General features: G+C 43.5%; 2 protein-coding genes and 1 long non-coding RNA gene across 4 annotated transcripts; 1 reads left to right on the top strand and 2 right to left on the bottom strand.

Annotated features, from left to right (window-relative positions):
• Positions 1-21,522: 21,522 nt before the first annotated feature.
• REC114 (REC114 meiotic recombination protein) lies at positions 21,523-45,544 on the top strand. Its single transcript, XM_032194971.1, has 6 exons — positions 21,523-21,642; positions 22,281-22,370; positions 35,768-35,851; positions 40,241-40,420; positions 42,043-42,111; positions 45,334-45,544. The coding sequence occupies exons 1-6, from the start codon at positions 21,523-21,525 to the stop codon at positions 45,493-45,495; spliced, it is 705 nt and encodes a 234-aa protein (XP_032050862.1). The 3' UTR covers positions 45,496-45,544.
• LOC116493310 lies at positions 23,149-27,396 on the bottom strand. The gene is made up of 2 exons (XR_004253740.1): positions 27,023-27,396; positions 23,149-26,038 (listed from the first exon to the last, which is right to left on the bottom strand). It is a non-coding gene; the product is annotated as an uncharacterized LOC116493310 (long non-coding RNA).
• NPTN (neuroplastin) lies at positions 45,206-96,641 on the bottom strand. 2 transcript variants are annotated; one of them, XM_032194582.1, is made up of 8 exons: positions 96,458-96,641; positions 69,804-69,972; positions 66,549-66,643; positions 58,098-58,231; positions 56,311-56,584; positions 47,611-47,632; positions 47,057-47,130; positions 45,206-46,640 (listed from the first exon to the last, which is right to left on the bottom strand). In XM_032194582.1, the coding sequence occupies exons 1-7, from the start codon at positions 96,543-96,545 to the stop codon at positions 47,070-47,072; spliced, it is 843 nt and encodes a 280-aa protein (XP_032050473.1). In that variant the 5' UTR covers positions 96,546-96,641; the 3' UTR covers positions 45,206-46,640; positions 47,057-47,069. The 2 variants fall into 2 exon arrangements, with proteins under 2 accessions (XP_032050473.1, XP_032050474.1); XM_032194583.1 differs by having other exon boundaries at positions 47,611-47,620.
• Between the last annotated feature and the right edge of the window lie 9,879 nt (positions 96,642-106,520).

Genomic DNA, 106,520 nt, shown 5'->3' with positions numbered 1-106,520 from the left:
CAGTCTAAACACTAGAAAATTTGCTTTGCTTCATAATTGTAACTATCACACTGGGGTACATCTTTGCCTTAGAGCCAGAGAAGATCTAACTCTGGAGGGATTTCTTGGCACACTCATTAGCTATTTGCTTTTCTTGCTCTAAAGCTTTCCTAGAAAAAAAGGCCATAATTTGTGCACTGAACCCCAGCAACTTTCAGCTTCGAGAACAATCTGATGGACAATGTAAACTAGATCAAACCTTGTGCTGTTCAAACTCCCTCACAGCCTGCACCTGAAATGCAGAGCCTTAAAATCAGCCAGCAGCGCTAGCAGGTTTCTGTGGAGCAGGGCTTGGATAGACTTGGGATTCTGGCCCTTCAAGCACTTAAATTCTTCTCTGCAGTTGGAAGTAACTAACACCTCTTCCTGCAGTTACAAAACATTATGTGCAGCCACGCTTTTTCAACAGTTCATCTTCCTTCCTGCTGTCAGTGTCAGCAGTATACAGCAGAGGGACCCAAAGTCTTCTGCAGCTGTGCCTGAGCATTGTGTCACACACAGCAGGAACACGGCGAGGACAGCCTCTCACAGCAGTGCAGGAACAGGGACAGAGACTGACAAGGAAAAAGTCTTTTGAGCTCAGTTCCCCAACACACCAATTAAACAGAGGCAAGACACACATATATTTCTAAAGGCTTTTTTTTTTTTTCCTGCCATTGTTACAGGTCTTTGAAAGGTAGATGGATGGATCAGGCCAGTGAATAAGTGGGACAGTGGTAATGCTTCTAAAATAGCATTCCCTACCACTAATAGATCCCTTTTCTCTGTATCTGAAGGGTAAAATGTCGGGTTTCTTTGCCTTTCTTCTTGTTGTTGTTACTAGATATAGCTCTGGAAATATATATATATTTTTAAATGGTAAACAGCTCTGGGGAGAAAAGGTATAATTGATGATGATGATTAGACTTGGACAAAGAGGCATCCTACTGATAATTAGACTGTGATAAAAGACGTTTTCTACACCATATATTTTCTACTCATTTCTCCCTCCCAAAGTGAAGCTTCTGGGGGGTTCTTTTGAGTTTGAGGCTTACATTAGCCTTGAAGTACATGCAATAATACCATCTGGCTTTGACAAAATCTGTACACCCCGCTGGTCTCAGTATGCTGTGTATTTCCTTTTGTGCTCATTTACTAGCAAGTATTTGTTTCTCTAACTTGGTCTTTCAGCTCAAGTTGAGCCTCAGAGTGGTGGTACAGCGTTTTATCTTGGGTCGAAACCAAGGTGGGGCTTTGGAACCAGCACTCACAAAGGATTCCAAAGTATGATGCTTATTAGACAGTAGCATATCAATTCCCCTGTTGTTCAGCCACCTACTAATTTGGGGTAGAGCAAATTGCCCTAGCTGGTACCAACACAGTGAGCAACATCAAGCTGCTGAACAGCTCATCCCACCCTGAGCTGGGCTCTTGCACAACCCAGGAGGCAGCGCTGAGCTACACAAGTTGCAGCACTCAGAAACTAGAAGGACCCACCTCCAGCAGTGATCTGGAGTCTCAGCCATGCTATCTCCTAATCGCACAGGCCGACTGGCAACCAAGACACAAGCTCAGATCTGTGGTTCTCTTTCCAGAATCTACACAGACATGCACGTGTGTGTGTACATTCATAGAAATGTGTATTTATGTATATAGCCAGTGAACAAAAGTACACATCAATCTCAGGGTTTCTTGTTTGATGTGCCCGATCTAAATATTTGTACTTTTAAAATAAACTTCCCTTATTCACACACCACATCCACTGTCATTCAGATAGACAGACACATGCAACAAGGCTTCACACAGCCTCCAGGAACTCAACCCTCATACCTAGAAAATAAGGAATTTGTTTGCTTTTGGCACCTGTGCTAAGGATTTAGTCTTTCTACAGACTCTACAGCTATCATAAAACATTGCTCCATTTGGCTACAGATAGAAACCTTCTAAAGCAAAGCTGGGAATTTCACAACAGATACCTACATGCTCCTTCCCCCATCCCATTAAGACCAAACTTGTGGCATAAGACCAGCAAGGCCAAATAATACAGACTATAAATGGAACGGAAGTCACTGCAAAAGGAAAAGTTTTGTTCCTTGACTCCAATGGCACCTCAAAATCTTTTAGTGTCCTACCTCATTGTTCCTAAAGAAAGCAAGTTAATATTATTAAGGAATGTCTTTTCTTTCACCTGATCATCTTATTCTCTCTGCAATTATTTTAAACCAGGCCTTCAAAATCAAATTATCTGTTTTAAAACAGCGCCTGCCTAACAATTTATTTGGTGGTTTTCTGCATCTTGAAATGTTACCTTCCTGCAAATATATAGCAAAGTGAATCTGTGGTGTTTGCCTCATACTGTTCATGGAAGCTGCTCCATTAGAGAAATACCAAATATTTTGAGACTCAAAAGAAAAGAGACATTGAGATCTAACTATATCGGTGAATAAACTGTATTTAAACTGCTTCAACTGACAAGCTCAGAGGTAGACTTAAAATATATGATTTCTACCCATGGGTTGTTCACTTACATGAGAAAAATGATCCAACAGTCCTCTCCAGATGGCAAAGGCAATTTGGATTCATTACACTTTAACAGAAGGTAGAACAACATTATTTTTTTTAAATAGATCCAATATAAGAAGCTCTAGAATAACTCCACTGATGACATTGGGATTAATTTCTGAGTATTTACTCAGACTGTCAACAGAGTTGAAACTCATATTCAGAGCAAAGGTTGACTCTGCTTTGGAAAAGATCTGTTGCAAACAAGCAACCATTCAGTCACCAGCACCCTCCTCCTGAAGGCAGGTTACTTGCAGAAGAGAGGACTTGCCAGTACTTTTAAAGGTCTTCTTAAAGCTCCAGTTATACGTTTGTGCTCATGCTATGCCTTACAACTGTGTTGTGTTGTGCAACCAATGGGTTTGCCTATTATTTATTCTTTGCCTTGACAACTGTAGTTTATCTAAAATATAGATTTTACTCAAAAAAATATGACTTGATCATAAGATCTGCCCAAGTAAAATGGATTCTCTCAGATTTCACACTGAGAAAACAAGTAATGCCACTAACAACAACATGAGCAACTTCACATCTAGCTGATTTATGTATTCATGGAGTTTAATATAGTATTGCTACTGAAGAATTTGTGACATTCCAGTTATATCTAGCATTTATGTATATGAAATACTGGATTGTACTTGAAGTTCAAAACTCCCATAGCCTAATTCTTGGCTTTCTGATGACAAAAAAAAAAAAAAAAATACTCTAAACTGGTTTCTTTCCCATGGCTCTATGCCCTGAGTTTTTGAACTTGTACTAACAATGAGATTCCCAACACCATCCTTCCAGTAACCATGAAATTCCTAACACCACCTGGCACCTTAACAGATAATCTCTACAGGGGCTTGATGTTCCTAGAAAGTAGCGGCAGGAATTCAGATAGTCAATGCATTTCAGAATCTAACATATGCTTAGCACATCTTCTAGCAAGCAAATGTACAAAATTTCTTGATTTTTCACCGAGTCCTCTCTATATTCTATTTAGATGTCCAGTACAGAAACAAGAAGGCAGGAAAAGTAAAATTAAATAAATAAAATAATAATAATAATTCTTCATTGGGACTTTATTAAGCACTTTCTTGTATAATGACCACTATAAGCAGTAAACTCTTCTACATACCCAGACAGTAACAAGGCTCCCTGCAATCACACCAATCCCGTTAACAGCTGTAACACTTTGTGCAGATGCATCTAGTCCTGTTGTAGCACCAGAACAGGACTGAATAGTGTTCACAGCTATCTATTCTTTCCAGAAGTACACATCACTCTGCCCATCAAAACATACCTGCCAGAAACTGTCATAAAAAAAAAAAAAAAAAGCCTTTATGAGTCACGAGCAGAGCTTTTCAGCAGTTGCTAAAGCAGGATTTTGGAACTTCAGAGAGGAAACAGTTACCTCTCCACAGCTTTTAATAGCTGCATGTCGTCCCACTGACTTCAGTGCTCTTAACAGAGCACCAGAAAGGCAACTGCTGAGGGGACCTTACCTCTGCACTGCACTCAAGCAGTTTCAATGCGCATTCTTACTGAATTAAGCAGTCTTAATGCACAATCTTACCAAATTAAGTGAATTCTGCATATCTACACTACATCCATCACTCTGCACCAAAATATCTTTCAACAGTATTTTGAGCACTACGAGTAACATCTGTTGCTTATGTGCTTTTTACAGAATTAACTTTCCTAAATAAAATGAGTCTTCTCCATATTGAGTTGCAACTATGCAATACCACAAAATGCAGAAGTTCACAAATGCTTCTCTAACTTCTTTTAACTGCACTAAAAACAGCTCAGAGTACATGAGCCTCATGTGGGCTTTTTAGGGGTAACAGTTTTCTTTAGGAAAGGATTTGCCCATTCACAAGGAAATCTTAGTCAATAACCTTCTTGATTAATTCTGACTCTGTGGACACATGTCCTCTGCTACACTGTGCAGAAGTTTCCACGTCCCACAGGAATACACTGCAGCCTTGGTAGATATCCTCCCCTTATTGCTTTGAAAACTAGGGTTAAAGCATGTACCACAATTACTCAGGATTTCTGCACAGCTATGGTGTTTAGTGAGCCGAGGTATAGAAGCTGCTTCTGACTGACTGCTGCCATTTCTATACTAGGAAAAGATCACAAAATCATCTAGGTTGGAAGAGACCTCTGAGATCACATAGTTCAACCTCTGACTTAGCACTAACCAGTCCTCCACTAAACCATATCACTAAGCTCTCATTCTAAATGTCTTCTAAAGACCTCCAGGGATGGTGACTCCACCACTTCCCTGGGCAGCGCATTCCAATGCAACAACCCTTTCAGTAAAGAAGTTTTTCCTAATATCCAACCTAAACCTCCCCTGGTGCAACTTGAGCCCATTCCCCCTCATCCTGTCACCAGGCACGTGGGAGAATAGACCAACTGCCAGCACGCTACAGCCTCCTTTAAGGTACCTGTAGAGTGCGATAAGGTCGCCCCTGAGCCTCCTCTTCTCCAGGCTGAAAAGATATTACATAGGGAATGAAACAATATGTTCTTGGTAGGAATTCCTGACATTTCCTAATGCTAAAATAATTTAGCATTACTTAGGAAACAGCTTTAATCTATGGAATCTCATGGCCCTCCACCCCCTTGCTACAGGAATGCAACACAACTGTGAATTCATGGAGAGAGAAATGCTAAAATGACCATAAAAGAGAGTAGTATCACTTCCATCTTCTGACTGGAGAATTGGGGGTACACCACAGGGGATGAGGAGTATTTATATATGTGTACACACACAGTCTTTTTCATACAAAGATAGTTTGGTGGCAAACCAGAAGTTGACCCCCAGTTTCCCACATCTCTGCGTCCTAGGATCCTCATTTGCTATTAGTCTTTTCCCAGCTACATTAGGAACCCTTGGCCAAAGGGCTCTAAGCAGGAAAGGCAGAGACCATCACCCTGCTCTGCCTAGCAACCATTATCAACAGGCAGATTTTTATCGTCTTTACTCTTGCCCTCGTATCCATAATGCCTGAGAAATTACCACCCTATAATTTCCCTCCACTTTGTAGGAACAGTTCTGTGCTTCAGCAGGCATAAAGTGCCTTAGGCTACCTATTTTCAAGATATGATTGCACATCTGGGGCACATACATTAGTTCAACAAAAAGTCTGAGACGAAAAAGACCAGAATTCTATTGACTTACCTTTGTATTGCTGCAGATATACAGTACAGAATAAAACTACTGCAGATATACAGTATAGAATAAAACAGCTCAAATTGCTGGCTAACGTAGCAGTTTACCAAACTCTGAACACAAAATTAAGTGGAAATCATTTTAAACTCAATGAATGCATGTTTTTGGAGGCGGGATATGGATTACTGAGATTTTTGACAGTATTTCAGACCATGGAGAGATTGCTACAAATTGAGTGAATCAAGTCAAATTACTCCCTTGTTCACAATTTAGCAAAAACTAACACCTAGGCTGCATCCATTTGTACAAGCAATACACAAACCCAACAAAATGTAGGTGTTGCTGCTTTCCTGGGAGCGTACATTTTCCATTTGGCAAAGTTTCACCACATGGCTTCTTACAGACAAAGAATTTGGAGTAGAAATTAGACCTCACTGTTCTTAAAACACAACAGGAATAAACAAATTGATTTCCAAGAAAACCCATCTCAGTGGAGTTGTCAAAGTTGATATAGGGAAAAAGACACCAGAAATAACGGCTCACATTTAATAGCGATAATGAAACAACCAAACATACACTCGTACACAAATACACACACAAACACATGCAAAACTTAGTTCCTGAGGATCCACATACATGCAGAATCTCTACCAATTCCTTTTGTGAATGACACAAAGATTGGCAAGTAATAATGATTTCTGTCAGCACAACACAGCACTTCCGTAAATTGAAGTGATTTAACAGTGTCTGCTTTAATACAGCAATGTGCAAGGTCATGCACATAGAAGCAAAGTCTAGAAGTGCCTACAGATCAAAGAGTTATTTCCTGACAAAGCAGAGAACCTGAAAAGGACTGCCTGTCTGCATGGGCTCTCAAGGCTTTTGTAACCGTGGGCTATAAGCAGCTATGTAGTGAGGAGGAAATGGAAAGATCTGGGAGAAATCCCTAAAGTAAGGGAAGAGTTCAGTATGTTTAATTTATCTTAAAAGGGTATCAAGAGATGAGGTGATTATTTATGAAAAGGCATTATGCTAACAACTAAAGAGCTTTGTAAGTGAGCACTGCAACACGTAAAAATAACAACGTCTCCAAGTAAGTGGGAGATAAATAGAGAGTACATTTTAAAAGCAAGCGGATTAACTGACAGAACAAACTGAGAGAGGAGAGGCTGAATTTTCAGTTGTTAAACAACTTTGTATCAGGAGAGGTTGCTCTTCTGGAAGGTTTGCCTTAGTCAGATACGACTTCTCACCCTTCAGTGAGGAAGAGACGAATGAAACGATCTCTTTGCCTTCAGAGAATCTAGGACAGCTGTACAACGTGCATTATCTTTGTGGGAGAAATGCTAGTAGGTGTTGGCCTATTTTTTTTTCTGAACTACAAATACTGACAGAAGCCTATCACTATGCATACAATAGCAAGTGCCAAAGCAAGAAGTCACCCAGATGACACGGTGAGGCAAGTATTATGCAGGTAGCTGGTGCATGCACAAGAAGTTGTACAGCCTAACATATGTTAACTCAAAATCAAGTGCATGTAAACTGTGCAAACATGCTGAAGCAATTTGAGAATTAAATTCAGTAGATGTTAAAGACTGGTATTACTTCTGTTAAATTATTTTTAAAACAATAATGCTATGTAACTTGTACACAGTTTTAGCTATAGCCTAGGTCTAGACAGCACCCTCCAAGCTGCACATTCACTTGTGTCCGTCTCAAGCAGCAAGTAGTAATTCAGGGCCTAAACTCTTCCCAGACAGATAAAATGTGTCCTCCATACTTTTGCTCTCTTCGAGTAACTGACCTGTTATGACTGCTCAGCTCTGGGTGACAAAAGCAAGTCCTACACAAACCAAACTTCTGTGTGCTCTTCCTGTGTGGAAGAGGCAAACTGGTTCTCAATAGAGGCCCTGTTTCTGTGTTAGCAATCCACAACATGCAGAGATATTACTGCCCAGTGTGCCATGTGCTTAGCTAACAGCATGTCAATTCAAATTACAACTGCTCTGAGGAAAGAGCCTTACAACCAGAAGCCTTCCAGGTGGCTCAGCAGATTGGTCCATTTGCCATAAATGGTAGAACAAGTTAGCCTTTTCTGACTATGCCTTTGGAGTAAAAATATCTCATTAAATAATAATTATGGCATGAGTGAGCACTACTCTTACACTAGATGAGCACTAAGCAGGTACCCAACTGTGTTTTAGCTCACTGGCTGGGAGCAAACACCATTTGCTTTTGCATGCCCGACAGCTGGATGCAGGCAATGGGCAGAAAAGCAAACAGGGTACCGTGCAAAATGTAGGACTCCCGAGGAGCATAGATGGCAACTCTAGAACACCCCTTATCTCCCTGTCACAGCTCCAAATCAAGCCAGGACATTGCCTGTTCCCTAGCACAGCACACAAGTCTGTTACACAGATTCCTGTGCTACCCTCCTCACCATACCTGACTGTCACCCAGCTGTACAGTAAGCAATGCGATCACCACACAAAGTTTGTTCCTTTTCCTTATTTTGCCTTCAGGTCTCAATTTTGTGGTGTTTGCACACATAAGAAGGCTCACCAAGAACAGCTTCTTAGTACAGTGAAAAGATTCCAACTCAGTGGTTCACCTGATAAACATCCTCAAAATATCCCAATACAACTGTAAAAATAAATTGTGTCCTTTCACTGTGCAAAAGAATTAATATTGAACAGCTACAGATCCAATCAGACATAGCTCCTGTGTGACTGAGCCAAATTTATAATTACTTCTTCTACTGTATCAATCTTCAAGCAATGCACTTCAATGGAGAAAGTCAGCAAGAACAATTCCGAAGTTAACATGACTAATGGAATTTGTAAACTTTCATATAAGAAAAGGCATCAGCTGGAACCTCAACTCCCTGACTTGTTCTCTTTAATCAGCAATGACTTGCCAGTATCATCTGGATATTCACACCGTTTCAAAGAGCACATCAAAAAGACTAGATAGAGAAATATTTTGTCTTTTATTTATTAGACTAACTCCTTTGTGGATGTTTCTTTCTCAGCTGTTCTCCTATACCCCTGCAATCACACTTCAATAATATTAAGTTTCACAATCCCTCTTACTTACCCAGATTAAGCTTTAGAAGTTTTAAGGTACTCGGTTTATCGCATCACATCACTGACAAATACTCCCACCTCTCTCGTAAGAAAGAATTGCATTTCTAGCCCTTGCGTTTGCAAACTAGAGCTTGGAAATATGCGCACACTGAGCCTACTGTCATTCTAGAACAACAAAAGAGGTAATGAATTGGCACAAGAATCCATGTTCTTGAAGCTGGAGATTGTTCATTGGTGTCTATAAAATGCAAGCAAGGCAGCCTTAATGGAGTAAGGGGGTAGCTGCTTGCTGGTGCTAATTCCATGGGTACTTAACGGCAAGGCTAAACAGAACCTTTTCATCTCGTTATTTCATAACTAAGGTGTCCCGTAGTACTTGTAGATAAGCAAACACTCTGCTGAGGCACTAAGAACTGCCTAGTTCATTGCACCCTTAACCCTCCCCTATAAATTCTTGATTACTGTTTTGTTAGGGAAAAAAATAACAATTTACATATTTATGAGCAGATGATACAACTTCTAAAAACTGATCAAAAACACAGTGTTGTGAAAGGACTGCTTTATATGTGCCTGAATAGGAGAAAATTCCTGACAGTGTAAGTCCATGAGCTTGCATTTGAGGCCGATCAGCTAACATTATGAATGTAAGTGGCTATTATTCTTGTATTTCCTACAACAGCAATGGAAAGTCACATTTATATATCATATTGCAGGCAAAGACACCCTATTCTGACTCAAGCCAAAGTTGCCTGTGGTATGTGCTTCTGACCCAGTACGTCATCTTTGCCTCATAGGTAGAGACTACAGGGGATGTTTCACTAAAATCCTGCTGGCACATGATGTGCAATGAACAGATTAGCAAGTGCCTACAGTGTAAAAAGCAGTATAAATCAGACAGAACTGCAGAAGAATCTCTTCTGATCTGTAGAAAACTGCAGCCCAAGGCGTACTTTCTCCCATCCTACTGACAGTGCCTACACTGCAAGCAGTGCCTCCCCATGCCCAGCACTGCTAGCTGAATTAGGAGCTCACCCTCCGATTCTGAAGGTCACTCTCACTGATTTTCAATTGGTTTAAGCCAAGACAAAAATCTGAGTTTAAAGCATATACCAGCATGATCCTAACAGTTGCCTCCTAGCTTATTTTATGTAGCTAAGGATTTACCCACTTTCATCTTTTTCCATTCTGACAACAGGCAATAATTTGGAAATCCTTCTTTGTGGAAATAGTAACTCTGTGATGAAGCTGTATGAGATGAGAGGAGTTCAGAGCTAAGTATCTGAAAATCAAGTAGCACTTCATGGGATGTATTAAAAACCAATGGGCTTAAGTGATTTGACAAACGTAGAAAAGGTCACTTGGCAATTAAGTGACAGAAGTTGTTTCAGGATGTGTGCTCTTGCTTCTTGAAGGCTTATTATTAGAGCAGGTAAGAGAGGCTGAACGTCTGTACACCAGGAGAATGAATGATGCACGTGCAAGTGTGCAAAATTCACACAGTACTCATTTCCCAGCTGCTGTACATGATATGCTGAGAGTTTCTTTCACATTTGCATTGTCTATTTTTTTTTAAAGAATGAATAAAGGAATTTTATCCACCCCTTCTTAAAGGATGAATATTTATTTCTAACCTAGCACTGATAAAGATTGGTGTCTGGGTATTATGCTTGAAATGATTTCTTAAGCATTATGTATGGCTCATTTGATGTTGTGTGAACTTTATTTTAGTACTGCTCCATGGTCTGTTTGCTGCACCCCTCTCCCCGCTTTTTGAGCAGGATGGAGAAAGGGGATGCTTACTTCCATTCAGTAAAGGCTGCTGCCTGTTCTTAAGGGAGGGAATCATGAGAACAGTGTGCACTAACAGATCTCTGGGGAAAAGCGTACAATCAAGAAAATCCGATAAAAACATTTCCTTGCTCTACTCTCAAAGTTTCTAGCAAGCTATGGCTCAGGGTCTTTCTGGTTATCAAGGATACCTCTATGTTTAACAGCCCATCACAGGTTTTCTTTGTCTTGAATTTGCCTGATTACTTTTCATACACATTGAAACTTTTGGCATCGATAACACCCTATAGCAAAGGAGCCTGTACAATAATTGTGTGCTCTGCATTTTGTAGTTTTATACCTTTTTCTTAAAAGGAATAAAACCTTTAAACGTCTGAAATAATATATCTTTCTTCATTTTACAAAACCTCTGATTAATGCAGCCTCTGCTTTGTTGCTTTTAGAAACCTTACAAAACAATGGTCTTACAGAACTCACACCTGCTGGAGAAGAAAAGCTACAGATTGCATTACCTTGCTGTGCTGCTTTAAACGTAAATGAAAAGCCCAGACAGCCTAAAAGGATCATTTCTTCTAAACATGGAGTGTGTTTAACTTTACTTGCAAGCATGTGAGTCTGCACTGACACTGAAAAGCAAAGTACTTTCTGCTGCGCACTGTACAACAAGACCTTTAACATTGCCAAATACTCTTAAATTGCTGCTATGTTACTATTTTAAGAACCGAGCCTCTTTGGCTTTTTACTCCACTAGCGAGATATCTACAAGTGGAACGGGCAGCTCTCATAAGCAGGGTCATCTTGCCCTTCTATATAGGATCGTACCTTCCACATGGAATTAAAACTCAGAACATACAGCAGAACTGAACTTTCAAGGCCAGAAGTATAAATCAAAACGAGAAAGACCAAAAACTTTTAGACTGTTACTACCAAGACAAATAGACAAAGCCCACCCGCACGCCAGTGAGCTTCATATTGTTTTGAAGGTAATTCAGTGCGGTAGCATTTATGCACTTCCTTCCAACGGGTTTCTCTGACCACCCAGGGAACATGAAGAAAACCACGGTGAAGGATATGTGGAAGTCATATCAAAACCATCTTCTTTTTGGAGGAAATAGAGTTGTAGGTGATTTGTAGATTCTCTACAGCAGTGGCTTTCAATCAGTCACACTACGCTACAGCATATGGAACAGTCTCTGAGGCACTAGAAATTTTAGCACAGAAAACCATTCCCTTCCAGTCCTTTACCCCTTGAGTTAAAAGTATTCTTTGTCAGTCTCTTAAAAAATAGACACAAACCAGCTTTTTGACATTAACACTGTTGCAATTAAGACATTTTAGATTTACTTTATAGTAAGTGTGGTAGAGCTGTCAAAACATTTGTCTCTGGAAAGGGTTTTTTGTTTGTATTTGAAAAACATTGCTATGCAGCACGTGAAAAAGAAGCTTCAGAATGATCTCCAACCTTCCACTCTGACCCTCAGCCTCAGTTCCGCCCAGATAACAGAAATGTCTCTAAAATTACACTTTTCTTGATTAATGTGATAGCTTATGCCAAATGACATCTAGTTTTCCATTGACATCAGACAGTTATTAAATGTTAGTGAATAACCCATCTCTGGAATGCTAAGATAGGAAAACAAACTATCTTCTACCCCAGGTGGCATTTCATCTATCATACTTGATTTTTTGCTGAGAATAACAACTAAGATTGTGTTTATTTGCATCCCTGTCTATTCAGGTCTTGTGTTAACAACAACAAATAAGACAGAGAGGCTCTCCTTCTTACCTTCTGTCAAAGGATATCAAGAAGAAATCAGCTGAAGCTGGCAAAACCATTCTGTTGTGAATTTGCTAGAAGATCAGAGCCATAGCCAGGTTCTGCAAAAAATGACAACAGATACCTCTCAGTTTTCATGCAGCAACTAAATTAGACTGAACTAAGCAACTGCCTACTGTATTAAAATTAAAACATAACTTAGAGTACGGAAAAGACATTCCATATTTATGAAATGCTGACACTAAGTTTTGCTCCATAAAACATGGTAAAACAAAACCAGTTCTTGTCCAAGGCAGGCACAGAGATGAAAGTGGGTTGTTTCAGTTATTTTAAAAGCATAGCTTGACAAAATAGCCAAAACTTAATCATGCTTGCCTATTTGGCAACTGCTCCTCAGTGATATCAGTTGCAACGGAGATGATTATGTCTGGCCACCTGTGTCAAAAGGGAGCATAAGACATTGATATTCACACTTGGAGGCTGCTCAGGTTGATAGGTGTCCAGCTTTGTGAGGGAACTAACTCATTAGTTCCCTCACATTACAGGGTAACCTGACTTCACAGGGGACAGTTGCTGTTACTGAAACAGAGTGGTTGTGTCACACCTCCAACTATCCAAGAGTTCCTGAAGTATCTCAGCTCAGGTACCGGCTTTTTCATTTATTGTACATGGGTTTGAGATACACTTGAAAACATCAGTGGAATGATTGCTAGTCACAGTGAATCCCTGCAGCTAGGCAATAAAACTGACAGGAGAAACTGAATGTTTATAAAGCTATATACATGGGGAAAACAACCACCCTAGCTTTGCTTATACAGAGAGGAACTTTCAGGTAACAATTACCACTAAGGAAGAAGATCATGGGGTTACCTCAGGCAATCCTAAGGAAATGACAGCTCAGTACACACTAGTTTTTAAAACACAATTGATATATTAGGAATTACTAGAACCAGAGCAGAAAAATTGTTACCACCATGTGTTTTTTTACTAGTGTATTCTGCACACAGAATATTGTACATGCTTTGGTCACCTCATTTAATAAGGATACAAAAGAAAAAGGTAAGATGATTTCAAAAGAACAAATCTATTGAGGAAAAACTAGGAAGACAACAACCCTGGTTTAGGAACTCCTTATGCAGAAATCTCTGTAGACCAAGAAAAGGCACTAGGAAAGTGTTATTATATCCTCCTCACTTCGCTTCATATGCTTCCTAACCAGCCACTGTTAGCCAGGGGTATTGGCTTACAAGGATTTGTTCTTGTATAAGAAATTGAGCTTTTTCTAAGCTCTCATTAGGGAAAAAAATGCTGTTTTCTGGGCCCTGAATCACCCATTTGAATGTACAGCGTATGTCTTGTTTTAGGAAGGCTTCAGGAACATATTCAATAACCTCAGAAAATGAAAGATGCTTATATACTTTGTCCCCTGAGCTCTGCTTCTGCTGCAGTTCAAGAAGAAAAACAAACATCCATTACTATGGATGATAATAGAGTTTTCTCACCTAGGCATAGAAGTATCTGAAATGTGTGATTACTTGATGCATGTGAGACAAAAATGCTGCTTCCTCCTTTCCGGAAAGTTAACTGGTTGGTTAGTTTGCCAAATTACAGCTTCACAGGTGAGTTTCTCGTGATACACAGGAAGACAGCACTCAAGAATAGGGACAGATTATACACGTATGCCTGCCACTGATTGGAAAAAGATATTCAACAGAATATACCCTTGTTTTGAATATCTGACTTACGCTGTTTCAATCTACCAATGAGATTTCAATATGGGGCTAATGGGAACCCAGCCCAAAGAGCTGACGGGAAAAAAAAGAATCATATGTACTCAAATTAACAAAACTATAGTGTACATTACAGCACAGCACACTTTTTGTGCTGCATCACATGCAGTCTAATGTCAAAGCAAAAGTCCTTCAGGGCTAGGGAAGAAATGGGTCTTTAATTTTTGGTTTAGGCTTTTAGCACAAAGAAAGATTTCCTATGTAGCACTGCATGCTTCTGATCAATATTCTTCTCCTCCACATACTGTCATCTTTACTGAGATGGGAGTGTTTCCAGTATCTAATATTACATTATTTGGGAATGTGACAAATACCTAATATTTCGTTCCCTAGCTCATAAGCTCCTGGCACAGGATATAGCCAATTTTCATGGAAGTTACTTGTATCCTGCTGCAGACCTCCAGTTTACATGTGGTAGATATGAGCAACTGCATTAACCTTGATCTGAAGGAAAACATTTTGTTATATAAGCACAGTCCTGCTCCCGTAATGCTATTCATATCAATATAAAACATGGGGGAGAATGAACAAGTAAATTAAATAGTGTTCTGCTGCTTGTTTCCTAAACTGCATGGGATGTTAGGAGACTACAGACTCCTTCTGGTAGGGCACATAGCCCAGGTTACGTATCAGACTGCAGTACTGATACACACTCACATTATCACTGCTACCCCATTCAGCTCGCAGTGCCTCAGCAATCCTGAGGACACCCTGGCTGACTTCTGTCTTCACTTCAGACCATCTGGGAGCACTAAACTGCACTGCCACCTCATTGTGCTGCTGCCACTCTTCCATCACCCTCTCTCCTCACAAAGAGATGTCAAAACCAGCATCAAATCACCACTTTGTCACAACAGCAGTGATGCTGGGCAGGCATATAGCATGCTAAATGTACAGAATAAGAGGCTGGAAGCTAAAGACTATTTTCCACACCTCTGGTGGACAGGGCAAAACATAATGGCTTTACATGGCAGCAAGTGAGACTCATTCAGACATTATCAAATGCTTTCAAAATGGTGAAGACAGTTCTGCACAAGAGTAGATTGCCCAGGTAATTCTGGAATTATGTCACTGAAGATTTTCTTGCGAGCAGCTTTGCCAAGAGAGGCAAAGTTTGTAGGAAAAGAAAATCATTTTGTTAGGCCAAGCTTACAAATATTAAACTCTGCATGCTTCTGGATGCCTAGAGAAACAATTGCACACAGAGGTTTTTCTGGTGGTTGTGGGTTTGTCATAGCCCATCCGTGGATGGGAAAACTTGGCAATGAAAAGGACTGTTTCTCCTCCAACAATCCTCATCAAAAAAGGGGCATACAACAAATGGCTTATCTCCAATCTGCAGTTCTCTCTTCCACCCATCTGTAAATTTGAATTAATTAATAAACGCCCTTACGCTTTCAAGGTCATGGAAAATGAAAGGCACTCAGCAAAACAGAGGCACTGACAGTGAAGGGTTTTTATTATTATTATTGCAAACAGAAAACTTGTGAGGCAGAAGCACTTTCATCTATGCCATATGAGGGAAGCTGGAAAAGTAAAAAGGGAAGAAAGAACATAAATTGTGCTTTGAATAAATGGGACCCTTCACTAGAAAAAGCCTAAGGCTTTAGAGAACAGAGTCTCAAAACACATGATGAGGCCAAAGACATCATTAAATCAAGGATCTTCTAGCAAATTCAGCTACATTGGTTTTTTTTTTGTTTGTCCCTGTTGATAGTGGACAAGCTCTTTTCTACTGGCTGCTCACTAAAGAACCGGCACAGGGCTCTTACACTTCTGGCCAGAGAGACCTCATGTAGATAAGCTGTTTTTTGACAACTACATCTGCATACTTATTTGAAGCTCCTGGCTCAACCCAAAACTCTCTAGCGAATCTTACCACAATCAAAATACATAAATGGTAGAACTACATTGCTAGTTTTGAGTCACATAATTTAATGTCCACATCACATACACTGCTATATGAGATTCCACAGCTTCCATGTGAACTTCAAGCACCCTCAATGGGAAACAAATAAAATGATTTAGGGAGTAAGATGAAAATGTCATTTAGATATATAGTGCTTGACAAGTTAGGAACATTACCATTAGATAAACGGCAATAGCACGCGTACTTATGGAAACAATTTCTGGAGACACATGCAGACAAACTTCTGGAAATAAAATTTCTTTGGAGAAAATGTTTTGATTTTGAGAACAAGAAGGATCAACTGCTTAAAAATTCTGGAAGACCCTAAGCCAGAAGGATCACTTAATTCTTGCGCTGCCTCAATGGCAGAACGTCCATCAATTATTAATCTTGATATGGACACCAAAAAGAGCAACTCTGAAGTCTATCTGCAAAATCAATCTCAGCCTGATGCCTAATTCAAGTCAGACTTTTGCTATTTTGTAAGGCAGGAGTGAAATCTTGTCACTCAGAAAATAGGCCAATTTGTTTCCTTTTTTTTCCACTTAGAAATTTAAAACTCATTGCAAGGCATACAATTCAACAAGGAAAAAAGTGAAACAGGATAAAAATCATGAGGAAGATTCAATGGCTGCAGCTCAACAGCTGGGAAAAGAGGTCTCTCAGCAGGTGTGTGAACTTCTGACACTCCTTAGGACAGCAGAGGCCATCACAGTGGGCCTGCAGCATCACATGGCACTTGGCTTCAAATTGCTGCAACCTCTGAGTTCATCTCTCTCAATGCTGACATATGTTGACAGACCTGCATGAAGACGTTCTTGTGATGAATACAGAACTGCTATGTAATAATCAAATACTGAGATGCTGTAATTTCATTAGCACTGAGAAATCTGGGCAGCAAGGCTTCTGACTGTCAGATCACATTCAGATGAAAGAAGGACCAATTAACTATGTGAGACGTTGATTAATGGAAATGAACCTGTCAGTTTCAGAGGAAGTCACACAGCTACTAACAAAGCAACTTGAGCATAAGGTAACACAGTTTATTATAAAAATCAAAGCCATAAATCAAGTGTTCTGAATAGAACATTTTCACTAGCCTGTTATATATGCCACTGTGAGTAATTCTATTTATCCCTCTAGCTGGATAAAAGAGGATGGCAAGCTGTCAGTACCACTGGGAAACCTTCAGAATGGATAGGAAGCAGCTTTGGTCACTTATTTTATGCATCTGTTAGCCCCTATTTTGTTAATACATTACTTGTCCGACTTGTGGAAGCGTGCACTTTTGTCAAACATACACTCAAACTTAGTAAGAAAGTTATTGCTGTTATCACCACCATCAGTATTACAATTAACACTGTAAATTGCTTAAAAAAACAAAACAAAACAAAAAACCACTAGGACCAAAACCAACAGTCATGTATTCTGGACAATCCAGGCTAGTACGCATCATTTTGCCCTACTCTCAAACAGTAACAAATCTGTTCTCATCTTCTGAGGAAAAACAATTTTTAGCACATTATCAAATCCATATTGTGCAGGAACAGATCTCTCTTCCTGCTTGCACCTCTGTTTCTGGCTCTCTAAAACAAAAAGCTTTAAATATTCAACAAGGTAAAGACCCTGCATTTTAACCTTTGAATTTTAATTTTTCCACATGCTACAACAGCCTAAGACCACAAGAAGAACAAATTCCAAAATGAAAGCACATACATAAATAGCAAAAAAAAAAAAAAAAAAAAAAAAAAAAAAAAAAGGGGGAAAATTACAGTAAAAGTAAAGTAAAAGGGCATCTTTCTGAATTGAATGGACACAGCTGTTTTCGCAATGACATTAACATGAAATCAAAAGAACACTAATGGTTGAAAAGTTTTCTTAGGAAGTACCAGACTGCAATTTTCAGGAACATTCACAAGGAAAAATTGAGCTAGTGGGATTATTTGTAAATCAGGGTATGGTCAAATTGCAAGACAGAAAAACATTTATTGTTTCACAGTCTCTCTTCTCTGTAGCATTTCCTTGTACATTTAATATCTGCACATATCAATAGGCAGCATGCATTTGGTAACAAAGTAGATTGGTCACTAAGCCCTACAAACAACAGTTGCAGAGAATAAATTTGAAGTCTTGACCATAAAGGTGGCTGGGTGAGGTTGTAAGGAGCCTAGTAAAAATGAAATGAAGTACTTGAAACAAGCAAGTTGATGAAGGTAAGGTGCACTTGAAACAACAAAAGAAGCTGGGGGACAAAAGAAGTTGAAAAGAAAATAATAGACTTAACAGAGATGCAAGAGATCATTAACAATCCACCTTCATGAAGATAAATCAGCTTTACCAATAGGCTCCCTTTCACTTTAGACCTTAGAGGCACTGTGTGGATTATTAAATGCACTCAATTATAACTGCTGTTTAGCTTTTTTTAATGTTTCAAACAGAAAATACGTTACCTGTTTTTTCTTGATGGAAACTGATGAGCAGATTGCTGGCTGACTGAAACATAACACCCAGACTGACATATTACCAGACCAACACCTCAGCAAAATCCAGCCGGTACCATGTGATGGAGTAAAAGACAGGGGTAAGCCACACAGTGATTTGACAAGAGAGGGAAAGAATTATAAATCTCACCTGTTTAAGGAACTTGCCACTTTAAGGGATTAAATTATTTAATGTGTCCCAACCCAAACCATTTTTTAAAATAGCTTTCACCTTCCAGACATCTTTCCCTTCCTCGAATTAACAGAAAAGGCCATTTTAGGAGGACAATAGGAATGCTTTCTTTCTATATTTTACTGCCTTTTACAGAACTGTTTTAGCTTGTCAGATACTATATACCCATGAAGGCTTCCCAACAAAACTCAGTAATAGGGCTACACACTCTCGCAGGGAGAGAATTAACTTTTACTGCTACCATCTGCAAAATGTCAAGCAAACCTGAGGTACACCACAATGATAAACCCTGAGCACATACGTGCGATTTACTATCTCATCTCTGATGAAGCACATATTAACCTGTCAGGCTCACATGCTAGTCTTCTTTTTTCTGTATTCTATACTGAAACTTAGGAAAGAAAAATAAAAGAAAATTGGCAAACTCATTCACCTTTTGTAATAAATAAATAAATAAAAATTAACATTTTAACAATCTTTCTACATCTTTACTTTCTGAACACAACATTAATCATGCAAATCCCCAGAGAAATCAGAATCAGCAAGAGTATGCCTGTATTTCCACTTCACACTTGTTATTTCTCCTGGATCACACCTTACCGTATACACATATAAAATCTTAACACACTACTGTAAAACAGGAAGCAAACCCTTCTCAAACAAAAACTATGATTGGAAAAGTAAGCAGTGCTAAAGTCACATTAAGGTTCCACATCAAAACTATGTGTGGTTGTGACTGATATCTCTAGACAAGAGCAATATGAGATACTGCACAATCACTGACGAGTTGCATTGGCAACTGTATTTAGACTACAAAGATCTAAATAAAAAATGCAAGCACTGCATAAAAAAATTTAGGTGTCCTAACAAGGTTGGGAAGGAAAGAATTTGCATACCCTTTTTCTACACTGCAGCTGGCCATCTGTCCTGCTAATAATTCCTTCTTTTCATATCCTACTTCAATAGTGTTATTTTTTAAAAGGTTTGATGAGAGTATCTGATGCTCTTAGTTTACTTCTCCCACTTTCAAAACCACATTTTGAAATTTTTACTTTGTTAAAATACAGAGCTTTTGTTTTCCTCCTCCAGAATCTTTTAGCACATCTGCCATAAATCACTCTTGGAAAACTAGACACTAGAAGATGCTGCAAACAAACCATTTTCTATAACTTCTGCTGAATTAGGGGAAAATTGATTCAATACATGTATTCATACTATTCTTCCCTGACATTTATATTACTTTCTTCTGTAGTTTCCAAGAAAGTCCCAAGTTTACAAGCCAACTCTGAACATTTGACAAGCACAATTTAAGAAATCCTCATGGGAAAACAGTGATTAGAGAAAGCAACTGGCAGCTGGAGGCCCACGCTCTATTCCCTATTCCATTACTGATTTTTTCTGGATGACCTTGTCAAGTCATTTAATGCCTTTCTGCTTCTGCTCCCCTATCTGCAAAACATTCAGATAAACACCTTCTTTTTGAAAAACATCCTAAAATTGTTTATTAGGAAAATGGTTCCTCAGATACTAGCCTGGCTTTTGGGTTGTAACACCAGACAGAAGACAACACAACTGCTACATGACATAAATGCAGATCTATAGCTTTCTAACAGACTGAACCATCCCAGGTTAAGTAACAAGTTAACCTTGTACCCAGAGGCTTTATTTCAGATGAGACAGTAGTTACTTAGGCCATTTTAACCTTACACATATAAACCAAGCTGGCAACAAAATGGCAAACTATGAAGGCAACAAGAAGACACAAACACACAAAAAAACATCAAACAAACAAAACATCATAAACAAAAGAATACACATTATTTTTTTTGTTCTGTTTAATTTAACAGAAACATGACTATTTAGCCAAGCCTCACCTTGGCCAAGCACATGCCGCTGGCAGTAGCAACGCTCACGTTTGGGATTAATGGTATCAGCACAGAACCCTCAGGTACGCAAACAAAAATGGTTTAATGGTGGTTAGTGATGAACCAACATCCCTAAAGTCAGTACAGGTTAGTCAGGCTCTCACAGACATCTTCCAGGCTCTTTCATGCCCCCTCACTGACCTTGGGTGGTTAATGCACATATTTCTATTGCTAATGTGCCAAGATATGCACTATAAATGGAATACATAAGTGCAGTCCTACTATGAGTCATCCTGCCATCACTCTTTTTCTAGATAAAGTGTAAAATTACATAACTCTGGGAGCAACCTAATAACAGAGAGGAAGCAAAATGGAAGAGAAGTGCAATTTTGATTTATTAGTCCATCTGTACAAACCTGTGCTGGCTAGCAAAAAGCAACACGCTGAAAAAAAAAATTGCTTTTTGACATTTAGCATAGCTCCTACTTTAGGTACCACAAAAGTTCTGTTTTAGTTCTGTGAACTTAACACAACAAATTACTGCACCAAAAACTTAAAACGTACACTAGGCTTTCGGATAACTTTTCTACATGAACTGAGAAATTCATCACCCGAAGACAGCCAGATGCAGGTGTCACCGACAGATGCCCTCAGCATACAAAACAACAGCCGAGCCCACTCAAAATGGCGGCGCTGAGGGGAGAACAACCGCCCGCGAGTAACGGTCCGCGCGAGCCCGAACGCACTACCGGATTGGCTCTCGTTTCCCTTGTGCTCGCTGATTGGTGGAGGAGACCGCTCCCGCGTTCTCTCCTCTCTCCTATTGGCTGCCGTTTCCCGCCTCTGCTGCCGCTCCTGCTGAGGGGCCGCAGCCACCTCAGGGCCGCGATGGCGGCGGGCGGCGGTGGCTCCCTCTCGGGCAGCGCCTCGACGTGGCCCTTGAAGCGCTACGGCCGCTTCCTGCCCCCGACGGACGGCGACGAGGAGCAAACCGCCTCCTCCTGGCAGGTGGCGCGGTACCGGGGTCTTTTCTCTGTCCTGCTGCCCTCAAAACTCCTATCCTGGCCCTCCGTGTGTGGAAATGGGTGGCACTTGTAGCTGTCACCCGAGCCGCGGAGGGTCTTTTGGTATTATAGCAATAATCAAGGGAAAGCTAAACGTGAAACAGTGGAAAATAATAGGAATAAAAATGCTACAATATCAAGCCTTTTCCTCTTCTTAAGCTAGCTTCCTTCGGCATGTCTGTCCGGCCTGGGAGTACGAAGCTAACACAGGCAGTGAGGGGTTTTGCTTTGTGAATTAATAATTAAACCTGTTAATGATATTAGTGATATCTGTTAATGGCCTGCTTTTTTCCTTGTCCCTCAGAAGTGACCCACTCACTGTATTAAAAGCTATAGATCAAGTCCGAAGAGGTCATGTTTTTTTTCAAAGTAGCTAGGTCTGTGTGTGGGGTTCTAATTAGTAAATATTTCTTGACTCTGCCTGCTGTCTGGGGGCTGGAGGCCTGGTACATTTCTGAGAGGTACTTTTACCTCTAACTTCCAGCACTGACCTCTGAAGCCTTTCTCATTTTGTACCAGAAATGGGAAGTGTAGATTCTGTGCATACAGGGATGGATTTTTCTTTTGTCAATCTTTTTAAAGGTTTTTGAATCAAATGAAGAATCTGGTCATCTTATCCTTACCATTGTTGTATCTGGCCACTTCTTTATTTCCCATGGGAGAACAGTACTGGTAAGTTGGTTTTTGTTTGTTTCTCACGTTTAAAAACCATTTCTCCTTTTATCTTAGCATCAATATTGACTTCTTTTCCTTTCTCAGCTTCATGTTCTCTCCCAGTGAAAGGAAACTGCCAATTTAATTTTGCTCATGGAAATTCCCATGTGGTGTTTTCTCTCTTTGTTTATCAGACTAATACTACATGTATTAATTCCTACTGAGGAACAGTGTTTCCTTGGTGCTTCTAAAACTCTAGATTAAGACACATTACTAAGTGCAGTTGACATTGAAAGATGATTTTTTTTCCAACAATTCTTCAGTATAAGAAAACAGAAAATATGCTGTTAAGAAATACATAGAAATACAATTTATTTAAGATTTGCCATATGATCCAGCTAATTTCTTACAAGTGATCTATTAGTATTTTGATAATTTTGTTTATCATGGTTCTTTTTATTTTCAATATGTTGCGTAATGTGATCTAACATCCACCTTACCTTCTTGGAGACAAAATATCTTAAGAGCTGTGTCAACTGATTGTGCTGTAGCCTGTGCTTCAGTATGACTGGCTTCTAAACTATAAAGACATCCTAAAACACCCCATCTAAGGGAGTTGGTTTGATGTTGAGATTGCTCCATTCTTCATGACAGAAAAAGCCTGTGCTGGAAAGTGGGATCCACTCTGTTCAGTGCATATCACCAATACCCAGTGATGATAGCAAGTAGGAATTGTCTGATAAATATATTTAAAAATAAATAAATAAATTACAAGCCATTGCAAAATGCTGCAGCATTAAGATAAATGCATATTTAATACAGAATGTGTACAAGGATATGTATAAGATCATAAATCAGTTTTTGCTGTGCCTCCTAAAATGTCTTAAACTTACAGAAATATCTTCTAAATATAGAGGGGGAGACCCATGTAGTACTCAAGATTTCAAGATTCAACTTAAAAATTCAAGATACCCTTGATTATTATTTTTTGACCTTTGAGTGTATTAAGGTTATTGAATGGGTAATGAGCGAACTAACAGCTGTCTGTATAGCCCACGTACAAGGCATAGCATTTGGCTTATATATTTAAGAAGGACAAGTTGAGTGGTTTTAGACAAGGTAAAAATGGAACATGAAAAGCATTTCAGCAGTGTGTGTTGAATAAGAAAAAGGAATGGAGTAATTGAATGTCCAGATAGTTAAACAGACGCAACTGAAATAAGACTTGTTGCCGTCTCTTGCCAAATTCTGCTGGGAATGAATGAGTGCAGAATGCCCCTCTCCTGGGGCTGGTCCTGTTTTCAGTACACTGATCAGACAGCTGTAACTGTTTAGTACCTAGTAGATTTGTATTACGTTGCAGAATGTCCTTGAAATAACCATATAAAGGCTAACTGAAAGGAAGTTTTAGTAATTAACTAATGAGCAAGAAAGGCATGGACAAAAGCTATAGCCCTTCAGAGACTTTGTCTGGCAAAGATTGTATCTGGCAAATAATAATGCACAGATAAAGCATGCTGTCGTAAGGGATGAGTGCAGGAAGAAAAGCGTTATAAAGACTTGGCTGAGAAAAGCACTTTCTCACAGCTCTCGAGTTTAATGGCTAGTGAAGCTTTCAGGCAGCTGCCTTGCTTGAAATACCAAATGAGGAATTTCTGAAGAGATGTCTCAGGTCTGTTTCAGCTTCTCAAAGACACTAAGATACCGCAGTAATAATCTCAATTTAGGAATAGTGTAGAATAGAGATGGAACAAACAAACTTGAGAAATATGACCAATACATGATATCAAGAGTTTTAAAATGTCATTTTTTAAACAAATTTTGGTAATATTTCTACACGAACGTTAAGGCTACACCAAAGATGTTTTATTAAGTGTATGAGAGAAGGTATACAAAATTGGTGTTGTATGCATTTTAAAACCTGATTGTCAATTCCTTTGGATGCACTTCTAGGATGTGTAATTGGGATCATGCTGCAGGAGTGCTCTGTGCATATTGAACGTTACCTAGTGCAAAATGCATCGGTACAACATGCCCTGTGCCTATTTATCTCTCTCTGCAACACGACAGAGATTGGAGTAGTCCTCCCACAGTTCCCTCTTCAACATACTGGACTGGCTGAAAAACCTAGCAAATATCCAATCTGCTAGTTGTGAACACTGGTGGGCATCTTTGGACCTGTGTTTCCTGTTTATAAGTGATTTGGCCCAACATCTGGCTTAGCTTTACTGGTTAGACTTGTTCCTTAAGCACATGCCCTCCCAGAAGGGCGTGCCTTTCCCCAGTGCTGACATGCAGTGATAAAATTCTGCCTAAAACAATCCCAATCCGCAGGTGTCTTTTCAGGCTGATGACCAGTCTATGGAATCTACTTAGTAAAGCAGCCAGTATCACCAGCCAGAAAGGTGATGCACAGGGGGTGGTGCTGTTGGCCAGAAGCTGGTATCAGCACCGATACCACAGCATGCATGACCATTACTGAGTCTGTGAATGGTTTTCTTCAGGCAGTACACAGGGACACTGGAAATTTAGCATCATTTCAGTATCACTCAAGCCAGAATTATGCAGGCCACTGGTGGAATTTTCCAAAGTCCTTGTTGAGATGCATGTAACAAAAAGAATTGCAATGCAGTACAGGCTGTGTTGTTGCTGTAGAAATAATCAGACTGTAGAAATGGTTAATCTCACTGGTGCTATCTCCCTGTGGTCTCCAGCTCCCAGGAGTTGTCAGAAACCTGTCACAATGTTTAAACAGGCTTTGCACAACCAAGTATGTATGGTTCTTTGGAATCTGTCACAGACCACATCTTCTCACTGGGGGTCTATTATAATGGACATTTTGTCATGGAGGATAACGTGAAATACACAAGTTTCTGCTCCAGAGGGAATGTATGAAGTCTGATAAAGTGCTGCAATTGTTGGAATGATTCAGCTCTTGTTTTTACTGTTCGTTTGTACTTGCTGGCGTGGGCTACTGAATTTCCTTTTTAATGCCAAGGTGTTCTCCAACACATGTATGTGCTGAAATTCCCTCTGATGTACTTACAAAACTGTTTCTTGCTATGTAGTAACTACATCCTTTAAAAACTGTTGATGTCTAGTCTTTTGATCCATCTTCCAATCCCTACTTTTCAGACCTTTTGATGTACTGCAGGCTTCTGATTTTGAGGGAACCCATTAACAACTATCACAGCTTTATACCTTTGCATAGGAACACAGTGGGGCACAAGACCTCTGCGTGACCCTATCAAACACCAAATAGTGAAAGAAGTATTGTCCATTATAAGGGGGGGGGGAGACGGGACATACATAGTTTTCATGGTGATCCCACTGGCTGCAAGACCCTGGAGAAGCCTGAAGGTGACCATATTTTCTTTGGAGTTTCCAGTTTGCAGATAATAAAGAAGGTAACAGGTCTTCTCAGAGGGATGTTGCGCCTTGGTTAAACGTGCTTGGTCTGGTCGGAGTTAGGCTTAATTTACTGTAGAGGTGTGATTTAGTTCAAGAACTACTGGATGTTTCACGTTGTGCTGAATGAGACTGCTGTAATGTACAAAAAACAAAACAGAACACAGCCAACCAACCTGCAACAAGTGCTGTTCTTCAGGATTTCCCATCTGGTTTGACTTTCCTGAGGCATTTGCTGTTGATGGATAAATCACCTTTTCTAAGACTGAAGAACCTTTCTGGAAGAGTAGATATTTTTGTCATAGGACAGCATTAAGCAATCACAGGATGTATGATTACAGAAATTGTCATTTGACATCAACAAATGGTTTCTAAAGTACACTACCTCATCTCAACCACTAGTTATTTCAAAGACAAATGAAGGAAGTTATTCTGGTAGTTGTTCTGCTGTCACAGGGACCACCTTCCTTCTCAACTCGAATAACTATTTTGTATTTTTGTAAAATTTCTGTGGATGAATAATAAAGGGATTTTTTTTTCCCCTCTAGCAGTAATCCAAGAATGAAACGAATTGCAAACTAAATGCAAGAATTCAGAAAGTGGTGAATGTTCCTAATATTTTTTTTATTGCGGCAGTAAAGGAACCCTTACTCCACTCCAAGAATTTTAACATGAACCATTTTAAGCGATAGGTTCAAAAAAAAAAAGCTTTTAGGTAACATCTTTGACAAAGAAAGTATTAACTGGATGCTTTTAAAACTGGCAGTATCGTAGTATGATGTATTTTAATCTCTTCTGGTTTAAAATGGGCGCAGAATGTAGTAAAATCAGTGCATTAATAGACTCAAACTATCTTGTTTAGTACCTTCTATTTTCTCTAGGAAGATAAATCAGAGTACATCTGTTCTTCGGTGATGTGTACATTTTACAAAAGCCAAAATGAACCTTTTTAGCTGCCAGCAAGTTCTGAGTTATTATGATAATATTGTGGGTGGATGCTTTTTAAAAAGTCCAGCAAGAACAAAAATCAGTTACAGTTGAATCAGTTGAAAAATGTGAACTTCAGACTTCAGCTGCTTTGTATGGCATATAGAAGTTTTCTTTATTCATTCTTCTGCAGTAAATGTTAGTGTTAATTGAACTCTGTGCTGATCGGCTTCTTAGTTAATTTTCTCCTAAACTGATCTTGGTTGGCTAACATGCAAGTAGCGACAGCTCCAAGTATTTTCTCTTTAGTGAGCATGGATCCCATGAATACTTACTTTTGGATGAAGGCATATTTTGTTCAGTCGCTCAGTGATTCTTCCATGAAATGCTTTTTCATGTCAAGTGAAGATTTAGGAAATACTAAAATACAAACCATTTTGTGTAACATACACTTCCCTTTGTATTAAAACATCAAGCAATAGCTTTTGTGGGAGTTTTTTGCTTACCAAATGCTTTTCTTTAGTGTCTTACCTTTCGTCCACGGATAACTTTCACTACATCGCCATTTGCACAAAACTGAGATGAAAGACAGTTGTTCAGAAATGAAAATATGTATTTCATTAATGGCTGGATTAACCCAATCCATTTGGGGATGAATATTCAAGGATTCCTGCCTTTATATCAAAATATTTTCTCTTCAATGCATATATTTACACATTCTCACAGTTTTTTATTTTCTTAAAGCAGGACTGTTACAAAACCTTTCTTTTTTCTTAAAGAAAATTGGTTTCTTAGGACCAAGTGAGACTATGACTCTTCTATGAGCATTTATAAAAGTTAAAAAATCTTCACGTAAGAAGATTTTATAGAAGACTTACAGAATTGTTCTCACAAGCCATAAAATAGTAAAATATTCAATGAATGATCTTCTAGCAGACTTTTCACTAATGGAATTTGCAATACTATTTTCTGGCCAGAGAGCATGCTATAGTGTATGCGCTAAGTCTCAGCGCTTTCAGACCAGGCAGATCAGTCTGTACCTGCTGCTTGGGCGCTGCAACTTGATGCAATTGCTTACAGTACCTGAGAATGCTCCAGAGCTGATGACTGAAGCACATCCATCCTATTCTAAGAAGTAATTGTGTTCAGTGTATCCATCAGTTGCCCAAAGAAAACTAAGTTATCTGTTTTAATGGGTAGACTGTTTTGGGGAATGGGTATGCTCTCGATATCATTTTAAACATTCTTTAATGACACTGCCAGAGATGACTTCTTGTGATGAACCAAATGGAATCCAGAGAAGGGTAAACAGAACATCAGAGCCTAGAATGTAAAAAAAAAAAAAAAAAAACCTAATGTGTAATGCATGTCAAAGGGAGTTTGTTGTTTTGATTTTCAGTATTTCATTTGGAATTGCAGAACATTTTTAGGACCTAGTTTTGCTTAACAGACTGCATATCTCAGGAAAACCTAATTCGTGCACACTGTAAGTAATGGAATTTTAACAGAAATATCTCAACAACATCTCTGGCAATTTCTGGTCACACTTAGGATACTTCATGTTCTGTGTATGACACGTGCAACTCATTTCCTTTCCCTCCTCCAAATCAGAACATCATGAAAATTATATTTTGGTGTTTTATTGGATGCAATTAATTCCAGTGCTAGAATCCTTAATATCCTACACATTAAACAAACTGAAATTGTAAAGAGGGCTTATTTAATAGGATAAAATGAATCCGGAGCAATTGATTTGTGACCTGATCTTTTAAGTATAGGCTAAATATCTTTAGTGCCCTCCCAGTCCCCTCCTGACTTCTAACGAGCTAACAGTGCTTAGGATACAGTAGAATCCAGCCTCATTAATTAGGCAAACATTCAGCAGACATCCTGATGTTCTTGATGCTCTCTTCGCAGTGCCTGAAACTTATGCACCAGGTTTTTGAGATGATATTCACAACTCTACCTTGGGTAGATAAAAGTCCCTGTGCAACAAGTGAGGACATTTGACAGGGACCTGGGGAAGTGAGCAGGTTGCTTGGTGGTGGAACTACATCAGTTTCCCCGTTTGTGTTTCCTATAACGATAGATGCCTGTTGTAACAATTATGTGTTATATGACCAGCATCCGTAAAGAGTTATAAGGATTTCAGATTTATATTACTCTCCTGCCCTAATTCTTCTAAACCCAACTACTAATTTTTAAGGAGTAGTGGCATTAATAAAATATACTTACTCTAAAGTTAGAGTTCAAAATAAAATACTGATCCAGGGAAGTATGTATTTTGTATCAGGACTTAAAGAAGAAATTGCTTACCTTGACTTACTGATGGAATACTTTCACGTGCTTCAGCCAGCTAATCCTATGAGCATTCTATTTGCCTCTCTAGGTCCTTGGTCAGTTGTCATTGTTCTAAAGTGTAGTTTAAAAAAATGTTTTTTTTGAGGTTCTGTGAAACATTGAGGTTTGTCCCAAGTTGGGGGCTTATCTTTGCTGTTCCCTCCTTCAAGGGGCTGCAGTGTGTACCAGTCTGGGGGAAGTCTTTGCAGAAAGTTGTCACCCAGCAGCATGTGCTCCTGCACCCAATGCTGTGCTTTGGCAAAAGACATTCATTGGTTATCGAGTCCCCTGCACGGCTGCCTCAAGGCTGCCTATGTGTGGCCTGCATTCAGTCCTTCATTTAGCTTTCTTGCCTCTGTACAGAACCCTTTGTTTAATGAGTTCAACCCTGATCAGTTCTCCAGAATCAAACAAGCCTAACAGCAGCATTTAGGATCAAAAATCTAAGAGATTCGGGAGTAAAAAAATTGCATGCAAAAAGAGAACAATGAGCTTAACATCCTTTTCTTCCTAGTTAGCTTGCTGTCTGTCTGCCTTGGCTTTTTGGCCTTTATCCTTTTCCTTTCCACTTCCTATTCTATACTCTAAAGATCTGGTTGAGGCAGCTAATACTTAACATGAACTAAGATCGAAGTTACACACAGCCTGTGAAACACATGGTTTCTGCTACGCTCTTAGCTTCCCAAGAATTTGGAGACAGGCATATTGCTTGGAAATTTCTGGAGAGACAACTTTCTACTTCCCCCACTCTCCAAATAGTCATGTTTGGGGAATTTTTCTTGTCATATTGCCACTTGTGCTCTGCTCAGTTTTCAAAACAGCTCGTCATAGGAAAAAAAAAAAAATCTATTTGGCAGTATTTAGATCTCAGAGACAGATATAAAAGTAAGGAAGACTTCTAGGTGCGTTAGTCACAAGATAAAAATAAAGGTTTGATTGGAATTATGTTCAAAGCTTGATTTCCATAACTTCTAGCTTTAAGGTGGAATTATTTTATTTTTCAGTCATTAATGAAATGAATCTTGTCTTTTTATAAAGTAAGCCGTTTTCTAAGTTAAAAGTGCAAAATGGCAGCTCACATTGTCCTTTGGAAATCCAATAGGATAAAAATTGGTATTTTTCCATATATTAACAAGCACTTGATTTACAATCTATGTGACATTCAAGCATATAGTTTCCAGTATTATAACTATTAATGACTAAATCCCAATCAAAGAGGTCACCATGGAAACATGCACTTGTGAATGTTTTCAGATTTCGCTTAAGGTTTCTGAAAGCATCTCAGTTTTGTCTGTTATGTAGTGTTCATCATAACACTTACACATAATTCACAAGCTTTTTCAGACTGTCTGCTCTCATATCCTTATTTTTCCCTGTCTTGCAATAAGATAGAGTAACAGTCTTCTCAACTCTAACTGAGCGCCCACTGATGTTTGCTTTCCATAGGAAACATTTCTATTCTACTGCAGACTTTTACCAGATTTAGCCACATTGTGCAGATACCTGGAAATAATACTACTGTTCCTTTGTTTCCAAAGTAGTCACTTCTAAGAATAAACAACGTGTTCTTCAGTCTAAGTGTTGAATAATCATAGAACCTAGAATGTCAGCAGTCAAAAAATGTTGACATTTGTAATGTAACAAATCACTTAACATCTAGACAGTAAACATTATTTTCAAAAATATTTTTCACTGTACCACCCACACTCAGCATGGTGAGTAGACCCATGAAGTGGAGCTCTGCATAGGATGATGCAGTAGCTGGGCAGCGTCTCTCGCCGTCTGGGAAAAATAGCAGGTTGAAGTCATCCCTGCTGGTTTTGTGCAGTGTTGCATGAGCTTGCAACGTGGAGGGGTCAGAGCAGGCAACGTTTCTTACTTGTTGCTTACCTTGGGCAACGAGTAGACTAAGGAACTGTCACAGGTGCCTTCCATGGAAACTGAACAGGGCCTTTGCAAGCAGAAGATTGCTGTTTTCAGGGAAATTGCTGCATACCATGTCGCTGCCCAGTTTGAATCAGAACGTTGCAAGCGGGATGTTGTCTGAAGCCTTCAGCATCTCTTTTCTGCTACGTTCCTCCATTTTTCAGACAGGAGCACTCTGACAACTATGCACTGGAATACTAATTAACCCAATAACATTTTTTGATCTCATGCTGAACTTGTAATTCCTTATGAATGCTCATTCCCAGTCTGTGGGATACACAGCTGAATCCCTCATCCATTACGTTATGCATTGTATATCCCCAGTCTGAACCGTGAACTGAGGACAAACAGTTACATATGCATTTCATGAGCACGTTATAATTGGCAGCGAATAAGAGAGAAAGTTTGTCTTTGTGTTTGGTTTTCTGGGTTTAATTTTTAGTTAAGATTGATTGTAAGGCCTTTAGGCAACCCTAACATAAAATGAATAATCTGTTCATGTATTCAGATGTTGCTTAGCACCATAGAGTTTCTACAGGATACAATAATAGAAGTATTCATAATAAAAAACAATACCTTGCAACACAGAACAAAGGCCTCATTATCCAGCAACTTCTTGATGGCTGAAATGTAAAATCAGAACAAAAGTATTTCCCAAGTAATGACAGACTACGTGGGTGTAAGTCTGGACCAGCATTATTATCTCTCCCTCATGTGATATGTCATGTCTTGTCCTGGCTCCAAAATATTTGGAAAATGCCTTGCTTTGTTTTCTGCTTCAGCTTTTTTTTTTTTTTCCCCCCCCTCAGGATCCTCCCTCTGAGAGACAGATTTTTGTCAGAGATGTATGAAATTGTTTTCCTTGAATGCAGTGCTCTTACAGGCCTGACCCCAGGGAATAACATAAAGGCTATAGCCATGATGGAATGCTAACGATCAAACTTTCAGAAATGCTGCCATTTGTATCTTCAAATTGCAAACATTTGAAATCTTATGTTCCTGCCCAATTTTATGTTGCCTTTCTGTCTATATTCCCAATGAATCTTATACTGCCATCTGTCTTTGCTCGTACCCAGTACTGCTCAGCAATGAACAACTCTGAATGTAAAGCAGGTACTGATGGTGCCTGCTCAAGGGGAACACTGCCCACAGCTGCTTTCTCTGTATTTCTGTCTGCACGGTGGAAGCAATCTGGAGGTGCTATTACTATTTTTTTGTCCGTGCATATGTTGAGAGCAGATTTAGAGTTGATTCATCATCTCTAGAAAGGATCAAATGCACTATAATCTTAATATATTGCCATGCATTTTCCAGAATCTACCGCACACTTAGTTCCTGGATGGTGACAGAGATCCTCTCAACTGAGCTATGGAACATGGGACAGATTTGTTTTGGTCTTCATTCTTGCTGTTCAGAATTCACTTACCGAACTTCATACATGGATTTGTAACTACTTCAGTGTTGACAAGAAAGTTCATGCAGTTAAGAAGAATCTTGTCTTAATCCAGGCAGCCTGAAATACAGATTCTATGCTGCCTGAAGTAACATGGAAAAGCCATGAGGAACAGTGAACCTTCTTAAAATGGTGCCAAATCAGATGTTTTCTGCTTACAACTGAGGAAAATCTAGAAGATTCTGATTGTAATGACAATTACTGATATAAGTGATCTAACGATGGAGTTAGGTCAGAGCAGTTCTACAGGTTAGCTGTTCTTAGTTGCTTCTGCCTGGCAATATACAATCAACAAAGGTGCAAGGGAAAAGGAAACACTTTCTGTTTTGTTCTTCAGTTAATTAAATTCCAAGTACATTAAATTTCAGTTAATTTAAATTTTGGGTCAAATAATTAGGAGTACATAAATAAAAATGATATATATAATTTTTTTCCCCAGCTTGATTTTACCTCAGAAACAGGGCACATTAAAAGAATGCCAACCTGGTAAGCATCAGTAAAATAGTTGGTATGAAAGTTAAACATCAGCTGCCTTTTATGATCTTTGTGAAAAGGGTTATTATTTTATGGAGAAAACATTTGTTCTACCTACGTCTTACAGTGAAAGGAAAAACACTATAAAAATAGAATAAGTATGGGAACAGCTATATTTAAATAAACACAGTGTGCATCAGAGACATTAAGTATCCAAAATGAACAGAGTAAGCAGAAGTGGCCACAAGTTAAGGAAAGTGGCCTAGTGAAAGAGGGGGATATTAGAATTGCTTCACTAACAGTCTTTCAGGACTTGGCAGGGGAATCAGAGGAAATCAAGCAGCAATGGATAAACAACCTATGGCAGGAAGCACTAAGCATGTAAGCACTAGCAGCAGTCATACTCCAACACAAATTATTTCCTGGGTTGTTTGGTTGTCCAGATCTTAGTCTGGCTGCTTAACTGGAGCGAGCAGTTCTGAATTAAGGTATGGATATTCCCCTCAATATGAGTAAGTTAAGAAATGCTCAACATTTATGTCTTGAAATGAGGTAAGAAGGAAGTAAGTCCTTGCAGTGGGATGGAATTAACCTTAAGTTGGTTTGCATTTATTTCACCAAAATAGATTTAAATGCTCTTGCTTTAGTGCACTCCAAACACTGAGAACACTTGCTTTTCAGGTTATTTATATAAACCTCAAGAATATACTTTTTCTAGAAGGAATGGTTTAAATATATCTTTTTTGCTTTACATAGTCCAGTTCTATATAATCCACATTTTTCTCTGTTCTGACCTTAGAGCCTGTGCCATTCAAACTCTTTTGTGATACTTATGTTTTTTGCAACCAGTTGCTTTCCTTCTTGACTGCCCTCTACTCTGTACTTTACTCATCTTGCTTCAGCTCCATTTTCCTTGCTTCCTTAGTGGATCCCTTCTATCAGCAGTGGCAGCATGAGCACAGCTAACTTGCTAGCACCTTTCCATTTTCAGAGTTAAGCAATATTTGGGGGCCAAATTCTGTACATGAATATCCTTAGCAAGATTGCAAAGTCACATATACAACTGAGGCATATACAACTGAAATTACAACATCCAGAAATGTTCTAACAGTGTTTGGTACTTTTCCTTGCCTACTAATCTCATCTTACTCCGCAGGCATTCTGCTCGGCATTATTATTTTAAAACAACTTCAAAGTCTGCATACCAAGCTCTTGTCTGACAGGTCTATCAAAAGAAGCTAAAACTGCATACCTCAAAGCCAGGGATGCTAAAATACCAGGTGAACAAAGGAGTAAGAGTATTTCACAGGCTTCCTTTCCTGTGTCAGACTACGTGACAAACTGGCCTTTAGAGGCTTCCTGCTGTTTGACAGAGAGGATTTTGTCTGTATGTGGAAGGAGGATACCCTCCTGCTCCAGAACTTCAGCAGTCCAGCTGCATCACGCAGTACGGCTGGAGAGCAATGACTTACCAAGGAAGATGCTCTTTTATTTCGTGAGTTTGGCAATTCATCCCTTTTAGGATCCAGACTCCTTTAACAATTCATGTAGGAGTAGAGGATAGCTCGGCACTTCCCTTTGGACACAAAGTGAAGTTTTTCCTACTCTTTTGACCTTGAGACTTTTCACACCTTAGTAAGTTCTACCCTGAGGCACACTGAATGTGCTTGTTGCCCACAGACAGAATGGGCTCAGTGCAAGCAGCTGAGGTATCTTACCTGCTGTCTGCACCTTCCCCAAAACAGTGCAGATTCTTTTCTCCCTCCGCCTCTAAATCACTTGGGACCAATACTTGCAGACCATCTTACCATTCTGGAATCTAGCAGGTGTCTGATCAGAATAGTCTGTGATCCAGTTTGCATTTGGCATGACTCTTCCAACATTTCATAGATACTCCTCATTAAAGTTCAGTTAAAAATCTGCACCCAGTTGCTGCATGGGACTCTAAAACCGGTGCCAGCATAATAAAAACAGTGTCTTATTAAGGCGACTTCTTGTACCAAACTAGAATGGGAGATGGTTTCCTAGCCTGGACCTGCAAAAGATGGATATGAACTGGCAAAAGCATGCTTTTGATGGTCCAGGATGGGCATGACTTTTAATTCTTGACCCTTAGGACACCTATGCAAAGCAGCCTATGTAAAGAGGTCATCAAAAGTTCAGATAGACACAAAATAGGTTACATAATTACCTCCCTGCCCTTAAGCTTGGTTGTGTTGGCTTTTGTTGTTGTTTGTTTTGTTTTTACCCTAGACTTTCCTAAATAATGACTGTGTGGCAGCCTGTGGAATTACTTGCGGAACACAGTCCCTAGTCTTGAAGGTTTTTATGGTGTTTTCAGGTTCCTGGGGTATTTTTACAGAATGCTGAGCAGTCCATCTTGTTTGAAGAGACTGACAGTTAATGCAATGGGAGTATAAAAACATCTTTATCAAGTTACCAAAGCTGCTTCTTGTTTACCTGGATTCCATCTAGAGAAAGTGCCTGTCTGGGCCTTAGATAAACCAACTGCTGGCCCATTCTTCAGGTTTGCCTGCCCTCTGCTGCCTTCTCAGGCAATTTCATGGGATTCAGAAGGACTGATTAAAGCTCTTGTTGTGGCTATTACTATGCATTTCAAGGAGACTTTCGTAACATGCACACTGAAAAGTATACATGGAAATTAGAATGTACCATGACATACCGTTGTAACCGGAGCTACAGACTCCAATTTAATTCAGTGTGATAAAAATTACATATTGGCAATTATGTGATAGATACAAATGATGCCTGTATTCAGATGACAGTAATCTTCATAAGGGATTAAATTGTATCATGTAATTTGAATGTGCACTTTGGAGTATTGCATGTTTGCTGTGCAAGTAGTTTGTATCCTGCTTTATTTCAGGAAGGCTTTTCATTAATTGATTGCCACAAATGGTTAAAGATAGTAAGAAGAGCAGACTGCCTGCTGCTTTGTGCAAAGTCAAAGGTAGGTTGAGTTAATTTTAATATTTCGAATTGCTAACTCAGTTCTGTTTCTTAAGGTTTCCTAATATTGGATGAATTAAACCAGAAATTCTGAGATAATGTAAATTGTGTATATAAATTAAAGTTGTTTTTTTGTTTTGTTTTGTAATTTAAGTATGAAACAAAACTGAATTGAATCATCGTAATGTCTTTTGTAGCTGCTGCTATGTGAGACTTTTAGACTGCTTTCTGAGAGTTAGCTATTAAAACAGCTAGACTGGTATTTATTTTAGAGTTCATCTGCCAGCATGACTGTATAAAACCTGAAATGGGCCCACAGTGTGAAAACTGTACTGCTAACAATTAAAAAGATGAAGCAATTCTCTGACATGTACAGAAGCTTGCTACCTATCAGTCATACTTCACTATGGCCCATGAAGTATTTAAAGCAATTATTTAGCTATTTACTGGCTCCTGAGACCTGGCACAGTAGCGCCCAGTAGGTGATTCAGATATTTGATATTCAGATTAATAGAAGAGACCTGAGTTTCTGTCTTTCCCTCAGATCTCACGCAAAGGGGTTGGCTAGCCTTTAAAAAATTACATGGCATTTGTTTGTTACCAACTTAAGTATAAGTTGCAGTTTTCTTGGTTCTTAGGTGAACTCTGGGAAAATCCTTAACCATCTGTGCTGAGCAGTTTTTTCAGAAACAAAAACTGTTTCTAAATGAGAATAGCCCTCCCGCCTCTGCTGATACTTTCTAGGCTTTGTTGTTGCAGCCAAAACAGTTGCTTCCAGTTTAGCTATCTCTACGTGATGAGGGAGTTCATCTTTAGTTAGAAACAGGAATTTTGGAAAGAGATAAGCCCCCCGTTCAGTAGCTGCTAGAGACCAGTTTTAACTGTTGGCACAGAGCACTGAACTATTAAGGCATAAAAACATCTCAAGTATTCTGAGACGTTCTGGCATTCTCCCCTGACAGGAACAGAGTGGGTTATTATAATTGCAAATAGCAGTATCCAGGAGAGCTGGAAACTGTAAAAATTCTTCCTTACTTCTATTTGTATCTCTTATCTGATTCCTTTCAAGAAAGGTGCATAACTGTTTTTTTTCATAGGATGTTACAAACTAAAGAGTACAATTTGCAAAGTGGAATGCCTTGCTAATTGCAAGATAAAAGCACACGTGAGGTATAATAAACATTGTACAGATATAAGGACTCATCTTGTTTCAAAGTAAGCCTAAACTAATGGTAGCACTAGGAAATGCAAAAAATAAGTATCTCGATGTGTTTTAAATTCATGGGTTATGCTTGCCTGAAACCAAAACACCTTTGTTCTCTGATTTTTGTCAGATGATTGTTATAAAATGTGGAGTATCATTGGAGAAGACTATTGAGCTGTTGAAATAATTAGTTCTGATGAATCAGTAGATCATCAGTTTCCTTTGGAATTAACAGAACCAGTTCCCCAGCACAGCGTTAAGGGACTCTACTGCATCTCACAAGAAACAAAAATCAACGTCACAATAATTTTGAGGCTCGAAGAAAGCTCTGAGGGACATTTTGGAAAAAGAGGAATATTAACATAGTCTTAAATGAATTCACTGCATCCAAATGTTTACTTACCATAAATCCTCATGACTTAAAGTGGATTTAATGGTATTGCAGCAGTCCTATCATATAGCTTCTCTACTTTGTATCCTAAATTGTAGCTGAAACAATCCCTTAAATGCTATCATTGCATATTGCTTCTGTGCTAATCCTCAAAATCATTTAAAAATATTCAGGGAGCCAGCCACGCTATGTGAAGGGTTATGTCTCAGTCCCTGGTAGACTGAAGCAGAGCTGAGAAAGACGAAGCAGAAGCCATTTAAGCAGAGGAAAGCAAGCTATGTTTTCAAATACCAGTTCCTATATTTGCACGCACAAAGCAATTAAGGGGCATGTGCAACTAACTATTACTCTAATGTTTCTGATATACCTTCTGCTCCTTGTTTTCAGTCTGATTTCCTTACTTTACTGGTTTCGGTTATTTTCTCTCTTCTCTGCTTTTCCACCCTCTGCATATTACCTGCTTCACAGTTATAGGTAATCTATGTCAAAAAAGCATGGAGGTTAATCACTGGGATTATGTACTTCAGAAGAAACTGAGTGAACATTAAAAGATTGGCTTTTGAAAGTCATTAATGTACATTGACAGTGAAACTTACTCTCATTTCTTATAAAATACTCTTTTAATAGGGCATCGTAGACTCTAAGCTAGCAAAATGAGTTTCTAAACTAGACTTTGAGAAATTTAGTGTTACCATGCTTAAAAGCAAGACCTTTCACAGACTAGTACTAAAACTCAGATATACTATCAGAAACTTCATTCAGTGAAACATATGTGCATGTAATTCTGAAGCCATACCTGTCAGGTGCACACTTGTGTCTTGGAAGGAAGGCTGCATGGCTGACTACCCTTTCTACAGCTCCATCACTATTCTTACTATTCTTGTAGTAGGCCATTTCCCTTCATACTGTTTTCACTGAACTCACCCTGTCTAGGGTGGGAAGATTGAAGTGATCTCAAAAGTTCTTCAGTACTTCAGCTCTTGAACTCTTCAGTTCAGGTGCTGCTGTCTAGCACTGTTAATGCTAAAACTTGATGCACAGCTGAAATGGATTGCTCTCTTTCTGTAAAGGAAAAAGGTGTTTAGTTCACAAAACCTACTGTCTGTAACTGTAATCCTAAGTATCTAACCATCCAGTCCCTGCAAAAAGGCAAATGGCAATACAAATTGTTCTGACTGAAAATGGATTTGCAGATGGTAGGGGTAACTAAAATAAGAGTTCTTTGAAAGTCTCCAAAAAGAATTCAAATTAAGATGGAATTTACATTTCTCTCATTTTAATGAGAACTTAACTGTCTGGCACAGCCACAAATCAGTGCTCAGTTACGTGAAGTTGACCCAGTTAAGCTGACACCTTCATTAATGACAGGAAATCTAACTGGGTGCTGGTAAAAACAAGTGCTACCATCTGAATTATTTTGACATTTTTCCCTTTAAAAGGCATCAAGGCAGTCTTTTATACTTACAGCGCCATAAAAATCACTTTACGCAATAGCCACATCTTAAAATAACATGCATGTAAACATACAGACTGTCACAAAGAGCTGGCTCATCTTTGAGACAAAAAACTTTAAAGTGAAAGATGTCCTTGTATTCATGTAAATCAGCAGGCTAGCAGTGTGTCTAGACATTTTAAAAAATGGCTTTGATGTTGAAACCTTAGAGAGATGAAGACTTATAAGCTGTATCAGTCCAAGGAAAGAAAAACTTGCTCCTTTTCTGGTGCTTTAACGATGTTTTACATTTGAAATTTCAAGATCAAACTGAAAGTCCCAGTAATACACTCTGTAAACAAGTACATTCAATATGTAGCTGCCTTTTATCAGTGGGATGTGTTTAAGAGAAGCTTATTGTGCATGACAGGTTCTCCGTGTATTTAAAAAATACTATTGTTCTGCATGACAAGCTACGCTGGGGGTTGATTTTGTGCAATTCTTAATATTATGTCACTACTTGAAGTAATTAATTCTTCATTTTATTAACCAGGAAGATTCTCATAATGAAATCTATATGCTGATGTATATGTACAGTATCTGCCATTTCATGTCCAAGGACAGCTGCAGTGAGCCAGTCTGAACATCTGCATCATTGCAAGAGAGGTGGACTAAAACTGGTTTCCAGCAAGAAAGTTTCCAAGGAATGATTTCAGGGAGAGGTTACAGAATAGCTTTCCATTTGCACAGTACTCTTCCTGCTGAAGCATTTCAGTTTCTTTCACTCCCGATTAACTGCATTAACTTCTACTCAAGAAACAGTGGCATTAAGTTGGAATGCTAAACTGAATTTATAGTTATCTATGCACACTAGGTAGGAAAGGCTGATTTTAATGCAGACAATATAAATTCTAAATGGAACATAATTCCCAGAACTTTTAGTTTAGATGCCAAAGTTGACTTGTGCTTACTTTAGTGCCACCTCATTTTTTGTCACCAATAACCAGTCAGAGTTGGAATATTCTTAGGGAGTTTGCAGCAATAATAAGAACTTAGATTTCCCTGCTATAACTGTACCCACTGTTATGGCAAAACGCTTAATTAGTTGTATTAGTTTTAAGTGTCCCTGCTTGCTTTTTTTTTTTTTTTTAAACTTATTTTCAAATTGCAAATTATAGTCTCATCTAGCTGTTGGGATAAATGAAAATACAGCATGGAAAACTTGATTTATTTTTTTTTTTTTTTTACCTTGGTGCAGTGATCCAAGAATTAATCACCATCTACCTAACTATATCTAATAGCTTAATTAAATCAAAATATTTTGAGGGGATGAACAGTTAATTTCTTTTTTGTTTTTGAGCAGAATGAATGCCGCATGTTTCGAGTTCAGTTTGGTGGAGATTCAAAACAACAGATGTTGGAACACTGCTGCAATTGTGTTCAGAAACTTGTGGAGTACGTACCGGTTCAAGTAACCGATGACCAAAGCCAGAACCTTTGTCACAGTCTCAGTGGTGGAAGTCAAGTGGAAGATGCTGAACAAGTACTACATGTAGTAAGCAAGCAAGAGTATGTGGATGCAAAAAAGGGAAAACAGTCACCTATCAGTGCTAGATCTGTAAATGACTGCTTATTCTACTTAAGTACAGACTCTGAGACAAAAAAAAAAAAAAAAAAAATCAGCAGAGCTCAATAGCACAATATTCTTTATAGTTCTGTATCTGTTTACATCAAACCAGTGTTTCTCATAGCAAATGAATTTACTTTTTTTTTTTTTTTCCCTCCCCTCTAGCCAGCTACTTCATATTTTGTATCTCAGGAACTGTATTAATTTTCATGAAAGCTGGTATGGGAAGAACTGGGAAACCTAAAGATCAGCTTGCATGCAGGGCAACTCAGTTAGTGAACCGGAATGGAATCACTCAGGAAGTCAGCTACAGAAGCTGGCTATCATATTGCTATTTTCTCAGTGTGCCTAAAAAAGGTTAACAAAATAACACTCTAAAAAAAGTGATTTTAGCTCCTCAAGCTGGGAACCACCTGGCAGCTTTTCAGCTGAATTACACAGCTCAAGAAAAATGGTCAGAGACATTTAAGTAACCATGACTTGTGTTCTTTTTTTTGCATTTACCTACTCCTGTTTTGTAGTTTTAATAAGTGTACACATAGCAATTGTATACATTTTAGCTTAACCTGACGCATTTAGATGTGATTTCAGGGTAGGAGCAGAATGTTTTCCCTCTAAGACACTGACTTAAGGTGATTGGAAGAGGCAAAGGCAGTGTTGCTGAGGATGACTAATTCTTTAATATACAGTCTCTTGGTAAATGTGATCTTCTGAATACCCGTCTCTAATAAACATCCATGCAGCTAACTCAGCCAGGGAAACTGTTGAGTATGCAATAAAATACCAAGGGCCAAGAACAGCATCCTGAAAAGGGAATGTCAAAGTTTTCAGCTACATTATTTTCACGATATAATCCAGAAAATGTCCTACATGACTGGACAGTGAAAACAACACGTGGTAGAGATAGTGGGGGGAAGAGGTGGACGATACTGGTAATTTGACTTACGCTATTTGAAGGAAGATGTATAGGAGATGTATGACCTTCAACATCTGATCTTCAAGATTCATTGCTTGGTCTTTAAGCACACTTATCTATCCTTTGGGCTTTGCTCCTTTCCTGATAAGTTAAAGAATGACAGTTCAATTAACTACTTAAAGGCAGGATACTATTGAACACTAGTAGTCATACTATTGGTATCACTTTGCTCTCACTCTGTGACTGAAAGCCTCGCCCAGAGAGCAGAATTGACACCTCAAGCCATCTTTTCAGTGATATAACCCATGGGAAGTTAAAAAGCCTGCTCCTGGTGAGCACTCTTGCACAGTGTTTCTTTAAAGGTACTTCCAGTAAGCAGTTTAAAAGTTACCTTGGTTTAGATATGACAGTTTAACTACAGGCCCATTATTTCATGTCTTTCATTTTTAAAGACTTTAACAGATGTGCTTTAAAGTTCCATAAAAAGAGATGCCTTTTTACTGCATAAGGTAGCTGAGCACATTCTCTTCCCGTTATCTCTAAAAATGGAACCACTTCCCTTCTTGCACATACCCACTCTCTTCTTGGTAACCAGCTCTTATTTGCATTTGGTATTTTCTAGCCAGATGAGCCTCTACCAGATTCCTACACAAGCCTTGGAGAAAGAAGATCTGTAACACAGCTAGCACAGGTAAAAAGAACAAATAAATCTAACTTGGAACCTGTAACTAAATCTCTCAGGCACAGAGGAAAAGCTCTCTCATATGCTGTAAATGCCTGGTAGGTGTCTTCACAGAAGATGAGGATGCTACCAGTGCTGCTGTCTGTACTAACAAAAACACTGGCTCTAGCATAATGATCTGGAACTAGGAAATAAGCTGCAACGCCAGAGATTTCATGGTGTAATTGTACCATTTGCCTAAGAACATGCTGCCACACCGAGAGCAAAGAAATACCCAGAGGTCACTTATAAATAAATGACTGTCACTGACTCTGCAGATATTATCTCTACTTAGTTTAAGTCTGAAAACATCAATCATTCTTGACCTACAGCAAGAGATCCCATAATTCAATTGACAGTTCAACCAAAAGTCCAGGGTAAAGCTGTGCTTAAAATTAGTGGGAGTGAAATGTTGCTTATTGTGAATTTGGGACAGCACAGAACAAGACGACTGGGGAGAAAACCACACTCTTTCAAACCTGTTTTTTGTGCAGTTGCTTCTAATGGTTACTAGTTTCTTTTTCCTTATCGACAGAGTGATGGAGTTGTTTCTTCACATCAGTGGTTTAAGGGACAACTCCTATGCTCCCTATTAAAAGTTTATCATCTTTAAAACCTAAATGCTTATAATTGTTAACAAACACTTTGTTTACATAAAGTGGAGTTCCCCAAACTCTCTACCTGTGTTGAGAGCTGCAGCACATACCTTGCTGTTTCATTCACAGGTTTGTTTTTTCTCCTTGTAGTGATCCTCCAGACTGTAGCCTAGTACTTCTAGTTATGCTGAAGCTTGACAACAATGGGACTGACTGACTTGCTTTACTCATTATAAGCATCACTGATTACTGCTTAGGAAGTCACTGGAAAAACTCTATATGCCCCCTGCTAGGCAGTTGAGTGCAAACCTAAAGCTACATCCATTACCCTTCTACTTGGGCTCAAAGAGCAAGCTCAACATCAAATTCTACCTACAGTATTTTTTGTGTATCTTTGTGCTTCTTATCTGCAGTGAAGGCAGATGGATTAATTGACAATGTGAACAGTAGCCTCAGGACCGCGCTAGGTCCTCCAGTTTCCCTGATGATACCTGTGAGCCTTAAACAGATGGAATTAGTGACAGTGGTTGCACAGGGCACAGTATGCCCTTCCTGTCCCAGGGCTAATTTAGCTCTGCTGTTGAACACTCAGTACAGAGCGATCAGACACGGCAGAGCTTGCCTTTAGCAACTGTTTTTTTCCATAATCATTTCACAACTAATTTCTGCTTTAAGAGGCAATACTAGGAAATGTAAATTAATACCACATTGTAAGACCTCAGGTTCTAAAAAATTCTTTTTTAATCACAAATGCATGATACCTGCTTCTGAACAAAGCTATCTGCTAACAAGGCTTTTTATTTGCTGTATGCTTTAATCCATCTCTCCCTTGAATTACTAGCAAATTCCCTTTCAAAGACTCCTTGATGTAGTTTCATACATCATCCACTGCTTGCCCCTTCACTTTCTAGTCAGCTTAAGTCAACTGTACTGCGAGCTCATTTCCCATGCCCTGACAATATGAAGTTAATTCAGGGCTAAGCGTCTTTTCCTAGTTCACCTTGGAGACATACCCATTCAGCTGGTGCTCTGGAGCAGCATGGGGCTGTATTTCTACATTTGTGCCACCTCAAGAAGCTGGCAGCAGCTTTGGTTATATAATATATTAATATATAAAATATACCTGAAAGAGAATAATCATTTTTAAACACTCTATTTTGCATTTAAAGATACTTTTCTCCAATCAACACTATGACATAAGATAACATCAACAGTGCAATTTTGAACCAGTAAGATTAGGAAAAATTAGATTCCCCCCTCCCACAAACACAGTTATGCTTGATGTGAGCATGCCCAAGCAGCCCACCTCATTACTTTGCCCTGTTTCAGGTTCAAGCAGCGGAAGCTAGGGCCTGGCTGAAACTAACAGCAATCCTGACTTTTCCAGATGGAGAGGCTTGGTTTAGCCCTAGTATGCCATTAGGCATACCAAGGAAGAGGCCAAGCGAGGTGTTTGAAGTTCTTTAAGCCCAGCTACGTCAGACCACCTTCCATAACACTAGGACCACTCACCTTGCTCACCAGCTGCCTCTGCATATCACACTTACCTCACATGAAAGCAGCACTTCAGTGACTTCTGTACTCCTGCTCTCCCATGCAGAGTATCCAAACAGCATCTTAGCTGATGCTTTTATGACTTCAGAACAGACAGGTAAAGCAATTTAGAAAGCAGGTGGGTGGCAATGTCTGTATTTGCAGTCTGAACAACAGGACAGCACTGGTACACAAACATTTAAAGTCATTAACACGCACTGTGAATAATGAGATTTACAATGAGTAGCAACCCTGGCTGCGGCAGGGCCTGTACTCTGTGAAGTTGCCATTTCTTCAGTATGGCTCCCATCCAGCAGGAACACTGGCAGCCAGCCAAAATGAAGCGTTAGTCGAGATGCCTCAGATGGTTGTCGTAGTCACAGCAGCATGGAAAGTGCTCGGGAGCTGCCCAGCAACCTCCCAGGCCATTAGCCTTGCACGCTTCTCCGCTGTACCTAATGGATGAGATCTGGCATCGCCCGTGGACGCCAGGAGGCGGTGAGGGCCTCCTTGAGCTCAGTGCATGCTGCTACTAGATTTGAAGTAAAAAATAGCATGATGGGCATCCTTCCTGCACCACCAAGGGAAAAGCTGAGAGCAGGGGTCAAGTTGGGATGAAAAAGATGTTCTACACCTTTCAAAAAGCCCCACCATTTACTTCTAAGAGACAATTTGCTAAATTAAGAGCTTAGAACCACATTGTTTTGTTATCCCTGCTCAATTAGAACTGCAGTACACGCCTTTTGCAGAGGATCCTCTTCTCTTACACAGAATGGATTCACTAGGAAGTCATGTTACCCAGGAAACCAGCATTTCATAATGGCACAGGCACTAATTCAGAGCTGCACGAAAACTATTGGAATTGAAACCAGGTGTGAGGGGGAAAGAGTTCCACAGATAAATCATATAGGATTGAAAGTATTCAAACAGCGTAATAACAAGGCAGATGCATCTTTATTAAATACTGAAGGAAAATCTGACGTAGCTGCATCATTACAAAAACCATGTAATGCTACTTTTTATGTACAAGATTAGTGCAACACCTTTGTTTTTCCTTTTGCAGTCTGTGCTGAAACAGAAGTTTGAGCTCCCCCTTGTGTATCGGCATTCAGTGTGGAGCGCACAAGAGCTGGGGCCCTTCATTCGCTTATGTCTTATGGATCAGAATTTCCCAGCTTTTGTGGAAGATGTGGAGAAGGAACTGAAAAAACTCGCAGAAGGCTGAGCAATATTTAACTTACTACCACTGAAATATCCGCTCCAGGATACACAGTACTCAGGATATACAAGCTTAAATGCAATTAAATATTTGAAAGTCTCACGTGTTTTTGTCAGTGTTTTATTTTTAAAAACAGGTGAATCCACTTTTTATACATCATTGCACTTCAACAAATACACAGAACACAAGTTCATGCATCTACAGTTACGCACATCATGAGAACCCTGTTAGGTCTATTTCTACAATCTTTAAATCATGAGAAATTACAGTGTCAAACTAAAGATTAGAACTAGTTGCATAGAATATCACCATGCTGTAACATTTTATCATTTAAACAAAAAAGAAAATTATAAAAGTTTGCCTGAATTGAATGTACAAGAATATGTTGAACACATCAGTGCAAAAGGATTTGAGAATTTACATGAGTTAACAAAAAAAATCACTTAAAAAGCAATCATATATATATATTTATAAACTGAAGTTTTGTTTTTGTTTCAACTGCATTTCTCCACCATCACCACCTTGTCGAACCGTTCCAGCTTTTGAAGTCTGATTATAGGACACCCAAGTCTTTCTATATAGGTTAAGCCCTTAAGATAATTTCAATTTATATTACTTCTCTAAGTACCAGAACAGCATAATTCTCTCATCTTTCAGACATACAGTAAGGAATGAACATCAGCAGCTTAAAAATGAAACACAATTACTGTATTTTGGTTTTCCCCTCCCCCAAATATAAATATATACTGTATATATTTTTAAGTTTTGCTGTACTTTACAAAAAGTATCACTAGATGGCAGCAGTGCGCTTTAGAGCTTTGCCAATTTAACAGCTACAGTAAGTAAAAAATGGTGCATGCGTGATCCGACTTACTACTTCTAATGTTTAAATATATTAAGGAAAAGAAAAGCAACATTCACAGCACATCAAGCCCAAAATAGTTTACACCTTCTACACTGAAGCAGTATTAAAATTTATCTGGCTAGGTCATCCTTACAGGAGAGGCTAAATAAGGCATGCTTTAGACAGTCATATTGTTGCTCACTTGAAAAGGAAAAAAATCAGACAGAACTGGAGTTCTAGAACCAAGAGTTCCAACCCTTAAATTTAGCAGGTCATATTGCCATCAGTCTCTCAGAAACTTAAAGCTCTAAAAAAGAAATGAGAAAAGGTGCTAGTCAATGCCTGACAGCATTTTCAACATCACGTGCCACAACAGTACTTAAAGCGCTTAACATCCAATTTGGTCTTAAATGGAGGCACAGGCTTCCCAACCGAGCTTAGCTTCCAGGCTTTAAGATGAAATGAGGGCTCTTTTTATTAGTGATAGTAGCAGTTACGTAGAGTTTGAGCGCTACGAATCGTTAAACTACCTACACGTTTTATGAAAAAATTCTTTTGATAACCCCCAGTGCTCTTCAAAGCGTGACAGAAAGCCTAGTGCCATACTCTGAGCAGCTGGTAGCTTTAACACACGGAATGAGTTCGGTTTACATATGCAAACCGTGGGTGAAAAAGGAGGGCTTTAGTCTGACCGTTTCTGAGATGTGTGCAAGTCATACTTACATGATAAGCATTTTTAATTTGTGTTTCTCTGGCGTAAGTTTTTATCTTTATGATTGTTTGTAGAATTGGTTTTCCTGGGGAAAGAAAAAAAACACATTAAATTACAAGCGTAGGAAAATTTTCTTTGTACATCCCAAGTTAAATAGGATGAAGGAAGAATTACACGCTAACTCCTTTGAAAATATTTGTTTGTCAAGCAAGAATCTGGCAGATTTCAATTTTCATTACTTCACTGCCATCAAACAACAAACCAAGCAGGTACCATTCCCAAGCATCAGTGGCCCAAGCCCCCTTTATTTGGGACCAGGGGCTTTTTTGTGCCTCTCCCGCAATAGACTTTTTACTCCCTTGGCCAAAAAAGCCAGAGATTAACTCAGAGGCTTCAAAGAGTGAGGATTCTGCCTGCTTTTACTTTGCTATACAACACAGGGCATGCTGATCTTTATTAGAGCTTTCATGTCACAGCTAGTAATGGCACACGTAACAGCACTGCCAACTCCCGTAAGCCCCCAGAGTGATCTCAGCAATATTTTTTTTTCTTACGGTGCACTTACATTGGCCCAGCTGATTCATCATCTGCAGCAAGAATTCAGGTGCAATCCAGGGAAGACAAGGGAAGGAAAGAAAAGAGAGTCAGTCTTTGTACCGCCGCCAGCCCAACTGCAAACAGCAAACCAATCTATCTACAGCATTAAAGGCCATTCCACTTGGTAGTGCAAAGATTCATGGAGTTATTTTCTGGATTCAAGTTTTAATGGCAGGTATGTTGCTTCAATGGTTTTAGTTAACACTTTGAATGCTTGTCATGAAGAACTGCAACTGTAGCGGACAGATTGTTGCAATATGGTCAGGCTCATCTTGTCCCCAAGTTCCAGTGGTTCAATCTTATAAAAATAGATGAGAAGACAAACCAACATCTCAGTTGTAAAATCCTGCTGTTTGTTTTCTTGGATTGATTTTTAAGCCATCCTTCAACTGTGGGTGGGTAATTATTGGTACATACACAACAGGGTGTACACGCCATATGCTCATCTTCTACCACGGACGACACAGCCTTTTCATTTCCCATTTCTCTCAAGATCTAATTATCAGAGACCGGGTTAGGAGGAGGCTGAAGGTTCAATACTTGATTCAAGTACCCAAGCATACACCTGGGATAGCTGCAGGCTTTGTGTTTGCGTCCGATAGAGCACAGGACTCAAAGTACCAGGAAAAATTCCGGTGTCACAACACCTCCAGACACAACAGACTTCAGCTATGGAAGACTGACAGCATTGTTCTGCCTGCGTTTCCTGGCAAGAAAAAACATTCTCTTTGAAGAATTGGAAAAAATTGCCAACGAGTAATGTTTCATATGGGTTCTTTCATGGCCAATTGAATACTTTTTGAATTAAAAAAGCCCTTGTTTTTCCCCCGAGCTGCAGTACAGAAGATGGAAGTGCATTTAAGCAGCAGTACAAAAATCAATCCAGAAAGTTACATTAATGCTCCCATAGAGGTATTTTGGGGGACCAATTCACGACCTGCTGTTTTGAGCACTCCACAGTTGCTGCTCCCCCTTGTAAGGGAGGGATTTTTCACTGAAGCCTTCAAGAAACTCTCAGCAGGATTCCACAAGGGGGCTTGGTGCACATGAAGCAGTTATGGAAATTACAGTCTGAACAGTGTGGGCATCCGCATGAGCACACGCTAGGAGTAATGTCTGTCAAACGGGACATTACTCCACCTGTACCTTCAAGGCAACGGAGAGGCAAAGCCACCGCTAGCACAGACAGTGACCGGAACAAAAAAATATTTCAAAAAAATAAAGAACTAACCACAAACCGAGAGCTTTACAGCCAAAAATAACATACTAGCGACACACCAGTGTCCACAGAAGTCCATTACCAGCAACAGTACACTATCGGACAAGATACAGAGAGAACTAGGACTAGTAAGGACAACCAGACATCAATGTGCTGTTGTATATACAGTGGAGATATACAGAGACACATCAGGTACTGAAACACAAAGCACAGTAGAGTAAATCTAGAGCCTCCCTCCACGATAATCTTTTGACTCACAAAAGATTGCAAAGCAGGCTAGGCTACGTACTCTGCGCACTCGGTGGGAAGAGCCTGGGACAGACAGCAAGCCCTGCGCCCCCCCAGCCCAAGCCAGTAGCGCTACCGACGCCGTTCGGCGTTACCACTCGGTTATCTCAGCTTTCTACAAGCATCAGACAGCTTTGAGAGTTTGTTTTGCTGAACTTCAGAAATAGCAAACTGCACCATTAAGATACAAGCTCTCTCTCTCGCTACCAAATAACCATTGTTCCTTCCTCCTCAGTTAAAATATTTAGATGTGTATTTCAGACAGGGAGTTTAGTGTGTTAAAAGAAAAAAAGCTTCACGTTTATAAAGGCTGCCAGCAAAAGTTTCCCTGCCAAAGATCCAACAAAAATGCCTATTAGGATACTTGTGATTGTGCATAAGGCCAAAGACCAGTGGATCACCACCACTCGCCCCTTCCCCTTCTATAACCTAAACGGTGATAAAATGCGACCGAGGAAAATTTCTCTATGCGTTACTACCCCGGTCAGACTTTTCTCTGCTGAAAAAGCATCCCCAGTACAGTACAGACAAAGACCGAAACCTGAGCGAAATCAGGGGGCAACAGAACAACAGAAAAAATAAGTACAAAATTAGATTAAATAAAGATTAAAAACAGCAAACTGAAATCCAAATTAGTCGTGAACGTGAATGAAGAAGTTTTAAGAAAAAGTGTTAACATTATGACTTGTGCATTGTATAGACTGAAGCGGAGATTAAACAAACTCCAAAGCATGCAGATCTCTCACTTACCACCGTTTTTTAAGGGTATGATGCAATTGAAGGGGGGAAAAAAAAGAAGTCATAGTAACCGACAAATATCAATATAACTCAAAACCTTTATGCCAGAAGACCTGCTCTAGTAACTGATTTCTATCGCAACAGTATTTAAAATGCATGGCCACAGAGAACCAGCCTCTGAGTATGCTGCTTCATTCCATTCCGCACCTGCGGGGCTCCTGAAACGCTGCCAGGTGAAGCTGTAATTTCATAATTGACCGACCTAAACCCCCTCATTTTCCAGGAGTTGGCTTTTTAATTCGGAGGGGCCTGCGGACTCCAGCAGATCGTTGTTTATATAATGCACGATTAAGGTAGGTATAGTGATTATCTGCTTAGTGTTGCCCTGAAATTGCAGATTTCTGAACTGGAAGTTTAGAATCCCTCCTGTCTTTAGTGCATTGCGCACCAAGCGTGATCTTCTTCGGCAAAATTTCTGGACGTTAAAACTCTGGGGGAATGACAAATATGTTTGCTGTGGCTTCAACTTGCATTAAATGTCTGGGAACAGAACTCATGCTACAGCAGACTGAGAAGGGGGCTGCGTTTTGTGGAGGGCTCCCCTTTTACAGGGCTGCTTACCCTGGCAGATGGCAGCACTCAGGCCTGCCTTGCACACCTGTAGTGAACAGAAACGTCATTACAGCGCACACCCAAGCAGAACACCCATGTGCAATTTCTGTCCAAATGCTTAAAAGGAAAAGGCAGCATCTGTGGCTGCTCCGGTCTGGTGTTACAGAGCGACCACTGCAGCTTGCAAAGCAGTCTGCTGCAACTGCTGCGGACTTCTGACATTTACACTAGCTTCAGGTTGTGCTTTCTGGGAAGAGAAAATTCAGCGGTGGTTTGCAAACTTCTGAGAAGGACCTTAGTAAGAATTCAGATGTTTGCCCAAGTTTTTAAAAAAAAAAAAAAAAAAAAAAAACACACTCAAATTCTTCAGTGAACTCATGGAAGGTGCAGGAGGCTCCCCAGCGAGCACCCTGTGCTTTCTGCCACACGGCTGTTTGCAGGGACATGGGCGTTATGACCCGCACTGACAATTTAGGTTGCACAAAGATTTGGAGGCAGCATTTGCCAGCACAGCACACAGGGTTTGCAGTAACGCTCTTCTGTTTCGCTTCATTAATAACAGAGGGGGGGAGCGGTGAGTGGAGACGCTCACCTTGCTCCGCAAAACCCACCGGTAAGGTCAAAGCAGTTGCTCTGAAATGGAATGAAGGCATAAGGCAATGACGACTCTCTGGCCAAGATTACTTACATCAGCCTCAAGGAGTTCTGACCCTCTAATAGCATCTAACAAATTAGTACAAAGGCCCACAGAAGCCAGGCTATTCCATTACCGCTCTGACACAACGATGCTTGCGTTTAGGTATAGTTTATAGCTACACAATCTCACAGCGTGCCTGTCTGACAGTTTTCTCCCCATTGTGAATTTTAAGCGTGGGAGAGAAAGGTGTGGGTAATAGGAAAAAACAAAAATTAACTTGTTACAAGGTAAACCGTTTAAGTGAAAACATTTTGTTCTTTAAATTACTTACAGTAATAGCAGGAACAGGGAAGTCAAGAAAAAAAATGAGTATTAGAAAGAATGTAGGGATATGGATGGAGCTGCTGCACAGCCGGAGCAGAAATACATTTATGGAGAGGCTTTGTATTAAGCTGACAAATGAGAGGGGAAGAATGAAAAAGCACGTATCATAACCCAGTCACCTCATGGCTTTGAGCTAAGGAGTATGCACAGGATGGATTTTGAAGTAAAAACTGTTTACATTCCTAAGAGGGAATGTAGCCAAGGAGTTTTTACTTTCTACTTACCCCGGAACACACCCTTTAAAACAGCATCTGTGCTAATTTGATCCAACAACAGGAGAAAGCACTTTCTTTAGGAATCTTTGATAGACTATATAAAGGTCACAATGACTGATCACTACGTCTATCAAAAATGAACAGCTTAAGCTATACCACAGAGGAAGAAAAAGCTATTTGCTCCCTTTTACTGTCAAGGGAAGTCCAAGCAACTTGCGTTCTGAGCAAAATGCATCAGCAGTCCCCCGCTGGAACAGTTTCTGACCGTGCATGCAGTGAAGTGCCAGCATCCCTGGCCTCGACATGCCATGTTCATGCAGCTTTCATCACCAAAAGCCATGGGAAGCTGCACGTTATTCACCCACTCTGGTTTCACGACACCTAGCTGCTGTCTGGAAACGGAATGCGCCCGGCTCGCTTTACCACGTGTAAAGTGAGCCACAACTCTCAGTTTGTGGTGCAGAAATTCAAGCGCGGCCTGCCCTCCCTTCCTCCTTTCCGCACATAATTTGAGAGCGAGGGGGCTCACAGGCTGATGGTGATACTCGCTGCAGCCCCCTCTCCCCCCAGCAGGACCAGAAAGCCCCTAATCCACAGGCACGAGGAGCAAGATCCTGCCCCAGGCGCGCACTAATGCCATCCCCACACCATCGCTGGTGGGAATGCAGATTGCACGGGGGCAGACGTTCCTTCTCCTGCTATGCAGCAGCAGGACAAAATAAAAAATAAACACCTGAATTATGTGAAGGAGGAAATATCAGCGAAGGAGCTACCGAGCAGCCCTGTTCTGTGGCAGAAGAAGCAACTAAACCAAACACAAAAAGCAAGGTCCATGCAAAAAACTGCAGTCAGGAAATGCCAAAGTTAAAGGATCGCCCTCACTCCTCTGGCTGGCAGTGCTTCTAGCGGGCGGTAACATTTTGTGCAGCCAGCAAACGCGCTGGGAAAGTCTCTTTTGCAACACAGAGCCCTTCCCACCCAGCTCTGACACCTAAGTGGCCTTGCTCTGCAGTGTTACTGAACAGTAAACCGAGAACTGCTCCGAATTCAAGCAGGTATCTTCGCTACCCATCTGAGAGAAGCGGTAGCTGGCACGCTACGACAGGTAATTTTTAGCCTGTGGGACACGGAGATGAGAGAGAGAAAGGGAATTAATTCAATTGATTTTATTTTGGCTGGCCAGGTAGAGTTCCCAAGAGCTCTGGAAAGCATCCCAGACGTCTTCCAGGACAGAGATAATGTTTCTCTCCAGTCACATCCCCCACTAGCAAGTGGGGGCTCCTGTTCAGCATCAGCCATTGGAAGTCTTTGGGGGCACTTCTTTGTACCAAAAAGGTACCTACCTCGAGCCAACCCATCAGAGGATTCTCAGGGAGAAAAAAGGCCAGCTGGATACAGGAGACATCCCCCTTCCCTCCCTTCAGGTGGGGAACTCCAACGCCCTATGGGTCAGAGCTCGCACCCCAACATTTAGGCTGTTTATGGCAGCAGACACCTTATCAGCAGGAGCGGACAGCCTGCAGGAGGACGTGCCAAGCCGAATGATAACGATCCATTAGGCAGCAGTCCAAAGGAACATGCAAAATGGCCATCCATCCTCAAACACAGCTGTCTGTTCTTTTTTTTTTTTTTGGCTGCTTCTGCCTGCTACTGTAGATCAAAGGAGATCTGATGGGTCCAGTTATGCTGCTGCGATGGGGAGCGGGGTGATGGTGGGGAGCTATTAAAAAAATCTCAGAGTAGGGACAAATTTGGAGTAGTCCAAGGACAAAATGCACATCCCAGCGAGATGGGGCAGCAGGGAGGTTACTCTGCTACCAGTTTTTGCCCCTGTAAGCGAGGAGGAGGCACTAACAGCACAGCCTCGCACAAGGGCTGGCGTAACCACAACCCTTGTCCTGAAGGTTTAAGGCATCAAAACCAACAGTAAGAAAATTCGGGAGACTGGCTGACTGTAAAGAAACCACAGCAGATGCCAAATAATATTTATATTAAGTAATATGATGCTTAGACTCGCAGCTAATTAATGTTCTGATAGGCAACTGCTTAAGTTGCTGGCTCAACTGTGGGCTCGCTGGTGTTACCTGCCGCAGCTCACTGCAGCACAGAGGCAGATGCACGAGTTTGGAAACACTGAGTTTCAATCCCAGATAAACACACCACTGTGATCAAACGTTAACTTTGGCATTTCATAACAACATATTTAAAATAACAATGGAATTAAGAATAATATATAATAATAAGTAATTAAGAAAACGGTCAAGTGTGGAAATCAGCAGCCTATCAAGGATTTCTCACGTATGCATTTGTAAAACGCCCCGGCTTTAAGGGTGTTTCCCACCACAGTACCACGGAAAGCTCCAAATGCAGTTAAAGAAAGCACAAGAGTCTCCAAGGAAACACAGGACTCAAGTCAGCCTTTAGATGCCGATTGCATCTCTTCATCTAGCAAACCTAATACGTAATTATTGACTGCAATATTCAGTATTGGATTTTGTCCTCCAAGAAAGTGGGCAGAGAAAACACGGTTCAGAGTTTCATCACTCTCCAGGACTCGAGCTTAGCTGCCTTTAAAAGAATAGCGAACTGAGCAAGCAAAGTCAGTAACCTCAGTTACTTGGCTCATCATCTTGGACACCTACACCAGAGATGATGAGCCTGGAATTCCTCAGGCATCTGAAGAGCAGCCAGACCAGCCAGGAAAACTTCAGCCTTTGAAACAAGCCCGTAACGAACACCGATGCACAATTCACCTCTGGTGTGTGCTCAATTGTGCTAACACGCTTGTCGCGTTGCAATCTGGTCAAGTCCAAGCCAATTTCTACTGGATTAAATCCAGTTTATGCTGCTTGCGATAACTATTTCCATATCTGATTACAATTGCTGATGCCTCGTTTCAGTCCTTGTGAAACTTCACCAAGAGAAAGCTTGGGAAATGCAGGGAACTACCAACAGCCACCAAAAGAAAAGAGGTGAGATTCCCCCTGGCCAAAATGGTACAGCAATATGTGAGAAGCACGAGAAAACGTTCAATTATTCTTTCAAATACATCTGAAGTTTTCTGGGCTGGTTGAGAGCCACTTACAGAACAAACTGCCGGCAGTACAAACCCCTTCAGCAACCGTGAAGCTGTTAGTTGGCGGAGGTACATGCACAACACAGTATCAAGTTTGGTGGATACACACCTAGGAACGGTCCCAACGCATGCTCTGTAAGCAGTTAGTAATCGCTACCGAGGTGGTTAAGATCAAAAGCTAGTTTCCTCTAGGTATACACTATTTAAGAAAGTTTCGATCTGCTGTGGAAGTGATCCAAGCCTCTGCCAAGCTACTGAAATTGATTACCTATTTTGTAAGATTTCTTCTTCCACTCGCTAAAACCCAGCTCGGGAGCAGTGAAGTTATTTTCGCCCCAGCTCGACAAGCAGATTGCTGTTTCAGCACCTACGTTTCCATCCCGAAGGCAAACATCTTGCTGCGCTGTTACCGAGCCCTTGTGCAACTCAACGGCGAGTCAGTGCTGCACAAGCTACAACACAGCTGCTTTTGGGAGGTACCTACTGTGCTCGCAGGCTCGTCCAACCCAGGAAAGCCCCCGTGATTCAGTGCTTCCCCACACTGACTCAGCGTTTTGCCCTCCATGTACTCCCCAGCACCTGCTCCATTATCTGGACACGTCATGCTCCTACAGCAGGCAAGATGGCATTACCAGCTGTTTCTCACAGGGATTCCTTGAGTAAGTTTTCTTGACAAACACAGTAATAAGCAACTAGGTGTCACACGAGTGTCAGGTCTGTTTGTCAATGTTTTTCTTTCAAATACTCATTTTAGCTTCAAAATGCCCCTTCCCCCATTTTTAAAAGAGGGAGATATGCAGAAGTTCAAAGATAAAACAATTAAGCTGTTTGGTACACAACAAAGCTGTAATTAATCAGTGCTACCATCAAAGCTAATAGCCTAATCTTTAGAAAATACAACTCAGTGGACAGGAGTTTGCAGAGCATTCCTTAAATACATTACTAATTCAGTTACACACCAAAATAAGAGCCCTACCTCCCACCTCCCCTCCCACCCTCCCTGAAAACATGATATTTTTGAAGCATATCTGTGGTCCCAATCCCTCTAAGTGCAGTGTTTTCTTCCAAAACCTGCCCAGTGTCCAATCCAGGCACCATCAGGGATTAAAGGGTTTCCAGCTCTCTCCCTGTGCTGCGCTATGTTCCGTGGGCTGGCATGGAAGATTTCAGGGATACTACAGTAGGAAAGAGATGGGGGCACAAGGCCCACCTCGTGCAACAAAACACATTCCAAATATTGCAAAAAATTGCCCTCCCATCCCACAGTCCAAGATCCAGGGGAAATGCAGTGTTAGGACTTTGCACAGCACTCAGACCCTCTCGGCTTACTGGGGTTTTTAGGATTTGGAGAGTGAACAGATGAGAAGGCAAAGAGCTCAGAGCTGAACGAGCTGCGCTGATGATCCTTCCTGCCAAAGACCCCTTCTGTTTTCCTTCCATAAGTTTGCTTTGCCTTTTTATGTTTTCCTCCTCTTACAAGCGGCTTTGAGCACACTTACCGTCTGGGACTTCATCCGGCCGCTTCCTTTTCTCATAAACAACTATGATGACAACGAGGATAACAATTTCTGCCAAGATCCCCAAAAAGGGCCAGAGGGGAGCCAAGTGGCTGCGGACACGGAGGATGGTTGTGACGGACATGGAGCCGATCTGGTTGGTTGCGTTGCACTGGTACTCGCCAGGATCCTCGTTGATCTGTAGGTTCGTGATGCTGAGCTCAGTGTAGTTGTCTTTATTTGAAATAAAGAATCTGCCGGAAGAGTTGTTGATGTCCTGATGAAAGAAGAAAGGTGGAAGAGGAGAAGAGAGAGAGCTTAATAAGTCCTGGCACCGAGGCTTTTCCTTTTTATTTCCATGTCATGGCAAGTAGAAAAGATTTGATGGATTCTCAAAAAGCTGTTGGTTCTTTAACACAACAGAGCCCACTGCCAGTGTTCACTTTATATCCCTCCCTGAAGTGAATTGTTTCAAAACAAAAAAAAGAAAACAAACCATGTCAGCTTGACTGACAAGCTGCATTCTCCTGCTGTAACAGTAGCAGCCATGAAATGCCAGCGGTTGGGATGTACGTGTATGCTGCAGTGTTCTCAGCCTCGTGCCTTACGAGAAACCATTACAACCCATTCCCCTCTACACAACAAGATGAAACAAACTGATCTAACCAGACAAGAGAACTAGAGAGTGCTTTCCCAAGAAGGGGACAAAATCATTCCTATGTAGAGGAAAAAAAAAAAAAAAAAAAGCAGCACAGGTTAAGATTATTCTACGCTGCATTAGGTAGCATTGTCTAATTATTTAAGATACAGTAGACTTGTTAACATCTTGTCTTTGTAACATTTTTAAAACAAACACGCACTGTTCTTAGACTACCAAGTCTGAATATTTACAGAACCTGGAATTTAAGGCCCCACATTCTTTCCACATTTTGGAAAAAGATTTCTGGAATTACTTATTTTAAGAATCATAGGGGGCAAAACTGACAGAACAAAATACAATGGTTTGACCTTCCTGAGAGCTAATCTTGGATGAATTTATCAACTTCACCAGAAAGAAAGCCTGTGGGGAAGTTGACAGAGCAACACACAGGACTCTGATGACTCACAGCACTGGCTAAGCTGCCCATACATCACTGTCCCATGAAAAATTAAGCTCACCCTTAACAGTGAGCAAACAACCCACGCTATTACTTGCTGAATATTTGTTCTTTGTCTATCAATCAAGTTACTGCTTCTCTGGCAGATGTAAAAATAGGCAGGCTGAAGGATTTAGCAACTTTCAGCTTCTCTTCTGCTCTTCCAATTGCTGATCAAATTTTTAGCTCAACAGTTGGGTTGCCACATGGAAAAAATATGGGCACTTAAATGCTAATAGATATCACTGCCAAGTCCTCCTATCGAGTCTTGTGAGCTCAACCAGTAAAACTGAAAAACAATTTAAGAAATTTATAACTGAATGCATTTTTAAAGTACATTTCATAACGCGTGTTCTGCAGTTTGTAGCAGAGACCCTCAACATTCCATCTTTCGGGACAACTCCTAACTTTGTCCAGCAGCAAAGTAAAAAGCAACTGTTTGCTCAGCAACGCTACAGGCGTGCAACAGTTTTGTACTTGCTGCTGCTAAAAAAAAATCTCAGCTTTGCTCAGCCGCATCTCAGACTTATGGAACCACATTTTGAGACGTTACAAGGCACCCTAAAGAGCACACCCCTAGAACTAAGGTGGTCGTTTCCTGCCTTAGTGGGAGTTTTGGGATATTTATACATCCCCGTTACCCCAGTTCCTTACCTCGAATACTCCATTGACCTTCTTGCGCCACACCCATTCAGGATGTGGGTAGCCCACAGACTTGCAGTACATGAGTGCCTCCTGCCCCTCGTTTTTATTTTCACTTCGCTTGTGGCCAGTGATGTCAGGGATAGCTACAAAGGAAAACAGGAACTGCATTTACAAGCTGCTCGGTGGAGAGGCAGTTATTTTAAGCTTTAAGAATCTGCACAGCAAATAAGCGACAAGTTCCCTGGAAGCTATCACCTTTCCCACATTGAGCCCAACTTAAAAAAGGAAAACTGATTCCCACCTCTCTCCAACCAACATCTCAGCTGAACATCTGCAAGCGTATCACTCAGGCTTGGATCACCAGGCACACAGCGGGACAAGGGAGAAATCTCACCATTGGGCTTCAGTTATCTACCAAAAACCTACAGGACTGAGATGGCCCAGGTGCTCCCCAGGGCAGGAACAGGAGGAACATTTTCTGCACTGCTCAGGAGGTCCCTGTGGCTCTGTGGGTACCTTCAGCTTTGAAGCAGAGCTGCCAGGGACCTGGGTTACAACCTGCCCATTGTGTCAGGGCTCCGTGCTGATCCTGTTCTTAATGCAAAGCTCCAAAAGCTGCATCAAGCCATTATTCCTTGTAGCGAGATTGTAGATTTGGTCTGTAAATGTACCATGACCTGGAACACTTCACGCTTGTTAACACCTTACAGCGACACTACAGCTGGTATATGTAATGCAGCAAAAGTTAAAATCCCTCCAACAGAACACTGCTTCATCCAGCATGTATGCAAACATATTTTTAAGGGGAGCTGTAGGTGAATTGGGCAGTCCTGAGCAAAACACAGAATAAGTATCAGCACCCTAAATATCAGCAGAGGGTTTTAATTCTGAATTAATTTGTCTATAAATAATGGCACTGCTGTCCCCTTTGCATGTCACAGCAGCCTGTTGCAGCCTAATGCCTCACGAGAGATTACGCTGGATCAATGGACTGCCTGAGCTGAACCTTCACTTAAGCAGATGGCTTCAGTGCTGCAGTGACCACCTTTAAAGCCCATTCGCTTTCTAGCCTGCTAATTATGTCACACGTGGCCTGCTGTGTGATCGCTGGGTGCTGATCTGTTAATCCAGTCAAAATCCAATCTGAGAGCTCCAGGAAAAGACCCCCAGGTGCTGCAATTCATCACAAGGGTCTACACAAGGGAAGTTCCCTTTGCTGCTAGCAAAACCTACAGGCAGGAGCAGGGAGGTTTCCTGGTGGCTCATCTGCCACTGCATGTCAGAAGACTGAGCAGAAATTAAATCTTACTAAAGTCACAGCAAACTAACAAGTAAAATATCTCATGTGACTGACTGAGCAGCAGCACCTGAACCTGCTCTTCCCCCAAATTAAATCACAACTCCGGGAAAATGTTTGACAAGTTTATGTGCTAAAGGCATTGCCGTATCTCAAACACAAGGGCATTTGAAATGGAGTTTTCCCATGTTTTAGTGCTGGAGGATTCTTTTAGGACAGGTGATTGATAACACTGTTAGAGGCTGCATTAAACGAAGCTTCTGAACCATGAGAAGTCTTGGCTGTACAAACAAGGTACAGCATTCCTCAGCATCCACGTGTTCACCTGAAAAGACACCATCAGGAGAGGCTGATGACCCCAGGCTTTTGTCAAAATGCCTCTGCAAATACAAATTCCAAAAATCTCACACCTGTTGGAAGTTGCTTACAGAAATCCAGACTAAGCACAGGACCTCTGGTGAAGCCCCTAAAGGAGGTTATGCTATTTTAAAGTACTTTAAATACAGTGAGGAGCATGTCATCCTGTCCCCTTCCTGATTTTAAAGCATTTTCTCATCAAGGAAATCTTTCTCTTCAGGAAAGAAAATCCCCTTCTCCTTTGCAGGATGATACAACACTGAAGGAAATAATTCAGTATCCTCACAGGCAAATAACGTCTTTGCTAACAATCCTCAATATACGTGACCAAAGCAGCAAGAATGGATGAAGCTAGAGGAACGCTGTCTAGTTGCCAAATGATGCCAAACAGTTTTCAAGTCAAAGGTCTCCAAGCAGAAAATAAATCAGGCAGGGCTAGGTGTGCTGCATTACACCTTCAGGATACCAGTGTCAGGAGGCACTTTCCAAAATGCCATCCACAGCCTCAAAGAGGAGTGTTATTCTTACTCCAAAAGGTGGTGGTTCTTCATTAAGAAGCAAATTTCACTTTGTGATCCACCGAAAGGTGTCATCTCCTCCTTGGTAGGCACAAGAGGCTCTGTCGGGCAGGGGCTCGGTGAGCCCAGTGGGGTTTCTGCTTCCTCGAGGACGATATGCAGAGCTCACCTCCAAGCCCCCGACAGCGAAAGGCCTGCAAGCATGGAGCATATGGGACAGACTTGGAGGCAAAGCGATGGTCCCGAAACTGGCACGTAAGGGCTGTCAAAAGCAATTGTGAAGCACTCCCCATTAAGGAAAGAAGAAATAGGATTCATCAGCTTACAGTGAAGCCCCACACAGCCTCCATCTGTCAGCACTGGGTTTTCACCAGCAGGAAGAGGCTGAAAGCAGAGCCTTGCAGGGACAGGGCGCAGCAAGTCTGTGCCGTGCAGCTGGCCCACTTTTTCTAGGAGAAAGAAAGGGGAAGCTTTCTAGGACATGGTGACTTCTGCTGCAGGGTGACCTAGCGTTCTCCTACAGCCAGGAGATAATTATATTGAAGAAGAGGACATCTTTGCCAGGTTATCCCAATGAGAGCATTAAGTGACACGAGCACGCTCTGCCTGTTCCTTGCTGGGCACAGTTATGCAGCAGCCATTTCCAGCTCTCCGAGGGCTGGGACTATTTTTGTACACAGTCTGAGGGGAGCATTACAGGGAATATTAATATTTCAGGGCATCTGATGCTAGCCAGTTTCAAGCTATGGCTGAGACATTTCCAGTCCTTTTTCTATCAGAATGTTTGGCTAATTGCCTTCTGCTGTACAAGCTACATTTGAAATATCACCGCGGCTGACCTCAATCACAGATTTAGCAACAGAGCAACATTTTCCTGCAAAGCTTTTCTAGTCGAGGTTTTTCTTACACCATTCTGCTCCAGTGCCAGTAACATACAAAGCACAGAATGAAGCAGGTTTTGTTCCTTGGGATTTGGATTTCACCTCGGCTTTTACACAGCACTGCTCAGCAGAACCCACATTGCTGCTCAGACACAGCTCGCTGCGGAGATGTGGGCCCAATGCATTGTGTCAGGTCCCACAGTAGTGGAAGCAAGCTAATGCTCCTGATAAAAGCAAGGATTTTTATTCTTACTTCATGGAAGCAGGAAAAAACGTACTGAAAATCTAAAGACCTGTTCAAAACAGCAGACGAAAGAGCAAAAAGAGGCAGGGCTAGTTTAAGTTAATTGATAGTTAAAAGTATGTAACAAAATAAGTACAGGTTTAGTCATTCTTAACAGGAGTAATCTTATAAGCATCACTCTTTCAGTAGATTTAATATGCATCACAATAGAAAGGGGTTTTGTGCCAAAGCACATATTGTGCCTCCAAACTGCGTGTACACCACAGGCACAAACTGCAGCTTTTGGGACGGGGATGCTTCAGCACAGCCTTGGCACAAGTGCTCTTTGGTTCCTCTGTTACAGGGCATGCAGTGCAATCCTCTTAATATAAAGGAGGGATTCAGTCCCTCATTTCCAAGTATTTAAGATATTTTACTAGCATTACTAAAATGGAGGGGAGGGCTAATACGCCTGTCAGTTCCAAAACAATGCCCCAGTTAACAGAACCCGTCGAGTTTTCCTATTAAAAGACAAAATTAAAGTAAGGTGCTGAGGTGCAGAGGCACCTAAAAATATTCTTGCATGTAAAAACTATTCCGTCTTATGGGTGACCTAGTAGAAGGTCTCTGAAGTTTTATTTTTCTGCATTACAATTCTCATCCACATCTACCTTGATAGCCTGGGTGGAAAGCAAGGACACCAACGGCACTGCAGAGATGGAGAACGTGACGTGCATTGCCCTTTCAGTGTTCAGGACCACTATAAAATGCAGCTGTGCTGAGAGAATGCTGGATTCCTGAATTCACTGCTGGTACAGCATTGTGAAACTGCTGCAGAGGTTTCCTAAGAGCTTGGAGCCAAGGAACCAAGCTCCTCAAGGCTGCTGATACAGCCACCTGTTTTCCAGCACACTGCTTGGGCTGGAGCCAGAGTGAAAGCAGAAGAGCCACGTTCTGGGTGCGGGTATTGCCTGTGAAACCAGAGCCTGTGGCTCGGCTGCAGTTAGGGGGTACAAGAAGCGGTTGCAGAGCAGGTAAGTTGTACGCTCTCACAGAGGTGGTGGTCTGAGCACTTACTATTGGGAAGTCGACTAATTGCAGGTGACTGAAGAGGAAGGTGCAGAAGAAACAAGGAATGAAGAGAGAAACCAGAAGATTCCCCTCGGCGTCATGATGCTAGAAAGGATGAGGAAATGAAAAGCTCTACCTGTGCACGGGAAGGTGCACGGCAAGAAAGGAGCCTGGGATGGGAAGGTGAGGTAGGGAGAACAGACGCCGTCCATCGGTCACACTGTGTCCATCATGACCTTTCCTGGGGCTTGCACAATTTCTGGGCACACAGAGGGAACTGGAAGCACGCTCCTCTCCAGCTGGTTCTTGCTGCTGCTGTTCTGCACCAGATGATGGTTTGTACAATACAAAAAGACAAACTTGTTTCAACCTCCTTCTCCCAAGATCTTGCTACCAGCAGAAAGATTGAAGAGAGAGTTCTTCAGACAGCTGCATCTCTTTCCTTTTGATCTTCAAGCTTGCAGAGCTCTCAGCCAGCAGGTTCAGGAAGCCAGGGGGGAGAAGACCCCTGCTTCATGGAGGAATCCTTCCAAAATCAACACAGGCCTAAGGCTGTTGTTTCAGGTTTTCAGCAGCTCTCACACAATGCCCCAAAACAGCTCTGAGATAATTTGAGCAAGAAAGTTTCCATCAGATGCTTCACCCAAAAGCTGCCTGTACGAGGGAAGCCAGACTTGGTCCATTCCTGGGAACTCCCAATGGCTGACATTAAAACCCAGTATTTTAATTCAATTGCTTTTATGCAAGTGCTGCCCCAGTAATTTCTTTTCCAAGAACAGCTGCTTTAAATATGCAAGCACATCTAGCAGTTCTAACAGCAGCGCTCATGTTTCTGCATTTTTATCTTCCTACACAGGCCTTGTAGAGATTGGGGAAGAAAATAGGCAGCATTACATAAAAGGCAAATGGCACTGGTGTATCCTGGATTACATCTGCTGCAAGGCATTTGGTAGAGTTGTTCTCGAGTTGTCAGAAAGTCACTATTTTAGTCCACAAGCACTTTTATATTCAGGGCCATCTTTTCTCCATGCATCAGCAGTTAAAAAAACTGCAATGCAATTACAATCAGCAATTAAATGAATACGTTTGCGTACCACTGCTCGTCCACAAATACTCTGATGGGCCACATATGCAGGTAAGCGTTAAATTGCAGCTTCTGCATGGCCAAACAAGATTCATGCATCGCTGATGCATTACACATGCCTCAATTAACGAGGTAACATCTCCACGCATCACGCTGTACCAAAATCAGTCTGATTTGAGCACTAAAACTGCTTTAGCAGCATGCGTAGAATATTTACACCAACCTGCAAGAATCACAGGGAATGCCTTCCTTTGCAAAACGGTAAAAAAAAAAAGCCTGCATATTCTATGCAACTGGCGTGGATAGTATTCAGAGACATTTACATCCAAGAAAATATATGTGATGCCGTATAAGTTTAGCGGTATGGCTCTTCCAGGAGCAGTAACTTAAACACGCTGATCAGAATGAATTTATGTATAGCGCTTGGACTGCAGGGAGACTGTACACAAAGTTCACTTGTGCTTTAAGTGCAGCCCCAATTTATTGCTACACAAATCTCTCTGCAACAGGGGTTGGACAGGAAAGCATGTTTTCAGTTTAAAACTATCCGCGTATTCCAGTTTCCAATGTGCTTTGCAGGACTTGGGAAGGTATCGCCACTTCACACAATGCTGCTCTGTGCACGCAGACCTCAATACTGCTCTGTCGAGGAGGAATTCAGGCAGCCACTCCTGGGATGCTGCAAGGAGGAGCCAGAGAACAGGGTTACCCAGTCCTTGTGTTACGGCTGCAGAGCAAGCTGCAGGTGCGATGCCTCCAGGAGCAGCGTTCATTAACTTGCAAGTGATGATTGCTCATCTGTATCTATACATAAATTATCTGTGCAAAGTGGCTGGTAGGATGAATTATTATTCTCCCTCTGCCCTTTCTGCCAATAGTTCAATCAGATATATTGGCGTTTCTTCCTGCAGCTTGAGGTCCTCCCTCCCTGTGCAAAGCTCCCTGCCAAGCTTGCCTGGTGCCCCTGCCTGCCACTTGGCAGCAGAGACGCCCTAAGCCAAATGTCTCTAAAAGGTCTTTTGACAGATTATACAAAGCTGGAAAAGGTCTTATTCAATCCATTATCAGAGCTATATTTCCTGTCTCTGGAAGCAATTTGTCACCCCTGAAAGCAGCCTAGAGAAGGCAGAAAGGACTAAAGATCTTAATTAAGATATTGAAAGATTCAGAAATTACGGTGTAAGAGCAGAATGCAAAAATTTCCCCAGAACTAAGGAAAAAACACAACTGTAAATTGAACACCCAGAAGACAACCTCACCAGAAGTACAACTGGAGTTTGGATTCCGGTTGATTGTGCTTAAATCAGTAGTTATTTTTAGAGCTGCCATCAGATTTCCAATCAATAGCAGCCCACTTCAGGTGCTGCTCACCACTTCTCTAGGCCAACAGGACCTTGGGGTGCTCCCACGTGAGCACGTATTTTACATTTCCTTTTTCTTTGCAGACGTAGCTTCTGCACCAGAGCTGGTTAAATGCTGGATATGTCTCGAAATATTATTATATGCATGATCATTAAAAAAAAAAACAAAACCACTCTTAAAATCAAGATGGGAAATCAGCAAGCTTTGTTTGGTGCATCACTGGATTGTGAAGGGAAATATTGACTTATGAATAAGCAAAGAAGCTGTTTGTATGGTTCAAAAGATTCTTTGCTCATGAGGAAAAATGATGTTCAGAATAATTTGTCATTTCTCACAGACTGCTGAACTCCTCTCACTTGCTTTGGATTCGGAAACCTGACCATGCAGCATTCAATGAGGCAACAGAAGTATCCAGGAAAAAGGTTTCAGCTTCTGCTGCAGATCTGTGGTGCCTAATTTAAACAGCAGTGATCGCAATATAGATGAGGACAGGCTGCATCACCAGCGCAGGGATGCTGAGAAATAGAGAAGCACCCTCCTTCCCACTCACTGCTGTTCCTACAGCAGCAGAGAAAGCTCTGTCTAAGCTGGGGATGTGATGAAGCTGGTAAGTAATGCTCATTTAGATTCCGAACTAATTTACAGTACACCATAAAACAAGCATATTAGTACAATCCCAGACACACATAGGCTGGCTGCAAGAATTTTTAATCAAGTTTTTGCTTGACCTCATCTGTCTTTGACTAACAAGGCTGCCATAATGCATCATACCGTAGAGCATTAGGGGAAAACTACTGCACAGCAGTGACCACATCCACATGCTGGCTAGTCATTTACACGGTTATTCAGCAAACAAATTGAACAACCATTTAACACTGGATAGAACACCAGTATCTCTATGCTACCTCTCTTTTTTATGTCTAAAACATTGAACAAAAAAGCATCAACTACAGTAAAGCTCGGTGCAAAGAGCATATTTGCTGCAGCACAAGATTTTTTTGGGCTACTTTCACATTCTGCAGATTCTAGCCACAATTTTCTGACATCTTTATGACCCTAGCAGTATCAATATGCACAAGACAGGGAAAAAAACAACACATGTAAGCAGAAAAACCTCAGTCTGACACAGGGCATCTGTCCAAACTGGCACCCAGGCTTTCCCAGCAGTTGGACTTGTCTCTGCAGACAAAAAACTACAAGTACACCACTTCCAAGCTGTCACGTGTGAGATGCTGGCTCTTCATTTTCCCCATTCAGAAACAGGAATTCAAAATACATTCAATACATTCAGAAGACCTCATTTACTGTTAAACCGAAATGGGGAGGGAGCCCCAGTTGTCTTAGACATATTCTGCAGCAATCTTTTTATCCTGCTTGGGCAGGCGTGCTCATCGTAGCAGTGCAGACAAATATGCTAGAACGGTGTTTTAGTACCCTCTGTGAGGACCACAACTCCAATATTCACATTCCCATATCTGTGAGATCTTACCCCAGGGATTTTCTGTAAAACTTCCTCTGAAATTATAACTAAAGATTGGGTAAGAGGCTTGATTTCATGAGGAAAGGCCTCCTGAGTTTGCCTTCTTGCACCGACACCAAGTGAGATAGCAGAAGCAGTGAAACCTTCACTTTTAGGGAGAGGAAACAAAACAAAACAAAAAGAGTACCTCTCACTTCTATAGTGGCGTTGGCTACAGGAGAGTTTGAAAACACAAACACGCACAAGTATTCCCCTGACTCTTCTGCTCTGGGCTTCAAAATCCTGCAGACAGGGAGAGAACAGATGAGCTGTGTTAGGTATTATGTTAGCATTCAAAAATGAGCAGGCTAGGAGGTTTTTTTTTTTTTTTTTTTTTTAAACTTTAATCCTTTAACAAATAATAGCTGTGAAATTCAGTTAATTCAAGGGGTTGTACAGATGCATCTACTTGAAACAAATGTTGTTTGCCAAGAAAAAGGGTGAGCTCTAGTCAGTACCAACTGAGCTGCTAAAGCTGCATTTAGTTTAAGAGCAAGGAAGGCCCCTCACAACTGTTAATTATGCACTCCAGCTTATATGGAAAATTAGGCAGCTAATAAATCACCTCTCTCTCTCAATGGGACATGATATGTACTACCTACGTGGAAAAGAATCATTGCACACCCAACTGGGATATGATAAATCAGAGATACAATCATGGCTAAATGCTGTCATCTCAAACTGTTGTCTTTTGTAACAGCAGGTATGAGACTGATCCATTAATAGCGTTCCCTGAGTCAGATGAGACATGGAAAATCTGCAAAAGCTGGTCAGCTCACGAAGGAAGGCACCACGCAGGAATCTGCTGCCATTTAGGAAATTAGGAAAGACTAACTCAATAAGAGCTAGCAGAGGGAAAAACAGATGCAAGCCAACCAGAAGAAAACTGGAGCTGCAAAAAACACAAAGGAAAAAAATACTTTGGAGATGGTGCTAACTTCAAGTCCACCAGCTTTTGCTGTCCTTTGAAAAGCTTTGGGAAACAAATTACTTAAAAGCTCTAGGTATATGTTCTTCATATAGTTACCTACAAAAGATATCTTAGAGTAGGGAAACATGCTATGATGTGACACAGTTTACATCTCCATACAGCATAAACAGAGTATTGTACAGTATTCCCCATCGCTCCCCTACACTGAAAGGCTTTTTTTTTTTTTAAACTTATTTTTAAGCACATTAAGTGGATAGCACACAGATGAACAGGAACCCTACAGAAGAGCATTGTAATAAAAGAATTTAATTGCACATGGAAACTGCTTAGACATGTGGAAAAAGCTGCTCGCTTTGACCGTGCACTTGGACCCAAGACTTCACTCTGTTTGCAGGGCTTACTTTCCAGTCACTGGTGAAAGCCTAAACTTAGTTATGAAGTTACTGTCTTTCTGAAACATGGGTGTTATCGTTAGATCTGAGTCAAAATTAAAGATTATCTCCATGACAAAGAACAATCATTGACCATTACCAAACATCAAAGCTGTACCTGGCTTTTAAACCGCAGCCAGGCGAAGCAGGAGCACGTTAACTCCGAACACCAGCGCCCGCTGACAAAGGGTGGAAACGTGTGCTCCTCGCCCAGCTGCACGGCACAAACCCCACCCAGGTATTTCCATTACTAAGCCATTGTAGAACTCCAGATATTTCCATTACTGAGCTGTTGTAAAACTCAGGAAGCATGGGGGAAGGCACAGACTACCTGTCTTTCTCTGATTCCCTTAAGGGCCTTACTATTTAAGCAGGCATACTCTAGATGCTTTTTTTTTTTTTTTTTTTTTTTAAATCAATGCTTAAGAAGTGGAAGAAAAAAGAAATTTTTTCAGTTCTACAGACTTCTTTTTAAAACGTGAAAGTACAGCAGCCTCTAGTAGAGTTGTATTGGGTTGTATTGCCATAAATCAGTAAAACAAGCGTACACTGATAGAGCTTCAAAGCTGTAAAGACGGACAAGAGCCTAGCCAACAACTTCTCTCTGCCCCCTGGTTTTAGGAGAAGCCCAGCTTATCATGGCCAGAGCTATTACTGAACTCTGAATCAACTGATGAAGAACGTGGAAAGAAGTCACCACTTCTCTCCTCCAAACTATGAATGCAGATGAGGGGACAGGTTTCTTCCACGGGTGGAAGCACTTTGCTAAGGCAGCGAAAGCCTTAAGTATTTCTTAATCCTGTGCCAGCAAGCAACACTAGTACAGTAACGATCCTGCAGAATTCTGGTGGAGACAGAAAAGTCAGGTGAGTGTACAGGCAGGTTTCCCTCCGTTAGAGCAGAGACAAGGCACAGTAAGCCAGATGTGCTCTAATTTAACAGGCCTTGCCTAGACATAAGCACCTTCTTCTAGTGGAACAGCTAAGTAGGAGGGGCAGAATTGGTCTCACATCTCCAAGGAGTAAGAAAGATGCCACCACACAGGTGCTTAAAATATTCTTCAAGTGCTTTTCATTCTAGCTTAAGACTGAACAGAAGGCTCTATGTGCTATCTATGCTACCTCCTAAGAGAAGAAAATGAAATAGGGGGAAAAAAGCAAGGAAGCCACACACAGAATAAATCTCTGGTGGCATTACTGAGCACGTTCTGTACGCTCTCATCAGCTCCACGGCTAGAAAGCCCCATTGCAGGAATACTGAAAGCTCCAAAGGATTTATGCTTGATGCAAGCGACAGAGACACGAAAGAGGTAGCTGCACACGTTCTGCTCTCCTCCACACCCTTAGACAAGAAGCAGAGACAAAGTCAGAGCATGCACACGTGGAACAGATTAAGGCTGAAAATGTGGATGTACTGACACACAAGAAGCACAAGTGATACAGCTGCACTGGTTTAACGAAGACCTGGTACCATTTCATAGCACTGCTCAGACAACTCTCAGAACAGTCTTTTTTCTCCTAGGGCCAGAAAATGATTAACACAGCCAACTACAGCAGTGCTTTACGTACTGTGTTTCCCTGCATGATAAAAATGCACAGCTGCAAATTCATCCTTATATAGACATGAACAGGATAGAGACAGAGCAGAATATACTCAGAGGGGGAAAAATGAAAGCTAGACTTGGTGTCTGCACCTATGCCACACATCACACACAGACCAGAAAAAAAATAAAGGAGTTTAGCATGAAATTACGGGCAACTTGACAAAGAGAAGTTCCCAGTGTGTTTTTGTTGATGCTGTATTTTTGTGAACCAGGCAGGACAGCTGTAGACAATCTCCCCAGATTGTTCCTTTAACTGTTTCACAGGCATACTTTTTGTAAAGCCTCTAACGTGGATCAGTTCCCACAATTTGTCTGACCACGGTGACGCTGAGCCAGGGACCCTGGAGTCCCAGCAACTCACTCACTACTGCAGCTGCAGGTTTGCCAATTCTGCCATTCTCCAGTGTAAGGTGGAGATTTTTCCCTGAAGAGACTTACTTGTATTCTGTAGTGTTTGAAGTTTTTCTAGTGCCAGGGATCTCTTCTCCATTCTTCACCCAGTAGCTGGATGAAAGGGGGCTGGGACTCGTGGTGAGGTTGCACTGCAATGTGACGGCTGAGCCATACAGATGGATGGTTACATCCTCGCTGGCATTGATCCTCGGCTCTGGAAAAAAAGGGACACATTAAATAGCAACAAATCTTCACTGGCAAGTGTGCCACACTAGTCTAAAATGCGAAGGGCAACAGGGAAGGGGAAAAAGACTACACAAGGACTGTCACTGCACTAATTCGGGAGACATCAAGAAAGTCACAATAAAACAACTGACTACTAGCGAAGGCAACACCTTACGGATCAGCTCCCCTGTGTGGGAAAAAGAGAATTCATTATTTCAGATTTTTTATGTTTTACGTTACTACAGATGTCAGTGCAACATGACTAATCATTTCTACACGTGGCTGAACATAAAACAGATAATAAAATGGATAAATGTTTGTCCTGCGACTATACATAAGAAATCAGCTATTTCTTTGGAAGCAACTTCTGCCTGGCGATTACTTGTTCCCTCTACCTACTCTGAGGTTTGAAACAAACCCATTTTCTGTGCAGAATAGCCCTCAAAGTCAGTCTTCTGAATAATGTTTCTGGACTTGCCCCTGCAAAGAGACTGATGTCTACCTAAGATACCCTGTCTTCACCTGGCCGTTTTTCCAGGCAAGACATGGTTTTGTGCTAGCAGAGCAATGCTCCTACAGCAATTTCACCAGTACCTGGAATTAGAGCAAACCCCGCTGTAAAGCACAAGTCTGATGAAGGATTGCTGAAAGCTGTCCTTAATGCTTAAAATTAAAAAAAAAAAAAAATAGGAATATACACTGTTAAAATGAGTCAGGTTTCTAAAGTAACCTGAACCACAAACACTTAGGAAGGGAAAAAAAAAATGTGAGCCTCATGACCTAAACAGACCAAAGGAGTTGGATACTTTGCTGGCTGAGCGAGGACTGAAAGCAGGCTGTTTTCATGGCAGTCTTACCTGGCACCGTCACACTGACATGATTTAGGGGAAAGCATTTCCAAAGCGATCAACTTCATACTAGGGCACTGCCCTTTTTTCTTCAAATTGAGCAATTATTCCCTAACAAATAATGGGGGGGTGACTTTTTTTTTTTTAAACAGCTGGAGACAGGTTTCCTCCTAAACTTGGCAAAAAACCTTTTCAGTTGAAGATCTCAGGGATCATAGCTGGTTTTAGGCATTCTGTTAAGAACAAGACTTAAAGGATGACAGATCTTATAGGAAATTTATGAATTTTTATGAATTATTGCCATTAGACTTCTGAAAAGCCCTTAATTTCACATGGAGTACAGTGAGCTGGTACTAGGGGTCACTGCTCCAGGAGTAAATGCACGTCCTCTGACTTCAATTTATTTATTTCCTTACTTTAAAGGGCAAAATGAGTCCCAAAGCTCCAGCTCTCGCCTCCACTCATTTCAGCAGCCACACTGCCCCAGCACCAACCTCTCTGAATGCAGGAGCCCCCTCCTCTGCAGGCGGGTCAGCAGCAAAGTGCAAGAAGGTGAGGAAACTGGTCAGTAACAAATGACTTGGTGATTTTTGCAAGTCAGCAAAGGATTTTTAATCCTGGAAGGTTTTTTATGCCTTGTCATGTTATTTGGAATGCAAATTTAGTCATATGCATGCAGTCTTCTGGATATTCATCTGCAAAGCACTTGGAAAACAAATTAAACGGAATGAGCAGTGGAAAATACAGTCCTGTCAAAAACACTGCATTTTTCATCGCATAAAGCACTCATTTCTCCAATACTACAGTACTTAGATTATTGCCCAGAAAGGCAGAGAGGTAAAATATCTACCTACTAATAACTTGACACAGCCCTCTGGGACTCCGGTCTATCCTTTTCTCCTTTCCTCAGCGGGCAAGCTACAGAACTTCTTCTCATAGCTATTTAAAACGAGGACTATCATTGAACTGTAGAAAAACTCACAGGTACTGTAGAAATAAGCTTTTTTTTTTCCTGACGTTTCTCATAGATACCTCACCATTATCAACTGCATTTCTGCCTCGTGATAGTCCCGCTGGGAATTTTATCTGTGCAAGGAGCTGTTTGGGTCCTACAGGGTACAAAATTGTTTGATTACTTTTCCCATGGCCAACAAAAAGCGTGCATGCCTTCTGAGAAAGCCACTACCAGGGCTTTATAGAGCTTTTTAGGAATGCGTTTAAAACAGTAACTCAGTGTTTGAATATTGATATAGAGGGGAAAAAAACTGCTAGAATTCACTGCTCATGCTGGGGTTTGTTTTAAATGTTTTGCTTTGATTATGAAAGCGGTGTCCTCCAAGTTTTTAGTCCCTGCTAACCTACAGTGTCCAAAAATATTTACAGTTGTCTCAGGCCTGCTTTGCTGGGGCCTTTTGTGCCTGACTTGTAACCTCTTCAAGCTTGCTTTGTGGCTGGAGATGACTGCAGCCTCATTTACATCTTTTCCCTGTACCTATGTTACTTTAATTGGTAATAATTAAACGCAGTGAGGCAATTCCAGTCTGAATGAGTTCTAAGATGAATTGCATGCAGAGAACTACTGGGATCGTAACGTCCAGACAGGGATGCCCTACTGAAAGAGAAAGGCACAAGAGGCTTTTCACACACCACTTGCACTGTCCGTTTCATGAAGGAGCAGGTTTTTACATAAAGACATCCATAAGCGATATTCGTTATCCAAACCAGTAACAAGCTTGAAGCCAGAGGTAGTTCCTGGGTGCTAATGTTTAAAAATCAAGTTGCACTTGAGCCCTCAGCGTTCTAGTTTTGGTATTGGACACCAGCTGTGATTTATGACAGTGGGAAGAGAGAGGTTCTGCTCTTTGGATCCAGTTGGTGTTCCCTTTCCATGATGCTGATGACACACGAACAAAACACGAGGCCAGCAGCAACGCAGCCACCATCAGCTGGAAATACCAGCACCGTTCAGACAGAGAACTCCGGCTTCAAAGACGAATTTTGCTTGCACACAATTAAGCTGCCAAGAGATTTTGGGCAGTGGCAGAGGTCCATATCCTCAAGGGCAGCTTCGAAGTCTGCTCTTCTCTCCATTTCCAGCACAGCCATGCAGGAATTGGTGTCCAAGAGCTGTTTCCCAACACCAACAGGTCAGATCTCCTGACACAGCCAACATTTTGAAGTAAAAGCATTGAAGTATTCGGTTCAATGCTTTCTCCCACATGTAAGTGTGAATAAAACACAAAACTGGAACAATCAGCCTGGTCACGAGGCACTTAGCAATGAAGTCACGGCACAGGCTCCAGAATTAGCAGCACCAGATGCAATGAGTGATGGTAGCTGTGGAGGAAGATGAGCAGTTAGGCTTCAGTCCCCAGAGCAGGGAGTTTCAGTGGCCTGAGAGAAGGAAAGCCCACTGCCCATACGGAGACATCTGTACAGCAGTTCGCTCCCAAATGACACGATCACTGTCACTGGCTTTTCATACAAGATTTTTCTCCCTCTGTAGGTCACTAGGGCTGACTGGAAGACACCAGGAACTCACCGTGTTCAAGAGAAACAGAGGGTCTGAGTCAGGGGGAGTTCAGGAGACGTGACTTCTGCAAGACGAGGTTTTTATGCTTTGCCTTAAGGTTGTGCTATTTCCTAAAATTACCCAACTTCTGCTATTGGGGATAATGCAAGCAATCTACAGATCTGAGTCCTCTTGGACATCAACAGATGAAAGAGGGATCAAGCATCAGGACTACAGGCCGAGCAGGTTTGTGCTGAACAACCCGAAGTCGCTTCAATTTTCCAGGCACATCTGCATCACCGGGTTCACTGCCCATTCTTCCACGTACAGATGTTTCCATTTCCCAGGGCTGGAAATTATTTGCCACCTCAGGACACTGAGAACTCACCAAGCAAGCAAGTTCTCCTGCATCTCCATGCAGCAGGCTCACGTTGCAGATTTGAGTCACTCTGCCTATAACTCATTATGTATGTGCTTTATCTCGTTAGCAAACGAGTTCATCATCTTACACGAGATGGAACAGGGTTCTGCCATAGCAGCTCTGATGACAGACTTCCAAACCCATCTGGATCTGGCTTGAAAAGTCAGCAGAATGCAGAAAAGTCTTGATCCAGAATTGCTTTTCGTTCCCTATTGTTTCAACCATATTCTCTGCTTTTGAAAGCTTTTCTGCTGCCAAAAGTAGCATTCTCGGATGAAAGTCATTTAGCTAAAGCCATTATTTCAACATCGGAGAAGGAGGTGGGTTCCCCACCCCCCCCCTTCACAGGCTGGATTAAGAATAGCTGCATCAGTTCAGTGCTGCTGCATCAGAGAACTCCTGAGGAAACATGCTGCTGGGGAAGGAAAAGCAACACGACTTCACAGAAAAATCTGCACAGTAAAGGTCACGCATCACCGAAAGGGAAGGATCTGCACAGCAGCATATATGCAACCAAAATCACGTGAGGAAGGCATTCAGAGGAAATTCCAAGAGAACAGAAGAAAAAAAAATAAAAATGGTTAGACCTGGGAAGAACACAAGTCAAATATAAAGGCACTGACGGAGAAGCCAGCATTCGGGTGGCTGGAAACCTGCTACAGAGCTACGGGGTAGGGGAGAGGCACAAGCTCAACGCGGGGCTGGTTTCCACACACAGCTATGAAACTAACCCAGGGATTTCTCCCAACTCCTTTAATCCTAAGGAGAAGACAGAGGGGTGGCAGACAGGTCAGCACTACGGGAACGGTGTCGGGTTCGAAACAACAGGACAAGGCAGCAGGGAGCTGACAGGGATTAGGGGAAGGCGAGGGGCACTGGGCTGCCTCTAGAACTACGGTACCACTGCGGCAGGGCGCCGAACTCACTCTGAAGGACGCTTATAGTAGCCTGGGCTCGAATCCACGTTATGGAGGGATTTTGCCTCAAGTCATTCCTCCTGGGGTCGTTGCTGGCCCTGCACTCGTAAGTCCCAGAGTCTTCCAAGGTGAGGCGGGTTATTCTCAGCACGCTCACCCCGTTCGCCCCGTAGGCGGTGTTAATGGTGACCCGGCGCTTCCGCGCGCCATCCCACAGCTGTTTGAAAGACTCAGCCCGGTTGACTTCAGCGTACCACCACTGGATCTCTGGAGTGGGGTTCCCAACCACATCACAGTACAGTTCAAAGGCGTCCCCCGTGAGCTTAGTTTCTGACATGGGCGACTTGACAAACCCGGCTAGAGGGAGGGGCAGCAGAAACGCAGTGACAGACCAGCAGAAAACAAAAAGATCTCATAAAGAATAAAGCAACGAGGTGCAGAAAACAGTTAGAAAAGACATCAGCATCTACAGTAACAGCTGTTAACACCACTTTTGGAGCAGAAGCACACCACGGGGCACTGGCAGGTTGGTAGTTGGAGAGCATTCCCTGCCAGCAGCATCGTGGGAGGCAAATCGTGGCACGAAATGCTTGTCCCCACAGCCCTAGGGTGGCACAAGGGCTCGATCCTACAGGGCTGTGCTCAGGAAGACCCGGGCTGCAGGGCACGCTGCTTCAAACCAGCCAGGAGACGACTCCGAGCTGTAGAGCACGCTGGTGGGTGTCAAACCTTTCTCTTGGGTCAGCCTTCCTGCTGACGGGCAGTAAGTGCTCGTGGCCAGATGTCTTTCTCTAAACAGTTGCCTTGTTTTTGTATGACCCACCTACAGGGCGGGGGGGAAGAAGTGAAAAGGGGAAAAACCCTACACCGCTTGTGGCTGTGAGCTCTGCTTTGACCTTTTTTCCCACCTATTTCGGACATGTGAGGCCTGGAAGTCCCCAGGACGCTGCTGACCCACTTCCCTGAAGCAGATGGACCACCGGAGCTGTGAGTGCCTCCCACCCTTCCGAGGCAAAAGGAATTTCCCTGGTACACACGTACACAGGCAGGACTGCTTCCTTTAGCTAGGAAGTGCCTTTGGTGCCACCTGTCCCAAGAGACCATACAATTTTTGCCTTTGGAAACAAGATGCCGTGCTGTTGACCGTCAGCCCAAACCATCCTTACTTTGAAGTCCTTCAATACTTACCAGCTTCTGAGCAGCGTTAAGAGCAAGCACACCAAGCTGTCCTTCAATCCTGCTTCCAAAGGTCCCTACCGAAAACTGCGTTGCCCTAAAGCTGGTCTCTCCCCCGCCGCCTCCCCCGAAAACCCAAAGATTACAACACAGCTGGCCAGGCAGATTAGGCAGCAAAACCTGTCAGATTGCTGCGCCGCCCGGGCTGCGGGGCTTCACAGCACTCAGAAGTGCCGCACAGAACGAGATCGCTTCATCCCTCCCCTCAACACCACGGCTTATTTCCAGGAAGAGGACTGGCAGACAATTCGATGGCACAGCTTTTGGTGCACGCTTATTTAGGAACCGTCCCCCCGATGGCGCGGCCCTGCCTGAGGAACGACCGCAATAGCTGCAAAAACAAAGGCTCAGAACCCAGACGGATTAACCCCAGAAATCATTTCTGCTATCGGCTCATCGGTGAGGACTCTCTCAGCACTAAAGGCAGGTGAGCTCTGTGCTGGGTAGAAACACTACTGCAAATAACCCACTGCTGCAGGGAGCGAGGAAAAGCTGCTGTGCCCTAATTAGCAGCAGCCACAAACGGGGCGAAGAGCACCGCTGTTGTTTCTGGAGGCTAACAAGGCTCACACTGCTCTCACGCTGCTGCTCAGGCTAACAAAGGAGACGGGGTTATGATCCTGCTCTGCTGGACTGTCCCTGTTTCAAGGGGCACTGAAGGCTTTGAATTTCCAAAGAGGCAGAAACCCAACAGCGAGACCGGCGTCTGCTGAATGTGGTTTGCTGGATGCAAAAGGCAATAGCTCACGGCACAGCCTACCTGCCTGCCATCACTCAGCAGCTCCTTCCCTGAAATTACAGGCTTTTTTTCCCCCCTGCTTGCCCACTGCAACGTGGAAATGCCACTCAGAGCTGAGGAGATGACAGCAGCTCGGGAAGGCTGCTCCCACAGCCTCCTCACCCTGCAGGCTCCCGGCTACCACCAGTAGCAGAGGCGAGCTCCCTGCCACCAAAGGGATCACCAAAGTCAGTCAAAGCCCGAGTGACCCAAAGCCCTGGGGCTGTGATCCCATCCAGCTCTGCCAGCTGTCCTAGCCACCACGCAACCACTGCTGCAGCAAAGGCATCTCTTGGTGGGGATGAAGGGGTGTGAGGGTCTGTTTCAAACCACCAGTAGCTGCACTGCTGCTGGGGCTACGCCGGAGGCACACGTAGCATGAAAGAGGACTGTAAATCCTCTTATTACAGGGAGTATCAGCAATTTGGGTAGGACAAGCTGCCAAAAGCTTTCAGTTTTGAATTTGCTTCTGCATTAGCTAAGCTGTTAAGTTCTTGTAACTTGTGCACAAAGCCTAAAAATAATAGAAAGAGATTAAACTGGACAACTGCATCAAAAGGTCCCTTTGGTAAATACTCTCCAGGTTTAAATTCTAAACCCTCGGCTTCCATCAGTTTCAAATCCCCTTGAAAAACAATGCCTCAGATTACGATAAATTTCAGTGCAACGCTATCAGGATCTGAGAAACCATGCCAGCAGCACAGACAACTCCATAATGATGGCAAAGAAAAACGCAAACTGGATTTGTTGGCTCCCCCCACCCCAGCAGGAGATGAAAGCGCTCTTTAAAAGGGTGTTCCAGGTTACGATAGAAATTCTGGGAGGAAACAAATGGGAATGAAGGTGGTAGAAGAGCCTCCATGTGCAGATTAATCAAGACTTAGCATTACAAAGGCCTGGCAGAGCTATTAAAAACTCTGCACAAGAGTCTCAGGTTAATGTTTTGCATTTTCAGTAGTTCAGGAACGGCAAAGGCAATAGATCAAACAGCATCAGTAAGTTAGGCAATGCTTCCAGCTACTGTACATCTGCCAGAGGGCCATTTCTGATTAAAACATCCAGCCAGAAGCTACAGAAAAAGAGCTGAAGCCTGTCAGTACCAAGCCATCATTAAAAAGGGGGCAAAAAAAAGCTAAACATTACACTGAGCGCTTGCTGTAACACAATGGGAGTCTGGAAGCTGAAGCACTCCTGCTTTTTGGCAATTGTCAGGGATTTCCATAATTGTTCAAAACCAAACAGAAAATGACACTGTGCAGATTTCACTGCTTACATAAGAGGCTTTCGGAGCCCAGCAGTTTCCTTACTTGGTCTTCTCCGGAGCGCAGCACTCGCTGCTTTGTTATTATCGTGTTCTGCACAAGCCTGGAAATAGGAGCATCAGACACATCAGACGAAAAGCTGCACATCAAAATACAGGCAGGTCACGGCAGGGCCACGGCTCTGTTACAGCAATTACACTGCTCGCAGCTGAAAACTGAAAGCTGCTTTGTGAAATTCCCCAAAACTGCAGAAAGCACTGGTGGCAGGAACGATTTCCAGCTTCAGCTCCCCAGTGTCAGCGGACAGATGAACAGCGCTGGGGCCGGCACCCACACCCTAAGATCCTATCAGCCCATGGGAAGCAGAAGAGCAGCCCACGTTTTAAGTGATCTCTTATTCACTGGGGTAGAAATAAGCACCTCTAAATGCTTAGAAGAAAGTATTCCTATCAAGTTTCAATAGTTTCAGGTGACAGCTGTGTGTTCTTCACAGTCAGTCATCAAGTAGTTCTGTTACACAGGGAGTTTTCCTCATTAAAACAAAAAGGCGTTGTGTTGGGGTTTATTTATTTTTTAATGCCGATTGCTATCAGGCATAAAAGAACAAAACCTATTGTTAAACCTCCCGCCAGGTGTTTACAGAATATTCACAATACTCCAAATTGTAAAAAAAAAAAAAAAAAAAAAAAAAAAAAAAAAAATCAACACATGATAGGCCAGCAGATGTAACAAATCAAGTACACTTATGTTTTCAACACTTTTTTTGTTAAAAATTCGTGGTTATCTGTCTGACAGAATGCAGAACCAGTAGCAACACTCTTAAATTGCTAAGAAAGTAAGGTTTGTTTGTTGCAGATTCACCCTCCCTTACCAATTTTGAAGAGAAAGGGAAGGAAAGCGATGGATTCTAGAAAGCGGAACAAACTAATGCCTAAACACAATTCTGCCAAAGATGAATGAAGCCCAGTGCACAGCTCTTCACACAGGCAAAATGCGAACATGGCAATGTGTATTTTAGCGAAGAATTGCTAAGATACAGTTAGGCAAAAGGTATTTTGAGAGACAGGCATGTGTGCTTGAACTGGAAGCGGGGGAGAGCTTGGGGCTGTTCAAAAGGGCAGCCAAAATTGTCCATGTGCAACAACAGAAGCACATAAAGTAGACTGCCATGGCCAGTAAGCTGAAAAAGCTCAACACTGGTCAAACGTAGAGCTCAGGAGAGGAATAGAAAAGGACACTGAAGATGAGGAGTTTAAATAAGTGTAGAAGCTTAGCCTTAGCACACCTGAGCAGACTTAATTTCATTCATCGATGGAAGACACCTTCCTGATCCATTTTGCTTCTGTTTAGCTCCCTGTTGGCCAAGCTATGGCAAATAACTCACAGCTTTACACACCAGCAGCACCCCCCCTAGCTTGGGGTGGCAGTGACACCTTTCCACCCACAGCTACCGCCCACACTGACAGGGGCCAGAAAAGAGGCAGCAGCAGCTTACCTACGTAGGGCAGATGTGTGGGAGAAGCAACAAGGCTCATCTGCTTGCTGCTGTGGTCATGTCATCGTAGCCCTGAGTTCTGCATAAAGCTGTAACTTTAACATATTGGAAGCACAGAGAAATATTGAGCTAACTCTGAGCAGCTTCTGAAGCCTGAGGAGCTTGTGTTCTGCCTTGTCTGGAGCCCAAATGCAACAATACTCAAAAGACAAAGCCCAAACAGCTTTAACCAGTATCACAGGGACCAAAGAGCTTCTCAACTTCCTCACCTGCTAGAATGAATGTGCACAAAAGGATCTTTGACAGAGACCAACAACCAGTATAAGATGTATCAGCAGTGATCCACCAGTCAAAAAAAAAAAAAAAGCAAACCAAAGGTGGTACCTGATGGAAGTCATCCTTCAGTTGCAAAAACGCCCCTGCTATCAATTTAAATAAAAACATGTAAATATCTTTTAAATATCCTAAACTTCCCAGCAGGTTGCAAAAGACTCAACGCCAATGGCACTGGAGAAGCAATGCAGGAGGAATACTAACCTAAATAAACGTCCTAAGAAAGATGTTAAAAATAAAACAAGGGTTTGGCTTGAAGAAGATGCAGATAAATGCTAGCTAAGGAAATGTTAAACCTGCCCCAGCACACAAACAGAATCAGCCAGAACGAAATGAAGCGCAGGTACTGCAAAAAGCCCTACTAATGCAGAACAAAGGCTAATTTCTCTAGGCGTGTAACTTTTATCCGGCATAAGATTAAAGCTGAAAGAAGTGCGAGTCCAAAGAAGACGTGGTCTTAAAACAAAGTCCGCAAAGATAAGAGAACAGGAAGGCCACCAAGTTCAGAGCAGGGAACAGGCACAAGAACATAAAAACGTGGTTGGAACAAAGGGAGTACAAACTATTTCTGAGAACACATCAAGCCACAAGAAATACAGCTGCAACAAAGCAATTTTACAACCAGGACAGAGCAGTGCATGTCTCTGCCAGGCAAGACGATGCTCCTCCTGCCTTCATCTTGGGGTGAATTCCACTTAGAAGGAACAACACACAGTTCAAAGCTCAAAAATGAGGAAAGCATTTGCAAAGCTAGTGCAAGAAGCACACCTGATTTCAGCAGGAGGCCCACACCACAGCTCAGACTGCTTCAGGACTGCGCTCTGCAGATTGTCTGCCTTCACCATCCAAACCTCCGTGCAAACAGGCAGGGCTGATGTTTCCTGTCTGTCCTATTACCCTGCCACATGCCCACATTTCACAGCTTCCACAGCTCCCAGGCCCCTCGCACAGGTCTGGCCATTTCATTTCTGCGCACTGGCTGAGAGCCGTGCCTGCAGTTATACCGAAATCATCCAGACGGATGAGATACAGGTGTCACCGTAGCAGATACCATCACCTCCTTCACACTGAGGCTCTCCCACCAGAAATAGGCAGTAGGGTCGAAGCTATCAGTGTCTCCTTGTTAACCTCTTTTCAGATCCATTTCCTAATTGCTGTTCTGAATTAGAGACACTGGTATCTTTTTCCCCAAAAACATTCCTCCAGCTTTCCCAAATACCCCAGGCTCTGCACCTGTAAAGAGAAGTGAAGCTTCACAACCACTGGCACACGCTGCAGAGGGACTAGCTAAATCTCTTCATCTTCTGTCCTGGAATGACAAAAAGAACTGCATTTATGAGGATTTAATGGGGGAGAAGGCAATACTGCCAGCTGCAAACACAAACGTGCTTCCGAAATGCTGTGTTGGTATCGTCTCCTTCCAAGGAAACCTGCTCCTGACACCAGGGCTCACGGCATGGTTGCAGCACCAGAGAACAACTGGATTTCAGCTTCAGGAAGGGGAACAAACTAATTAAAATACCAAATTTCAGCTCTTCTCAGGTGCTCCTCAGATGGCTTTGCCCTGCCCTCCAGTTAGGCTATTTTCACCTTTCTTACGGGGCAAGTCTCACTTGTATCAGGATATCAAGGAAAGCTGCACCAGCAGTCACCCTGCTCTCCCCACCTTCCCACTGCGCCCATCACCTGGGCTTTGAAAGCCTGAGCCCAACTACCTGCTATTTAACTGCGACTTTGCCTAATTAACACCTTCTTCTTCACTGAAAGGTGTTAATTATGTGATAATATCTTTTTTTTTTTTTTTTCCTCAAGTGGGAGAAAGACCACAGTCACTTCGACTAAGTACTGCATTTTTATTTCAGGTAGAAGGAAAAAAGGCAGCCTAATTAACGTTGAGTGTCTCGCCAATTCTGACCTTTACTAAAACAAAGGATTTGAAATTAAGTTAAATCCGTACCAAAAGAGCGATAGCCAAAACGGCAGCTGGAGCAGAAGGCTGTAAACATTTCAATTCCATGGAAAGCACTGAAACATCCTGCCTGTTTTCACCTATCAGCTAGCAGGTTTAATGCTTTCCCACTCGTTTATCACTCGAGAACATGGCTTTTAATCAGCTCTCTGATAAGACATGGGCTGGGCTTTACATCACATCGCTGATAAAGAGATGGGTTTAATTTTTCCAGCACACTTTGCTGCTCTCTGCAGCCACCCAAGTATGAGTCAGCACTGCCCTAGAGCATACCTTGTGCAACCGATTGCCAGAGCCTGCTGGATTTCAGTACGTTAGCTGGTGGAGTGGATGCTGGGCACTACTTTTCTTGGTCTGCTTTGCCCTGCTCTTCAGCCAGCTGCAGAAGCACTAAGAAGCATCTCATCTTGCAGTTTTATAGAGGTGAGGGTAGGTTCTGACTTGCTATGGAGGAAAGAACTACCCAGAGAGCACCATGCAAAACGCACGAGCCCCTGCTGGAGCGCTGCCTTCCTTGCACGGAGAGGGAAACCTGAGGATTACTTCAGCCAAGCCCGCAGACAGGAGGATTAACGTCTTCTGGACCCAGACCAACATTCCTCATTTCTCTGCGCATTACAAAGTCTTGCCCGGTTTGACGTGCAAAAAAAAGATTTAGGGAGAACCTAATTCCATTTGGTTGCTGAAGCAACATTCAGGGAGCCCTTAAGTAAATGATTCAGAGCCATCTCTACCGTGAGGCCATCCTGGGAATACGTCCCACGTAGCCGAGAGAAACTGCTCGGTGCTGACCTGCTCCGAGGTTATAAATCAGGGAACGCAGCCTGGAGAGGAGTTCTGAAGGTCCTCTGCTCCAACAGCCACTCCCAAGGGGAAAAAAACCACTCAGATCAGGGCGAAGAGCTCAAGCTGCCCATTCACCTTCCCCCACACATTCACCCAGTGGATGTTTTTATTTAAGAGCTTCCTCGGAATAATCGAGCAATGCTCAGCTTCACACCACAAACAGCTCTGACTGTAAATAATACTTAATCACCTTTATTGGGCAAAAAACACTCACAGTAACCATAATTCAATGAAAAACATGATTCATAGGACATCACTGGGCAGAAATGACACTGACATGTAGGAGTCGTGTCTGTGTGCCCTCAGTTTCTGGAAGCTGCCCTAAAAGCCCTAAACATATTCCCTCCAGACTCAACCCTTCTCCAGGCACCTTGCCCACACTCACACATCATTTCATGAGGTGTGCACAATGCTTCCAGTCTACTTTTGCAGCAACCCCATGCTCATACATTTGATCCCACAAGATGGGAGAAATGTAAACAGATTTGAGTCTGGAATATTTGGCAAGAGAGGAATAATCCAACCAAGAAATTAAGAACTACTCCCTTGTTTTGGCTCCATGTTGATGTCAGCCTCCTGCCTAGCGTCACATTTTGAAGCGTGGCAGTTTGCAGATCTTTTTCCCAGTTTTTCAGATAGAAAGAACAAAGTTCCTCTAGTTCTCTCGTGCTATGTAAGAGCGTGGTCTGAAGAACCAACTGGAACACTGGCCTAGGTGCTGACAAACGACTGGGAAACTTGATGTTTCCCTTAGCTACTGGAACAGTGAGGGGGCAAAAGAACCTGACAGAGCCCCCTTTACATACGAAACAAACCTTGATGTTAAATTTTAATTGCCAACTTGGCTATAGGAATCTGTGTTACACATCCCAATTTCTCTGCAAAGGGCTCAGAAGTGCTGATAAGGAACGCGGTGCATTACACGTACACCAGACTGAGATGGCACACAAGCGGATGTGCAGGAAAGAGATGCTATTTATTTATTTATTTTTTACACAGCCACATCCCTGATGTGCATTCAGAAGTCCCTATCATAGCCCATTTTCTGCTGAGTACAAGCTCTATTTTCAGTTTATAGCTTTGTCCTGAGAGAAGTCTGCTTTGTGTTTTAAACCCAGTTGCTTAGAGGCATCGAACAAGTGTCATCTAGAAAGCTCCAAGCGTCTGCCCTGCGAGTTCATCTATTAGAGCAATTCTCTCCGCTTTGGACATCCTGGTTGGAGATGGGTATAGTACTGCAGACATGATATTAAAGCCTTCTCTTCTGTAGGAAGTAAAGAAAATCTCTCATTTCCTTGTACCACCAAACAAACAAACAATAGGTATCAGCCTGGTGCACGCGTTAACTTGCCTGTGGAACGGCACCCAGAGCAACAGCAAGTTCATCCATTTGTTCAGTGCCTTCGAAAGCACATTTCTTTGTATTTCAAAGAAAAAGTTACAGGGCAGCAGTCAGGAACTGCTCTTAGCAGTCTCCAGAGCAGCTGCATGCACTGTGAGTGGCATGGCAGAAGGCAACGGACAAATCCTAAACAAATCCCATGTAGCTAGGAAGCATTTCAACCGCATGCTTAAGTAAAACACCTCTGGTTAGCTTCATTTGGCAGTTTGCCTAGACCAGCCCCTCGTACAACAGCAATTAAACAACGGTGGATGAGGAAGCCATTCCAGGAAAACAGCAAGCCACCCCTCGGCGAGGACACACACCTCAGTTCAGGGCAGCACCAGCAGAATGCAACCCACTTTTAGTACCGGAGTTTTAAAATCCCAGAGAGCTCTGCCATCGCCAGCTTCCTGCAGGCTGCACGGGCTGCTAACTGCTCCCCAGGGCTGCCAACAGCCCCCGGGCTCTGCTCGAGGACTGCTGCAAGAGTCAGGAGACTTCTGCGTGCTGCAGGGATGAGGGATTGAGGCAGGCATGTAAGTGGGAAGCAAGTTTACCGAGCAAGTGTTCACCTCCCTCCCGAGGCGATGCAGGAGCAGGATGTGGAGCCAGAGCTCCTGACAGCCGGGGAGCTGTGGCCGGTGCTGCTTTTGCATGCATTTAAATTCCTGTTGGCTCAGAAGGGTGCACGCTGGAAGGAAGCTGGTTCAAGCCTGATGTGGTTCAACACATCAAGAAGCATTGACCACGGCAGATTTCCTTCCAGAGCGAGTTTGTGGACTAGTTTCTCACGGGTTTTTCAAAGATTAAGCTTGCATCATCCTCTGCAGAGGAAGGCATTATTCTTCATTTTTTTCCATTTATGCCTCTCCCTGACACAAGTTAGGTTCAAAAGACTTACAATCATCCATGCAGGGGAAAAATAAGCCAGTCTTTGATAGCATGAACTCTTTTTTTTTAGGTCACTACAGAAATACTTCTGTTGCAGCTGAGGAATGTACAAGAATTTCCCTAGAACACGATGGCATTGCTCCTGTCTATTGCCAAAAATACTTGTTAACAACCAGGAACGCACTCCCTAGGAGTAGAAGGGAAGGGTCTTCAATTCACAAGACAGAAAAGCAGAGCTCCCAACAGCTCTGCTTCAGCAGTCTTAAAGAAGACAGAAATTTCAATGTGTCCAGTGTTCACACAAACGCAGCAATTGAAGCCTGCAAGCTCAAGCTCTCAAAAATATTTTAAGACAACCAGATCTGCATCCTAAAGATAAGGAAATCTCTGTGAGATGGTGGTACAGATGACAAAAAAGTCGCATTCAGATTAGTTATTTCAAGTCCACAGACTATTCCATTAGTAAGGTGAAGGTTTGAAGTATTTTCAGTCTTGCTTTGACCTTTCCTGATCCAACAACCGCATTTGAAAGGAGAGTGATTGCATTTCTCTCTGGCAGAGAAGCACACACTGAATGGCAAACCTGTTTTTTTCCCCTTTTAGACATGCTGCAGAAGAACAAGCTGCTGTCTCATCTGCAAGGAAGAAAACGCTCCGACTGTTTTAAAGAAATGCCCTTTGCAGAACCGTTGGCTTATGTAACAGGTCACACAATCCGAGGCAGAGCTGAGAATAAGCCATTCAGGAAAAAAAAAAAAAAAAAAAAAAGACAACCACTGCGTGCCCAAGAAATGCTATCAGCAAAAGGAACAACACATTTTGAAATGCAAAGCAGAGTTCAGAGAGCAAGAGCTGCTTCAGAACAATGTGTAAGATGCTGCCCCTGCTCCAGGAGCTGGGGTTGGAGAAGGGATGCTCTACTTACTGCAAAGCTCACGTTCCCACAGCCAGAGAGCAGTTCTGTCTGTTGGCTGCCAACTTCAGGGCCACGCACCTGCAGCGGGTCAGGCTGCAGTCTCCCTGCTCAGCCTGCTCTCCAGACACCACAACATTCTTCTAGTTATGGGGATGAGGAAGGAAATGCATGAGAAAGTACTAAGGATGCCACCATTTATTTGCCAAATTGATGTTCCTTGGCAAATTTTGAGAAGCTCATCCCTAAGGTGCATTTCTGAGTGTTTCTCTCCCCCCCAAGGCATTTCTCCAGCGCAGTTCAGGTTCTCCCTGTTATGGCAGGCCTGGTGCTCCACTAACACACCCCTGACCACAGTGAGGATTTGCTAACTCAAACAGCCCTACCAGGCTGTCTACCACCACTCGTGGCTCATATGTAGGACATACCAGTAGAAATAGCTTTGCCCTTCCCACTGCTTCGTGCCAGCACATGCAGCTGCACCGGGGCTGCGTCACAAATCGGATCCTTCCTTGGACCGGGGGCTTGATCTCACACGGCCTACTGACACTGCTTAGATTATGGGTACAGAAATAAACTTCTGAGGGCAGCTCCTCCGCAGCAGCAAACATCGCTATTTAGGAGCTGAAATTCAAGTTGAGCATGAGCCAAGGTTAATGCGAGCCTCGCTGGCGATGCCCCACGCCGTGCCTCCTAATCCCCCCCACAGAAATCACCTTCCTGCAGCCCAAGGCTCCCTCCTGGCACACTCAGCTACTGAGATCTGCTCCCCACGCCTCACACAAGGGATGTGCAGGAAGGTGACTAACCCCCAGACACGTCAGGCATGGATAAAAGGATCCTGTATGGAGCTGCTGGGTTTTCCAGAGTCTGTCTTCCAGCTTAGAAGCAGGAGGAATAAAGGGAGCTGACACAAAATACTGCCAGAAACCTGTTCTTTGTTCAGGATAAGGGAAAAAATTTACAGAATAACATTGTGTTACCTGTACTAATTATAGGTTTTTGTTTGTTTTCATCTGTATCTGCTCGAAGGCTTCTGCAAAAACCTAAGAAATGAAACCCTGCAACAGTTCAGCAAGTATTTAAAGATTAAATGGAAAAACTCTTCTGTCTGAACTCAGCCAAAGTACCAGCACATCACTGACACTATGCATTACGCAGACATGCCTTGATGGGAATAAAAATTTAGAAGCTGGGAAATCAAGGATTTAAGGTGACTTCACCCTAAAAGCAATGAGATGAAAGAAAAGAGCACTCCACAGAAGTCAGGGGTGAGATCTCTCGTGCCTGAGCTGTCCAAAGAGCTCAAGTGCAGCCTACTCAAGGTACACAGGATCCAAATTCAGCTCAGATTTATTTAAAAAGTATTTAACCACATTTTAGAGATTCTGTGGTGGTTGAATACGTGAATGGTGACCTAAACAATTCTGTTGGTTTCTATTTGGAATCCTCTCCCCAAGCTCAAGTGAAGAGATAGTTCTTCACTTGTTTTTATCACAGCATTCCTGAAGAGCTGTGGTAGGTAACACGAGGGCTGCATTAAGTAGTCTCACAGCTCTTGAACCGAAGACCCCATTCAGCTGTGCAGTTATTTTACAAAGACATCTTTTAAATACCTTCCTGGAGGTCAGACCAAAGCACGCGTAGCATTTGTCCTGCATTGGGCCCTTCACTGCAGCAGTTATGAGAAGAATGTCAGAACAAGGCAAACGCAGTCCTCATCTGCCAGCCTTCCAGGGTTTGCTGCTGAGGGACCTCCTAAACCAGAGGTGACATTTTCACAGCCATCTCAGGGCAAGTTTACATTTTCCAAAAAAAAAATAAAGAACGAAAAACCTTTATTTAGTAATTTTCCATCTCCAAGAGGCTCTGATTCAGTTCAAAAGAGGACAACAGCGTAGTATTTCGAAAAACCCTTTGGGAAATCTTTTTGTCAGAGAACTGGAGAGCAGCAGCAGACAAAGCATTCGCTTGGTGCTGTGGAAGGAACAGATTAAATCCCTGCCCCGTTAATTTGCTGCCTAGATGAAGCATAAAGGGACAACAAAAAAATGTGATTTTGCTGAAAAATCTGAATGTAGGCCACTGACGAGCCATTGTAACTCAGACGTTTACTCACTGAATACTAGGAAGCCCCACACCCTTCTGGATCTACTTAAAGCAAGATTTGAGAAGATGAAAGTACGAGGGAAAAGAGCTAAGCAGCACTTCGTTCATCCAGCCCCTTCTGCCATTCGTGCCTTGGCTGGTATTTATAGCTGCTTAAGAGCTGGTTCTCTCTCTCCTGCCTTTTCTGCTCCTTTCTCACAACAAGGTCCTTCCTGGGATTCAGAAATGACTTCCTTCTTCCTCCACGTGGCTCAAGCTGGAGGTCACCACGTTGATCCTGGTAGCACTAAAAATAGGAGCTCCATGAGCTTTGCTTAGACCTAACTCATTCCGTTATGTGAGAGCAAGTGAGAGCAAGCTGAGCACCTCATCACTTCCAGCACGGCACTGAAACACCCGTCAGTAAAAGTGGAAGTGAATTCCACATGAAAGCAAATCAGTGGTGTCTTCGTCTCACATCAGGTTCAGCGCCCTGAAGAGACATGAACTGTCCCATCCGCTTCAGCAGGAGAACCTGGCCTTATTTCACACTGCTCCTCCTGCCAAAGGTACCAAAAGAACAAAGATTTGCACTGCACCCCATCTAAACACAAATAACACAATAGAAGGAAATGCGGAAAGAAGAAGAGTGCTCCTGGAGGGAGATGAAGCCATTTGCACTATTGCCACGTGTGCCAACAAGAAAAGCGCTCGGTACAGCACACCCACCCTCGGGTACTCGTGTCATCCCAACTGCTTTGCATAAAGAAAAAAAAAAAATTGGCACAACTAGGGTAAAGCTCAAACAGTTCCCCAAGTGCAGGAGGTAGAGGTGACAGCACTTCTGCTGGGGACAGAATCCAAAGGTGAAGGCAATCCAGACCTTTATAAAACATATGATGGGAGCTGGTGAGCAACTGAAACAAGCCCAAATGCAGTAGAAGGGAGAAACGTTTTGTGAAATGAGACTTATTTGGGGTAATTCTGAGAACACTGGGGTCAGAGCAGAGACAAATGGACATTCCCAGGCCTACACCAGAGAGGTAAGGCTTGGTGAAGAACCCAGGATAAAACAAACCAAACAGGGCTGATCGGCAGTGCAGGTTTCTAGGTCACAGAAAGCCCCAAGTACCAAACACACCGCGTTTTACAGCAAACCAAAGTGGCAATCCATGGATTTCTCTCAGAGCAATCGTACAAACGAAAAGCTCTCTGCTGACACCCACAATGTCTGTTTTTTCAACCAAGAGGCAAAGCCAACCCGTTCACCTGCTCTTTGGAAATACCAGCAGCAAGTCCTCCAGTCCGCCTAAAGTGCGCTGGGATTGTACCAGGAGGTTCAATTAAGCGCACTCCTTTCTGATGGGATGTGTGCAGAGCAGCCAGTAACACTTCTGCCCACTTTGTCAGACCTTTTTTTTTTTGTTGTTCCCCAGCATGAAGATACAAGGGGCTTTGGGGGGAGTCCAGGCAAGCCCCAGCTTCCCACTGTTACCTAAGGAGCAAAGAGGAGCCCATCCAGGAGACTTCTGAAGACACACGGATGTACAGCCCGGCTCTGAGTCACAAGCCCTCGATGTTCAGCTGCTTCAAGACTCAGAAAAGCTTCCCCGAGGCACCTCTCTTCAACAAAGTGGTAAGCCTCAGCAGAACCCACTGGTTATGCAGCCTGGCAGTCGTTAAAAGGAAGCAGCTCGCTGCGGAGCTTGCTTTACCGTAGGCAAACGCCGAACACAACAGCACCTCCAAATTCTGAGCTCCCAGTTTGCAGCCTGGAGTCATTAAGACAACCTATCACAAGTGGAAATTAAGCTGCCTGCATCGAATCAGAAAGATAAAGTGTCATAGTATAAAATGTCAGCCGACGACGACCTTGGATGCTTAATGCAACAGAGAGAGGAGGAAACAATATTGAGCTCCCTGAGAGGTAACTTGTTTGTACACAGAGGCGAGGGCACCTCAAGCAGGAATTAACAACGAGAAGTAGCACACCAGGGCAATCTTCATTTCTCTTTTAGGGTCTGGACTGTCAGATTCATTCCACATTTTCCTCATGGCAGTCCTTATCTCCAGCATTTCCACTCAAGTCTGTCATTAAGCACCACTTTTGGCATCACAAAGGCAAAAGCTGCTTAACATCACAAAACTGGGGTGATTTTAACAAGGCTAGAAGTAACAGAGCAGCTGGACTTCAACCTGCAGCCAGCTGAGCATCACTTAATTCTTTACAAGTTTTGAATGAGTATGATGGGAACCGAAACACTTCCACACCGAACCTGCTAAGGTGGATTATTCCAGCTCACCACCACAAAGCTCTCCTAACATAAACCAGGCCAAAAAAATCCCGCAGCAGTCAGTCACTATGGCATCCGCTTGCTTTTTAAAAATACACCCAAGCATGTGTTCCTTCAAACTCCTGCTGAATGCCTTCGCTGGACTATTTCAGTCTGCCTTTGGTTTGCTACAAAGCCTGCTGGGAGCCTACTGCTTTGCTAAAATCATCGTCGAGCTCCCTTTCTAGGCATTTAAATACAATTCCCTCTGGTTTTCGCTTCAAATATATTTTGTCAGTTGTGCCAACCTCCCAGAATTAAATCCTTTTCCCCAGGACTTTTTCTCCTATTTGGAGTTCTGGCCTGGCGGCACCTTTTCACATCGTCCCTTTTCACATCCGTAACAGTCCTCTCCTTTTCTCCCACCTTCAATATCCACCTTAGAAGATGTTTTCATTTGAGGTGTCCAAGGTACACAAGCTCTAGGGAGAGCCTCTATGGCCCCTTCATCATCACAGACTAGAAGTGATTCAGGTAATGGGGGAAGCAGCTACACCACTCAGCTGCTCTAAGCAGCACTTCGGCTTAACAGATTCCTTGATGTCATATTTGAAACTATGGACTGTAAAAGAAGCCTATAGGAATTAGAACACTCTAAGACTTTCCCCCCTTTATTCATACCAGAACAGGGCATCGTTATTTAATTTTCTTCTATAACAAGGGCTCACGATGCAGATGCGTTTAGCCTGGTGCTGCCTGGGACAGTGCTCCTCCTCAGCTGCAAGATTTGATCTTTCAGACACCCCTTTCGTTTTTTTTTTTTTTTTGGTGTATAAAAAGGCTTCCGATCTGATAGCAAAAACCACCCCAGTTTACACGAACACAGCGTTCCCAAGGCAGGTCTGAGATTACATCTATGTACTGAAGTCCCAAGCACACCTTCAAAAACTGCAGGACAGACACGGTGCCTCTGCCTCCCCACAAGCAGCTGCAGAACAAAATCCTCAGTGCCCTGCCCCTTTCCAACATCAAAGCCACTAAGGACAAAGGCTGCCCTACCCCATCGCTCCCCAGCAGCTCCATTTGGGGTTGAATTTACCCAGGACCAGAGCCCAGCGTTGACGCTTTGCCCCACGCCTTCCAGCGGCCGAAATACTACGCTGCCATCGTGGTGTCGTTTTCCACCATGTGGAAATGGGAACAGGGGGGGAAAGAATAAAAATCTCACTCTCAAGAACTTCTATTTCTTAATGATAGCAGACATCTCTGGCTTCTGACAACGCATGATGAAGAACCCTTCACGGCTGCAGAAGTTATTGTCTTTTTGCTTGAATGAGTTTGCGTCAGCGCTTAAGTGGTGACTTCAACCACACAGATGACCCAAAAAAGCTTCGAGCTCATCAAGAGGGCATGAATTTTTAAAAGTCTACAGTAGTTATCTTAGTAGGGGATAAATACTCCCAAGACATTCAATCCAGGTTGAAATTATATTTAGATTTAATTAGACCCTCTCACTTACAGCACCAAAAGAAATGGTGCGGTGCAAGGTAGCAGAAAAAAGAAGTTTAACGTAGAGTGAAAATGTATTCCACATCAAGGAAGTGTTGTTTGTTTTTAAAGGAACATAAGTGATGTTTCAGGCCATTATCATGGTTTTAATAACTAGATATTATTTTCTGACACAGACCTTTGATAACAGCCAAGGACTGTTGTCCTTTGACTCTCCCCCCTCCAACTTCACACAAGCCAGTTCCACATTCTAGCACTAACAGGGTAAAAAACCCTGCCAAGTCCCTACAACATTACAAAACGCAGCTAAGCAGCTTGTTTTAATTGCACTGACTACACAACGGCCATCCTCAAGCACCCACCAGGCTGTGTACAGGACACGATCCCAAACCTTCACACCCAGGCGCAGCAGCCCAAGCACAACCCGGTCCCCGAGGAGCTGCCCGCTGCAAGAGCCTCCTAACCAAAAATAAGATGTCACTGACATAGCTTTGCATGTCAGGTATGTGCTTGTTAATGTGGAACAGTGAACAAGTAGGTGGAAAATGGAATAAATAAGATAAGTGATGGGTAGAGCATCATTTAAGCTGATCAAACCACAGCAAACTGAGGTAGGGGTGGGTTCCAGAGGACAAAATGGGACTTCTGAAAACAGGAAGGAAGGCACCAGGAGTAGGTACAGTGCCATGTAATGAGCACAGCCAAGAACTACTGGGTTCTAGGCAGTCAAAGAGCACGAAGTAGCAGTCGTGCAACCTGACTGACCACTGGGAAGGATCCCACCGTGCTGTAAAGACCCCGTTTGCCCCGTGCTGCAAACAGGAGCACCATCTGCAAGAGGCACCGAGCGATCCTTCCATGCCGCCAAGCCTTGGTCCTTTCCCAGCTGGAACCGTGGCCAGGTCCACACGTCACACTCCAGGACACGTGGTTTAAGGAAACCCACAGGAAAGCACCGGGAACAGTCAGGAAAATACTACTTGTGGTGAATGTCCGCGACAATTGACCCCCAGAAGTACAGAAAGCAATCGCTGGTGAGAAGGAAATACCCTGCTCCCTTCTCTAGATTGCACAGGTTTAGGGAATAAGAAGCCTACTGACAGGAAAGCAGGTTTAGGATGGATTTATGGGAGACCTTTCCAGCTAATGGATAAGCAGAAACCGTTTATCTAACTTCCAGTGTTAAGAGGCTCCTCAATGGGAGCTGCAACACTTCCAGCACTCGTTTGAAGGCTGGGCTTTACAACCAGATGAATCACAGGCTGGCATTGTCCTTTACAATGCAAGTTCTTACAATTGCCTCCCCTAAAGTAGTACTTAGAGCTAAAGAAACAGCTCATTGTGAAGGAGAGAATGCACCTCATTCACCACTGCAACCAGCAGTTTTCGTGCAGCATTGTGCTGCGAGGACAGCCAGCATCATTTCAAGTACTTCCAGCAGCTCTCCACTCCTTGACACAATCAAAGCCCTTGTTGAAGTGTACCAGCAGTCGGCATCTCTTCACCCTTCAGAGATCTGCTAGAATTGGATGCAGTTTTCCAGCGTATACATTAGTCACGTTGCTTGTATCTAAGTTTCCTATGCGGGAGTTGTAGGAGGAAGGAGAATAGAGATGGTGGGGAAGGGAACAGAGCTCTGCACACTCTCCTCGCTGCTCAGCCCACACTCGCGCTCCGTAAGCGCTGTACGAAACTGTTCCTTGGTTTTATCTGGGGACCATTAAAATCGTGTCAGTGCGAAATGGATGAGAAGCCACAGTCAGAAATAACACTCACGGTTTTAAAGATGCGACGTTTAAGGATTTTCTCTTGTAGACAAGACACGATTAAGTCTGTTTTAACCATGCTTTGCCAGACCAGATCTTTTAAAAGGAAGAGCTGGAAAATAGCAATTCGGCTCACCTGGTGGGGTCAACTGCAAATTTAACAGGGTCAGCCTGAGCATCGGTAAAAATACAGCCATGCTCCTTTAAAACCAAAGGCTCCAAGGTGAAAGCCCTCATATCCTGAAGCCTTTATTTTTAAAGGAGCAGCTGGAGAAACAAATAGATTGCAAAGGTCAAAAGCCAGCAAGCAGAGAGGGCACGGAATTCATCACCGAAGAGGTGAGTCAAGCATCTTCCCATAAGGAGGACTCTGTCTGTTTTCAAGTGATCTTCCAGCAAATACCAGTTGGAAACCACAGGTCTACACAGACCTTCTTGACAGGCTGGCTTTTTCCAGCTGTTCCTCCTCATCTCTCCTCTAGGCCCCTGCTCTGTCACTTCATTAACCCACACTTGGGGTGCACGTGACGGGCAGCACCCGAAACGCAACCTCGAGGAACCCAACATGTTTCGCAGAGGAATCCCCAGGAAAAGTTCCCTTTCTGACACACGACTTCTTCTGTGACCTTTGGGCGTTTATGCAAGAGCTCTGAAAATAATCCACGCAAACGCCAGAAACCTGCTTCCAGTTTCATAAGCTTAAATCTATAGGCAGTGCTAATTAAAAATGTGCCGAATTGCACTAATTCTAGAAAAACCACTGGCTGCTCTGCAGCGATCCCTGGTCAGCAGCAGCAAAGAGGCTGCTCCCAACGGGCAGGACTCCTCTGTGTATTTTTTTGGGCCATGCGAGCGGTTTTCACCACACGCCATGCGTGTCCTGCAGCTCAGTAAGCACTCACTGTTCCTTCTCTGACCCAAACTTGGCCATCCTGTGTGTTGCACAGCCCTTGGCATCACCTCTCGATGCCGCAATGGCTATGGACCAGTAACAGGTAACGAGGTTCTTATCCTCCACATGCCTCACAGCACACCCCTGTCAACATTCAGATCTGTTTTTTTCCAGGGAGTTGCCCCTGACAGACTTCCACATCTGCTCAAATCACATAATTTATAATTTTTCTAATGGCTTACAAGGAGCGCACACAACCCAGGGACCAGCTGTACCATTCCCTCACAACAAAGCAAAAAAGAATTGTTTCATTAAGCAGCTCGTTGGCCACTATTTGCAGAAAGAAATTAGTTCCTCCATGGCAGAGCCTGACCTCCAAGCTTTAAATTTGTTTCCCTCTGTTACGGCAGCATTCAAATTGGGGACAAAAATTCAGCTGCAGCAGCAATAAGCCTTTTGCAGAAGGACCTCCACCTCCCACTTGACTTTCAAGTGCTCCAGTCCTTGCCAAGAAGATTTTCACTCACCTGTGTAAATTCCCACCTCAGCACTGATGCTCCCCCACCCTTTGCTTGCTAGGGCAACCCCAGTTCACCAAACACAAAAGGAGCTTTCAGGACACACCCGGGGGCTGTAGTCTCACCTCAAGGCACAACCAGCTGCCAGCATTTCACACCTTGCTGGCAAACCCAGCACAGAACAGCTTCAGGCACAAGACCCACTTCACTCACAGGGCAGGAGACCACTCACCTCGCTTCACCTGAACACCACAGGGAACACAACAGGGGCAGGTTAACCCTGCCAAAATGGTGTTTCAATAGCACAGCTATCTCAGGGAGCAGACAGCATCTCTGCAGCAAGGAACCTTGATGTCCACAAGGCAGCCCAACCTGCTGTATGCTGGGGATCCAGGTCCCCAGCTCCCACTGAACACCAGCAAGATTTGCCCAGAGCCTTTGCGGCTCCTTCGGAAAGGCCCCCACATTGCAGAAAGCCTACAGGCTTCATTCGCACAGCGTGGGTGCCAAAGCTTCTCCTGGGTGGTTAACAATCAGACATGGAGCTCAGCTCTGCTTTCAGACTGCAAAACCCAAATATATTGAGGCAGTCATTCCGATCTGGGGTCTTTGGGCCATTATTTCTTAAATCTGCTTGTCTACCACCATGGCCAGATATGCAGAAAGGCCTCAGTGCCTTTTTTTCCTAGAGGAAACAGCCGATGAGGCTGACCCCAGGCTGCAAAGCAAGACCCTCAGGAGAAGGAAGCTAGGACAGCACAGTATCTGCAGAGCAGAAAGGATGAGGAGGGGAGGACGGAACAACGCAAACACATCTTGGGGTCAGTGTATTACTGAGGTACGGTTTCATTTGGGGAAGATTTCCCCACTGCACAATAAACCTTCAGCTCGGGAGCCAGGCTCCCTGCCCTTACATTAGCTTCACCACAGGTCTGCACGAGAAGCCTGCCGGCAGCAAGGCAGCGCCGAGGCAGCTCCGGAGCACGCAGAGCCTGACTTACGGCCGCCTCTGGCCTGCGGATCCCCTGGTAAGCTGCACATTTCTCTAAGCTCTGCAGGATCTTCCTCCGAGCGCCGATTTAGGCCAGCCTCTTGGCCCCGCTTCGTTCTGCCACTAATTGCCATGCACTTGGCTGCAAGCTCATCGGGGAGGAGGCATGCCGTGCTAGATTTAGCTCAGACTATCCTATAAGGAACAGAGAAGGGGTTTCTTTTTTTTTTTTTTTTTTCCCCCTTTTTCCTCCCAGTTGCTAAGGAACTACGACTTTATTGCATTAGAAACCAGCGAGAGCAGCTCGGCAGATGCGGGTTCGGTGGGCGGGAGGCGATGTTCCAGCCCCCCGAGCACAAATCACCTCAGGAAGCGGCTGAGGGGAAAGGGACTGAGAAATAGGAGGCCCCCAGCTCCCTCCTCCCCCCTCCCAGCGGGGCCGGAGCCCCCCAAATCCCCTCCAAACCTCCCCTCAGCACCCCCCGCTTTCGCCTCCCGCACCTTTTTGACCCTCGTCCCCCGCCGTAGCCTCCCCCTTAGCAACCGGCGGCCCCATAGCAACGGAGCGGCCCCATAGCAACGCGCCCCCCCCCCCCCCCCCTCACCGCCACCCCCCCGCCCTTCACCCTCACCGTTCTGCGCGGCGGAGGGCGCCGGCAGCAGGGCGGCCGTGAGCAGCAGCAGGGAGAAGGCGGCGGGGAGCGGCCCGGAGCGGGACATCCTCCTCCTGCTGGTCGGGGCCGGGGGCGAGCGGGAGGCGGCTCCGTCCCCGTCCTTCTCCGCCGACCTCCTACCGCAGCGCCGCCGCCGCCGCCGGCTCTCGCGAGACTTCGGGGCCCCGCCGGGGGCGGGGGAGGCGCGGTCACGTGGGGGGGGGGGGCGGGCGGGGCGGGATCGCCGCTCTCTCCCCCCCCCTCCTCCCTCCCTCCCTCCCCTCAGGCGCCATCTTGTGCTGGGGTCGGGGAGGGGGGCGATGGGTGACAGCGTCTCAAGGCTGTGGTCCTGGGGCTGGAATGGGGCTGGGGGAGCCGGCTGGGTGCTGGAGGGGGGTGGGAGGGTGAAGGAAGGCGTCCGAGGCTCGCAGCTCTCGCAGGTGCTCTCGCAGGCAGCTCTGTCTCCACAGAGCCCCCCCCTCAGGGCTCTGAGGTGAGGAGGGTGAAGGCGCCTCTGCGCCCCGCCAAGCTGCGACCTCGCTCCTGGCCTTCGTTCTCAATAAAAATCCCAGCAGATAGCTGTGCAGGCAGGCTGGGGGGCCTGCTACCTTGCATATTCATCACTCTTGCAAGACCACGATTTTCACAGCCATATAATTAAAGAGTTTCACCCCCCCTTCAACAGCAGCTGCGAGTGTTGCTGCAACCCCAAATCCGTCCCAAAGTGCTCCCCTTTAAGACACAAATAGGTAACCTGCACCCCTGAAAGACCAATGTGTTTTATTTTTTTCCCTCTGCCACACAATTAAGTTTAAACAATTTTATCAATTGTCACCTGCCTGCGTGTCTTTTCCCCTTGCCTTAGATTTCTGCATGGAGTTTACTTGGCAAAAGTATTGTGTTTTTTATGAAAGGACAATGCAGCATGTGAAGTTTTGCAGTAAATAATAAATGGGAAAACGCTGCGAAAGCCCCTCATAAGAGCAGCCTCGTCCTGCGCGCCTGCCTGAGGTCTGCTTGTGGTTAGGGCTGCAGACTGCCAGCACACAAGCCTACTTGTTGATAAACAAACAATAAAAAATAAATAAAACACTTGTGTTTTTTCAAGTGCAGGGCTCTGCCCTTCTGATTGCACAGATCTGAAGCTGAGGCCACAAGAAACGAAGGCATTTGCCCCAGGTCAGTGGTGGAATTGGGTGCAAAAAGCTCAGAAATTCACTCCTGGTTCACTGGACCTGCCAAGCACCCCTAGAAATAGTTGTGGTTGCACCTCAAGGCTTGCCGGGTGAACTTTGGGCTGGTCACCTAAATTTTCTCTTTATTTCCCTTCTTGTATAGTAAAGATATTGGGTCAGACCTACTACTTATGCTCGGGTTGCTTTGTACTGCACTGGTGACCCCAGCTGATGGTAAACGCAATTTAGCTGACATAAAAGTGGATCTCTGGCTGCTCTCCCTCCTGGGCTGGCACACAGTTGGAGTGTGCTGCTGAACACTTTAACACACATCCAAGGCGGGGAGATTTGCAGGAGACTGGAACACAACAGCACAGAAGGATGCTGAAAAAAAAGAGAAGAATAAAGAAAATCCCCCAAGAGCACGTTTTCTGCTTTTTGCTGAGTCCTCTGTCTCCACTCCAGAGATCTCTGCATGCTCAGGACTCCCAAAATCGTCCAAAGATTGCCTAACTTCTCCCCCTCCCACAAAAGGGGCTCTGGGAGGATGTTAATGCAACCAGCAGTTGTTTCCCTTTCCAGGCAAAGCTTCCCGGCCATTAAATCCCATTGCAGAAGCTTCTTTGCCCAGGGTGCAGCGGCCACGCTAATTGTACCCTGGCTCACTGGCTTCACTTGGAGCAGCTCTTTGACGTTGCACTCCGGATCGCTTCGCCTCGTTATCCTCAGCTGATTGCTAGCAAACAGAATCGGAGTCCTTTCATTGTTGGCGTGACTCAAGGAGTGAAAAGGAGGATCAGGCACACCTTTTTCACGGAAGCCCTGCTACTCAGTTGAAGCGGATGAAATTGCTGCTTGAGCGCTTCAGGGCTTTGATGATGATGATCGCGGGCTTAGGATCTGCTGAGGTCACAGCAGAGAAACCTTCAGGCTGTGCCCAACCCTGGCTGGCCATGGCTCTCCAAGGATGCCGTGATACTGAACTCGATCTGCATCATATGTTCCACTGTGCCGTGTATCCTGCGCTTGAGCATTTCCATGGTGCATTTCCATGACTCACTATTCTTGCCAGCTGAATCATCTGTGACACTACTATTTGTTTTCTTGCCATGGCGCAGAAACATCCTCTTTTCTCCCCGTGTTTGTTGTTCCCTGGAATGGTCCTCACAGTAGCTCTAGAAAACCAGAAGGAATAGGGAAAAAGAAGCAGAAAGCAAGATTTCACATGGTGCTCTCCTTCCTTCTGCTTTCTGCATGCTGTTTTGCCTGCTCCCGAGGATTTTGCTGGAGCTCTCATTTTCGCAGACACCCACTCAGCATTAGGCCTTACCTACACTCGAGTGTTTTCCAAGTTTGGAGCTAGTTAGCGATGTACTTGCCTCCGAGCATGGTTTGTATCTGCACAGTAATACTTGTTTCGTAACCATGGCAGCTCGCCGTGACTCATGCTGCCGGAGGCCTGGGCCGAAGTTAGCAGAAGGCTTGGGCACACGGTTGTTTCCCTTTATCTTCTCCCCACCGTTGCGTAATTCATCTGTCACGTTTGCACTGCTCTGGCTCCATCCTGGGGACAATCCCGGGACATGCTGCCCCGCTCGCCAGGAGCTTTGCTCCGCCAGAGAGCAGGGAGCAGCCACTGGGGTTTCCCTCGAGGGCTCTGATTACCCAGAGCGAGTAACGAAGGTGCCCCACAGATGGAGTTGCCCTGTGGTTTTGTGGTTGAGGCAGAACGTACAACACAAGGAACAAAAGCAGAAGATCACTGTGGTCACGGACCCCACCTGAAGCCTGCTGTAGTCTTTGAGAGTCTTTTGGGGAGCTTTTGGGTTTCTACAGATTCCCTGATGTATTTTGCCAGTGTCTCAGGTATCCATGGCTAGCACCATGGAGAAAAAGCTGTTCTCTCACTGGGCACAAGTATGTCCTCTTTTAACAGGTCACACTTTTAGAGGAGCTGTTTAGAAAAATAGGAGTTGCCACCAGTGGGTGCAACATAGCAGCTTGATGGTAAGAAAAGGGTTTTATTCCCAAGGCAAGTGTTCCACTTGTTTTTTGGGGGATGTTTTTTTGCTTGTACAGTGATTCCTGACCTTGTGAGTGGAAAGCGGAACTCGGACACAGATTTTCCAGAGTAACTCACAATCCCCACACTTCCCCTTCACTCGAGACCCATCTTCTTTTCTCCTGGCACGCATCAATCTGGGTTATTCTCTGAGACTTCAGCTAAAGCAGGGCAGAAAGCGTGGGATTCAAAACAAGCAGAGGAAGAAAATCATCATACGAAGTTCCTGTTCTTTTTTCCCACAGCAGAGCAGCAAGGAGGCATCGTCCTTTCGTGTGTGTGTGTCATCTTTGAGCTGTCTTCTTGCAACTGGAAGCATTTAAGACATCCCTGTTATTTTGATGTATTTATTGATACACTTTGGCACTTGAAGAAAGCTTTGCCTCGAGAAGTCTCGCTCGCAGTCACCTTCTTTTGAATCTATTATTGGAAAGCTGAAAATGTAGGGTAGAGCGTGAAATGCTTGGTGACGTCTAGCAGTGAAACTCCGCTACTGCAGCTGCTCTCGGGGCTGAGAAATGCTGAATAACGTCGGTTAATGCCTTGACATGCTGGTGAGAGCGCAGATCTGTGCTTCAGCTGGCTCGAATCAGCTTGTAGACACACACGCAGGGTACTTGCACACCAGAATGCTGCTGCTCTACAAGGCTGCATTAAGCGCGGGGTCCCGCTGTTTGCGCTGCATGCATGGAGGAGATGAATGAGCAAACACAGTGCAATATGCATGTGTGTGCTTCCATGTTATGTAAGGCTGCCGTCGTCAGTGCTCCTTGCCTGCCTTGCAGTATCCTAAGGAGCAGCTCTGGCCCTTAGGTTACACATGGATGATCAGCAGCTCGTCTCCCCAGAGGCACAATGGTGGGAAGGGAACACCGTTAACCTAAGGAGATAACTGAACCGCTGCTGCTCCCAGGGCTGTTCCAGGAGAGCTGCCAGCCCCTTGGGACGGAGGTGACACCCATCCCGGTGAGTCACCAGAAAGGCTCTCTGGTTCTTCTTACAGGCAGGGCACGAGGGGCTGGGACTGCTGAAAAGGCTTCGTCCCACACAGCGGCTAAATTGGGGACATGGCTCAGCATCATCGCTGCAGGCTGGACGTGGGGACACGGAGCCACAGGACTGAGCTACTGGGGTCAGCAGCTCCTGCCACCATCAAGTCAAAATCACGGGTTGTTGCTGGCTGATAGGAGAATTGGAGCCTGGGGGAAATGCCAGTAGGAAAAACCAAGGTGATTCTGTGCAAGGGAATGTGAGAAAATGATGGAGGAGCAAGGAGCAGCAAAAGAGGTGGAAGAAAAAAAAAAATAAAAGGAAGAGGTTGAACTGAAGTGGTGCTCTAAGGAATGAGAGACAAAGGAAAAGCTTGTAAAGCCAGAGAAAAGCATGTAAAATCACTTTCTGGGAAAAAAAAAAAAAAAAAAAAAAAAGAGAGAGAGAGAGAGAAAGGAAGGACCCTTGGGTAGTAGTGAGGAGTGTAGATGTACTTTCTCATTTTGCAGAAAGGTGGCTTTCCATATCTCAGCTCCGGCGGGTAATGGCAGTTTGGTTATTTCTAGCAACCCCCCCGTCCTCCTACATGTTCAAATGTTCCTGTCAGAAATGGTCAAAATGTTTGAACTGATTTTTTTTTTCTTCCCCTAAGGAGAAATGTCCTTCCCAACAATACAAACATTGTGACAGAAGAGGTAATTTTGGACGGAACGATTCACAATGCAAACAAAACCAGAATCCAGCGAGAATTATTGGCGTATCTGATTTCATCTGTGTTATGGCAGAAGTCTGAAGGATGCCTCACTGATTTTTGGCAGAAAAGGACTAAGACAGACAAAGAGGAATCAAAGTGCTGCTTTCCCCTCTCCCTGACCCAACCCTGAAGTTGTTTCTCTCAAAGGCAATTATTTCATCCAGCTCAGCCCTGCAGTAATGTTTTTCTCCACCCATTTTTTTTTTTTTTTTTGGAAACCAGGTCCAATAGATTAAGTTTCCAGTTACAGATACATGAGAGCTATTCCCTGACCTCGTTATCCTGAGGAAAGGGGTAACGTTATCCTCCTGCTCTCATTAAGAGCAGTCCCATCCAGCCGTGGGCAGGGCACATGGGGACAGCCCCGCTGTTCTCCAGCTCCCTGTGGGTCGCAGCAGGAAGCCTCTGAGAAGGCACAGGGGAAAACCCGAACATCTGGAGCAGCTTGTGTGGTGCAGAGGTGAATTTGTGGGCAATGCCATCAGCAGTAGACGGCAGGTGGCACCCATGGATTAGCGCAGGGCTTGCTCTGGGTGAGTGTGAGCTCGGCTGGGCGATGCCTGAAGCGAGGGCTGGAGAGATGCTTTAACTCCATCTCCTTGGGGAATTAATAAATAAGTAGGGAAATGGGGAAAAAAGGAGGGAAATGGGCCCTCTTGATTGCACGCAGGGACTGCTGTGTCCCGTTTTTGCTGGCCTGGGGCACATTCAGGCTATTCTCTTTGCATTTTGTTAGCCTAGGGAGCGAGCTTGTCTTGTGGCCCTGAATGCCTGGGATGTCCATAGGAAGCAGGCTTGCTCTGCCAGGGAGCAAAAAGTGCACTGCTCCTCCAGGGAAGGGGAAGCGAGGGCACGCAGTGGCTGGCAGGATGGAAACAAGCTCCAAGGGACCTGAACAAGGGGAGCTGAAGGCAGCCAAGAGTCCAGACCATCAGGGGTGCTCACAGTGAGGAGATCAAGGCAAGAAATCTGTCTGTGGGGCAGGATCAGGCATGGCGAGGGCAACCAAGCTCAGATTCAGTGGGGCGACCCCTGCACAAGTCTATAACTAAAATGAAGGCAATGAAACTCAAATCAGACAATGAAATTTGGGTCATTTGGAGGCTGATGGAGGGACGAAGCGGAACAGGGGTTCATCACGCTGGGTGCTGCACACACCCATGCCATTTGTTGCATCTCCTACATGGGGACGTGGCTTGGGGACAGGGGACATCCCTCCAGATGCCATCCATGGAAGGAGCTCCCAAGCAGCTCCAGACCCTTCAGGATGCACTAGGGTGCTACAAGGACACCTGAGATGACACAAAATAAATACCAGCCACGAGAAGGAAGGGGGGCAGCCATCAGGACACTACTGGGCTTTAAGGACCCCAGTCAGCCTCACCTGGGACCCCACCTTCCTCTCCATCAAGGAGCACCAAGAAGGACTAGGCAAAATGGGCTGAAAACCTTCCAGAAAGGTGCAGAGAGGGCGGGGACAAGCTTCCGGATGCAAATGCGAAAAGTAATTTCTGCAGAAGGATTTCTCTATCGATAGGAGAAAACGAACAATAGGGGATGGCGGTGAGCGGCCACAGGCTCAGCTGAGTATCTTCTGTATCTCACCTAGAAAAGCTTGGGGGAGTGTCGAGGGGGGGGAGATTTAATTGATGGCAAACATTATGGGCTGCACAGAGGTAGAGGTGCTCCAGACTGCGCAGGGAGGACTTTTATAGCAGCTAGCAGATGAGCGTCGTGAAAGATGGCTGTGATTCTTTGGGCATTTCTGGGTTAGATTGCAGTAAAATTGCAGCAAGAAAGCAATTTTGCTTTAATCAACTATATAACAAAGCCCCAACACAGTGAAGAGCAGAAGGTGTCAGAAGATAGGAAATTGTCGGCATTGCTGGAGCTGAAAGATAAGATTGTACTCTCCATGGCTACACTAAACGAGGATAAATGATCCACAGGGGCAATTCAGAAAGAAAATAACCTACAATTAAAGTTGTTTGAATTACAGTCTTAGGGAAGCACGGGAGGAGAAAAAAGCTAGTTTCAGTGGAAAGTCTGAAGTCTCCTTCCCACGTGCTTTCAGAAAGCAGAACTTTTTTTTTGGGAAATGAAAGAAAAACTGAGCAGGGCAACCCCTACAGAAGAGCAAAGGATGAGTTAGAGGGGACCCTATAGGGATGGGAGGAGGTGGTTGTGTTCTGCTCAGCACAGGTGGGACCTCAGCTCCGGTCTTGTGGCTCTTGGCTGCCTCCAGCCATGACTCCATCAAAGTGGGAAGAGGAAAAGGGCTTAATTTGTAGGGAAGCAAATATAGGGTGAAACCTATCTGTGAGTGTGACCCCTGGCACCTTCACTGGGTTTTGGGTGGGTGGGCTGGGTCGGGCAGGGCTTGTGGCCGTGTCCCCAGGTGGGTCCTGCTACAGGACAGGGGAGTCCATGCTGCAAACCTCCCCTTGAAACCCCAGAGACCCTCAGGCGAAAGCGTGGGGGAACGAGGGGCTGAATTTTGAACCCATCATCGCATGTGACGGCTTCATGAGTGGGAATCTCCTGATTTTTTATTTTTTATTTGCGGGACCACTCCCGAGCAGGCGGCAGGGATATATGGAGCGAGCCGGCACCTCCCGTGCTGCAAAATCCCCCGTCCCACCAGCCACCTGCCGAGGGGCCCCGCTGCAAGCAGATGGCTGCGGGGAGGGCTGCGGGGAGCGCTGCGAGGCGGCGTGAACGCGGCTCCTCGTGCGCCACACGCTCGGGCAGCTGCGGGGTGGAAGCCGAAGGCGGCCACCCCAGCCAAGCTCTGCGGTGACTTGTGCGGCTGCCACGCTGCCTTGCGTGCTGGCAGCTGGCTCGGAGGAAGAGGAGGAGGAGGAGGAGGATGCTGAGATGACGGAGGAGCTGCTTTGGGAAGGGCTTTTCTTGGGAAAGTTCTTCTGTGCGGCGCGGGGTGGGCTCCAAAATTCTGTGGCTGAGCTGGAAACGGGGCCCACCAGCGCTCTGCTTCCTGAAATCAGCTGCTCTGCGAGCACCAGCGTGGGGGCTGTTCCCTCCCAGGTCTCCTTTCCCTTCTGACCATCCCTTTTCCACCATCTCTGTCCGCCTTCGGAGCTGGGACAGCAGCTGGGGGCCACCCTGGGTGCTGCCAGCGTCCTGCTGGGTGTCCAAGGGCCAGGAGCAGTAGGGCAGGATGTGTCCTGAGGCTCCCAAAGGTCTGTGTCAAGGCAACCTGAAGGTTTATTGGGGTTATTGCTGCTTTGTGGGTGGAAAGCCTGATTTTGTCCAACTTCACCCGCCTTTGATGTGGTAAATAGAAGTGCCAGCGACTGAGAACTTGCATGTGGCTGCTCTGAGAGGCTTTGGGGTGAACGTGGTGCTAGAGCACGCAGACTGTGACCAGCACAGCTTGTGTGCGAGCACAGCAAATACCAAATAGCCTGGAAAAATCTGCTTTGTATGGCTTGCTCCTCACCAGCACGGCATCTGCTGAAGTTCTGCACGGCTGGGCCCCGCTGTCACCGCGTGGGACACCAAAAGCTCTGCTTTGCTGCTACCCCGCTCCTTTTTCTGCTTGCTTGCTTGTGCACAAACTCAGCTCGTGGGCTCCAGAGTGAGCCAAAGAAAACACCGTAAGGAATGGCTCTAGAGATGACAAAAATACTATTTTTAAAAGATGAATTGATGAAAGCCGTGCTGAAAGCAATCCTGCAGAGGTGTTGCTGGGGAAAAGAAAAGCCTCGTGACTTTCCTCTGATAAGAAAATATTCCTTCCTCACGCTGCTGGCGTCCCCCGGGGGGGAGTTTGTGCATCTGGAGTCCATCGCCGGGCTCTCTGCTTCTGAACGACTGCCGTGTGCTGCAGAAATCGCTGAGCTCCCTCCAGAGCAGCCTCCCACCACGTGCACGGACCCGAAACATCTGCGCTCAGGCGGCGGTGAGTGACTCACTGTCCCCAGCCCCAGCATGGCCACATCCGAAGCGTTTCGGCTCCGTTCCTCCAAGCGAGCAGGGCTGAGGCCGTCCCAGCTGCAGCCTCAGCAAAAAGCCCCAGGAACAGCAGGGCAGGACCAGCACTGGGCTTCTCCCGGGACCAGCTCCTCGCTCTGCTGAGGCTCCGAGCAGCCCCAAGCCCTCTCTGCTCCTCTTTTTGCTCCGAATCATTGGCAGGCGTTATGAATATGCATGTGCCCCAGCGCCTTAGTGCGTCTCCTCGAGCAGATCCTGGCTGAGCGTAAAATTAAACTTGCAAATCGCCGCCTTTTCTTTGCCTTCCCGTGTTTGTTTGTTTATTATTTAATTATTCATTTTTCTGTTGTCATCAGCTTTGTTATTATGCACATTTCTCATGCACATACCTCGGGTACTTCAGGGTGCGAGGAAGGAAAATTAGCCAAAAATACTCATTTGGGACAGAGCATCCACTATTTAAATTCCTCCCTGGAAGCCTTGTTCCTTGTTAATTATGAACAGGCTTGCAAGCAGCATCGATTTTAATTTCTAAGCTAGCGTTGATGTGGAAAAATCTGCCTTTGTTTCAAAGGGCGTTTTAGATTTTATTTATTTTAACAGTACGGAATCTGCTGGCGCTCAGACACTGTGATGTCTGAGCCCTGCACTGGCAGTTTGCATCTTTTCGGGGTCTTTTTGCTGAACCCCTCGGGCTCCACTTGCATTTCTGGAGCTGGGTAGGGACTCCTCTCCTGCAGAAGGCCCTTGCAAGCCCAGCTGGGCTCCAATTGGAGACGGAGGGCTGCATCCTTTTTGGTAGCATCCCCCAAAAATGCCTCTGGGTTGATGGGGCTCTTGCGTCTGGTCTCCAGGAGCTGTGCACAGCCACCACCCCCACCAGGCTGGGCACGGAAAGAGGCACCCTCCCGATCTGCAGGCACAGCTGCAAATCCAGCTCCCAGTTTTGAAGCGTAGCTGCTTTTGAAGTGAATTTGCTTCATCCTCGATTGTTCTTGTTGCTCTCACCCACGGAGCTTGGGTCAAGGCTTTGCCAGCTCCATCACCACAACATCCTTCCTTGCTCACAGGGAAAAAATAAAATAAAATCAAGTGGTTTTAAATATA

This window comes from Aythya fuligula, chromosome 11, assembly GCF_009819795.1.
Source record: "Aythya fuligula isolate bAytFul2 chromosome 11, bAytFul2.pri, whole genome shotgun sequence".
Taxonomy (NCBI): domain Eukaryota; kingdom Metazoa; phylum Chordata; class Aves; order Anseriformes; family Anatidae; genus Aythya; species Aythya fuligula.
This window is presented reverse-complemented; position numbering and strand designations above follow the sequence as displayed.

Coding starts and splice junctions, on each gene's coding strand:
- NPTN (XM_032194582.1), bottom strand. CDS start 96,545: ATGTCCCGCTCCGGGCCGCTCCCCGCCGCCTTCTCCCTGCTGCTGCTC. Junction 66,644..69,803: donor TCAAACACTACAGAATACAA/GTAAGTCTCTTC, acceptor CCCTGTCTGCAG/GATTTTGAAGCCCAGAGCAG. Junction 58,232..66,548: donor CGCCACTATAGAAGTGAGAG/GTACTCTTTTTG, acceptor TTTCCTTTGTAG/CTATCCCTGACATCACTGGC.
- REC114 (XM_032194971.1), top strand. CDS start 21,523: ATGGCGGCGGGCGGCGGTGGCTCCCTCTCGGGCAGCGCCTCGACGTGG. Junction 21,643..22,280: donor AAACCGCCTCCTCCTGGCAG/GTGGCGCGGTAC, acceptor ATCTTTTTAAAG/GTTTTTGAATCAAATGAAGA. Junction 35,852..40,240: donor TGCTTTGTGCAAAGTCAAAG/GTAGGTTGAGTT, acceptor GTTTTTGAGCAG/AATGAATGCCGCATGTTTCG.